This window comes from Pholcus phalangioides, unplaced genomic scaffold (genome assembly GCF_987345545.1).
Source record: "Pholcus phalangioides strain wild (caught in Gottingen) unplaced genomic scaffold, Ppha-v1.0 ptg000024l_1, whole genome shotgun sequence".
Taxonomy (NCBI): domain Eukaryota; kingdom Metazoa; phylum Arthropoda; class Arachnida; order Araneae; family Pholcidae; genus Pholcus; species Pholcus phalangioides.
This window is the reverse complement of record NW_028301616.1, coordinates 16,762,864-16,907,042: the sequence shown is the minus strand read 5'-3', so window position 1 is coordinate 16,907,042 and position 144,179 is coordinate 16,762,864. Positions and strand designations below refer to the sequence as shown.

The 144,179-nt window shown below is 38.4% G+C and overlaps 3 protein-coding genes across 6 annotated transcripts; 1 reads left to right on the top strand and 2 right to left on the bottom strand.

The window, feature by feature from the left end:
* Positions 1-50,970: 50,970 nt before the first annotated feature.
* LOC149068866 (lysozyme C-like) lies at positions 50,971-63,668 on the bottom strand. The gene is made up of 6 exons (XM_089251081.1): positions 63,511-63,668; positions 62,570-62,714; positions 62,362-62,453; positions 55,620-55,689; positions 53,313-53,388; positions 50,971-51,631 (listed from the first exon to the last, which is right to left on the bottom strand). Exons 1-6 carry the CDS (start codon positions 63,520-63,522, stop codon positions 51,361-51,363), a joined length of 666 nt encoding a protein of 221 aa, XP_089107207.1. The 5' UTR covers positions 63,523-63,668; the 3' UTR covers positions 50,971-51,360.
* Positions 63,669-71,204: 7,536 nt separating this feature from the next.
* LOC149068865 (lewis-type alpha-(1,3)-fucosyltransferase-like) lies at positions 71,205-82,316 on the top strand. The gene has a single exon (XM_089250646.1). It carries the CDS (start codon positions 71,271-71,273, stop codon positions 72,405-72,407), a length of 1,137 nt encoding a protein of 378 aa, XP_089106772.1. The 5' UTR covers positions 71,205-71,270; the 3' UTR covers positions 72,408-82,316.
* Positions 82,317-93,485: 11,169 nt separating this feature from the next.
* On the bottom strand, positions 93,486-143,250 carry LOC149068864 (WD repeat-containing protein 47-like). Of its 4 annotated transcripts, none has more exons than XM_089250322.1 (9): positions 143,107-143,250; positions 109,131-110,861; positions 107,009-107,168; positions 106,704-106,900; positions 104,219-104,388; positions 102,748-102,921; positions 100,000-100,140; positions 98,867-99,085; positions 93,486-95,439 (listed from the first exon to the last, which is right to left on the bottom strand). In XM_089250322.1, the coding sequence occupies exons 2-9, from the start codon at positions 110,837-110,839 to the stop codon at positions 95,294-95,296; spliced, it is 2,916 nt and encodes a 971-aa protein (XP_089106448.1). In that variant the 5' UTR covers positions 110,840-110,861; positions 143,107-143,250; the 3' UTR covers positions 93,486-95,293. The 4 variants fall into 4 exon arrangements, with proteins under 4 accessions (XP_089106448.1, XP_089106452.1, XP_089106449.1 ...); XM_089250326.1 differs by having other exon boundaries at positions 93,487-95,439; positions 102,748-102,918; positions 143,107-143,235; XM_089250323.1 differs by lacking the exon at positions 143,107-143,250 and adding an exon at positions 112,420-112,573 and having other exon boundaries at positions 94,485-95,439.
* Positions 143,251-144,179: the final 929 nt, after the last annotated feature.

The window sequence follows — 144,179 nt, the reverse complement described above, 5'->3', positions numbered from 1 at the left end:
AGATAACGGTGGTTCCATAATGGAGGATAGGTAACGCTGATTCCATAATGGAGGAGAGATGATGGTGATTCCATAATGGAGGATGGATAACGGTGGTTCCATAATGGAGGATAGATAACGGTGATTCCATAATGGAGGAGACATAAGTGTGACTCCGTAATGGTGGAGAGATAACGGTGATTCCATAATGGAGGTTAGATAACGGTGATTCCATAATGGAGGAGAGATAACGGTGATTCCATAATGGAGAATAGATAACGGTGATTCCATAATGGAGGAGAGATAACGGTGATTCCATAATGACTAAGAGACAACGGTGGTTCCATAATGGATGATAGATAACGGTAATTCCGTAATGGTGGAGAGATAACGGTGATTCCGTAATGGAGGATAGGTAACGCTGATTCCATAATGGAGGAGAGATAACGGTGATTCCATAATGGAGGATGGATAACGGTGATTCCATAATGGACGAGAGATAACGGTGATTCCACAATGCAGGTGTGATAACGTTGATTCCATAATGGTGGAGACATAATTGTGATTCCATAAGGGAGGAGAGATAACGGTGATTCCATAATGGGGGATAGATAACGGTGATTCCATAATGGAGGAGACATAACTGTGATTCCATAATGGAGAATAGATAACGGTGATTCCATAATGGAGGAGAGATAACAGTGATTCCACAATGGAGGTGTGATAAGTTTGATTCCATAATGGAGGAGACGTAAGTGTGATTCCGTAATGGTGGAGAGGTAACGGTGATTCCATAATGGAGGAGAGATAACGGTGATTCCATAATCGAGAAGAGAAATCGGTGATTCCATAATGACAAAGAGATAACAGTGATTCCATAATGACTGAGAGATAACGGTGATTGTATAATTAAGGAGAGATAACGGTGATTCCATAATGGTGGAGAGACAACGGTGATTCCATAATGGAGGGGGAGATAACGGTGATTCCATAATGGAGGGGAGATAACGGTGATTCTATAATGACTAAGAGATAACGGTGGTTCCATAATGGAGGATAGATAACGGTGATTCCATAATGGAGGAGAGACAACGGTGATTCCATAATGGAGGGGAGATAACGGTGATTCCATAATGGAGGAGAGATAACGGTGATTCCACAATGCAGGTGTGATAACTTTGATTCCATAATGGACGTGTGAGAACTTTGATTCCATAATGGAGGTGTGAGAACTTTGATTGCATAATGCAGGTGTGAGAACTTTGATTCCATAATGGCGGAGAGATAATGGTGATTCCATAATGGTGGAGTGTAATCGGTGATTCCATAATCGAGAAGAGAAATCGGTGATTCCATAATGGAGGAGAAATAACGGTGATTCCATAATGGAGGAGAGAAAACGGTGATTCCATAATGGAGGGGAGATAACGGTGATTCCATAATGGAGGAGAGATAACAGTGATTTCACAATGGAGGTGTGATAAGTTTGATTCCAATATAGAGGAGACGTAAGTGTGATTCCGTAATGGTGGAGAGGCAACGGTGATTCCATAATGGAGGAGAGATAACGGTGATTCCATAATCGAGAAGAGAAATCTGTGATTCCATAATGACAAAGAGATAACAGTGATTCCATAATGACTGAGAGATAACGGTGATTGTATAATTAAGGAGAGATAACGGTGATTTTATAATGGTGGAGAGATAACGGTGATTCCATAATGGAGGATAGGTAACGCTGATTCCATAATGGAGGAGAGATAACGGTGATTCCATAATGGAGGATGGATAACGGTGATTCCACAATGCAGGTGTGATAACGTTGATTCCATAATGGAGGAGACATAATTGTGATTCCACAATGGAGGAGACATAAGTGTGATTCCATAATGGTGGAGAGATTATGGTGATTCCATAATGGGGGAGAGATAACGGTGATTCCATAATGGTGGAGAGATAACGGTGATTCCATAATGGAGGTTACATAACGGTGATTCCATAATGGAGGAGAGATAGCGGTAATTCCATAATGGAGGATAGATAACGGTGATTCCATAATGGAGGACAAATAACGTTGATTCCACAATGGAGGTGTGATAACTTTGATTCCATAATGGAGGAGACATAAGTGTGATTCAATAATTGTGGAGAGATAATGGTGATTCCATAATGGTGGAGAGACGATGATGATTCCATAATGGAGGAGAGTAATATGTTATTTCATAATCGAGAAGAGAAATCGGTGATTCCATAATGACAAAGAGATAACAGTGATTCCATAATGACTAAGAGATAACGGTGATTCTATAATTGAGGAGAGATAACGGTGATTCCATAATGGAGGAGAGATAACTGTGATTCCATAATGGAGAATAGATAACGGTGATTCCATAATGGAGGAGAGATAACTGTGATTCCATAATGGAGAATAGATAACGGTGATTCCATAATGGAGGAGAGATAACAGTGATTCCACAATGGAGGTGTGATAAGTTTGATTCCATAATGGAGGAGACGTAAGTGTGATTCCATAATCGAGAAGAGAAATCGGTGATTCCATAATGACAAAGAGATAACAGTGATTCCATAATGACTGAGAGATAACGGTGATTGTATAATTAAGGAGAGATAACGGTGATTCCATAATGGAGGAGAGACAACGGTGATTCCATAATGGAGGGGAGATAACGGTGATTCCATAATGGAGGGGAGATAACGGTGATTCTATAATGACTAAGAGATAACGGTGGTTCCATAATGGAGGATAGATAACGGTGATTCCATAATGGAGGAGACATAAGTGTGATTCCGTAATGGTGGAGAGATAACGGTGATTCCATAATGGAGGATAGGTAACACTGATTCCATAATGGAGGAGAGATAACGGTGATTCCATAATGGAGGATAGGTAACACTGATTCCATAATGGAGGAGAGATAACGTTGATTCCACAATGGAGATGTGATAACTTTGATTCCATAATGGAGGAGATATAAGTGTGATTCCATAATGGTGGAGAGATTATTAAGATTCCATAATGGTGGAGAGACTATGATGATTCCGTAATGGAGGAGAGTAATCGGTGATTCCATAATCGAGAAGAGAAATCGGTGATTCCATAATGACAAAGAGATAACAGTGATTCCATAATGACTGAGAGATAACGGTGATTCTATAATTGAGGAGAGATAACGGTAAATCCATAATGGAGGAGAGATAACGGTGATTCCATAATGACTAAGAGATAACGGTGGTTCCATAATGGAGGATAGATAACGGTGATTCCATAATGGTGGAGAGATAACGGGGATTCCACAATGCAGGTGTGATAACTTTGATTCCATAATGGGGGAGACATAACGGTGATTCCATAATGGTGGAGAGATAACGGTGATTCCATAATGACTAAGAGATAACGGTGATTCCATAATGACTAAGAGATAACGGTGGTTCCATAATGGAGGAGACATAAGTGTGATTCCATAATGGTGGAGAGATAACGGTGATTCCATAATGGAGTTTAGATAACGGTGATTCCATAATGGAGGGGAGATAGCGGTGATTCCATAATGGAGGATAGATAACGGTGATTCCATAATGGAGGAGAGATAAGGTTGATTCCACAATGGAGATGTGATAACTTTGATTCCATAATGGAGGAGATATAAGTGTGATTCCATAATGGTGGAGAGACTATGATGATTCCATAATGGAGAGTAATTGGTGATTCCATAATCGAGAAGAGAAATCGTTGATTCCATAATGACAAAGAGATAACAGTGATTCCATAATGACTGAGAGATAACGGTGATTCTATAATTGAGGAGAGATAACGGTAAATCCATAATGGAGGAGAGATAACGGTGATTCCATAATGGAGGAGAGATAAAGGTGATTCCATAATGGAGAGGAGATAACGGTAATTCCATAATGACGAACAGATAACGGTGGTTCCATAATGGAGGAGAGATGACGGTGATTCCATAATGGAGAAGAGATAACGGTGATTCCATAATGGAGGTGTGAGAACATTGATTCCATAACTAGGTTTGAGAACTTTGATTCCATAATGGCGGAGACATAAGTCTGATTCCATAATTGTGGAGAGATAATGGTGATTCCATAATGATGGAGAGACTATGATGATTCCATAATCGAGAAGAGAAATCGATGATTCCATAATGACTAAGAGATAACGGTGATTCTATAATTGAGGAGAGATAACGGTGATTCCATAATGGAGGAGAGATAACGGTGATTCCATAATGGAGGGGAGATAACGGTGATTCCATAATGACTAAGAGAAAACGGTGATTCCATAATGGAGGAGACATAAGTGTGATTCCGTAATGATGGAGAGATAACGGTGGTTCCATATTGGAGGATAGGTAACGCTAATTCCATAATGGAGGAGAGATAACGGTGATTCCGTAATGGAGGATGGATAACGGTGATTCCATAATGGAGGAGAGATAACGGTGATTCCACAATGCAGGTGTGATAACTTTGATACCACAATGGAGGAGATATAAGTGTGATTCCATAGTGGTGGAGAGATAACGGTGATTCCACAATGGAGTTGTGATAACTTTGATTCCAAAATGGGGGAGACATAACGGTGATTCCATAATGACTAAGAGACAACGGTGGTTCCATAATGGAGGATAGATAACGGTGATTCCATAATGGAGGAGACATAAGTGTGATTCCGTAATGGTGGATAGATAACGGTGATTCCATAATGGAGGTTAGATAACGTTGATTCCATAATGGAGGAGAGATAACGGTGATGCCATAATGGAGGAGACATAAGTGTGATTCCATAATGGAGGAGACATAAATGTGATTCCATAATGGTGGAGAGATTACGGTGATTCCATAATGGTGGAGAGATTACGGTGATTCCATAATGGTGGAGAGATAACGGTGATTCCACAATGGAGGTGTGATAACTTTGATTCCTTAATGGGGGAGAGATAACTGTGATTCCATAATGTTGGAGAGATAACGGTGATTCCATAATGACTAAGAGATAATGGTGATTCCATAATGGAGGAGAGATGACGGTGATTTCATAATGGAGGAGAGATAACGGTGATTCCATAATGGAGGTGTGACAACTTTGATTCCATAATGGGGGTGTGAGAACTTTGATTCCATAACGGCGGAGACATAATTGTGATTTTATAATTGTAGAGAGATAATGGTTATTCCATAATGGTGGAGAACTATGATGATTCCATAATGGAGGAGAGTAATCGGTGATTCCATAATCGAGAAGAGAAATCTGTGATTCCATAATGACAAAGAGATAACAGTGATTCTATAATGACTGAGAGATAACGGTGATTCTATAATTGAGGAGAGGTAACGGTGATTCCACAATGGAGGTGTGATAACTTTGATTCCTTAATGGGGGAGAGATAACGGTGATTCCATAATGACTAAGAGATAATGGTGATTCCATAATGGAGGAGAGATGACGGTGATTTAATAATGGAGGAGAGATAACGGTGATTCCATAATGGAGGAGACATAAGTGTGATTCCGTAATGGTGGAGAGATAACGGTGATTCCATAATAGAGGTTAGATAACGGTGATTCCATAATGGAGGAGAGATAACGGTGATTCCATAATGGAGGAGAGATAACGGTGATTCCATAATGGGGGAGAGATAACGGTGATTCCACAATGGAGGTGTGATAACTTTGATTCCATAATGGAGTAGACATAAGTGTGATTCCATAATGGAGGAGACATAAGTGTGATTCCATAATGGTGGAGAGATTACGGTGATTCCATAATGGTGGAGAGATAACGGTGATTCCACAATGGAGGTATGATAACTTGGATTCCATAATGGAGGAGACACAAGTGTGATTCCATAATGGAGGAGACATAAGTGTGATTCCATAATGGTGGAGAGATTACGGTGATTCCTTAATGGGGGAGAGATAACGGTTATTCCATAATGTTGGAGAGATAACGGTGATTCCATAATTACTAAGAGATAATGGTGATTCCATAATGGAGGAGAGATGACGGTGATTTCATAATGGAGGAGAGATAACGGTGATTCCATAATGGAGGAGAGATAACGGTGATTCCATAATGGAGGTGTGACAACTTTGATTCCATAATGGAGGTGTGAGAACTTTGATTCCATAATGGCGGACACATAATTGTGATTTTATAATTTTTTTTTTTTTTTTTTTTTTTTTTTAATTATATAAATCAAATTTATTGTTATCATATAACAGTACAAAAAGAAAAAATTTACCAAGGAGTCAATCAAAAAAATGACCCATTCTGGTAAATGCTAGTAAAGATTAGTATGGAAAACAGAATAGTCAACTAAAAAAAAAAAAATCAAAATTATTCAAATTAAAATAAAAATTAATGGCAACAGAGGAGTGCAATTTAAAAACAGTTCTACATGCTGCAACTAAAAATATAATTTTTTTAGATGTTGGAATGAAAGCAAAAACGACTAGATGCAGCATGTAGTTAAATTAAACTGTTACGTTATTTAAGGATTATATGAGCAACAGAAATAACATTAAAACAAATTTTCTATACCATCTAGTGAGAATATGTATTGCTTGACACACTTTTTAAAGGATGATAAATTAGTATTGTGAGTGATTTCTGGTGGTAATGTATTGTAGAATTTTGGGATAAGGTAAGTAAAATGTTTCTTCAACAGTGTTTTATGAGGCAGCGGAAGTGAATACATATTATTTAATCGATTTGAAGATCGAGATGTATTTAAAGGCAAGGAGAATTGACCTTTGAATAGGAGGAGAATAGATTTATAGAAATATAATTGACGTAATGTAAGTATTCCAAGATGTTGATGAAGTTGTATTGATGGTGTAGTAAAGTTATTTGTGATGATTCTAATTATTCTCTTATGGAGGCTGATTATAGGGTAAAGGGTTGAAAGGTAGTCAGAACCCCAGACAGTTAGACCATATAGCAGGAGTGAGTGAAACAAGGAATAATAAAGGATTAATAAAAACGACTGATTCAAGTAGGATTTGAGATAGTAAAATTTATAAATTGCTAGTCGTAGTCTTTTTTGTAAGTACTTGATATGACTCTTCCATTTAAGATTGTGATCAATATATACTCCAAGGTATTTAATTGTAGTAACTTGTTCGAGACATGAACAATTACAATCAGAATTAATAGTACAATTGCAATTATGGAAAATTAAATTAGGGTGAAAGTGAGTGTTAGATTGGGAAGAGAAATTTATAAACTTAGTTTTTGATGTATTTATCTGAAGGTCGTTAGCAACAAACCACTTTCGGATTTTAATTAAATCAGTATTGATTAGGTTAGTAAGAGATTCAAAATCATCAGATGAGTAAAGTAATACTGTGTCATCGGCGAAAGTTATGATATTGCCATTTATGTTTCAATTACATAAATCATTTATGAATATTAAAAATAATAATGGTCCCAATACAGATCCCTGAGGGACGCCTTTCACTATTTCCAATGGGGTGCTAAGGCTATTGTGAATTTTGACTGATTGTGTTCTATTAGTTAAAAAAAAAGCAATTAGATTCAGAGTATTACCTCTGATTCCGATATATGACAACTTATTGAGTAATATATGATGATTCACGCTATCAAATGCTTTTCTTATATCAAGAAATATTGCAATGGTTTTTTTAGATTTATCAATATTTTCAGCGATAAATTTAGTAAATGTTAGTAGAGCAACTTCTGTGTTTTTATTAGGAAGGAATCCAAACTGGTTGTTAGAAAAGAAACTGAAATGTGACAAGAAAGAAAAAATTCTATTTTTGATAATTGTTTCAAATATTTTTGAGATAGAGGGTAGAACTGAGATTGGTCTGAAGTTGTTAAAATCATTGGGATCTCCAGATTTATAAATAGGTGTTACGATAGCTGATTTTAAAGACCTCGGGAATATACCATTAGCCATACATATATTTATTAAATCTGAGAGAGTATTCAAAATATTATATGGTAGAATTTTCAAGACCTTGGTATTGATTGTTTCTGCAAAGGATCCAGAAGTGGGTAATTTTTTAATAATTGTCAAGATTTCATCAGCAGTTGTTGGAAAAAGGTATATTGAGTGAGAATTCGATTTCATGCATTGCTTAAAATAATGGGATATTGAGAGATAATGGTTATCCCATAATGGTGGAGAGGCTATGATGATTCCATAATGGAGGAGAGTAATGGGTGATTCCATAATCGATAAGAGAAATCTGTGATTTAATAATGAGAAAGAGATAACAGTGATTCCATAATGACTGAGAGATAACGGTGATTCTATGATTGAGGAGAGATATCGGTGATTCCACAGTGGAGGTGTGATAACTTTGATTCCTTAATGGGGGAGAGATAATGGTGATTCCATAATGACTAAGAGATAATGGTGATTCCATAATGGAAGAAAGATGACGGTGATTTCGTAATAGAGGAGAGATAACGGTGATTCCATAATGGAGGAGATATAACGGTGATTCCATAATGGAGGTGTGACAACTTTGATTCCATACTGGCGGAGACATAATTGTGATTTTATAACTGTTGAGAGATAATGGTTATTCCATAATGGTGGAGAGACTATGATGATTCCATAATGGAGGAGAGTAATCGGTGATTCCATAATCGAGAAGAGAAATCGGTGATTCCATAATGACAAAGAGATAACAGTGATTCCATAATGACTAAGAGATAACGGTGGTTCCATAATGGAGGATAGATAACAGTGATTTTTAATGGTGGAGAGATAACGGTGATTCCATAATGGAGGATAGGTAACGCTGATTCCATAATGGAGGAGAGATAACGGTGATTCCATAATTGAGGATGGATAACGGTGATTCCATAATGGAGGAGAGATAACGGTGATTCCACAATGCAGGTGTGATAACGTTGATTCCATAATGGAGGAGACATAATTGTGATTCCATAATGGAGGAGACATAAGTGTGATTCCATAATGGTAGAGAGATAACGGTGATTCTACAAAGTAGGTGTGAAAACTTTGATTCCATAATGGGGTAGAGATAACGGTGATTCCATAATGGTGGAGACATAACGGTGATTCCATAATGGAGAATAGATAACGGTGATTCCATAATGGAGGAGAGATAACAGTGATTCCACAATGAAGGTGTGATAAGTTTGATTCCATAATGGAGGAGACGTAAGTGTGATTCCCTAATGGTGGAGAGATAACGGTGATTCCCTAATGGTGGAGAGATAACGGTGATTCCATAATGGAGGAGAGATAACGGTGATTCCATAATCGAGAAGAGAAATCGGTGATTCCATAATGACAAAGAGATAACAGTGATTCCATAATGACTGAGAGATAACGGTGATTGTATAATTAAGGAGAGATAACGGTGATTCCATAATGGAGGAGAGACAACGGTTATTCCATAATGGAGGAGAGATAACGGTGATTCCATAATGGATAGGAGATAACGGTGATTCCATAATGGAGGGGAGATAACGGTGATTCTATAATGACTAAGAGATAACGGTGGTTCCATAATGGAGGATAGATAACGGTGATTCCATAATGGAGTATAGGTAACACTGATTCCATAATATAGGAGAGATAACGGTGATTCCATAATGGAGGATGGATAACGGTGATTCCATAATGGAGGAGAGATAACGGTGATTCCACAATACAGGTGTGATAAATTTGATTCCATAATGGAGGAGACATAAGTGTGATTCCATAATGGTGGAGAGATTATGGTTATTCCATAATGGTGGAGAGATAACGGTGATTCCACAATGGAGGTGTGATAACTTTGATTCCATAATGGGGGAGAGATAACGGGGATTCCATAATGGTGGAGAGATAACAGTGATTCCATAATGACTAAGAGATAACGGTGGTTCCACAATGGAGGATAGATAACGGTGATTCCATAATGACTAAGAGATAACGGTGGTTCCACAATGGAGGATAGATAACGGTGATTCCATAATGGAGGAGACATAAGTGTGATTCCGTAATGGTGGAGAGATAACGGTGATTCCATAATGGAGGTTAGATAACGGTGATTCCATAATGGAGGAGAGATAGCGGTGATTCCATAATGGAGGATAGATAACGGTGATTCCATAATCGAGGAGAGACAACGTTGATTCCACAATGGAGGTGTGATAACTTTGATTCCATAATGGAGGAGACATAAGTGTGATTCCACAATGGTGGAGAGATTATTGTGATTCCATAATGGTGGAGAGATAACGGTGATTCCATAATGGAGGAGAGATAACGGTGATTCCATAATGGAGGTGTGAGAACTTTGATTCCATAATGGAGGTGTGAGAACTTTGATTCCATAATGGAGGTGTGAGAATTTTGATTCCATAATGGCGGAGATATAAGTGTGATTCCATAATGGTGGAGAGACTATGATGATTCCATAATCGAGAAGAGAAATCGGTGATTCCATAATGACTGAGAGATAACGGTGATTCTATATATGAGGAGAGATAACGGTGATTCCATAATGGAGGAGAAATAACGGTGATTCCATAATGGAGGAGAGAAAACGGTGATTCCATAATGGAGGGGAGATAACGGTGATTCCATAATGACTAAGAGATAACGGTGGTTCCATAATGGAGGATAGATAACGGTGATTCCATAATGGAGGAGACATAAGTGTGATTCCATAATGGAGGAGAGATAACGTTGATTCCACAATGGAGATGTGATAACTTTGATTCCATAATGGAGGAGATATAAGTGTGATTCCATAATGGTGGAGAGATTATTAAGATTCCATAATGGTGGAGAGACTATGATGATTCCATAATCGAGAAGAGAAATCGATGATTCCATAATGACTAAGAGATAACGGTGATTCTATAATTGAGGAGAGATAACGGTGATTCCATAATCGAGAAGAGAAATCGGTGATTCCATAATGACAAAGAGATAACAGTGATTCCATAATGACTGAGAGATAACGGTGATTCTATAATTGAGGAGAGATAACGGTAAATCCATAATGGAGGAGAGATAACGGTGATTCCATAATGGAGGAGAGATTACGGTGATTCCATAATGGAGAGGAGATAACGGTAATTCCATAATGACGAACAGATAACGGTGGTTCCATAATGGAGGAGAGATGACGGTGATTCCATAATGGAGAAGAGATAACGGTGATTCCATAATGGAGGTGTGAGAACATTGATTCCATAACTAGGTGTGAGAACTTTGATTCCATAATGGAGGTGTGAGAACTTTGATTCCATAATGGATGTGTGAGAACTTTGATTCCATAATGGCGGAGACATAAGTCTGATTCCATAATTGTGGAGAGATAATGGTGATTCCATAATGATGGAGAGACTATGATGATTCCATAATCGAGAAGAGAAATCGATGATTTCATAATGACTAAGAGATAACGGTGATTCTATAATTGAGGAGAGATAACGGTGATTCCATAATGGAGGAGAGATAACGGTGATTCCATAATGGAGGGGAGATAACGGTGATTCCATAATGACTAAGAGAAAACGGTGATTCCATAATAGAGGAGACATAAGTGTGATTCCGTAATGATGGAGAGATAACGGTGGTTCCATAATGGAGGATAGGTAACGCTAATTCCATAATGGAGGAGAGATAACGGTGATTCCATAATGGAGGATGGATAACGGTGATTCCATAATGGAGGAGAGATAACGGTGATTCCACAATGCAGGTGTGATAACTTTGATACCACAATGGAGGAGATATAAGTGTGATTCCATAATGGTGGAGAGATAACGGTGATTCCACAATGGAGTTGTGATAACTTTGATTCCATAATGGGGGAGAGATAACGGTGATTCCAGTATGGAGTTGTGATAACTTTGATTCCATAATGGGGGAGAGATAACGGTGATTCCATAATGACTAAGAGATAACGGTGATTCCATAATGGAGGAGACATAAGTGTGATTCCGTAATGGTGGATAGATAACGGTGATTCCATAATGGAGGTTAGATAACGTTGATTCCATAATGGAGGAGAGATAACGTTGATGCCATAACGGAGGAGACATAAGTGTGATTCCATAATGGAGGAGACATAAATGTGATTCCATAATGGTGGAGCGATTACGGTGATTCCATAATGGTGGAGAGATTACGGTGATTCCATAATGGTGGAGAGATAACGGTGATTCCAAAATGGAGGTGTGATAACTTTGATTCCTTAATGGGGGAGAGATAACTGTGATTCCATAATGTTGGAGAGATAACGGTGATTCCATAATGACTAAGAGATAATGGTGATTCCACAATGGAGGAGAGATGACGGTGATTTCATAATGGAGGAGAGATAACGGTGATTCCATAATGGAGGTGTGACAACTTTGATTCCATAATGGGGGTGTGAGAACTTTGATTCCATAACGGCGGAGACATAATTGTGATTTTATAATTGTTGAGAGATAATGGTTATTCCATAATGGAGGAGAGTAATCGGTGATTCCATAATCGAGAAGAGAAATCTGTGATTCCATAATGACAAAGAGATAACAGTGATTCTATAATGACTGAGAGATAACGGTGATTCTATAATTGAGGAGAGATAACGGTGATTCCACAATGGAGGTGTGATAACTTTGATTCCTTAATGGTGGAGAGATAACGGTGATTCCATAATGGAGGAGAGATAACGGTGATTCCATAATGGAGGTGTGAGAACTTTGATTCCATAATGGAGGTGTGAGAACTTTGATTCCATAATGAAGGTGTGAGAACTTTGATTCCATAATGGCGGAGATATAAGTGTGATTCCATAATGGTGGAGAGACTATGATGATTCCATAATCGAGAAGAGAAATCGGTGATTCCATAATGACTGAGAGATAACGGTGATTCTATATATGAGGAGAGATAACGGTGATTCCATAATGGAGGAGAAATAACGGTGATTCCATAATGGAGGAGAGAAAACGGTGATTCCATAATGGAGGGGAGATAACGGTGATTCCATAATGACTAAGAGATAACGGTGGTTCCATAATGGAGGATAGATAACGGTGATTCCATAATGGAGGAGACATAAGTGTGATTCCATAATGGAGGAGAGATAACGTTGATTCCACAATGGAGATGTGATAACTTTGATTCCATAATGGAGGAGATATAAGTGTGATTCCATAATGGTGGAGAGATTATTAAGATTCCATAATGGTGGAGAGACTATGATGATTCCATAATCGAGAAGAGAAATCGATGATTCCATAATGACTAAGACATAACGGTGATTCTATAATTGAGGAGAGATAACGGTGATTCCATAATCGAGAAGAGAAATCGGTGATTCCATAATGACAAAGAGATAACAGTGATTCCATAATGACTGAGAGATAACGGTGATTCTATAATTGAGGAGAGATAACGGTAAATCCATAATGGAGGAGAGATAACGGTGATTCCATAATGGAGGAGAGATTACGGTGATTCCATAATGGAGAGGAGATAACGGTAATTCCATAATGACGAACAGATAACGGTGGTTCCATAATGGAGGAGAGATGACGGTGATTCCATAATGGAGAAGAGATAACGGTGATTCCATAATGGAGGTGTGAGAACATTGATTCCATAACTAGGTGTGAGAACTTTGATTCCATAATGGAGGTGTGAGAACTTTGATTCCATAATGGATGTGTGAGAACTTTGATTCCATAATGGCGGAGACATAAGTCTGATTCCATAATTGTGGAGAGATAATGGTGATTCCATAATGATGGAGAGACTATGATGATTCCATAATCGAGAAGAGAAATCGATGATTCCATAATGACTAAGAGATAACGGTGATTCTATAATTGAGGAGAGATAACGGTGATTCCATAATGGAGGAGAGATAACGGTGATTCCATAATGGAGGGGAGATAACGGTGATTCCATAATGACTAAGAGAAAACGGTGATTCCATAATAGAGGAGACATAAGTGTGATTCCGTAATGATGGAGAGATAACGGTGGTTCCATAATGGAGGATAGGTAACGCTAATTCCATAATGGAGGAGAGATAACGGTGATTCCATAATCGAGGATGGATAACGGTGATTCCATAATGGAGGAGAGATAACGGTGATTCCACAATGCAGGTGTGATAACTTTGATACCACAATGGAGGAGATATAAGTGTGATTCCATAATGGTGGAGAGATAACGGTGATTCCACAATGGAGTTGTGATAACTTTGATTCCATAATGGGGGAGAGATAACGGTGATTCCACAATGGAGTTGTGATAACTTTGATTCCATAATGGGGGAGAGATAACGGTGATTCCATAATGACTAAGAGATAACGGTGATTCCATAATGGAGGAGACATAAGTGTGATTCCGTAATGGTGGATAGATAACGGTGATTCCATAATGGAGGTTAGATAACGTTGATTCCATAATGGAGGAGAGATAACGTTGATGCCATAACGGAGGAGACATAAGTGTGATTCCATAATGGAGGAGACATAAATGTGATTCCATAATGGTGGAGAGATAACGGTGGTTCCACAATGGAGGATAGATAACGGTGATTCCATAATGGAGGAGACATAAGTGTGATTCCGTAATGGTGGAGAGATAACGGTGATTCCATAATGGAGGTTAGATAACGGTGATTCCATAATGGAGGAGAGATAGCGGTGATTCCATAATGGAGGATAGATAACGGTGATTCCATAATCGAGGAGAGACAACGTTGATTCCACAATGGAGGTGTGATAACTTTGATTCCATAATGGAGGAGACATAAGTGTGATTCCACAATGGTGGAGAGATTATTGTGATTCCATAATGGTGGAGAGATAACGGTGATTCCATAATGGAGGAGAGATAACGGTGATTCCATAATGGAGGTGTGAGAACTTTGATTCCATAATGGAGGTGTGAGAACTTTGATTCCATAATGGAGGTGTGAGAATTTTGATTCCATAATGGCGGAGATATAAGTGTGATTCCATAATGGTGGAGAGACTATGATGATTCCATAATCGAGAAGAGAAATCGGTGATTCCATAATGACTGAGAGATAACGGTGATTCTATATATGAGGAGAGATAACGGTGATTCCATAATGGAGGAGAAATAACGGTGATTCCATAATGGAGGAGAGAAAACGGTGATTCCATAATGGAGGGGAGATAACGGTGATTCCATAATGACTAAGAGATAACGGTGGTTCCATAATGGAGGATAGATAACGGTGATTCCATAATGGAGGAGACATAAGTGTGATTCCATAATGGAGGAGAGATAACGTTGATTCCACAATGGAGATGTGATAACTTTGATTCCATAATGGAGGAGATATAAGTGTGATTCCATAATGGTGGAGAGATTATTAAGATTCCATAATGGTGGAGAGACTATGATGATTCCATAATCGAGAAGAGAAATCGATGATTCCATAATGACTAAGAGATAACGGTGATTCTATAATTGAGGAGAGATAACGGTGATTCCATAATCGAGAAGAGAAATCGGTGATTCCATAATGACAAAGAGATAACAGTGATTCCATAATGACTGAGAGATAACGGTGATTCTATAATTGAGGAGAGATAACGGTAAATCCATAATGGAGGAGAGATAACGGTGATTCCATAATGGAGGAGAGATTACGGTGATTCCATAATGGAGAGGAGATAACGGTAATTCCATAATGACGAACAGATAACGGTGGTTCCATAATGGAGGAGAGATGACGGTGATTCCAGAATGGAGAAGAGATAACGGTGATTCCATAATGGAGGTGTGAGAACATTGATTCCATAACTAGGTGTGAGAACTTTGATTCCATAATGGAGGTGTGAGAACTTTGATTCCATAATGGATGTGTGAGAACTTTGATTCCATAATGGCGGAGACATAAGTCTGATTCCATAATTGTGGAGAGATAATGGTGATTCCATAATGATGGAGAGACTATGATGATTCCATAATCGAGAAGAGAAATCGATGATTCCATAATGACTAAGAGATAACGGTGATTCTATAATTGAGGAGAGATAACGGTGATTCCATAATGGAGGAGAGATAACGGTGATTCCATAATGGAGGGGAGATAACGGTGATTCCATAATGACTAAGAGAAAACGGTGATTCCATAATAGAGGAGACATAAGTGTGATTCCGTAATGATGGAGAGATAACGGTGGTTCCATAATGGAGGATAGGTAACGCTAATTCCATAATGGAGGAGAGATAACGGTGATTCCATAATGGAGGATGGATAACGGTGATTCCATAATGGAGGAGAGATAACGGTGATTCCACAATGCAGGTGTGATAACTTTGATACCACAATGGAGGAGATATAAGTGTGATTCCATAATGGTGGAGAGATAACGGTGATTCCACAATGGAGTTGTGATAACTTTGATTCCATAATGGGGGAGAGATAACGGTGATTCCAGTATGGAGTTGTGATAACTTTGATTCCATAATGGGGGAGAGATAACGGTGATTCCATAATGACTAAGAGATAACGGTGATTCCATAATGGAGGAGACATAAGTGTGATTCCGTAATTGTGGATAGATAACGGTGATTCCATAATGGAGGTTAGATAACGTTGATTCCATAATGGAGGAGAGATAACGTTGATGCCATAACGGAGGAGACATAAGTGTGATTCCATAATGGAGGAGACATAAATGTGATTCCATAATGGTGGAGCGATTACGGTGATTCCATAATGGTGGAGAGATTACGGTGATTCCATAATGGTGGAGAGATAACGGTGATTCCAAAATGGAGGTGTGATAACTTTGATTCCTTAATGGGGGAGAGATAACTGTGATTCCATAATGTTGGAGAGATAACGGTGATTCCATAATGACTAAGAGATAATGGTGATTCCACAATGGAGGAGAGATGACGGTGATTTCATAATGGAGGAGAGATAACGGTGATTCCATAATGGAGGTGTGACAACTTTGATTCCATAATGGGGGTGTGAGAACTTTGATTCCATAACGGCGGAGACATAATTGTGATTTTATAATTGTTGAGAGATAATGGTTATTCCATAATGGAGGAGAGTAATCGGTGATTCCATAATCGAGAAGAGAAATCTGTGATTCCATAATGACAAAGAGATAACAGTGATTCTATAATGACTGAGAGATAACGGTGATTCTATAATTGAGGAGAGATAACGGTGATTCCACAATGGAGGTGTGATAACTTTGATTCCTTAATGGTGGAGAGATAACGGTGATTCCATAATGGAGGAGAGATAACGGTGATTCCATAATGGAGGTGTGAGAACTTTGATTCCATAATGAAGGTGTGAGAACTTTGATTCCATAATGGCGGAGATATAAGTGTGATTCCATAATGGTGGAGAGACTATGATGATTCCATAATCGAGAAGAGAAATCGGTGATTCCATAATGACTGAGAGATAACGGTGATTCTATATATGAGGAGAGATAACGGTGATTCCATAATGGAGGAGAAATAACGGTGATTCCATAATGGAGGAGAGAAAACGGTGATTCCATAATGGAGGGGAGATAACGGTGATTCCATAATGACTAAGAGATAACGGTGGTTCCATAATGGAGGATAGATAACGGTGATTCCATAATGGAGGAGACATAAGTGTGATTCCATAATGGAGGAGAGATAACGTTGATTCCACAATGGAGATGTGATAACTTTGATTCCATAATGGAGGAGATATAAGTGTGATTCCATAATGGTGGAGAGATTATTAAGATTCCATAATGGTGGAGAGACTATGATGATTCCATAATCGAGAAGAGAAATCGATGATTCCATAATGACTAAGAGATAACGGTGATTCTATAATTGAGGAGAGATAACGGTGATTCCATAATCGAGAAGAGAAATCGGTGATTCCATAATGACAAAGAGATAACAGTGATTCCATAATGACTGAGAGATAACGGTGATTCTATAATTGAGGAGAGATAACGGTAAATCCATAATGGAGGAGAGATAACGGTGATTCCATAATGGAGGAGAGATTACGGTGATTCCATAATGGAGAGGAGATAACGGTAATTCCATAATGACGAACAGATAACGGTGGTTCCATAATGGAGGAGAGATGACGGTGATTCCATAATGGAGAAGAGATAACGGTGATTCCATAATGGAGGTGTGAGAACATTGATTCCATAACTAGGTGTGAGAACTTTGATTCCATAATGGAGGTGTGAGAACTTTGATTCCATAATGGATGTGTGAGAACTTTGATTCCATAATGGCGGAGACATAAGTCTGATTCCATAATTGTGGAGAGATAATGGTGATTCCATAATGATGGAGAGACTATGATGATTCCATAATCGAGAAGAGAAATCGATGATTCCATAATGACTAAGAGATAACGGTGATTCTATAATTGAGGAGAGATAACGGTGATTCCATAATGGAGGAGAGATAACGGTGATTCCATAATGGAGGGGAGATAACGGTGATTCCATAATGACTAAGAGAAAACGGTGATTCCATAATAGAGGAGACATAAGTGTGATTCCGTAATGATGGAGAGATAACGGTGGTTCCATAATGGAGGATAGGTAACGCTAATTCCATAATGGAGGAGAGATAACGGTGATTCCATAATCGAGGATGGATAACGGTGATTCCATAATGGAGGAGAGATAACGGTGATTCCACAATGCAGGTGTGATAACTTTGATACCACAATGGAGGAGATATAAGTGTGATTCCATAATGGTGGAGAGATAACGGTGATTCCACAATGGAGTTGTGATAACTTTGATTCCATAATGGGGGAGAGATAACGGTGATTCCACAATGGAGTTGTGATAACTTTGATTCCATAATGGGGGAGAGATAACGGTGATTCCATAATGACTAAGAGATAACGGTGATTCCATAATGGAGGAGACATAAGTGTGATTCCGTAATGGTGGATAGATAACGGTGATTCCATAATCGAGGTTAGATAACGTTGATTCCATAATGGAGGAGAGATAACGTTGATGCCATAACGGAGGAGACATAAGTGTGATTCCATAATGGAGGAGACATAAATGTGATTCCATAATGGTGGAGAGATTACGGTGATTCCATAATGGTGGAGAGATTACGGTGATTCCATAATGGTGGAGAGATTACGGTGATTCCATAATGGTGGAGAGATAACGGTGATTCCAAAATGGAGGTGTGATAACTTTGATTCCTTAATGGGGGAGAGATAACTGTGATTCCATAATGTTGGAGAGATAACGGTGATTCCATAATGACTAAGAGATAATGGTGATTCCACAATGGAGGAGAGATGACGGTGATTTCATAATGGAGGAGAGATAACGGTGATTCCATAATGGACGTGTGACAACTTTGATTCCATAATGGGGGTGTGAGAACTTTGATTCCATAACGGCGGAGACATAATTGTGATTTTATAATTGTTGAGAGATAATGGTTATTCCATAATGGTGGAGAACTATGATGATTCCATAATGGAGGAGAGTAATCGGTGATTCCATAATCGAGAAGAGAAATCTGTGATTCCATAATGACAAAGAGATAACAGTGATTCTATAATGACTGAGAGATAACGGTGATTCTATAATTGAGGAGAGATAACGGTGATTCCACAATGGAGGTGTGATAACTTTGATTCCTTAATGGGAGAGAGATAACGGTGATTCCATAATAACTAAGAGAAATGGTGATTCCATAATGGAGGAGAGATGACGGTGATTTAATAATGGAGGAGAGATAACGGTGATTCCATAATGGAGGAGACATAAGTGTGATTCCGTAATGGTGGAGAGATAACGGTGATTCCATAATGGAGGATAGATAACGGTGATTCCATAATGGAGGAGAGATAACGGTGATTCCATAATGGTGGAGAGATTACGGTGATTCCATAATGGTGGGGAGATAACGGTGATTCCACAATGGAGGTATGATAACTTCGATTCCATAATGGAGGAGACACAAGTGTGATTCCATAATGGAGGAGACATAAGTGTGATTCCATAATGGTGGAGAGATTACGGTGATTCCTTAATGGGGGAGAGATAACGGTGATTCCATAATGTTGGAGAGATAACGGTGATTCCATAATTACTAACAGATAATGGTGATTCCATAATGGAGGAGAGATGACGGTGATTTCATAATGGAGGAGAGATAACGGTGATTCCATAATGGAGGAGAGATAACGGTGATTCCATAATGGAGGTGTGACAACTTTGATTCCATAATGGAGGTGTGAGAACTTTGATTCCATAATGGCGCACACATAATTGTGATTTTATAATTGTTGAGAGATAATGGTTATCCCATAATGGTGGAGAGACTATGATGATTCCATAATGGAGGAGAGTAATGGGTGATTCCATAATCGAGAAGAGAAATCTGTGATTCCATAATGAGAAAGAGATAACAGTGATTCCATAATGACTGAGAGATAACGGTGATTCTATAATTGAGGAGAGATAACGGTGATTCCACAATGGAGGTGTGATAACTTTGATTCCTTAATGGGGGAGAGATAACGGTGATTCCATAATGAGTAAGAGATAATGGTGATTCCATAATGGAAGAGAGATGACGGTGATTTCATAATGGAGGAGAGATAACGGTGATTCCATAATGGAGGAGAAGAGATATAACGGTGATTCCATAATGGAGGTGTGACAACTTTGATTCCATAATGGAGATGTGAGAACTTCGATTCCATACTGGCGGAGACATAATTGTGATTTTATAATTGTTGAGAGATAATGGTTATTCCATAATGGTGGAGAGACTATGATGATTCCATAATGGAGGAGAGTAATCGGTGATTCCATAATCGAGAAGAGAAATCGGTGATTCCATAATGACAAAGAGATAACAGTGATTCCATAATGACTGAGAGATAACGGTGATTCTATAACTGAGGAGAGATAACGGTGATTCCATAATGGAGGAGAGACAACGGTGATTCCATAATGGAGGAGAGATAACGGTGATTCCATAATGACTAAGAGATAACGGTGGTTCCATAATGGAGGATAGATAACGGTGATTCCATAATGGAGGAGACATAAGTGTGATTCCGTAATGGTGGAGAGATAACGGTGATTCCATAATGGAGGATAGGTAACGCTGATTCCATAATGGAGGAGAGTTAACGGTGTTTCCATAATGGAGGATGGATAACGGTGATTCCATAATGGAGGAGAGATAACGTTGATTCCACAATGCAGGTGTGATAACTTTGATTCCATAATGAAGGAGACATAAGTGTGATTCCATAATGGTGGAGAGATTATGGTGATTCCATAGTGGTGGAGAGATAACGGGGATTCCACAATGGAGGTGTGATAACTTTGATTCCATAATGGGGGAGAGATAACGGTGATTCCATAATGGTGGAGAGATAACGGTGATTCCATAATGACTAAGAGATAACGGTGGTTCCATAATGGAGGATAGATAACGGTGATTCCATAATGGAGGAGACATAAGTGTGATTCCGTAATGGTGGAGAGATAACGGTGATTCCATAATGGAGGATAGATAACGTTGATTCCATAATGCAGGAGAGATAACGTTGATTCCATAATGGAGGTGTGATAACTTTCATTCCATAATGGAGGAGACATAAGTGTGATTCCATAATGGTGCAGAGATTATTGTGATTCCATAATGGTGGAGAGATAACGGTGATTCCTCAATGGAGGTGTGACAACTTTGATTCCATAATGGAGGGGAGATAACGGTGATTCCATAATGACGAAGAGATAACGGTGGTTCCATAATGGAGGAGAGATGACGGTGATTTCATAATGGAGAAGAGATAACGGTGATTCCATAATGGAGGTGTGAGAACCTTGATTCCATAATGGAGGTGTGAGAACTTTGATTCCATAATGGAGGGGAGATAACGGTGATTCCATAATGACGAAGAGATAACGGTGGTTCCATAATGGAGGAGAGATGACGGTGATTTCATAATGGAGAAGAGATAACGGTGATTCCATAATGGAGGTGTGAGAACCTTGATTCCATAATCGAGGTGTGAGAACTTTGATTCCATAATGGCGGAGACATAAGTCTGATTCCATAATTGTGGAGAGATAATGGTGATTCCATAATGGTGGAGAGACTATGATGATTCCATAATCGAGAAGAGAAATCGGTGATTCCATAATAACAAAGAGATAACGGTGATTCCATAATGACTAAGAGAAAACGGTGATTCCATAATGGAGGAGACATAAGTGTGATTCCGTAATGATGGAGAGATAACGGTGGTTCCATAATGGAGGATAGGTAACGCTGATTCCATAATGGAGGAGAGATAACGGTGATTCCATAATGGAGGATGGATAACGGTGATTCCTTAATGGAGGAGAGATAACGGTGATTCCACAATGCAGGTGTGATAACTTTGATACCACAATGGAGGAGACATAAGTGTGATTCCATAATGGTGGAGAGATTATGGTGATTCCATAATGGTGGAGAGATAACGGTGATTCCACAATGGAGTTGTGATAACTTTGATTCCATAATGGGGGAGAGATAACGGTGCTTCCATAATGGAGGAGACATAAGTGTGATTCCGTAATGGTGGAGAGATAACGGTGATTCCATAATGGAGGTTAGATAACGGTGATTCCATAATGGAGGAGAAATAACGGTGATTCCATAATGGAGGATAGATAACGGTCATTCCATATTGGAGGAGAGATAACGGTGATTCCACAATGGAGGTGTGATAACTTTGATTCCATAATGGAGGAGACATAAGTGTGATTCCATAATGGAGGAGACATAAGTGTGATTCCATAATGGTGGAGAGATTACGGTGATTCCATAATGGTGGAGAGATAACGGTGATTCCACAATGGAGGTGTGATAACTTTGATTCCTTAATGGGGGAGAGATAACGGTGATTCCATAATGTTGGAGAGATAACGGTGATTCCATAATGACTAAGAGATAATGGTGATTCCATAATGGATTAGAGATGACGGTGATTTCATAATGGAGGAGAGATAACGGTGATTCCATAATGGAGGTGAGATAACGGTGATTCCATAATGGAGGTGTGACAACTTTGATTCCATAATGGAGGTGTGACAACTTTGATTCCATAATGGCGGAGACATAATTGTGATTTTATAATTGTTGAGAGATAATGGTTTTTCCATAATGGTGGAGAGACTATGATGATTCCATAATGGAGGAGAGTAATCGGTGATTCCATAATCGAGAAGAGAAATCTGTGATTCCATAATGGGGGAGAGATAACGGTGATTCCATAATGGGGGAGAGATAACGGTGATTCCATAATGGTGGAGAGATAACGGTGATTCCATAATGGGGGATAGATAACGGTGATTCCATAATGGAGGAGATATAACTGTGATTCCATAATGGAGAATAGATAACGGTGATTGCATAATGGAGGAGAGATAACAGTGATGCCACAATGGAGGTGTGATAACTTTGATTCCATAATGAAGGAGACATAAGTGTGATTCCATAATGGTGGAGAGATTATGGTGATTCCATAATGGTGGAGAGATAACGGGGATTCCACAATGGAGGTGTGATAACTTTGATTCCATAATGGGGGAGAGATAACTGTGATTCCATAATGGTGGAGAGATAACGGTGATTCCATAATGACTAAGAGATAACGGTGGTTCCATAATGGAGGATAGATAACGGTGATTCCATAATGGAGGAGACATAAGTGTGATTCCGTAATGGTGGAGAGATAACGGTGATTCCATAATGGAGGAGAGATAACGGTGATGCCATAATGGAGGAGACATAATTGTGATTCCATAATGGAGGAGACATAAATGTGATTCCATAATGGTGGAGAGATTACGGTGATTCCATAATGGTGGAGAGATTACGGTGATTCCATAATGGTGGAGAGACAACGGTGATTCCACAATGGAGGTGTGATAACTTTGATTCCTTAATGGGGGAGAGATAACTGTGATTCCATAATGACTAAGAGATAATGGTGATTCCATAATGGAGGAGAGATGACGGTGATTTCATAATGGAGGAGAGATAACGGTGATTCCATAATGGAGGTGTGACAACTTTGATTCCATAATGGGGGTGTGAGAACTTTGATTCCATAACGGCGGAGACATAATTGTGATTTTATAATTGTTGAGAGATAATGGTTATTCCATAATGGTGGAGAACTATGATGATTCCATAATGGAGGAGAGTAATCGGTGATTCCATAATCGAGAACAGAAATCTGTGATTCCATAATGACAAAGAGATAACAGTGATTCTATAATGACTGAGAGATAACGGTGATTCTATAATTGAGGAGTGATAACGGTGATTCCACAATGGAGGTGTGATAACTTTGATTCCTTAATGGGGGAGAGATAACGGTGATTCCATAATGACTAAGAGATAATGGTGATTCCATAATGACTAAGAGATAATGGTGATTCCATAATGGAGGAGAGATGACGGTGATTTAATAATGGAGGAGAGATAACGGTGATTCCATAATGGAGGAGACATAAGTGTGATTCCGTAATGGTGGAGAGATAACGGTGATTCCATAATGGAGGTTAGATAACGGTGATTCCATAATGGAGGATGGATAACGGTGATTCCATAATGGTGGAGAGATAACGGTGATTCCACAATGGAGGTATGATAACTTGGATTCCATAATGGAGGAGACACAAGTGTGATTCCATAATGGAGGAGACATAAGTGTGATTCCATAATGGTGGAGAGATTACGGTGATTCCTTAATGGGGGAGAGATAACGGTGATTCCATAATGTTGGAGAGATAACGGTGATTCCATAATTACTAAGAGATAATGGTGATTCCATAATGGAGGAGAGATAACGGTGATTCCATAATGGAGGTGTGACAACTTTGATTCCATAATGGAGGTGTGAGAACTTTGATTCCATAATGGCGCACACATAATTGTGATTTTATAATTGTTGAGAGATAATGGTTATCCCATAATGGTGGAGAGACTATGATGATTCCATAATGGAGGAGAGTAATGGGTGATTCCATACTCGAGAAGAGAAATCTGTGATTCCATAATGAGAAAGAGATAACAGTGATTCCATAATGACTGAGAGATAACGGTGATTCTATAATTGAGGAGAGATAACGGTGATTCCACAATGGAGGTGTGATAACATTGATTCCTTAATGGGGGAGAGATAACGGTGATTCCATAATGACTAAGAGATAATGGTGATTCCATAATGGAAGAGAGATGACGGTGATTTCATAATGGAGGAGAGATAACGGTGATTCCATAATGGAGGAGATATAACGGTGATTCCATAATGGAGGTGTGACAACTTTGATTCCATAATGGAGATGTGAGAACTTTGATTCCATACTGGCGGAGACATAATTGTGATTTTATAATTGTTGAGAGATAATGGTTATTCCATAATGGTGGAGAGACTATGATGATTCCATAATGGAGGAGAGTAATCGGTGATTCCATAATCGAGAAGAGAAATCGGTGATTCCATAATGACAAAGAGATAACAGTGATTCCATAATGACTGAGAGATAACGGTGATTCTATAATTGAGGAGAGATAACGGTGATTCCATAATGGAGGAGAGACAACGGTGATTCCATAATGGAGGAGAGATAACGGTGATTCCATAATGGAGGGGAGATAACGGTGATTCCATAGTGGAGGGGAGATAACGGTGATTCCATAATGACTAAGAGATAACGGTGGTTCCATAATGGAGGATAGATAACGGTGATTCCATAATGGAGGAGACATAAGTGTGATTCCGTAATGGTGGAGAGATAACGGTGATTCCATAGTGGAGGATAGGTAACGCTGATTCCATAATGGAGGAGAGTTATCGGTGTTTCCATAATGGAGGATGGATAACGGTGATTCCATAATGGAGGAGAGATAACGGTGATTCCACAATGCAGGTGTGATAACTTTGATTCCATAATGAAGGAGACATAAGTGTGATTCCATAATGGTGGAGAGATTATGGTGATTCCATAATGGTGGAGAGATAACGGGGATTCCACAATGGAGGTGTGATAACTTTGATTCCATAATGGGGGAGAGATAACGGTGATTCCATAATGGTGGAGAGATAACGGTGATTCCATAATGACTAAGAGATAACGGTGGTTCCATAATGGAGGATAGATAACGGTGATTCCATAATGGAGGAGACATAAGTGTGATTCCGTAATGGTGGAGAGGTAACGGTGATTCCATAATGGAGGATAGATAACGTTGATTCCATAATGCAGGAGAGATAACGTTGATTCCACAATGGAGGTGTGATAACTTTCATTCCATAATGGAGGAGACATAAGTGTGATTCCATAATGGTGCAGAGATTATTGTGATTCCATAATGGTGGAGAGATAACGGTGATTCCATAATGGAGGAGAGATGACGGTGATTTCATAATGGAGAAGAGATAACGGTGATTCCATAATGGAGGTGTGAGAACCTTGATTCCATAATCGAGGTGTGAGAACTTTGATTCCATAATGGAGGTGTGAGAACTTTGATTCCATAATGGCGGAGACATAAGTCTGATTTCATAATTGTGGAGAGATAATGGTGATTCCATAATGGTGGAGAGACTATGATGATTCCATAATCGAGAAGAGAAATCGGTGATTCCATAATGACAAAGAGATAACGGTGATTCCATAATGACTAAGAGAAAACGGTGATTCCATAATGGAGGAGACATAAGTGTGATTCCGTAATGATGGAGAGATAACGGTGGTTCCATAATGGAGGATAGGTAACGCTGATTCCATAATGGAGGAGAGATAACGGTGATTCCATAATGGAGGATGGATAACGGTGATTCCACAATGGAGGAGACATAAGTGTGATTCCATAATGGTGGAGAGATTATGGTGATTCCATAATGGGGGAGAGATAACGGTGATTCCATAATGACTAAGAGATAACGGTGGTTCCATAATGGAGGATAGATAACGGTGATTCCATAATGGAGGAGACATAAGTGTGATTCCGTAATGGTGGAGAGATAACGGTGATTCCATAATGGAGGTTAGATAACGGTGATTCCATAATGGAGGAGAGATAACGGTGATTCCATAATGGAGGATAGATAACGGTCATTCCATATTGGAGGAGAGATAACGGTGATTCCACAATGGAGGTGTGATAACTTTGATTCCATAATGGAGGAGACATAAGTGTGATTCCATAATGGAGGAGACATAAGTGTGATTCCATAATGGTGGAGAGATTACGGTGATTCCATAATGGTGGAGAGATAACGGTGATTCCACAATGGAGGTGTGATAACTTTGATTCCTTAATGGGGGAGAGATAACGGTGATTCCATAATGTTGGAGAGATAACGGTGATTCCATAATGACTAAGAGATAATGGTGATTCCATAATGGATTAGAGATGACGGTGATTTCATAATGGAGGAGAGATAACGGTGATTCCATAATGGAGGTGAGATAACGGTGATTCCATAATGGAGGTGTGACAACTTTGATTCCATAATGGAGGTGTCACAACTTTGATTCCATAATGGCGGAGACATAATTGTGATTTTATAATTGTTGAGAGATAATGGTTATTCCATAATGGTGGAGAGACTATGATGATTCCATAATGGAGGAGAGTAATCGGTGATTCCATAATCGAGAAGAGAAATCTGTGATTCCATAATGGGGGAGAGATAACGGTGATTCCATAATGGGGGAGAGATAACGGTGATTCCATAATGGTGGAGAGATAACGGTGATTCCATAATGGGGGATAGATAACGGTGATTCCATAATGAAGGAGATATAACTGTGATTCCATAATGGAGAATAGATAACGGTGATTGCATAATGGAGGAGAGATAACAGTGATTCCACAATGGAGGTGTGATAACTTTGATTCCATAATGGGGGAGAGATAACGGTGATTCCATAATGGTGGAGAGATAACGGTGATTCCATAATGACTAAGAGATAACGGTGGTTCCATAATGGAGGATAGATAACGGTGATTCTATAATGGAGGAGACATAAGTGTGATTCCGTAATGGTGGAGAGATAACGGTGATTCCATAATGGAGGAGAGATAACGGTGATGCCATAATGGAGGAGACATAAGTGTGATTCCATAATGGAGGAGACATAAATGTGATTCCATAATGGTGGAGAGATTACGGTGATTCCATAATGGTGGAGAGATTACGGTGATTCCATAATGGTGGAGAGATAACGGTGATTCCACAATGGAGGTGTGATAACTTTGATTCCTTAATGGGGGAGAGATAACTGTGATTCCATAATGTTGGAGAGATAACGGTGATTCCATAATGACTAAGAGATAATGGTGATTCCATAATGGAGGAGAGATGACGGTGATTTCATAATGGAGGAGAGATAACGGTGATTCCATAATGGAGGTGTGACAACTTTGATTCCATAATGGGGGTGTGAGAACTTTGATTCCATAACGGCGGAGACATAATTGTGATTTTATAATTGTTGAGAGATAATGGTTATTCCATAATGGTGGAGAACTATGATGATTCCACAATGGAGGAGAGTAATCGGTGATTCCATAATCGAGAAGAGAAATCTGTGATTCCATAATGACAAAGAGATAACAGTGATTCTATAATGACTGAGAGATAACGGTGATTCTATAATTGAGGAGAGATAACGGTGATTCCACAATGGAGGTGTGATAACTTTGATTCCTTAATGGGGGAGAGATAACGGTGATTCCATAATGACTAAGAGATAATGGTGATTCCATAATGGAGGAGAGATGTTGGTGATTTAATAATGGAGGAGAGATAACGGTGATTCCATAATGGAGGAGACATAAGTGTGATTCCGTAATGGTGGAGAGATAACGGTGATTCCATAATGGAGGTTAGATAACGGTGATTCCATAATGGAGGAGAGATAACGGTGATTCCATAATGGAGGATAGATAACGGTGATTCCATAATGGGGGAGAGATAACGGTGATTCCACAATGGAGGTGTGATAACTTTGATTCCATAATGGAGTAGACATAAGTGTGACTCCATAATGGAGGAGACATAAGTGTGATTCCATAATGGTGGAGAGATTACGGTGATTCCATAATGGTGGAGAGATAGCGGTGATTCCACAATGGAGGTATGATAACTTGGATTCCATAATGGAGGAGACACAAGTGTGATTCCATAATGGAGGAAACATAAGTGTGATTCCATAATGGAGGAGAGATGACGGTGATTTCATAATGGAGGAGAGATAACGGTGATTCCATAATGGAGGAGAGATAACGGTGATTCCATAATGGAGGTGTGACAACTTTGATTCCATAATGGAGGTGTGACAACTTTGATTCCATAATGGAGGTGTGAGAACTTTGATTCCATAATGGCGGACACATAATTGTGATTTTATAATTGTTGAGAGATAATGGTTATTCCATATGGGTGGAGAGACTATGATGATTCCATAATGGAGGAGAGTAATGGGTGATTCCATAATCGAGAAGAGAAATCTGTGATTCCATAATGAGAAAGAGATAACAGTGATTCCATAATGACTGAGAGATAACGGTGATTCTATAATTGAGGAGAGATAACGGTGATTCCACAATGGAGGTGTGATAACTTTGATTCCTTAATGGGGGAGAGATAACGGTGATTCCATAATGACTAAGAGATAATGGTGATTCCATAATGGAAGAGAGATGACGGTGATTTCATAATGGAGGAGAGATAACGGTGATTCCATAATGGAGGAGATATAACGGTGATTCCGTAATGGAGGTGTGACAACTTTGATTCCATAATGGAGATGTGAGAACTTTGATTCCATACTGGCGGAGACATAATTGTGATTTTATAATTGTTGAGAGATAATGGTTATTCCATAATGGTGGAGAGACTATGATGATTCCATAATGGAGGAGAGTAATCGGTGATTCCATAATCGAGAAGAGAAATCGGTGATTCCATAATGACAAAGAGATAACAGTGATTCCATAATGACTGAGAGATAACGTCGATTCTATAATTGAGGAGAGATAACGGTGATTCCATAATGGAGGAGAGATAACGGTGATTCCATAATGGAGGGGAGATAACGGTGATTCCATAGTGGAGGGGAGATAACGGTGATTCCATAATGACTAAGAGATAACGGTGGTTCCATAATGGAGGATAGATAACGGTGATTCCATAATGGAGGAGACATAAGTGTGATTCCGTAATGGTGGAGAGATAACGGTGATTCCATAATGGAGGATAGGTAACGCTGATTCCATAATGGAGGAGAGTTAACGGTGATTCCATAATGGAGGATGGATAACGGTGATTCCATAATGGAGGAGAGATAACGGTGATTCCACAATGCAGGTGTGATAACTTTGATTCCATAATGAAGGAGACATAAGTGTGATTCCTTAATGGTGGAGAGATTATGGTGATTCCATAATGGTGGAGAGATAACGGGGATTCCACAATGGAGGTGTGATAACTTTGATTCCATAATGGGGGAGAGATAACCGTTATTCCATAATGGTGGAGAGATAACGGTGATTCCATAATGACTAAGAGATAACGGTGGTTCCATAATGGAGGATAGATAACGGTGATTCCATAATGGAGGAGACATAAGTGTGATTCCGTAATGGTGGAGAGATAACGGTGATTCCATAATGGAGGATAGATAACGTTGATTCCATAATGCAGGAGAGATAACGTTGATTCCACAATGGAGGTGTGATAACTTTCATTCCATAATGGAGGAGACATAAGTGTGATTCCATAATGGTGTAGAGATTATTGTGATTCCATAATGGTGGAGAGATAACGGTGATTCCATAATGACGAAGAGATAACGGTGGTTCCATAATGGAGGAGAGATGACGGTGATTTCATAATGGAGAAGAGATAACGGTGATTCCATAATGGAGGTGTGAGAACCTTGATTCCATAATCGAGGTGTGAGAACTTTGATTCCATAATGGAGGTGTGAGAACTTTGATTCCATAATGGCGGAGACATAAGTCTGATTCCATAATTGTGGAGAGATAATGGTGATTCCATAATGGTGGAGAGACTATGATCATTCCATAATCGAGAAGAGAAATCGGTGATTCCATAATGACAAAGAGATAACGGTGATTCCATAATGACTAAGAGAAAACGGTGATTCCATAATGGAGGAGACATAAGTGTGATTCCGTAATGATGGAGAGATAACGGTGGTTCCATAATGGAGGATAGGTAACGCTGATTCCATAATGGAGGAGAGATAACGGTGATTCTGTAAGGTTTTCCCCCATTGGGAAGGAGCATGATGGGAGTGGAAAGCGTGGGTGGGGGAGAAAGGCCCTCGACGAAGAGAAAAGAAGCTTGGTGTGTTTTCGGGTAGTTAGAGAGTGGCTCCTGTGGACTCAGGAGGTAATTTCAAAGGCTCGCTGTAAGCGAGGAGGACGTGTTAATAGTATCATGTTTATTGTGAAAAAGTATGATTAAACCAAATATTATATATAAAAGTGGCAGAGAGTGCTTATGATTGTGTGTGGCAATTATTCATTGAAAACGAACCCTACATAGTGGTGTCAGGAGTGGGGTCAGTAGAACTATACTGAATGGAAACTGACTATTTTGTGCGAAGGTGATCGCAGGAATAAATCATCGTTAAGCGGTTGAAAAAATAGAAGGATCAGGACTGATCACTTGGCGTAGCTGATCACACATTGGGTGATCACCAGTGTCTCAGGACATCGGAATATTTATGTGAAAGCTCGACCATCGGCAGAAACGAACGAGCATCAAGACTTTCTCCTATACTAAGGTGAGCGGTCACATTTCTTTTTGTTTGTTAGGCGAAACCGAACTATTTTCGTACAGTAATTTCATGAGATACTGATTTAAGAAAAGAAAAAATACTAAAAATGGCCATCTTAGCCAGAGGACGAAAAGAGGACCTGCTGATTTTAGCAGATGAGTTACGGGTGGAAGTCCCCAAAGACGCAAAGGTTGTGGATTTGAACGAGCTAATTGTGAAAAGCCCTCATTATGAACCTGAATTTGTGAAAGAATTACTAAATAGTATTATCGACGAAAGAACAGAGCGAGAAGCAAGAAACCACGAATTAGAGGTAGAGAGAATAAAACATAATGAAAGACATGGAACACGTGGCAATAATGATTTTATTGGGTATTTGAATTTAATGAAAGGTGTAATGCCAGAGGTGACGGAAAACATAGAGGATTGGCCTTTTTTCTTTCATCAAGCAGAAAATATGTTTAAGTTGTATGAGGTCCCGGAGGAATACCATGGGAAAATTATACTGTGTACTTTGAAGGGGAAGGCTGGATGCATAAGCATGAGACAGGCAGAACCCGATTCCGATGATTACAACAGAATCAAAGAGATGATTTTGAAGGAATTTCAAATCACTCCCATTGAACATAAAAAGAATCTAGATACGATGAAAAGGAAAGCGGAAGAAACGTGTAGTCAATATGCGGTCAGGGTGGAAACAACTGTAGATTTATACCTCAAGTCGAGGGAAGTTAACACGTTTGAGGATCTGAAACAATTGGTCATCGTTGATAAAATAAAAGAAAGCCTGTCCCCAAACACCAGAACCTATATACAGTTGAAAGAAACAGACGGTTGGTTAGATGCAGTCAAACTCGCGAAAGAAGTAGATAATTACACGAGTGCAACAAATAATAGCGGTTCGCATTCAGGAAATGAGACAAATTTTTCTGACATAGGATATTATGATAACCAACGGAATAGATATTTTCGTGAGCGTGACCATGGAAAGAAATATTCTGATCGGAAGCCACTTCGAGAGGAAGGTTGTTTCATTTGTTCGTCAAGATTTCATGTAAAAAGGAACTGTCCTGAAAATAAGAACAGAGTCAACATGAGTAATAAAAGAACGGGTAATTTGGATACGAGAGTCAACCAGATAGAAACAGAAAATGTACCACAAGATCCAGAAGCGTTTTCAGTAACAGGAATCGGTATCAGTGACGATATCAGACAAAATTCGGGATATATCCAATCTATCACCGCATTGAAGAGAATGAAAGTTAACATTGAGGGAAAAATTGTAAATGCATTGATTGATTCAGGTTGCCAAATTTCTGTCTTAAGAGAATATTTGGTCCCCCGCCACAAGACAGAGTCTAAAGCAAAGACATATTTGAAACCTGCATTCGGAAAGCCTATTTTGGCAGGTTTGAGACACATCAATCTGGCCATTCCCAGAACGGACAAAACAAGTGTAGTCCACCACAGAGCTATTTTGTGCGCTATTACGCCCCACATAAGTGAGGAGGCCATATTGCATCCACAAATTATCAGCTTACTCAAAGGGGAAGTGAAGGCCCAAAAGTTCGCAGCTGTGAACAAGAAGGATATAACGAACAACGAAATGCAGGCAAAGCAGGGTGGGAGAGATGGAGTGGATGAGAGAAAAAAACATAAACAGAGCACACCCTCACCCCACAAGAAGAATTTCGAAGAAGCGACCCACTGGTTGCTGAATGGGAGTCAGCAGCGAAGGGTAAGTGAGGATACGGCGGGCTGTGCCCTTCAACAAAGGGGTTGGTTTTACCAAAGAAAAAAAAAGTTTTTTTTGCGAAGAGCCCGCTCCTTTTGAGGGACATGTACAAGAGTGCTAAGAAACAAATGACAGAATCTAGTACTCATGTTATTGGGATGGGATTGTCAAGGATACGAAGGAATTTTGTGTGTGCATGTGAGGCTTGCCAGTTGAGAGGAAAGAACGAAGTCTCAGGCAGAGCTTCAATTACTCCATCAGTAGGGGCAGAACAAAAACTCATACTGTCCGACCATCATCACAACACCTGGAAGCGGACACGCCAGGGACAGACAACGTAAGCGCAGACGTGATATCACGTTTACGAACAGAATGAATTGTGTGAACTGAAATAATGAACATTAATGTTTACTTGCGTTTTATTGCAAATTATGTAAATATTTATTGTTATCAGTATCGTGTTATTTGATCATATCCTTGTTTCTATTATCAGTATCAATGCATGTAATCAGATTGTCTTGTAAAATATGTTATGCATATTTCACGCTTAGGAAGGGGGTAATGTAAGGTTTTCCCCCATTGGGAAGGAGCATGATGGGAGTGGAAAGCGTGGGTGGGGGAGAAAGGCCCTCGACGAAGAGAAAAGAAGCTTGGTGTGTTTTCGGGTAGTTAGAGAGTGGCTCCTGTGGACTCAGGAGGTAATTTCAAAGGCTCGCTGTAAGCGAGGAGGACGTGTTAATAGTATCATGTTTATTGTGAAAAAGTATGATTAAACCAAATATTATATATAAAAGTGGCAGAGAGTGCTTATGATTGTGTGTGGCAATTATTCATTGAAAACGAACCCTACAGATTCCATAATGGAGGATGGATAACGGTGATTCCATAATGGAGGAGAGATAACGGTGATTCCACAATGCAGGTGTGATAACTTTGATACCACAATGGAGGAGACATAAGTGTGATTCCATAATGGTGGAGAGATTATGGTGATTCCATAATGGTGGAGAGATAACGGTGATTCCACAATGGAGTTGTGATAACTTTGATTCCATAATTGGGGAGAGATAACGGTGATTCCATGATGACTAAGAGATAACGGTGGTTCCATAATGGAGGTTAGATAACGGTGATTCCATAATGGAGGAGAGATAACGGTGATTCCATAATGGAGGATAGATAACGGTCATTCCATATTGGAGGAGAGATAACGGTGATTCCACAATGGAGGTGTGATAACTTTGATTCCATAATGGAGGAGACATAAGTGTGATTCCATAATGGAGGAGACATAAGTGTGATTCCATAATGGTGGAGAGATTACGGTGATTCCATAATGGTGGAGAGATAACGGTGATTCCACAATGGAGGTGTGATAACTTTGATTCCTTAATGGGGAAGAGATAACGGTGATTCCATAATGTTGGAGAGATAACGGTGATTCCATAATGACTAAGAGATAATGGTGATTCCATAATGGATTAGAGATGACGGTGATTTCATAATGGAGGAGAGATAACGGTGATTCCATAATGGAGGTGAGATAACGGTGATTCCATAATGGAGGTGTGACAACTTTGATTCCATAATGGAGGTGTGACAACTTTGATTCCATAATGGCGGAGACATAATTGTGATTTTATAATTGTTGAGAGATAATGGTTATTCCATAATGGTGGAGAGACTATGATGATTCCATAATGGAGGAGAGTAATCGGTGATTCCATAATCGAGAAGAGAAATCTGTGATTCCATAATGGGGGAGAGATAACGGTGATTCCATAATGGTGGAGAGATAACGGGGATTCCACAATGGAGGTGTGATAACTTTGATTCCATAATGGGGGAGAGATAACGGTGATTCCATAATGGTGGAGAGATAACGGTGATTCCATAATGGAGGTCAGATAACGGTGATTCCATAATGGAGGATAGATAACGTTGATTCCATAATGCAGGAGAGATAACGTTGATTCCACAATGGAGGTGTGATAACTTTCATTCCATACTGGAGGAGACATAAGTGTGATTCCATAATGGTGCAGAGATTATTGTGATTCCATAATGGTGGAGAGATAACGGTGATTCCTCAATGGAGGTGTGACAACTTTGATTCCATAATGGAGGGGAGATAACGGTGATTCCATAATGACGAAGAGATAACGGTGGTTCCATAATGGAGGAGAGATGACGGTGATTTCATAATGGAGAAGAGATAACGGTGATTCCATAATGGAGGTGTGAGAACCTTGATTCCATAATCGAGGTGTGAGAACTTTGATTCCATAATGGAGGTGTGAGAACTTTGATTCCATAATGGCGGAGACATAAGTCTGATTCCATAATTGTGGAGAGATAATCGTGATTCCATAATGGTGGAGAGACTATGATGATTCCATAATCGAGAAGAGAAATCGGTGATTCCATAATGACAAAGAGATAACGGTGATTCCATAATGACTAAGAGAAAACGGTGATTCCATAATGGAGGAGACATAAGTGTGATTCCGTAATGATGGAGAGATAACGGTGGTTCCATAATGGAGGATAGGTAACGCTGATTCCATAATGGAGGAGAGATAACGGTGATTCCATAATGGAGGATGGATAACGGTGATTCCATAATGGAGGAGAGATAACGGTGATTCCACAATGCAGGTGTGATAACTTTGATACCACAATGGAGGAGACATAAGTGTGATTCCATAATGGTGGAGAGATTATGGTGATTCCATAATGGTGGAGAGATAACGGTGATTCCACAATGGAGTTGTGATAACTTTGATTCCATAATGGGGGAGAGATAACGGTGATTCCATAATGACTAAGAGATAACGGTGGTTCCATAATGGAGGATAGATAACGGTGATTCCATAATGGAGGAGACATAAGTGTGATTCCGTAATGGTGGAGAGATAACGGTGATTCCATAATGGAGGTTAGATAACGGTGATTCCATAATGGAGGAGAGATAACGGTGATTCCATAATGGAGGATAGATAACGGTGATTCCATATTGGAGGAGAGATAACGGTGATTCCACAATGGAGGTGTGATAACTTTGATTCCTTAATGGGGGAGACATAAGTGTGATTCCACAATGGTGGAGAGATTATTGCGATTCTATAATGGTGGAGAGATAACGGTGATTCCAGAATGGAGGTGTGATAACTTTGATTCCTTAATGGGGGAGAGATAACGGTGATTCCATAATAGAGGGGAGATAACAGTGATTCCATAATGGTGGAGAGATCATGGTGATTTGATGATAGTGGAGAGACAATGGTGATTCCATAATCGAGGCGAGCAATCGGTGATTCCATGATAGAGACGGGAATTCGGTGATTCCATGATAGAGACGGGAATTCGGTGATTCCATGATAGAGACGGGAATTCGGTGATTCCATAATCGAGAAGAGAAATAAGTTATTCCATAATAATAAAGAGATAACAGTGATTCCGTAATGACTGAGAGATAACAGTGATTTCATAATGACTAAGGGCTAACGGTTATTCCATAATGGAGGAGAGATAACTGTGATTCCATAATGGACGGGACATAATAATGATTCTGTAATGCAGGAGAGATAACTGTGATTTCATAATGTGGAGAGATAACGGTGATTCCATAATGGGAGAGAGATAACGGTGATTTCATAATGGAGGAGACCAATCGGTGATTCCATAATGGAGAAGAGAAGTCGGTGATTCCATAATGAAAACGAGATAACAGTGATTCCATAATGAGTAAGAGATAACGGTGGTTTCCTAATGCAGGAGAGATAACGGTGATTTCATAATGGTGGAGAGATAACGGTGATTCCATAATACAGGAGAGATAACGGTGATTCCATAATGAAGGATATATAACTGTGATTCCATAATGGTGGAGAGGTGATTCCCTATGGTTCATTTCTAAGCGTAAAATTCATATTAGATGTATTCCCCCCCCCCCCCCCCCCAATCGGCATGCCGAGAAACAGCGTCCCAGCCGGGATGACTTTTAGCGCCCGAGTGGCAAGATGCTCGTCTTCCACTATGAAGGTTACCATCAAGGTCCATGGATAATCCGGGCATAGAACGTTAGAAGTAAGTTCTTTACCTACCGAGCCTGGGGCGACCACCGATGGATGGAGCCTTCATTTCGCACCCAACTCTTCTGGTTTTAAATTGCCGTATAGCGATATATGACCGGAGTTGGTGTGCGGTAAAGTAGCCGGGATGGCTCAAACCCATAAGCGGCAATGACGAGATATCTCGTCTCCAAAATGTCTTATTTAGGCACGACAGGCCCAGAAATTTTGAAAAAAATGATTTCTCAATGGAAAACTTTTCCCTATACCCAGAACCGTCATTTCAACTTTTTCCGGGGGGGGGGGGGCAAAGCACATGTACTCAATGTATGTACATATATATATCTGTGTGTATATATATATACACCATGGCCTGCCTATACCGTTTAGTTCGCACCTGCTGAAAATCGGACGAAGGCCTACTTGATTAAAAAAAGATGTGGTATTTTGAAAGAGGGATTTAGTGATTTGTAATTGCCGCTTATAAAGGGTTGATCAATAGTATCCGGACAGAGTTTTGAAATTTGTTACAAAGTTTGCTAACAGATGGCGCGGCAATCTGTAAGACACAAATGAGGTACGTTCAAACGCCTAGCAAAGCTGTTTGCAGGGGTTTCATGTGAATTTTGCTCCTCCATGTTATTAATCGAATTGATGCAAATGATGATTATTTTGAGAATACCGTATTTTATTTTTTTTCCCGATTGCAAAGCAATCTATTGCCAAAATTTCAAGTTAAATTTTAGATCCTGTCTCACTGAAAATTCAAGCACCGATGCAGCAAATAAAGTGGATTTCTACTCCTGTTTTTTTTTAACCACTTGCTCGATCTGCCCGTGTCAGTAATCTGTGCCCCTAGAGGGCGCTAACTTTTAACGAAAAGTAAATATTCAACTAAATATGCACAAATGCTATGGGTTCATGCTACATTCCTACAGATGTCAACACTAGATGAAGCGGGTATGAACTGCTATTATAGCAGTATTAGGGGCCCGATAGTCTAATTATGATTATGGTGATTTCTTACGCTTCTGTGTTCTAATTTGCCAGTTTCTCTGTCTTCGTAATCTTCGCCCCTAGAGGGCGCTAACGGAAAGTAAACATTCAACTAAATGTGCCCAAACGATACGGCTTCATGCAACAGCAATATACAGTCAATCCCGTTTTAACGAATACCATTATAGCGAAAATATCGTTTTAACGAACACTTTTTTAATCCTCCAGATAGGTTTGCGTACGTACAATGCAAAGACTTCGAATTCCTTTATAACGAAATATTGTTTTAACGGAGTAATTTCTCCGGTCTCTCGGAGTTCGTTATAACGGGATTCGATTGTAATATATCTAGATACATAATCATGTAATATAATTGTTGAAGTTTTATATTCTGCTGGTTTACAGAATGGCAACTCCTCTGTTTTGTTTATCTTGTACAATTTACTTTTGATATGAGTGGCAACTACCAGTCTTGTTTACGCGGCCATACTGTACGGTTGTATTTGTCTATCTCTCTATACAATTAAACTTATATTACGGGATTCCCTGCGCCCAGTCAATGTGTTTGACTATGAATTAGTTTCATAATTTTCACAGGTTATGTCCCCAGCCCCTGTTGACAAGATAATTGTAAGTTTTGAGGGATTTATGTTCTTTGTGAACAAGTTCTAGTTTCCGAATCCGTTGGTTTACGTTTCGACCACCACGATGGCTGCAGTTGAGATTTCGTCAATCAACAAATTCGACGGCTCGAATTATTCCCAATGGAAGTTCTTGGTGAACTGTGCGTTGAGAGCTAAAGGCGAGAATGCTAAACCGGATGTAGGTCCTGCTCTCGCACGATGGGAGAAAGCTGACGCAACAGCGATGTTTGTTATCACCTCGGCGATGGAGATGACCCAGATATCTTTGGTGCAGAACTGTCGTTCCTCGAAAGAAATGATTGACAAACTAGACTCGATTTATCAGCAAAAGTCCGCCTTCAACAAAATGTTATTGCTGGACAGATTTCATCAGCTGAAAATGGAAAGCAGCGAGTCAGCTGTGGAGTATATAGCGAAAGTTGAAAACCTCGCTCGTCAAATCACGGACGCCGGTGAAGAAGTGAGTGATGTTACAATCACAACGAAAATTCTAAGTACTTTGCCGACAAAATACAGAAACTTTCGTCAAGCCTGGTTGTCTATGGATTCAAGTAAGCAAACGGTCGCCAATCTAACGGCACGTCTCATCGATGAAGAGCTTTCGATTTCGCGCAACGAACAGAGTGAAACTGCGTGTGTCTCAGTTTCTAAGCCGAAGAAGTACTATTCGTCGAAAAACAAAAATTTTCAGAGTCATGAAAAATCCGAAAAGCGTCTCGACAAGTCGAAAGTGATCTGTTATTCTTGCCGAAGGAAAGGGCACTATGCCTCCGAATGTAAGCAACGAAAGTACGACTTCAATCGTCGTTCGTCTGAAAATGATGGTGCGTCCAATTTTACCGATGTGAATCATGATTTTCTCAGTGCTGAAAGTGTCTCCAGTGCTCTTCAATCAGGTGAAAATGAGTGGATTCTTGACAGTGGCGCATCTGCTCACATGACGTGTATTAAAAAGTGTCTTAGTGATTATCAAGAGGCAGATGGTCAAATTAAGCTCGGCAACAACACTGAATTACCCGTTCTTGGTAAAGGTAAGGTTTTGATTAAGAAATTCGTGAATGGTACATGGAATAATGGGGAGATCCATGAAGTATTATATGTCCCTGGTCTAAAAAGAAATTTACTGTCGGAAGGTGTACTGGCTGCCAGGAATATGAAGATAATTAAAAAAAATCACTATGTGAAAATTTATAATGACAATAGATTAATTGCTGAAGGTATTCGCACTGCAAATAATTTGTATAAGATGCTTTTCAAAGTCATATTTAGTGATGAGGTAAATATTACAAGTAACAACGACTTGCAAATTATGGCATGAAAGAACTGGTCACATAAATATGAAGGCTCTTAAAGAGCTATGTGAACGAAATATTTTGAAAGAAAATATTAATTTTTCTGATGCCGAAAAATTCTTTTGTGAGGCTTGTCAGTATGGAAAGCAACATAAGCTGTCTTTCACAAGAAGGGAACATAAATCGACTGTCCCAGGTGAACTAATTCATTGTGATCTTTGTGGACCGATGTCTGTTCAATCGGTGGAAGGATCAAATTATTTCATTCTTTTTAAGGATGATTTCACAGGCTATCGTTCAGTTGCTTTCATAAAACACAAAAGTGATGCGTTTGAACAGTTCAGAAAATTTGTTCATCTCTGTGAAAACAAATTTCAACATGTTGTCAAAGCAGTCAGAACTGACAATGGAACTGAATTTATCAATAACGAGTTCAACTATTTCCTTGCTCGTAAAGGCATCTTGATGGAAACAACGGCACCATACACACCCGAACAAAACGGTCGTGCAGAAAGAGACATGAGAACAATTGTTGAAAGTGCCAGATCAATGCTGTACGCGAAACAACTACCTAAATACTTGTGGGCAGAAGCAGTGAATACTGCAGTATATATTCTGAACAGAACACCAACGAGTCAAGCTCCAAATTCTACCCCATATGAACTTTGGACTGGAAAGAAAAATTGTCTAAATCATCTCAAGATTTTTGGAAGCGAAGCGTTCATGCACGTTCCGGACTCTCAAAGAAAAAAACTGGAACCCAAAAGTAAGAAGATGATTTTCGTGGGATATGATAGAAACTCGAACAACTATCGATTATTCGATCCGAATAAAAGAACTGTGAAAGTGTCGAGAAATGTCAAGTTCGATGAAGTCCATGATGTGAAGATGCTTCCCTCAACATCCAAGGTACATGTCATTCCGGTTGAAAAAAATGATATAAGCCCGAACTGTGATGAAGATATGCAAGGTGATATGTCTGACCGCGAATCTAAGAATCCTGATCCTGGAAGAGAAACCCATAGGTACAATCTTCGAGATCAATCTGCAATAAAGTCTCCTTCTTACTTCGAAGCGAATGTGACGGAAATCGAAACACCTGTTTCATATGAAGAGGCGATGTGTTCTCCTCAGTCACACGAATGGAAGAAAGCGATTAAAGAAGAAATTGATGCTCTTGAGAAGAATGAAGTTTTTGACTTCGTCAATCTACCAGATGGCAAAAGGACTGTAGGTTCAAAATGGGTATTCAAAATTAAATATTTCCCAGATGGAAAAATTAAGAAGTTTAAAGCAAGGCTGTGTGCAAAAGGCTTTTCGCAGATTGAAGGAATTGATTACTCAGAAATCTATTCACCAACTTCAAGATACGACACGATAAGGGTTCTGTTTGCTATTGCTGTTCAACGCAATCTCAAGATAATGCAATTTGACATAAAGACCGCTTTTCTCCATGGTGAAATAGAGGAAGAAATATATCTTGAGTCACCTCCGGGATTAACAAGCGATGACAACAAGGTGTGCAAACTAAATAAATCTTTGTACGGTCTGAAACAAGCTTCAAGATGTTGGAACAAGAAATTCTCAGACTTTCTAAAAAGTTATGGTTTCGTACAATCAGTTGCAGATTCTTCAGTTTATTTTGGGACATTCAAATTAAAGACTGTGTTACTAGCTCTTTACGTAGATGACGGTTTACTATTTTGTGAAAATGAAGACATCCTCATCGAAATCGTCATCAATCTGAAGAACACTTTTGAAGCTGTGGTGTGTGAAAAGGGACTTTTCATTGGTATAGAGTTCATTGAGAAGAAAAATTCTATCTTCATCCATTCGAAAAGTTATATTCATAGAATGCTGAAACGATTCTCTCTTGAGAATGCAAATCCGGTGAGTGTTCCTGCGGATCCCAATGCTATAATCTCTGCAGACTTAACACCACTTGAAAAAGGTTCAGTACCTTACCGTGAAGCAGTCGGAACATTAATGTTTCTAGCTATCACTACTCGTCCCGACATAATGTTTGCCGTTAATATCGTGAGCAGGTACCAAGAAAATCCTGGACTTTGTCATTGGAATGCCGTCAAAAGAATCTTCAGATACCTGAAAGGTACATCATCGTACGGAATCGAGTATACACAACAGAGCTGTGATGAATCAACCTTGGTTGGTTATTCTGACGCTGACTTTGCGAATGATGTGGACACTCGAAAATCGACATCAGGGTATGTGTTCAAGATTAGTGATGGAGCTGTGACATGGGCTACCCAAAAACAGTCAGTTGTGTCTACATCAACTACAGAAGCGGAATACATCTCTGCTTCGACAGCTGTGAAAGAAACTCTGTGGTTAACTCAACTTCTCAAGGATTTTGGTGAAATTATTAATGCCGATGGAGTACCCTTGTGCATTGATAACCAAAGTGCCATAAAACTCATCAAAAACCCGGTATTCCATAAGCGAACCAAACACATAGATGTTAGGTACCATTTCATAAGAGAAAAATATGAGGATAAATCGATCTGTGTGAAATATGTTAAATCAGTTGATCAAATAGCCGATATTTTCACCAAACGCCTTCCAAAAGAGAGGTTTGAAAAATTGCGAAATATGCTCAATGTGAAAATTTCATGATTATATATATATATTTTTGACAATGTTTGTTTTATATATATGTTACCTGTAAACCATAGAATTGGTGGGAGTGTTGAAGTTTTATATTCTGCTGGTTTACAGAATGGCAACTCCTCTGTTTTGTTTATCTTGTACAATTTACTTTTGATATGAGTGGCAACTACCAGTCTTGTTTACGCGGCCATACTGTACGGTTGTATCTGTCTATCTCTCTATACAATTAAACTTATATTACGGGATTCCCTGCGCCCAGTCAATGTGTTTGACTATGAATTAGTTTCATAATTTTCACAATAATTACATAGATACATAATCTCTTTCAGTTACATAATGTATCTAAAAATTAGATTATTTATATTCTGTGCAAAAAATTTAAAAAAAATTAATTTCTCAAGAAAAGGCAATAAAAGAATCAGAAATTTAGGATTTTATAAATTTAAAAAATTGAGTGCATAATTTTCTGTAATTGCCTGTTATTTCTAGTCATAGACACGTGAACAGAATGACCAAATAAAGAAACCTGGCATTTTCTGTGCAGGAAAAGAAATTGAAACCCGTCAGGAAAGTGGTTAAATACATTTTTGCAAATGGATCCGTCAATTTTTTGACACCCTATAAGAGTGACGAGTACAGTACATGTGTAACTCCAGCCACCAAGTTGGTCTCCCAGGTCCACATCCTGAAAGAACCGGGATTTATTTTACGAAAAATTTGTCTTATACATAGAACCATGTCGTTGCTTTGTTGAAAATATCGTATTTCAGTTTTTCTCAAAGCACAGTGCCGTCTGTTGCAAATTTTTTTAACTCCTTTCCCATTCTTTTCTTATCAAATTTTTTTAAATGGGCCTGTCGCTTTTGGGACACGCCATAAAAGCACAGTTTTGTCTCCCCCCCCCCCAATTTGCCTAAGCTCCTAGGGGGTCATTCAAGTATTACGTCAGCATCGAGGGGAGGGGGGGTTTGAAGGTTGCTTACGTCATCAACCACCCTTTTTGAAGATATGAAATATTCTAAGCTGCTGACGAAATTTTTCTGACAGGGAAGGGGGGGGGGAGGGAAGGGGGTTCAGTGTTTTGCTGACAAGGGGGGGGGGTCAAAAATGGCTAAAAATCTGCTTACGTAATGCTGCTTCTCTCAAGTGCATTCTTCTCACGGAAGTCGATTTTTTATTGTGTCTAGGAGCCAACGGATATCGGATATTGCGAATGTTTTTCACGTTCCCTGGGACTTCGTTATATCTGGGCTCAACTGTACTTCAGAAAATGGGTTTTTTTTTTAAATACCGTTAGTTATTGTTTTTCCATTTTGACTAGCGTCTTAAAAATTCCTTTTTAAGAAGTAAAATACTGCTTTCTTCTGTGTGAAAACAAATCGTGCATTGTTCGGATAAAATTATTGCAAGCAAACATTGCCATTTTATTGACATCAGTTTTTCCATAAACACTGACAAAACCTATAGATACTCGATCTACCTAGACTAGACCATAGTTTCACAAATATTTCATTCCATCGCCCTCTTCTTCAGAATTATTTTCTCTCATCGCCCCCAATTCATGTGAACCCATAGGATCCTATGTTAAATCCGTAGCTTCCATCGCCCCCCCCCCCGAACCATTCCATCGCTCACCAGGGCGGACATTATTGCTCACTTTGGGAAACACTGATCTAGACCAGCGTTGGTTAGCCGGGGTTCCACAAAGAATAGTGATGAATCTGCAAGACACGCATTCGACTAATAAAGATCCATTTAAATCACTATGAAGGATGATTGATTTCTGACTGACAGATGGTACACCATGCATTGCTGTTCCATTTGGGAATGGGGAGGTGAAGTAGGAATATACGGCATAACTACTTTGGGGAAAGATTAGACACTAAGCAGAGTGTGGATTTTTCCTGAGTCATATGAAATCTGATTTGAACAATTTCGCGCAGTGTTTAAACTACTATCGCTGGCTAAAGAATTAGAGATCAACACGGATTGGTTAAAATCCTGAATTTAACCAATCCGTTTCGATCTTTAATCCTTTAACCAGCGATTGTAGTTTAAACGCTCTCGGTGAATACGGCCATAAAGGAGTAAACTCATTTTTAACTGGGAAACATAGATGGCGTCTGACGAAAGCTATCGAAAAAAAAAATGGAGAGGGGGGCAGCATTCTTTTAATTAGAAGCGTGTATTCCAAGTTCCACTGGCTTGGACATCAAACCAAAAAGGTATCGATCGATTGTCAGCTGGCTACGGGAAGCTTTTGGTACTTCAGGTTGGGGGGGGGGGGGGGGAGTAAAGACTTTGATGAATAGATGAGTGTTGGCAGTGGCGTATTTACAGGGAGGCTTAGCGGGCTCAGGAGTGGCTAAGTTCAGAGCGGCACATTCAGAGGGGGATAAAGTTTGAAGAGTGAGTGGTCAAGAAAATTAGTAGGATGGGAGAAGGGCGGCAAAATTTGTCACAGGCAGTAAAACTTATAAATCCATCTCTGCCTAGACAGCGACGGATTAGGTTAGTGAGTGATGAAACGGGTGACCTAGAGAGTCTGAAAGCATAAGAGGGATGAAAAGAGTGACCTAAAGAGTTTGAAAGCATGGGAGTGATCAAAAGAGTGACCTAGGGCATATGTAAGCATGCGAATGACCAGAAGAGTGACATAGGGTGTGTGTATGTGAATGACCAAAAGAGTGACCTAGAGCGTAAGCATGTAAATGATCAAAAAAGTGACATGCAGACCACGTCAGTAGGTGACCTAGAGCGTGTGTAAGCATGTAAATGATCAAAAAAGTGACATGCAGACCACGTCAGTAGGTGACCTAGAGCGTGTGTAAGCATGTAAATGATCAAAAAAGTGACATGCAGACCACGTCAGTAGGTGACCTACAACGTGTGCAAGTATGTGACGAAAGTGTGACCCGAAGGGCTAGGGACCAGGTCAGTGAAGGACCAAAAGAGTGACCTAGAGTGTGTGAGAGCACGTGAATAACCAAAAGAACGAGGGGATCAGGGTAGTGAAGGAACAAAAGAGTGACCTATAGTGCGTGCAAGCATGTGAGTGCCCCTTGGCTGGAATCTTTGGTGGGTCCCCAAGCCAGACTCTTCACAAGCTCTTCTATAGTGAATTTATATCATGAAAATAACAACAAAAATTGGTGGTAATTGACCCGAGCCTCTGTCAGTCCCACTGTTGTGGAAGCCATGCGAGAAACAAAAAATAGCAGTGGCTGAACTAAAATCCCAACCTAGGGGGCCGTGTTCCAGGAAGTGAGAGTTATGCAAGCATTTGAGCGACCAAAAGAGTGAATTAGAGGATATAAGCGTATATATCCTCTAATTCATTCTTCCACACGGATGATGTAGAGGGGGGTGGTCAAGCGTGTTTTTTTCATAGGGAGGCGAATTCGAGGAATACGTGGTCAAGAAGGGAGGGGGGCGAAATTCGTGTAGCCCACGGGCGACGCAACCATAAATACGCCTCTGGGAGTTGGACATTGTCCGCGTTTAGTATTGAATCCGAAGACATTAATGAGAGACACAAAGCACGAAACAATTAAAAACTTCGAATTTTTATTCCATAAACTTATAAAATCATAGTCATAATATGCACAGCATGTATATATATGTATATATATATATTATTATTGCACTCACACAAACTAAAAAAAATTCTTGAGATTTCTTTATTCGATAAATAAAAGGACTCGCATTTCCAGATGCGTAACTATCATTCATTGATATAACATACAGAACACAGTAACGCGACTTGCAGTACACCTGTTACTGCAATTTCTAGAGCATGAAAGTGGTCAAGACCTATCTTTTGAGCCAATAAGGTCTTGTTTCATGTCATGACAATACATCATGTCATCTAGATTTTTAGTTCTTAACCTGAGGCCATACGAGACCCCCCCCCCCTCGCTCGCAGTCTTAACCCATCTTTGACTGGCGTTGCATTTGTGCAACGCTTTGCTTGAATTTCTTTTTTTTAATTAATTTTTTTAATTCAAATTTTTGTATGAAGTTAACATCTTTGGAAATTTAAGGAAGGTCCAATGAGTGACAGTAAACTTTGGACCGCCGTCCATCCATCATAATTGGTACACAGTTCGTGGTAGAAGTCTCTCCAGGTGCCCTCTTGATTCTTGTGGCGCGAAGAAAACATCTGTCGGAACTTCTCTGGGGTGAGTTTGAATCTCCGCAATAACAATTCTTTAACTTGATTATAGTCCTGTACTAGCTCTTCCGGCTCGCGGGCAATTAACTGGTTCATCTCGTAGGGAAGAAGTCCCAAGAGCTCAGCTAACCAATCTTCCCGTGCCAGGGCCACACGACGAGCTTGCCGCTCGAATAGCACCAGGTACAGACTTATGTCTTCTTCCATCCTGAACCTTTGCATCATGTTCTGGAAATCCCGGCTGGGGGTTCTGCCGCGCCCAACTTGATTATTCTCCTCTCTTCTGGTTCCTGCCTCGATCCTCAGTCTTTCGAGTTCATGTTCCATCTCCTTTTCTCTCTACGCCGCTCCTCCATCTCTACGCCTCTCCTCCATCTCTCTATCTCTACACACCCGCCGCTCCTCCATCTCTCTATCTCTACGCTTCTCCTCCATCTCTTCTCTCTCTTTCCTATTGCCTATGATCGTTTTCGGCATCTCTCTGCATGTCGCTTCGTTGTACAGTTCACTTTCCTGTATGGTACTCACTAGTTGCATTAAGTTGAACTCCGGTCGGACTTCTACCCCCAAGTTGGCGGCCATGGTCTCCAGATCCTCCTTGTTCCCTTTCGCCAAATACGCCATCTTTATTTATCTTCTCGATATCGCCGCACAACACTTGCTTCTCTTCCTTAGGCAGGATTGCCCCTCTCAGCACCGGTTGTCGGGTCGACTTCACGAAAAAAAAAAAACAGCGTGGGAGCTCGACGCTGCTGCTATCCCTCTATACGAACCGGGGTGGTTCCACCGTCGCTAGGACACTCTTCTCCGAATTCAGCTCACAATCTTGAGTCGTTGAAGCCACGACCCTATCCTGCCGACTGCGCCAGAAAACTTTCCCCCGACTTCTTATCGGTCGTAGGTAATCGGCTGTACCTCCACTACGATTCCAGGACGAAATAACTGGATTCTAGACTCCCAAAAAGAAGAAAACAACACTTTATTTAATTTATTATCCGACACCTCCAACGGAACCGTCCTGTCTCTTCGGTACAAACTTTCACACACTACCTCTCTTTTCGAATGTCTCAAATCGTTCCCGTTTCTCTCTCTCGCGACTCCTGTTTCTCCTCGGCCTTTTTCCAACCTCTTTTCTCCTGAACCTTACAGTGACACAAGAATTTTTTTTTTTTAATTTGTTTACGAAAAAGAAATTTAATTTTTTCCGGAAATGAAATTTGTGGAAATTTTATCCTGATTTTCGATCCGGAATTCCCCCCCCCCCCGCGCCCCATTACTATGAACAGAAATAAATTTTCTTTAAATTTTTTTGTCGCATGATACATGAGATTTCCCAATATTATAATCACTAATTATTTCAATTAAAGTATTAATTAAGTTAATTAATTTATATTAATTAAGAATTCATTAACTGTAAATTTACATTAACTACAGTACAAAGAAAAACATGATAAATTAATATCTAATAATTTTTTGAAACTTCTCAAATATGTTATTTAAGTAAGCAGTTGTCATATATTAAAAAAAAATTGTGCAATTTGATCATGAATTTTAGAAGCGGGGAAAATGGATTAAGACATTCTGGGGGGGGGGGGGTGCCACCACCTGTGAAAAGGGCAGTGTCGTCTTAACGCATGGGCCCACCCGGGCACCTTAAGAGAAGAGAGGCCTCAGAAAAATGAGAAGTAGCTGAATTTTTCGAGAATTTTCCAGGTAGAGCCTCAGGAAAATCACTTGGCCCGGGACCCGTGATGCTCTTAAGACGGCCCTGGTGAAGGGCGGCCATGACAGATTCGCCTATATTTGACTGACGTTGCATTTGCGCAACGCTTTGTTTTAAAATAAAAAAAAATTCAATTAATTGCCATTCAATTTTTTCGCATAGAAAATTAACATTTAAATTTCAAAAATTAAATTTTTTGAAATTTTATCCTCATTTTCGATCTGGAATTTCTGTAATTAATTGGAAATTTACATTAATTATACAAAGAAAAACATGTTAAAATTAATGTCCAATTTTTTTAAACTTCTTAAATTAATGTTATTCAGGTAATCAGTTATCGCATGTAAAAAAAAAAAATGTGAAATTTGATGGCAAATTGGAAGAGCGGTCAAAAATGGGTTGCGGGGAGGGGGTGGCTGTGAAAAAAATGCAGATGTGAAGAAATCAAGCTTTCAAAAACTATACAGGGTGAGTCAAAAGTCACTGGCACGTTTTTTTTTTAAATTCTTTAAAAAAAACATCAACCAATTGACGTGAAAAAATGTCGGTTTACACTAAAATATTTGTCACGGAATAGTTTTTTTCTTTTGTAAATTGAAAATTTCTCTCACAGATGCCACTGTGTATCAAGAAAAACTCGACGTAACACATAAGATGCGTCACAAAGTGTGCACATTTAATGTTTATTACGATTTGCGTTGCATATGTTACTGCCAAAGCCCCCGAAATTGGCTAATTCACGGCGGTGACCGGCCACTTCGTGAATTGGCCAATTTAGTTAAATATTATCCCGGCCAATGTCTGAAATTCGGACATTGATGACCGACCAGTTCGCGAAGTGGCCAGCGATCCTTGGCCAAAGTCCGAAGCGAAAGACGCGATTCGGGATCATCGTCAAGTGGAGTATTTTTCCGTAATAATTATGTCCATGCTGGTTATGGCAAACGTCTGTCACGATGCGGTAATCATTTTGTTTCGCCTATAAATATGGCAGAAAAACTATGTTTATAGAATTATTTTTAGTTTTCTCTCAAATTTCAGTTTTTTTCTCTCGTCAGACGGATCCAAATCCAATACAGCTGCTATATCTATAGACATACATCACATGTTGGAGATTAAAAAAAAATGTATTTGGTTCCTACCGGGCCTATCTTATATCGGCACATCGAGCATTGGCCAGAGATCTCCGGCCACTTCGTGAAATGGCCGACCAAATTCAGACTTTGCCAAAAACTCTTGGCCAATTCACGAAGTGGCCAGTTCGGCGTGAATCGGCCGCATTTCGCGCGGGCTTTAGCGGTAATATATATATAACAACCACATTTCAATACGAGCACTTTTTCTAGCACTACATCTAAACAGGTCTAAGGGTACTTGTATTTAAATGTGTTTTATATACAACGAAAATTGTAATAAACATTAACCCTTACAGAGGCAATCCCGAGATGTCTCGTCCGATATCTTCCTGACGAAGTGTGTAAAATACGGGACAATCTTACGAACGTCGGGAGAAACTATAAATGACCTCTTCCGACACATCGGCCCTTAGGTCAGTTCCTGCCCTGGGCTAGAGTTCTGTAGGCTTCTTTTTTGTGGGGTTCTGTGCATTCCGTCTCAACATCATGGGTCTTCAAGCAAAGTGATCTTCTGACGCCTCCATAATTAGTTGGACATAACAGTTTGCACTCGAAAATGATAGTACCAGATCTTCTTGTGTAGCCCTTCATGGACACGATGCCCTGAACCCTGTGTGAATAGGCCCATGGCCATGTCCTTTCCCAAGGGTAGGGCTGACACAGGGCTCCAGCCCCGGGGCCATTGTCATCATTTTTTTAATAAATTAAGTATAGGGGGGGGGGGCCGTCAAAAAGTCCCAGCCTAGGAGCCCTGCTCCAGGATGTGGGGGGGGGGGGCATGTCCATGGCTCACGATGACCCTGGTTATGTGAACAGTCTTGCTGGATTCTGAAAGTAGTATTTTTTTCACGACATATTTCAATTGAAAGCTTCCTTTCTTAACAGTTCTCCATGGCACTTTTCACGGTTTCCCTTTCATCTGATTTTCACCCGTGGCTTCCTTAGAATATTCTAGGGCCGGAAGGGGCAGCCATACGGCTCCAGGTTAAGAACCACCGGTCTAACGTACACAGGTGATGATTGGTGAAAGGGTTTGATATGGACGGCATATAGGACGCGGTAAGTGCCATTCCATGCCATGACCAGTCCACCCGTTCACCGCGTTATGAAATTATGCGAACTGAAAAATGGCTTTACTCTGAAATGAGCGGATAGAAGTTTGTGGAGCAGATAAAACCTTGCGGCCGGCATATGGAAATTGACTTTGAGTCCTCTTGGATTCTTCGTCAGTTTCAGGCGTATCTTGAACTGGGCTTTAGGTTTCTTTGGCTCGTAGTTGTATTTGACTCTCAGGGCCCTCGATGTCAGGTCGCAATCCGACAGATATTTCTCGGTGTTTTGCTGGCAACGGAGACCGTGAGACATCCTTAAAGAGAAAGAGATTTACAGAATGACAACACTGCATTTATGTTCATATCACATTATGTCAAGGGTGCAGGCCCGCCATTTTAATTTTTTCCCGGGGGGGGGGGGGAGGCACTCGACCACCACAGCGGAAATCTGGAACAGCAATGCTAGTCACGCACGATATCTGGAAGTCTGCTGCAGATCACTGAAACGATCTATAAACGTGCCCTGGGAAGCTCAAGTTATCTGTAACTTTGCAGCAGGTCACTTAAGTAGTGTCTGTAAATGTGCCGCGGGCCACTTAATTTATCTGGGAAAAAGGTTAGCCAGCTGCATGAGTGATTCGGATCTGTGCTGTAGGTAACTTGAGTGATGAAGAACAGTGTCTCTTAAGCGTTATGTAACTGTGCCGTGGTTTACTTGAGTGTTCTGGAACTATGCCGCTGGCTTTTTAAGTGATACGGAGTTGTGTCACGGGTCACTCAAGTGATCTGTGAACATACCACTGATCGTTTAAATGATCTGAAAATGTGCGGGCCGCTTAAGTAATCTGGAACTGTGCTGTGGGTCACTGAAGTGATATGCAAATGTGTTGCTAGCTAGCTGCTTGAGTGATTTAGATATCTTGGCCGGCCCAGCTTGCTCTCGGATGATGTGAACTACAGCGGGGACGGGGATGTTACATAATAGTAGAAACTTAACAAAGCTATGAAAGCTTTCAGAAATGCCAATAAATGTAGCAAAAGACAAGGTTGTTGGGCAAAGAAAACTTCCCGTCTTGCTCCAGGAAAAACAATAAAATTGTCTTGACGGTGGGAACAATTCATTATAAGGGAAGGGAGACGAACCGTTATTTGTTGTTATTTTTTTGTTCCTTTAGAGGTACTGTTTCAGTTACAAACAATTATTGTAGGGTTTTCTTGTCAGTATAGTAGCGACATCTGTTGGGAAACTGGGAAAAATGGCGTTACCAAAAGTTAAGAATGCAGACGTCTTCCTTTTTTCAGTTTTTAAATCTGGTAACCCCATTTTTAATGGCAAAACAACTAACTAGATTTTATCAATCAACTGATCAAAAACAATTTTTTTGGTAATAATAAACATTCAAAAAGTAATTGAAGACAATTTTACTGAAAATAGCCACTCGAAAAAGATGCCGACAACAGCGTGAATTTGACGGCGCCTGGTGTTAAAATACTGCCTCTTTACAACGATATTTTCCTTGGTTCGCTAAGTATCGTTATAACGAGGTTTCACTGTAGTTGAAAATGTACCACAACTCACGCCAGTGAGTCTTCAAGGCATTAACCGCGGGCCACATTTGGTCCTCGAAGCTTTTCCTGCAGTGGCCTGCGGATATAAATTCTTACAGAATTTACAGACAAATGCTGAAAAAAAAGCCTCAATGGAAAAAATGTATTCCAGAATCGATGGAAGAAATAATTTCAAAATTACTCTCAGAAAATATTTCAAAATTGATGAGAAATAATTTCAGAATTATTGAAAAATTCATATTTTGTGAAAAATGTCTCACAAGGAATGAACTTCTCTAACAATATAGGGGCCTCTGTTTGACTCCTAGCTCTGAACCCCGTTGGGCCCGCAACGTCTGAAAGTTTGAAGACCCTTGACTCTACGCTGTTATCCCACCCATCCTGTAATTTCAGAGCATTACTGCATAAGTACAAGAAAGAACTTACCATTCATCAAATGTGCTTTGCCTCATGATTGTCTTCACACATTGCACATCATCCGTTAAATTTTCGTCTCTCAGACCTATAACATAGTGATAATGATAACTATAACTTACACAAGTTCGAGAGATTACTTTTTCAAATTGTAAACTTCTGAAGCGAAATGGTATCATTGCGTCAACTCGATAATTTATTCGTAATTATTTGAAAAATAATAATTTGTATTAATAATATTCACACGCTGAGTGACCACTTTTATTATGACCACCTGACAAGCAAATGGCGTCACACTGTTCTGTAGTTTCGGGCATGTTTGTGCGTAAACATGACACTTGAACTCACACTTTCCAGATCAGATCCGGCCACGAATGTTTTTGAGGGACCGAAAAATCAATCGGAAAGAGAAAAATGTTTCTGATCAAACCTTTATTATATAAAATACTGCAAACGATTTGCCAACTTCCACAAAATATTTTACTTGCTTTGCATAATACCTGTACGCATTTTCGTGGGAATTGTACGCATATAATCACGAAGATATAAATGTAATTCCACTTTTCATCGAGTGTGCTTTGCTTTTACATGTGGAGCTTTCAATTAATATTGATGGAACTTGCAGAAAATTTTACACTATATACTGTATGAGTAAGTTTATCATATCTCCTTGAGCGAAATACGGGAAATTGGGATTCCAAATACGGGACATCTCGATTTTAGCTGGATCCTACACAATCGATCATTCACACACATGATCCAGCTACTGAAGTTACTGTACACTCTATCATCGATATCTTTCTGAATTTTCACGATATTCAACTTGAATTTTTACATGCGTTGCACCAAATTATGAAAAGTAAAATAGATATTTTCTGCGCATGCGTAATAAACATTATTTTCTTAAAAAGTGCTCGTTTCTCACCGAATGCTGAATGAGGTACATTGTAAATTTCTTTTACAATACGCACCTCATATATAATTTAAAATTTTCCGTAAATTTCGTTAAAATCGGTTAAAAGCTCTGCATGTATAAGCCAAAAACACGCAATGAAAATTGGAGTTTTTATGAAAAAAACATTTGTATCTTCGTGAACGTACGTGCAATTTCCATGGAAACGTATATAAGCATTGCACGAAATAAATAAAATGTTTTGTGAAGGTTGCAAATATACTGTTTGCAGCTTTTTATGATAACGATTTGATTTTCTTTTTAAAAAGTTTTTGTCGGTTCCCTGAAAAAATTCGTGAATGAATCTGTACAGGAAAATATGAGTTCAAGTATTGTGTTTACACATGCTCGAAATTGCAGAACAGCGTGCCGCTATTGCTCATTCGCTGAAAACTGTCAGTTGGTCATAATAAAGTGGCCACTCACTGTACAGTTAACATGTATCTAATATACAGACTGTCCCAAATTGTTTCCACAGCAGATATCTCTGCAACCGTTGACTTTAGAAACGTACTTTCAGTTACTAAAATTTTTCAAATGACGTGCTATTACTTTAAATCTCAAAATTTATTTGAGGGGATCGTATGTATAAAAAATAAAGAAATTAACCTTTTATACATCCCCTTGTGCTAAGTTCCAAAGAACCTAATCCGGAAAGTCATTTCCAAAAGAAAAATTCGTATTTTTAAATGCAATATTCATCGAGAGAATATTGCATTTAATAGGGGGGGGGGAGATATTAAATATATAAAATCACTATGTTTTGGGGCTATTACTCACTGTGTTAGCAAGTTTTCAAAATGGCTCAGAAGTTGTCATTTTTAGTGGCTACACTAGTGACCAGAGTGAACTCAACCACTTCATTTTTTTTCGCAATGAATAGCAATTACATTTTTCCACAATTATTTTGGCAATTAAAGAGTTTTTATAACTTTGAAATCGATTTACGTTTCGCAATTTGGGAACTTCGCACTCAGTTGTAGCGATAAATGCTGTCAACTTCAAAGTCAAATATCACCACCAATGTTCCATTTAAAAATATATAATTTTTTGTAAACGAAGAAATTGTTCTCAGAGCCGCAGCATTTACATTTCCCAATTCGGTGGTTTTAGCAAAAACAGGATTTACATAAATAGTCAATTTTTTGCACCGTATACGACCCCTTAGAAAAATTCCAGATACTTTGGGTCACGTCATTAGAAAACTTTTTACAGAATACAGTGTGTTTTTGAAGTGAACCAGCGGTTGCAGAGATATCCGCTGTGCGAACAGTTTGGGACAGCCTGTATATATGTTTAACATGGAGGAAACCAATTTCCAGCTGGTAATTTCTTTAAATTTTATTACATGGAATGTTTCCACTTACGATCGCACGACACGTGACAGCGATTCTGGCTCGGCCGTAGAGTACTTTTGCACCACTTGTAATTATTCACCTGAAAAATAAACACTATACGTCCATTTTTCATAGTAATAAATATCCGTATACGTCGAAAATAAAAAAGTATGATTCAACTAACATAATTGTCTACGTATTTGTGAAATCCCACCCGCCATTTGGGATCCGGAAATTTCGTTTCCGACGTTTCGTTCCTGGGACATTTCGCACCTGGTACGTTCATTACCTCCTAGAGAAGTTCTAGGAGTTGTAATGCTACGTATCTGCAGTGTCAGTATAATTAGGCTTATAGTGTCACTATGACATTGTACCGACACTGCTCCGACCTATGTAGCACCCGTTGTGGTGGACGTATTTCATTGAAACTTGGTATATACTGTACGTTATTTGTACTATGGGAAAAAAGTACAATCCGGTGGTCAAAAACTTAACTTTTTTTTTTTATCGTCTCTTTCTTTTCTCCCATGGTGCATATATTTTATACATATACCGAGTTTCATCAAAATAGCCTCCATCAGAATGGTCACTACATACATCAGTGTGTAGTGTCAGTTTATTTATAACCACCTTGTATTACAGAAAAAATAGAAAAATCAAAATGCAAAATCTATGCCAAATATATACAGGGCACCCATAATTAAAAGACCCTATTTTAAAGTAGCCTACAGGCGAAACCAGTCATCAGGAAAGTGTCAAATTTTGTGGAGGACTTCATGAAGTTGTAAGGAGGGGGGAAATAAGCTGCACGCGTCGCCACCAGAGGGCGTTTCACTTTGAATACCTGTAGTAAACATGTAAATTTGTGTGATGTCACGCAGCAGCTGTTATAAAAACCTAGAAACATTCGCGGAGATCTTGTTCCTCAATGTGTTTGCTGCTCACGATGACGGTAAGTTTACGAGATCGCGCTTTCTTGGTCAAATTGTTTTACCAAAACAGCAATTCCGCAGTAACTGCTCTACGGAAATATCGGACTTGGAATAGGATTCGAAAAGGTCCAGTGAATGATAAAAACCTTCGGAGTATGATAACGGAATTTGAAACCACAGGATGGTTGGCTGTTCGTCCTGGAAGAAAACCCGTTTCTATAGACGCAGTACAGGAGGTTTCGCTTCAGGTGGAAGAGGACAGAGCTTCAAATTCTCGTGGTAGCACTAGTGTCAGGCGTGTAGCACAGGCGTTGGATAAACCACGTTCAATTGTCCATAAGATCATGCGGAATATCCTCCGATATTATCCGTACAAACTTCCACTTGTGCAACCGTTGCTTCCACATGATTATGACGCTCGACTCCGGTTCTCACTGCATTTTCTAGCTCGCGTTGAGGTCGATTCTGAATGGCCTTGGAATATCCTCAGGACAGACGAAGCGCATTTTCACTTGGATGGTGAAGTCAATACTCACAATTGTCGAATTCGAGAACCAGAAAATACTCACGCTATCTTAGAGGTTCCGTTACATTCACCAGAAGTGACTTTATGGTGTGGATTTACTGCATCATTTATTCTCGGTCCCTACTTCTACGAGGAGTTAAGTTCTACAGGTCCAGTGACATGTTCGATCTATCACCGGGAAGCGACATGCATTGCTGTTACAGAACAAAATTGTTCCGGTTCTGCAAGCACGTCACTGCCTAGCAAACACAATCTTTATGCAAGACGGAACTCCCTCACACAATGCAGTGCGTGTTAAGAATGTTCTTAAAACACATTTTACAAAAAAACGTGTCATTAGCCGGCACTTCCCTAATCTATATGGCCTCTTCGGACCTTAATCCATGCGATTTTTGGCTTTGGGGGCATTCGAAACGTCTGGTAAGTCGTGACAATCCATGAACTTTACTTGACCTTAAAGACAGCATTTCACGCCACGTGCTGAACATTTCCCCGCACACACTTTGGTCAGTTGTGTAAGTGAAACCTATTCCAGCTTAAGGGCCGTTCAAGTATTACGTCAGCAGATGTTTAGACATTTTTGACCACTCTCCCCCCCCCCCCCGCTTCTCAGCAAAATTTTCAACTCTGTTCCCCCCGACCTTCTTAGGCATATTGGCATCAGAGACGTATTCGGGGGGGAGGGGGAACTCGTGCTTCCTCTCCCCCCCCCCAGACGATCAAAAATTTATTCTTTTGACGCAAAAAATATTTTTAAAAATATTAAAATTTCGGAAGAAAATACCTTTACATGTTATTGTAATCAATTTCTGTTGATTTCAATGGTATTTGAAGGCTAAGAACTTTAAAATTTCTCTTTTAAGAAAGTCATCGCGACCCACCCTCCAAGGCATATATAATAAACCCATGGGACCCAAGAATCAAATGTGGCCCTTGGGATTATCTTATGTGACCCGTCACCTCAGACCTAATTTCGTGAAAATGAAAGCGGCACATTTACAGATTGCTTAAGTGACCCATGGTACAATTCCATTAAGCGACTTGCGGCACATTTTTTAGAGCACGTAAGTGCCCCCCCCCCACCCCAGTGCAGTTCTACATCACTCAAGTTACCTGCGGCACATTCCCAGACTACTTAAGTGATCCGCTGCATAATCACGGATCACTTGAGTGAAGCGCGGCACAGTTCCAGAGCACTTAAGCGGCCCGCGACACATTTCTAGAGCACTTGAAGGATCCGCGGAACATTTTAGAGATCACTAAATTGGCTCTTTAAAGGACTTATAAATAGGAAAAATGTTATAGTTCAGTTGCTCACAAACTAGCGAAAAAATTTTGGCACACCAAGTGGAAGATACCATTAAGAATATTTTATATATTTTTATTAAGGGTGGTTGACGACGTACGCATCATTCAAACACCCTTCTCCCCCGCCCTTCGTCATCAAAAGTCAGAAAACCCGAAACCCCTTCCCCCCATCGAAGTAATACTTGAATGACCCTTTACTAATGTCTTGCGGTCATTAAAACCGAGTCACCCACCATCCTCACTGACAACGTCAGAAGCCATCACAATGCCCCACGTGAACGGATGAACAAAGGAAAGATAATAATTCATAAAATGCTAAAATGTAGCACAAAAAATGCTTGTCACGGAAATTTCATTGCTCTATTTGTATTCACGTGGTTTCTCGTTAAAGCCGCATTTATATGCATCAAGGCCAGTGGGAGTTCAATGGATCCGCTGAGGTTTCCGTAAGCACCAAAAAAAAGTCAAATTATGTTGGGTGTATGTGTCGTATGCGGTCATTTTCATTTTGTAATGGTAATCAACGATGCAGGGGTCGTCTTAAGGAGCCCTGCGGGCCCGGGACGAGAAGATTTTCGGGTCCCTCCCTGAGACCCAATTCAAAAAAACATTGTGGAGAGGGAGAGTCGGCATCCAAAAGAGACACATAAATTTCTGTGAATTTATAATTAATGAGACGAATAATTCCAGAATTATTGGAATAAATGATTTTAGAAATAATGAAGAGATTCAGAATTGATATAAGTTATCACATTTCAGAAGAATACATTGTGGAAAGTAACAATTTCAGAACGAATGAAGCAAAATAATTTCATAGTTGGTGAAGCAAATAACTTCAATAATGAAAACTAAGAAAAAAGGAAAGGAATAATTTCAGAATTAATTGAAAGAAATGATGAGAATTCAATATTGAAGCAATACTTATACAGAATTAATGAAGTAAATAATTTCAGAATTAATGCAAGTAAAATAATTTCATCACCACTGAAAATTAAAAAAAAAAACGAAAGGAATAATTTCAGAGTCATTGTGAAAATTATTACAACATTAATTAATGTAGTGGTTTCAGGATTAATTGAAGCAATGATTTGAGAATTAATTGAAGCAATGATTTGAGAATTAATTGAAGCAATTATTAATAATAATAATTAAGCTTCAATTATTAATTCTTAATAATTGAAGAATTAATTCTTAATAATTGAAGAATTAATTCAGGCAATGATTTCACAATTAATTCAGGCAATGATTTCACAATTAATTCAGGCAATGATTTCAGAATTAATTGAAGCAATGATTTCAGAATTAATTGAAGCAATGATTTCACAATTAATTCAGGCAATGATTTCAGAATTAATTGAAGCAATGATTTCACAATTAATTGAAGCAATGATTTCAGAATTAATTGAAGCAATGATTTCAGAATTAATTCAGGCAATGATTTCAGAATTAATTGAAGCAATGATTTCAGAATTAATTGAAGCAATGATTTCAGAATTAATTGAAGCAATGATTTCAGAATTAATTCAGGCAATGATTTCAGAATTAATTGAAGCAATGATTTCACAATTAATTCAGGCAATGATTTCACAATTAATTCAGGCAATGATTTCAGAATTAATTCAGGCAATGATTTCAGAATTAATTCAGGCAATGATTTCACAATTAATTGAAGCAATGATTTCAGAATTAATTGAAGCAATGATTTCAGAATTAATTGAAGCAATGATTTCACAATTAATTCAGGCAATGATTTCAGAATTAATTGAAGCAATGATTTCAGAATTAATTGAAGCAATGATTTCAGAATTAATTCAGGCAATGATTTCAGAATTAATTGAAGCAATGATTTCACAATTAATTCAGGCAATGATTTCAGAATTAATTCAGGCAATGATTTCACAATTAATTGAAGCAATGATTTCAGAATTAATTGAAGCAATGATTTCAGAATTAATTGAAGCAATGATTTCAGAATTAATTGAAGCAATGATTTCACAATTAATTCAGGCAATGATTTCAGAATTAATTGAAGCAATGATTTCACAATTAATTGAAGCAATGATTTCAGAATTAATTGAAGCAATGATTTCAGAATTAATTCAGGCAATGATTTCAGAATTAATTGAAGCAATGATTTCAGAATTAATTGAAGCAATGATTTCAGAATTAATTGAAGCAATGATTTCAGAATTAATTCAGGCAATGATTTCAGAATTAATTGAAGCAATGATTTCACAATTAATTCAGGCAATGATTTCAGAATTAATTCAGGCAATGATTTCACAATTAATTGAAGCAATGATTTCAGAATTAATTGAAGCAATGATTTCAGAATTAATTGAAGCAATGATTTCACAATTAATTCAGGCAATGATTTCAGAATTAATTGAAGCAATGATTTCACAATTAATTCAGGCAATGATTTCACAATTAATTCAGGCAATGATTTGACAATTAATTGAAGCAATGATTTCAGAATTAATTGAAGCAATGATTTCAGAATTAATTCAGGCAATGATTTCAGAATTAATTGAAGCAATGATTTCACAATTAATTCAGGCAATGATTTCAGAATTAATTCAGGCAATGATTTCACAATTAATTGAAGCAATGATTTCAGAATTAATTGAAGCAATGATTTCAGAATTAATTGAAGCAATGATTTCAGAATTAATTGAAGCAATGATTTCACAATTAATTCAGGCAATGATTTCAGAATTAATTGAAGCAATGATTTCACAATTAATTGAAGCAATGATTTCAGAATTAATTGAAGCAATGATTTCAGAATTAATTCAGGCAATGATTTCAGAATTAATTGAAGCAATGATTTCAGAATTAATTGAAGCAATGATTTCAGAATTAATTGAAGCAATGATTTCAGAATTAATTCAGGCAATGATTTCAGAATTAATTGAAGCAATGATTTCACAATTAATTCAGGCAATGATTTCAGAATTAATTCAGGCAATGATTTCACAATTAATTGAAGCAATGATTTCAGAATTAATTGAAGCAATGATTTCAGAATTAATTGAAGCAATGATTTCACAATTAATTCAGGCAATGATTTCAGAATTAATTGAAGCAATGATTTCACAATTAATTCAGGCAATGATTTCACAATTAATTCAGGCAATGATTTGACAATTAATTGAAGCAATGATTTCAGAATTAATTGAAGCAATGATTTCAGAATTAATTGAAGCAATGATTTCACAATTAATTGAAGCAATGATTTCACAATTAATTCAGGCAATGATTTCACAATTAATTCAGGCAATGATTTGACAATTAATTGAAGCAATGATTTCAGAATTAATTGAAGCAATGATTTCAGAATTAATTGAAGCAATGATTTCACAATTAATTGAAGCAATGATTTCACAATTAATTCAGGCAATGATTTCAGAATTAATTGAAGCAATGATTTCACAATTAATTCAGGCAATGATTTCAGAATTAATTGAAGCAATGATTTCAGAATTAATTGAAGCAATGATTTCAGAATTAATTGAAGCAATGATTTCAGAATTAATTCAGGCAATGATTTCAGAATTAATTGAAGCAATGATTTCACAATTAATTCAGGCAATGATTTCAGAATTAATTGAAGCAATGATTTCACAATTAATTCAGGCAATGATTTCACAATTAATTCAGGCAATGATTTCACAATTAATTGAAGCAATGATTTCACAATTAATTGAAGCAATGATTTCACAATTAATTGAAGCAATGATTTCAGAATTAATTGAAGCAATGATTTCACAATTAATTCAGGCAATGATTTCAGAATTAATTGAAGCAATGATTTCACAATTAATTCAGGCAATGATTTCACAATTAATTAAAACAATGATTTCAGAATTAATTCAGGCAATGATTTCATAATTAGTTTTAGGAATATTTCTGAATTATCAAAAATCTTCAACAATTGGGCCAGGGCCACAGGTTTAGACACCACTGTGCAAAACGACGTTCAAAATTCGAATGCCCAACAAACCTGGAATATTCCATAGTCAAGCGAATTCGGATAAGACCCTTTGTTCACGGCTGAAGTCTCGTAAGCGCTTTCCCAATGGACCAAACACAACCCTTGAGAAAGACCACAAACAAAAACAATCATAAATAATAACATCATTATGTGACTTTTGACAAATTAAATCAATATCCGCGCTGTTGGTGCGCGATAAAATGGAACGAAGACTCACATTTGGACACGTCCTTGAACGGGAATTGGTATTTATCCAGGAGTTCTCTGGCAAGTTCGCATCTGTCGTACTTTTTGCCCTGAACCACATGGAAGGCACGCAACATCAGCGCAAAGGCAGCGGTCAGTACGATGAAGGTCGTATCCTAATGGAAATAAGACACGGAGATAGAAATCAATGTATAATCACCAATCATCTCAGTGAGTTTGATAAATTATCCTACATTCAAATCTCATTAGCGGGACACTTTTTTTTTTTTGAAATCCCGATTGTCTTCTATATATTAGTGTTTCTCATCTTTTTTCATCTCATGGGCACCCACCCCCACCCCCCGCCGCCCGGAGAAATCGCTTCGTTAAAATGAAATTTCGTTATAAAGGAATTCCATGTTTTTGCATTATTCTCATGTAAACTTATCTGAAGGATTAGAAAAGTGTTCGTTAAAGCGAGAATTTCGTTATAACGGTATACGTTAAAACGGGATTCGACTGTATATCTCTAGGATCAACGGTTCGCCAGTAAAATATCATACCCCTTGTTTGCTATGTACGGGGCCGTCTTAAGAACACCATGGGCCAAGTGATTTTTCTGAGGCCCAACCAGACAAGTTTACATGCCTTCTCTGGAAAATTTCAACTAGATCTCATTTTTGTGAGGCCTCCACCCCCCTTCTCTTGAGGCCCCCGGGCCATGCATGTGTGGGCACAAGGCTATGTACTCTGTATATAACGATTATGCTTAATCACCGATTAATCTCACATTTACCGTAACAAATGCATCATAAACAAAAGGTTCGTAACTATTATTATTATAGCACATATACAATACATACACAATTGAAAACTCATTCAATTGGGAGACCGCAATTCAAACGAATTCGAAACGAAAAAGGAAACTGAAGAAAACAGAAGAAGAAGAAGAAAAGTTAGTCATTATTTTACCTTGGAGTTCATTGCTTGGAATTTTTTTGCTGGTTGCCGTTCGGAACAGGTTGCACGAACTGCATTTCCTCGTGGATCTTACAACACGAATATGACAAGCGGCAAGTTGTCGGTCACAACATTCACGGGTGTGTGTGAGAGAGAGAGAGAGAGAGAGAGAGAAACACCGGTTTGTGTTCTTCTGCGATCCATTTTCATTGCCACTGACCTCGTATTTTTCGGGGTCACTCGTAACGGAGGAAAAGGAAAGACCAACTTTTCATCTTTTACTTGGACACCTTTACTTATCGAAATGTTCTAAAAACCATTGTGACCCCGTTAGGAACGGAATTACGTGATGACTGTAAGGAGAGAGAGAGAGATATTTAGCAACACCCTGAGATTATATATGTAATCCTTCGAGAATAATCTATTCAGCAAACAAGATGCATTAACTCTAATGAAGAGTCAATACATCCGATCGGATTTTTGCAACATCTGCAAGAGGGAAAAAGGCAGGTTTGGTCCAGTTTTTTCTGGAAGTTTCCTTTGTCCGTTTTTAAGTGGTGGTCATGATTGATTTTTTTTTTTTCTTTTTTTTTTTTAAGAGATTCGAAGATGGGTCTCTGATGAAACGAGATCAGATTCTGAACAGGAAAAATGATTACAATGGACTCTCGATAATCCGGCCGTGCGCTAGTCTCCAGCAGGTCCTGAAATTTTGCGTTTTTAGGCTGGTTTTCTTCGTGCGTTGAAGAGTAAAACATATCAATTCATGTCCGCGTGCGCAGAAGTTTTAATATTAATTTAAATCATACATGCTCAACCGATGGGCTGTGGGCCAAATCTGGACCTCGGTGTCATCTGATGTGTGGTCCGTAGTCTCAAAACCAAGCCCGTCATTTAGGGGGGGGGGCAGCGACCCCCTGGCTTTTGAAAATACACTAAAAATGGTATATATATATATATACAGTCGAATCCCGTTTTAACGAATACCGTTATAGCGAAAATCTCGTTTTAACGAACACTTTTCTAATCCTCCAAATAAGTTTGCATATGAACAATACTAGGTAACCTGGAATTCCTTTACAACGAAATTTCGTTTTAACGAAGTGATTCCTCCGGTCTCTTGGCGTTCGTTATAACGGGATTCGACTGTGTATATATACAAATATATATATACATATATTGAGTACACGTGTTTTGCCCCCACCCCCCTGGAAAAAGTTGAAATGACGGCCCTGCGCTCAAAACTAATTTGTTAAAAATGAAATAAACGACACAATAGCAGATAATTTTAAGTGACGACTGGTGCAATTCTTGCATCACTTAAGTGGCCCGCGGAATATTTCCAGATCACTTGAGTGCTGGGCCGCTACTGGATGCTTGGTCAGCCGGGGCAATCACGTATGTTGGTGCCCCCACCCCAGTAAAAGCGAAAGAGAGGTTGAAGGGTGAAATTTGCGCCTCTCTGGTCCAGCGCCAGGGGCACCAGAAACGCCTGCTCCATACTAGTTGCGGCCCTGCTTGAATGACCCGCGGCATAGTTCCAAATCATTTACTTAAGGGACCAGTGGCATGTTAACAGATGACTTGAATGAACCTAGGCACAGTCCCAGATCATTTAACACTTAAGTGGGCTGGGCCCGCATCACATTTATAGGTGACTTAAGTGACCCGCGGTACGGTTTCACATCACCTAAGGTGACCCGCAGCACCTTCCAAGATCGCTTAAGTGCCTCAAGCGATCTTGGAAGGTTAAGGGATCTCTCACATTAACGGATCACTTCATTGACCTCCGACATATTCACAGATCAATTGAGTGACTAGCGGCACAGTTGCAGATCACTCAAGTGGTCCGCGGCATATTTACAGACCACCCAAGTCATCCGAGGCACGCTTATAGATCACTTAAATGGTCCGCGACGCGTTTGCAAACCACTGAAAGGGCCCGCACCTAAAGGTTGCCCTTGTGGGGACTCGGTCGACTCAGCAATGGGCAATTAGTTGGTTCTCGAACGCACCCGTGAATGGCTGGGGTTGTTGTCAGGAATAGAATGTTTTTTATATTATTTTATAGTTTTTATTCCTGTCGTTTACATAGATCATAGTTTCCCAACCTTTTTTGTCCTATCGCCCCCTTCTTCAGAAATTTAAAACCCAACGTAATCTCACCCATAGAATCCTATGCTATACCCGTAGCTTCTACCGCCCCCCTGGAACATTCCATCGCCCCCAGGGGGCATTAACGCCCACGTTGGGAATCACTGACATATAGATGAATAAGATGTAATTTTGTATAAAAATATAATACAATAACTCGCCCATGAACCGCACAAGGGTGGAGCTGACAGAGCTCCAGCTTTGGGGGCCCCAGATAACTGCAATCATTTTCTTGGTTTTGCATGCTACAAATTCACCGTGGAAGGGCCCGTGAAAAGTCTGGCTTGGGTGCCTACACCAGGATGTGTGGGGCCATGAAATCGTCCCTCGCGACGTATCACCCTATATCCGCTTCTGCCTTGTTCCATTCGTTGTTGCAAATGTCTCTGCCTCGGTCTGCTTCGCATCTGAATATGTCAGTTTCGTATCTGAATATGTCAGTTTCGTATTCCTCCGCAGCCTCGGCATCATTTGTAGCTGAAGATGTCTGCCTCCACTCCATCCATTCACAGCTAGAGATGCTGGCCTCCACTTCATTCGAAAGTGAAGATGCCTGGCCCTACTCCATTCGTGGCTGAAGCAGGGTCGTCTCAAGAGTATCATGGGCCCCCGGGCCAATTGATTTTTCTGAGGCCCAACCGAACGAATTCTCGGAAATTTCAACCAGATCTCATTTTTGTGAGGCCCCCAGGCCGTGCCCGGGTGGGCCCATGCCTTAAGACGGCACTGGGCTGAAGGTGTCTGCCTCCGATCCCTTCACTTGGGTACTGATTGAGAAGGGATAGACGCGATTGCCCCTCCCAAGAGCCGAATAATATGGAAAAATTCGTTTGTTGTCTCGTAAAATACGGAGCCTACATCGGAGCAGGTTTTTTGGACGCCGGACAATCGGCCCGATTATTACGATCGTTAATTACATCTCAGTCATTTAATGTGCATTCTTTATTAATGAATTTATGAACAATAAAATGTAACTGTGATTAATTACGTCTTTTACTCTAAATATATGCACAATAAAATGAATATAAAGAATAAATAAAAAATAAAATATGAGTAATATAAAATATTTCTCATCATTCATGTCATATTACAAATCACATTTACATTATTAACAACAATTTCATTTCCAATAGAAAAGAAGAGAGAGAGAGAGAGAGAAGGCCAATATTACATATCACAATAATAATATCATTAAATTACAGAGTACTTTTCGGCAAAAACTTCTTTGTTGCGCTTCGGTAATAATTACTACTTCAGCCATGTTGAAATAAACAATGACAACCCGTGTTAAAATGGCAGATGCTTGTAATGAAATGAAGGGTACGTAAATTACATAACTTCGGGAAGAGCAACTTATTATTCAAGTAATGAGTTGCTCTTCCCTATACACATTGACCGGGATCCGCGCCTGAGCTGGCCAAACATTTAGTTTCGGCTCTGCAACAGACGCTGATACGATGAGATATAGAAAAAAAAACAAATTGTAACAATAGTTCGGTCAAGAATAAGTTTGGAACGATGCAGTCATAACAAATAACAACAATAACTAAACCAGACATGCACCTCGTCCCTATTTCTCTTCGGAACTTCTAACGAATTGGTGCATGTTGGAATGTGCGTGTACGTGTAGTGAACTTTCCGTGAAGTTTGTTTCCGTGTAATGCTTGTGATGTGTAGTGCTGGCATCTGCCATCAACTTTTCTAACCATGAGTGAAGTGTATAATGATTGAAGATTTTATCGTTGTAGGTCTGTTGCTCTCTGCGGCGAGACTTTTTAACGGGGAGATCGGCTCGCATTAGCGCCTCGAAGTTGGGAACCGCAGAAAAAACTTCAGCCGACCACCACTGAAGCGACGTTTGAACCCGGATCCCAGTCGGCTACTGTAACCACTATACATACCACCACAGTGGCTAATAACAGTGACTACAGCTCATTTCAGTGCGGGCACGGCCCGCGCGCCCCAAGAGAATAAGTAGTGGAATTTTTCAAAACTTTGCGAGGTAGGGCCTCGGAAAAATCACTTGGCCCGGGGAGCCCCATGATGCTCTTAAGACGGCCCTGGTACATTCGCAATAGTGAGTGCGATAATATAAAGGATTTTCAGAATTTATTTGTCGATAAACCTCAGGGTGCGGTAGCAAACAGGGGGTATTGCATTTTACTGGCGAACCGTTGATCCTAGAGGTATACTTCCAATTAGAAAAAGACGTGTAGTACCTCAGATATGTCATTCATGTTGCTAGGGCAACCTCTTGCTACATTGTTACTAAAATAAAAAAAATTGACTTTTTATACAGTCCCTGTGTGCCCCAAAAACCAATTAAAAAGTTGTTGCCCTGTCTCTCCTGTTCTTGTTTCTAAATGAAATATCTACTGAGATGTTTAAATTCGAAAACGGAGGAAAGTTGCGAGAAAAAAACAGCTTTAAAAATGCGGATAAAATTATTTTCCCGCATTTAATGCTGTTTTATCAATTGTTTTTTCCCCCATAATTTTCACCCCCGGGGCCAAACAGATTCCCGTATATACGGGACTCAAGACTGACTGTACGATGGAGGTTCAACATCCATAACCTTCGAGCGACCCGCGGCAAACTTCCAGCTCTTTTAAGTGTCACGTTGTACATTTTCAGATTACGTAAGTGGCTATTAGCGGCACTCTTGCAGATCACTTGAGTTGCTCGCAGCACACTTGCCTAAGGGTACGTCCATAGTGCACCGCTTCCCGCTTCTCGCTTTATTGCTTAAACCGCGGCAGTTGGAGAAGGCGAGATGATCTCGCGCGATTCCAACCGGTGGTGGTTATAGTGCACCGCTCGCGGGAGCGTCTGCTTGCATGAGCAGTTGGCATCATGGAGCTATCACGTGGGGATATATTGTATTTTTGTTGACAACAAAAAATATGTACATGAAATGAATAGGACTCGCCTTGAAGAAGTTGCAATAGGTTTAGTGTAATCGCTAATTATAGTTAATTAATTAATTGATGATAAATCAGCGATTTCGCTTTTAGTGCCACAACAAATTTTCGATTAGAAAAACGAGAATTAATCGTTACAAAATTCCGTTTGATTTAGTTTTATCGTTAATTAGTTTATATTAATGATAAAACTAAATCATGATCGATAATTAACTAATCAACTAATAACGATAAAACTAAACTGGCCGACTAATTAACGGCAAAATCCGTTGGGTTTCGTTTTATCATTAATTAGTTCACCAACTTAATTAGTTAATTAACTAATTAATGCTAAAACGAAATCCAACGGTATATTGATTAATTAACGATATCGTTTTTATTACGTCAACTAATTAACGATTAGTATTAACAATAATTAGGTGTCATAAAAACTTCGTTGGATTTAGTATGATCATTAATGATTCTTAATTAATTAACGATTAATTAACGATTCAGATTATTATGTCATAACTAATTAACGATTAGTATTAGCAACAATTATCCGTCACAAAAACTCCGTTGGATTCAGTATAATCGTTAATTAACCTTAATTAATGATTAATCAACGATATCACTTTTATTATGCCATATCTAGTTAACGATTAGTATTAACAATAATTATTCGTCATAAAAACTCCGTTGGATTCAGTATTAACAGTTATGATGATCATTGATGATCCTTAATTAATAACCGATTTCGCTTATATTATGCCATAACTAGTTAACGATTAGTATTGACAATAATTAATTCTCACAAAAACTCCAATTGGATTCACTATAATTGTTAATTTTCCTTAATTACTTAATGATTAACGATTTTGGTTTTATTATGTCATAATTAATCAACGATTAGTAATAACGATAATTAATCGTTACAAAAACTCCGTCGATTTACTATTCCACTATAAAACGAACACTTAGAGGAAAGTATCCGTTTTAAAGTGCAAGCGGTGAGCCGGTCAAGCGAGAAAAAGAAATAACAATTCATTCCGGTTAAAGCGGGTAAAAGCAGTTTCAGCCGGTAAAAGCAGGTAGGCGGGCGCACTATGGCCGTCCCAATGAGTTTTCACGATCTTTTTTCAGCCGCGATAAAGCGAGTAGCGAGAAGCGGTTCACTATGGACGTACCCTAACCACTTAAGCTGCGCGCGAGACATTTACAGTTCACTTCATCAGCCCGCTGCTCTTTATAGATCACTTGAGTGGCTCTTGACATATTTCCAGATCACCCCAGTACTAGCGGCACATTTCCAGATCACTTGAATGGCTCTTGGCACATTTTCAGATCACCCCAGTACTTGCGGCACATTTCCAGATTACTGCGGCTCGCGACGCGTTTCTGAATCAATAAAATGGCCTGCACTTCCCCCAGAGCGCCTTTGAATTAAACTAACAATTTTGAATGTTTGGTTCAAGGTGCTCGCAAACCTTAAAAATAGAGTGTGGGCCAATCCAATTCATTGGTTTCAAAATGTGTCGTTGGACACTTAAATGATTTGGAAATGTGCCGCAAACTGGAACTGCACTCTCGGAAACTAAAGCGCTATTGAACTGCATTGGCGGGATATGTGAAACTGCACTACCAGAAACTTAAGTCAAGTGGAAATGTGCAGTGGGTTACTTAAATGATCTGGAAATGTGCTGCGGGCTACTTAAGTGATGTGGAACTGCACTGCCGGAAACTTAAATGATTTGGATCATGTGCCAATAATTTCATTTCTACGGAATTAGGTTCGAGGTCACGGGCCGCATCAGATGATTCCGAAATAGCATTAATAATAATTATTATTTTATTCAACAAAAAATAAATATAGCAGTTCTGTTTTGGTAGGAAAACCATCATTGTTTTTCGATTTCTAGGTGCTATCTGTTGCCAACAGAAGTGAGTGAGTTTACGTGTAAAGGGGGCTTTATTGTCAAAGCAGTAGGAAAGTGCGTCTTCATTTACTTCTAGATCAGGACGCAGGCTGCTGCAATTTGGCAGCAACTCACTTCAGTCGACAATAGATGGCGCTACTGTACTGAAAACAATGTTAATTTTCTTATGAAATGTCACTGAGCTATAAGTAAACTTATAGTTTAGTATAGTATTAGTTATAGTTTAGTATAGTATTAGTTATAGTTTAGTATAGTATTAGTTATAGTTTAGTATAGTATTAGTTATAGTTTAGTATAGTATTAGTTATAGTTTAGTATAGTATTAGTTATAGTTTAGTATAGTATTAGTTATAGTTTACTTATAGCTCAGTGTGAAATGCAGATCGTAATGAGTATTTTATATTCCTTAGATATCAGCACGAGTTCCATTGTAACAAAAATATATATTGCGTTCGATCAACTGATTACATCTTTCGTGTACAAGGAGAAACCAAGATAACCTGACGTCATGAAAGCTTTTTTTAAAAAACAGTAAATTTCATTGAGAAGAAATATAAGTATTTATTATTTATTTCTCCTCTAAGGTAAATTTAGCAGCAAAAAGCCGGGACATCTGGCCAACAGACAAGATACAATGTTACTCTCCTCCAGTGCATCTCTGACCGTTGTAAAGGCAAACTATTCCCAGTCACAGCCGTCCGGTTTTCTTGCAAAACAAAAAATTGGCTGGGCATTGAAATGTTCATTCGGAGTTGAATTGTCGTCTGTCATCGAGGTCATCATGTCGACGGTGAAGCGCCACAAAAGAAGCTTCGCCTTGTTCTGCGTGTCCTGCGTCGTCGTGTTCTGCTTCATCGTCGTCCGGTTGACCGACCGAGGCCGGAAAGCGATTCGCGGAGACGTCGATCCTCCATCAAAGAACCACTGGTTCCGAGTGAAGATAGTCGAAACGAACAAGCCTCTGTCGTCGTCGCAGGCCAACAGGAACAAAGTGATCCTCCTGTGGACCAAGTTCTTCGGCGCCGAATACGTCATCCCTTCGACCGAATCGCTGTACTGCACGGTCAAGGACTGCACGATAACCTCTAACCGCAGTTACCTGGCCGTCAGCGACGCCGTGATCTTCCACCTGAGGGACGTCAATCTGGCTGATCTGCCGAGGACGAAGCCCTCCTGGCAGATTTGGATCCTCGTGCACCACGAATCGCCTCCCCACACGCCAAGGATCCTCCATCACCTGCAGGGCTTCATCAACTGGACCGCGACCTACAGGTTGGACTCCGAAATCTGTTTGACCCCGAGTTTTAAGAAAGTTTCCCCCTCGCCCTTGGGTGCGACGAGACGGAACCTTGTGGACAAGAAGAAGATGGTCGCTTGGTTCGTGAGCAATTGCAAGACTCCCGGCAACCGGGAGGGCTTCGTCAGAGAGCTGCGCAAGAGCGTTCCCGTCGATGTCTATGGAGGGTGCGGAACGAAGACGTGCTTACCCAAAATGTCCGAGGAGTGCTATAGAAATGTTGCTGCCGATTATAGATATTATCTCGCATTTGAGAATTCGATATGTAAGGACTACGTGACAGAAAAGTTTTTCCACGTGACACAGTATGATATTATACCAGTGGTTATGGGTGGAGCTGATTACTCACGGCTCGCTCCACCCAATTCTTACATCGATGCCCTCTCGTTCGAATCGCCGAGAGCTCTTGGTAACTATCTCATATCTCTAGCCAGAGATGATGAAAAGTACAATAGTTATTTCGAGTATAAAAATTATTATGTGTGGTCCATCGAGCATTATGCGTGCCAAATTTGTAAGAAATTACACGATCCTGTGAAAGTGACATGGTACGAGGACATCAACGGATGGTGGTTTTTGGATGGTCATTGCAGGAAGTGGAATAGGAATTTCCATCACTAAATCGTTGATTCACCATCACAAATTTTTTATCCTTTAGATGAGAGATTCCCTATTTTTTTTTTATGTCCGCAAACATCCCAGAGAACACAAAATGCTGTATCGTTCTGGCAGTACCACTAAATTATTGCACTATTCCTGCAAATCCCACGAACAATGCGGACTTTATGTTATTGATAGTTTTTCGCATGTTGAATACAGGATGTCTTAAAATAACTTTGCTGATAGACTAGCCCAAAATATATGCAAAAAATCATCAAATGAAATTTGAAATATAGGCATTTCTGAGTGTGCACTCGAGAATGAGAAGGGGAAACAAAAACGTAGCTCTCACGGTTAGTTTACAGCAATGAAATTTCAAAAATTTGAATGGCTCACTTTCATGCAAAATTGAATTTGCACTGTTAAAACCCATGAATATCGGTGAAACTGTACCTGTAAGCAGATCTCAGTAAGGAGTTGATGCGCAAACAGCTCGGAGAAGAAAAGAAGTTCCCATTCGAGGGATAGAACACCCAGCCTCTTACTGAGATTTTTTCTATATCTGTGTCCTACACTGGCATTTATGGTGCCATCTATAAATGGTGTTACAGGTACACACATGGTTTCAATGCTATTCATGGGTTTTTTTTTACTGCTTCGATCATTTTGTGACAGAGCTAGGTTTTTGTTTTTCCTTTTCATAGGTTCTTGAGTTCATACTCAAGAACACACATGCATCATTTGAATTTTTAGAAATTTCATTGCTGTGACCATATAAACGTGAGAAAGTCACTAGTAACTAGTGTTTTGTTTTATCTTTTCATTTGAAACACAATTCGCCTTAGTTGATTTCTGCAGCAGCTAAGAGCTCGTATATTGGCAAAGTTATTTTAGGACTACCCTGCAGATATTCAATGTTCTCTAGTCATTACAATGAGCCAAAAAAAAGTGGGCAAAGGCAAATGATGCTGCCAATTACAGCTGAAATAGTTGTCAGAGGAAGTGAAGTTACTAATTATAACCAAAAACAAATTGTCAAAGGCGAGTAAAGTTGCCAAATATTGCTTCAGTGGCTGAAAAATCATGTCAATCACCTGTGAATCGAAATGTAATTCACCACAAAAAAAAAAAAAATTAGTATGTTTGACAAATATATAAGATGATTTTCTTGATATGACTATAATAATTAATTATGATACAGCAATAATATCATAATATAATTTATAATACATGGATATAATCTAAATTCTTGATTTCAAAAATACAACTAAGCCTTGTTTAAAATGGGAATAAACAGGACATTTTATATTTTGACAGCTGAATACCCTTACTCTATGGTCACTCTATACAAGCTTCTGGCTCGCGGACTTAAAAGGTTATGCACCGTGATCAAGAGCATTTCAAATCATGCCGATGTTCGTCTTGACTGCTGCCCACAAACTTGTACAGAGATTGTGCTACTTAAAATATCGTAAAAAATTGTTATTAATGAATGTAATATGCGTACAGTGTCTTTAGTAGCAATCGCTCAAAATCCATGTGAAACATGTATTTTTTTGTTGTAGTGTCACAGACGATTTCTCATTCCTATTTGTCATGATCAAATTGTATAACTGTTATGTAATGAATGTACGTTCCTGTTCGCTAATCAAATGATACAATATTCTTTATTGAATATGAAAATGGTTGGAACAAGTCTCTCTTGTAAATATTGGAAGTTGGTTGAGAGTTTTGCTGGTATTTCAGTTGCTCGTTTTATTCAATCAGAAAATTCAACTAAAGTTTTCTGACATTTAAAATGGATTTATGGCTGTAGTATAGTGGTGGAAGAAACTACAGTGCCCCCCCCCCCCCAAGGTCAAAAATGAAAATTTAAAACAAAAAGTTACCGTCAGAATTTTTCAGTTTTTTTTTCAGAGATGATGACTGATGATATTTTTTTTATGATTATCAATGATTATATGATGATTACAATGATTATATGATGATTACAATGATTATATGATGATTACAATGATTATATGATGATTACAATGATTATATGATGATTACAATGATTATATAATGATTACAATGATTATATGATGATTACAATGATTATAAGATGATTACAATTATTATATACGATCAATGCAAATGGAAAAAATCCTAAATCCACTCCCTCCCTTTCTCGTGTCACGTAACTTATTTGCATATCCTTATGGTTTGGCATCATTTCCCAGAGCTTCCCCAATATAATTTGATGTTGTTCTTTTCCTGTGAAGCTCTATTCATGGAAATGGAGCAGCTTTCTTTCTGCACGGTATCAAGGGATTAAGTTCAAGTCTATATTTACCCACAAAAAGATCTTCTATACTTCTTTTAATAGTGAACTTTATCACATATCAGTATCACGCAAACCATACCAGTTGTATTTACTTCAATTTCATTGAATTTATACAAAGAAAAAACAAAATTTAAATTTTGTGATTTAAATCAGTGATTTTTTAAGAAAAAATCAAGCAATTTAAATTGTGATTTTAATCAAGATGGTTTAAGTTGCTATACCCTGCTCCTGATAAAGGTTTGAAGCGCACAGTTTGAGAACCCTGCCCTATAGTAAAGGTCAGTTCTCCGCAGACCCCCCCACCCTGCAGTAGTCAATTTCGAGCCTTTTCCATAACATCCAGAATGTATTGTTTTGTGTAATTTGCTTTTTTCATAAAAAATATGCAATAAATTGCAATTTAATAGCACTAAATGTGTCATTTATGCAATGGTAGTGAATGAAAATTATACTGTGGACCACTTATAAAGTATTCACCGATGCCCAGGGGTCTGCAGACCACAGGTTGGGAAACACTGTCTTATAGAAAAGGGTAAGATCCTCTTGTTAAAAAAAATTGTCTAAGACACTGGTTAGCAATCTCCTGAAGAACAGTGAATTTTATTTTATGCATAAAAATGACCGTCAGACCATCTTCAACAGATTGGCAGCAGAGAATAGCAGTAATTCAAAATGTGAAGAATTAAAAATCAGTTCAGTGGAAATTTTGAATGATTAGGAACGCTCTTGGACCAGTAGAGATGTGAATTTGGCTTCTCAGCGTAACTTATGAGCTATTCAAAAAATGTGAAAGTCAGCATATAAGGGCCTTACTTATTGTGCTAAGAGGCACTACAAAATAAGGACTGTACCAACAAAGTACCAAAAAACCTTTAGACCACTAAGGGGTAAACATGTTAATACTTTGTCCAACTTCTCAAAAATATAATCTACACTTTTTTTAAATCAAGGCTTTTACTTTTTTTCTATAAAAGACAGATTCTTGCCTTGTCCCATCTTTATGAGTTGAGCTTCATGGAAAACAACCATGTCAAATTATTCTAGAAGCTCCCAGAAATGATTCCTAGACATCAGGGCGGTCTTAAGAGCATATAGGGTCCCATTTTTCTTAGGCAACCCCACCTGGCTAGAAATGACTGCCTATTAGTTAACACACATCAATGCCTATTAGTTAAGTCATTTTTAGTGAATTGAGATAAATGATAGTAAAGATGGAAAAAAATCTTGGATGGGTTTGAGAGGGAATCGAACATACAACCTTTGGTATGCGTGTCCTGTGCACTAACCACTGCTCCAACTATGGATGTCGGATTCAAGTACAATTACGTATATCTATTGCTAAATGTCGCCAGCAAAAATTTTACTATGACGTAATGGTTCATCCCTCATTTCAGCCAATCACGACACGCTACATTTCTATAATGTAGGGTTTGTGTTTATATGTGCCCAGATGGGTCCATGCGTTAAGACAGCATTGTTAGCCATAAGGATACTCAAATGAGGTAAGTGACATGAGTAAAGGGGAGTGGCCTTATATAGTTTTTTCCCATTTTCACTGTAAAGATAATTGGGGAAAAAAATTGAAAAAGTATAATGCTCAAATTTTCGAATGCATTTTCAAGATATTATTTCTCATCGTAGTCATCATCTCTGAAAAAAATTGAAGAATCCTGACAGTTATTTTTTTTATCACCATTTTTCACCTGTGGCCCTACACTTTCTTCAAATTTCCAATTCTTTTTCCACTTTCTGAAATACCGTCAGTAGTAAAATTAAGTGAAACTCCTAAATATTTGTCTGTTATATCAGTGATGATTGTGCTCATTTTCATGCTTGAAATGGAGTTCATTGTGTTTGATAGTTGTTTCTCTGTTGTTGAATGGGACCAAAGTTTTGTTTTACACTATTGAAGAGTATGGCTAAAAGATTCTGTGCTAAAGAGTGGTGGCTGAGGTTGATTCTTGCCATGTTTCATACCCATCTGTGCAGCAGATATTTCTAGGTCGAGATACAAAATTAGTGGAGTGAAATTTTCTCATGTGCGTGTAGATGCCTTGAGACAGCATAGGCTGAGGACCAATTATTGGAAATTATGGTAACTTCGCTTTTAGTCGGGTGCAGGAACTCTGAGTTAGTCAAGCTTAGTTTCCCGCTCTCTGTGTAACACCAGACTGAAAGTGAAAGCACTATACTCTTCATTGATTGGTTTAACTACTTTTTATCTGATTCGCTCACAGCATGTATATCAAAGTGATGCTGGTCAAACCATACTTTCCCTTGGGATACTAGCACAACTCCAGTCTTCCATGCGAGTGATGCAGTGATAAGATGCTCGTCTATCACCATGAAAGCTACCTTGACACTACCATGAAAGCAGGTTCAATCTTATGAATCGGCAATGGAAGGTTCTTCTCTCCCCCCCCCCCATCCCATTCTGACTTGAAGCTATCATGGTAGACGACACTTTCTCTCATCAAAATTACCGTCCATCAAGACAAGGACAAAAGTACAACATCACTTTCTCTAGAGAGAAAGATTTCCCACCCAGCTTGATCAGTAAAACATCCACCGTTGACATTGACCATTTCCATAATAATTCGACTGGACCACAGCTCTTTAGTACAAAATCTTTTGAGCCCACTGCCTTCTTTCAGAGAGTATGCCACTTGCAAAAAGTGGTGTTAATGGATATGTTACGGCCAAAGCTCAAAATCCGCCAGTTGACCTGATCAATGTCCAGAATTCTAAATTCTGTGGAATTTCAGACATTGTCCAAAAGTGGCTGGAGATCCCTATATTACTGATATCAATCTCCTAAGACAGTGGTTCTCAACCTTTTTTTGACTCACAGAGCCCTTTTCAGTATATAATTTCTATGGTGGATCCCTGTTTGACTAGAGGAGCTCTTTTTGTATATAATTTTTAAAAAGAGGTCTACCCCTGTAGACCTCTTTTTTATATCTATCAAATTTACTGATTTATTTTATTTTCATTGAGTCGCGGGTTGAGAACCGCTGTCCTAAGATATCAATGTTTCAGTCCCTTTGGTCATTAGGGTTGCCATCTAACCATACCTGTTAATGGCCATAATTATCACACAAAAAATACGCCAGCTTTTGGCGATGACCCCGAATCATGTCTTTTCTTTGGCCAAGGATCTCCAATCACTATATGAACTGGCCAGCCAAAGCCATAGGTGTCAGAATCTGGGGATGAAGTTAATATGGAGTTCAATAAATTTTGTGAGGGGGCTGAGCGCCCCCCCCCCCACAGTTATTAATGAACATACAATGCAATGCACTCCACCTCCTCCTGTGCATAGACTTTAGTCTCATATATACCAGATGACTGGCAACTTTCAGCCCCTCAATGTTTCCTCCATGTCAGCACCTCTGACCAAAGCCCAAATTTTGGACATTGGTTAGATCAGCTGGCCGATTTCAAGTTTTCGCCTGCAACAGATGCACCACCACCATTAGATAAACTATGTATGTTGATGTAAATCTACCGACCCCATTGTGATGGCAATCATGAACGACATTCCTGGATTGTGATAAAGTTGAATGACTGGATGTGTATTTATTCCTTGCTTAACACTGTTGGAGGCCATTATTTTTTGATTTATGAAAAGAATTGTAATATGTTTTTAAATTTAAACAATATACCATGTTTGAATTTGAACATTTGTGTAACTTTTAGCCTTTTATTTTAATTAATTAGTGCACCATTAATACACCAAAAAGTGTCACATTTATAACTTATAGCAGTGGTTCTTAAACTTTTTCCACACACGGTACCCTGTTATCCTAATAAATGCTTATCCATGGCTCCCCGGAGAAGTTTAACAAAGATTCTCATCAAAAAACCTTTGTTGGGCTGCCGCTCCCACAAAAGTTACTTACAAACCTTGACTTATAGTGTTTGTTTTTTTATCATTGTTAATGATCAAACCTGTGTTTGAATGTATCTTGAGTTTAATTATTGTATAGTCACTCTCCATTACAATCTCGATGCATCATGTAGTTTTTTTGTATCATTCTTTATCCTGATTCTGCATTTACAAGGTCAGTCTGTATTTCCAAAGCCCAAAGGCACTGTTACTTGGTGAATAAATACCTGTATTTAGAGATTAGTTTACGATATCCTTAAGCCCAAAGAAAAAATACAGTGGTGCTTTGTGATTCAACTACCCAATGTATTATATAATTATAGCTAGTGTAATATATAATTCTATACAAATCCATCGATTAACTTTCATGCATTCCAGAGGAATTTCTAGCATCGAATCGTAAGACACCACTGTAACTGTGATTTGATACTTAACTATTTTTCCTCCATGTGCGTGTGTGTGTATGCCCATCAATTAAGTTTCATTTCTTGTGTGAACGTAATATCCTGTTTCCTATGATGATGTGTAAAATGTATATTATAGATAATCGTGTTTCAATGCACCGTCCATTTTAGTTAAGTTTATTGATACTAGAAGCTCTAGAGTTACATTAGGATATTGTTGCGATAGTTTATATATATAAACCATGTTGAAACCTTGTTTGTGTTATATAGTTTCTGGGATTAAGCTATTACCGATGTTGATTTTATGTGATGTGTTTGTTCTAATTTTTTTTTTTTTGGAAATAACTTATGTTATACGTTGTTAGATGTCGAAAATGATGCATTAGTTAGTATGCTTGTGAAGAGCTATTCCAGTCAAATATAAGTAGCATCGTACTCCACTGAGCAAGTACAGAGACTACCATGTGATCAATCTAACTGAACTGGTTTCATCCAGATCAAATATATGTATGTGTTTTTGTTCTTTGTGATTACGAAAAATTCCAGACTTTCCGTTGCGAGCAAAAATCTTTTATTTTGAACAGAGTTTGTGGTGCTTGGATCAATCTTCATTTTAGAGATTTTGATTTTCAGAATTAATTCTATGGGTGTTTGAAACCTTGCTAGAAAATACTGTGGGTGCTCGACACTGTGTTGCAAAATAGTTTTGGTGCTCAACACATTGCTAAAAAATACTGTGAGTGCTTGACATGATGTTAATAAATACCATGGGTGTTCAACACACAGCATGTTACTAAATACTCACGAATACTCTGCACTATTGTAAAGTAGTGGTGGTGCTCAACACTGCTATGAAATGCTGTTGATGTTTGTGACACCATGACATTGTGTGGCTGCTCAACACTGTATTACAAATTAGCCATGGGTGTTCCCAGCCACTGTGTCCCAAAACAATGTTAAGAAATACCATGGGTGCTCAACATCATGTCCCAAAATAATGTGGGTGCTCAATATCATGTTACAAAATGGGTGTTTTTGTACCAATACCAGAACTAGAGGGAGGGCAACTGTCCCGCGCCGCAGTTTTAGGTGGTAACAAAATTATCAAATTTTAAAGTTCTGCAGGGTGGCAAAATAATGTTTGCTCCGGGCAGCAAAAATCCTAATTACGGCCCTATTCTGTACTGTTGTAAAATAGTGTTGTGCTCAACACAGCACTACAAAATACACTGTGGGTGCTTGACACCATGTTACAAAATTATGTAGAAGCTCAGCACTATATGTTAAAAAATAATGTGGGTGCTCCACTCTGTGTTGCAAAATACTCGTGTATGCTTGACACCACGTTACAAAATACCCATGGGTGCTTAACAGTGCTACAAAATACTGTGAGTAGTCAGTGCATTGTTACGTAATACCTGTAGGTGCTCCACATCAACTTCCATGGATCATTTTGAAAGTCTCTGTGAATGGTTTTCCTTACCAGAGAACAAATTTGACACTTTAAACACTATATTTTTTAATTTCAACGGAAAGTCTCAAATTGTCAGTCACGAACTAGACATATTTGTGATCCAGGTCAAACTAGTTTTGTCAGGTTAATTCACGTGGTAATCTTTGCTTGCTGAGCGAGGGAAATGTTGTAACTCCATCATGTTTGACAAATATTCAAAATGTTCAACCTTTTTGAGCATACCAGTAAATAGTTCATAATTGCTTGTATATCCAAGTGATCCCAAAAACTGATATTTCAACAAATAATGCGATCTGAACTGTAATCATTAGAGCTTGAATTTTTATGACCTAAAAATGAAACATTGTTGCTTATAGGTTTAACCTGAATTTTGGGTTTTTTAACCCCCTCAGCAACAATGTTACAACTTTAGGTCGTAAAAATTTGAGACCCTGTGATGATAGGGGTGTAATGTCCCCCTTACACCCCTTAGATAGGGGTGTAATGATGCATCAGTTTATGACATTATTTTTATTTCATGACTGTAATGCTTGAAGTTTATCAATATATGATAGATATATACACTGTTGAAACTTTGCAAAAAAAAAAAAAAATTAAACTCAAGGTTGGCAACTTGTGAGAATATACAATTTGTAATTTATATGTGATTTGTAACGATTAATTATGTTGAAAGAAAAAGAAAATGTATAGAAGTGCCAAAATTGGTTTAGAAGGTTCTTGAATATCTATCTGTTTATGTATATATGTGAGTATATGAGAGTACACAACTACTATGATCTTCCATGTTATGGGCTATGATTCTATAAGCAAGGGTTGATATGACTGTGATTCCATAAGCATTTGGTTGCAGCCGAATTGGTAGGTTTTTTCCGTTACTAATAGTATACCTTAGTGATTTGGCTCTTCAAAAATTTTTCATTGACAACCGGAATGTTTCCCAAACCAACATGCTATTCTTATTTAATTTTTTGTGTCATTTTCAATTCTTTTTCGTCATCAGCATCTTATCCCGCATGCATTATCATACTCATCATTATCATTATCATACTTGAGTTACATTAGATGTTTAACAAACGAAGAAAATTTTTGTTGCAAAAAGGGGTTGGAACCTTGGCACAATTGGGAATTGCAAATTTGGTGGCAAACTCACTTATGGAAACGTAGACATGTGTTATGTGTATCGCACACGTTGAAAATTTAGGTCGAGCACTGGTCCTGATGAATAATGATAATGTAAAAAATTTTGCCGCCATCCAAATAGAGCCAAGCTTTTTTCCAAGAGAAATTATCCAAACAAATTTTCTCCATTTTTCAACGTTAGTAAAACAATAGCACTGACTTCAATTCCGAGAATTTTGTCCCCAAACATGTAGGTACATATATCAATTTTTAAATTTGCCATAGTGCTTGCATTGTAATCAGATTATGAAGATTTTAGAATTGTGTAGAGATTCTGGGTCCTAAAAATATCGGTGGATACATATTTTACATTGTGAACCATCGAAGTCCAAGTTTGAATTTTTACCGCAAATTTTCATTACCTATAGTTTAACCAAAAGACACAGGAAAATAATTGCATGTTATTTTAGTCATTTTGAGTTCATAATTTAATGCAAAATTGCAATAAGAAAAGAACAATGTCAATTGTTCGAAGACGGGAATAGTTTTTGTGATCATTTACTTGTAACAGTGAATTTCCTGCAATCGCATCTTTTGAGCTCTATCTCGAAACTTCTTGCATTTATTTTGTTTATATTTGTTATCTCTATCTCCTCTGTAGCTTAGTGGTCAGAGCACTCATCCGGCAATCGAGGGACCCGGTTTCGACTCCCGGTAGAGGCAGAGATGAGTTTTTTCCTTCCTTAAAAAATTAACATCTCAAATAAATATCTTCACAACATCCAGTCTTCTGTATATCTTGTATTAAGAGGATTAATTGAGGAATATTTTCACTCCTCAATAAAGTTTGGAGTAGAATTAAATTTCAATGCGTGAATCATGCATTTAGATGTGTATTGGCGAACACTGCTATCGGATTACTTTTTTTAGGGGGGGGGGGACTTCATTTTTTTGCAAAAGAGTAAGTTGTGATACGTTACCTACTACTTCACCAAACACCAACTCTGGCCATATTGCTATATTACAATTTACTGCCATTAATAAGATGGGTTGGCACCATCTATTGGTGAAGTTCGCTAGGGAAAATATCTTATCTACACTGCTCAAAACAATTAGGGGAGCAAGCAAAAAAGTGAAGAAAACCGTGCGAGACAGCCACGTATTGGCATACAATGGATAGTACACGCGTATCAATGCGCAATACAGAAAAAAGACGTAAAAAAATTTGGAATTAAGCTTTAATTCTTTGAAAATATGGAAAAAAACATGAAAAGATGATTTAGGGCAACAATTTGGTTACATGTAAACGATAAAAGAAAGTACTGTTTAGACATGATGCATGAGTTTTAATAGGGCGTGTGGTCTCCTCGAACAGCTAAGACTGCTGCACACCTGTTTGCCATGGATGCGATGAGGTTATCGATCAGACTTTGGGGAATACTGTTCCACTCCTCAAGAAGTGCAATCTGCAAGTCTCGGACAGTAACAGGCGGCCTTGGTCGCGCAGCAATGCGTCGTCCGAGCATGTCCCAAACATGCTCGATTGGATTCAGGTCAGGCTGGCCATTCCATACGCTGTATTGTTTCAGCTTCAAGCATGCTCTCCACCAGACGAGCTCTATGCGGTCGGGCATTATCATCCTGGAAAACAAAGGAATCTCCAATGGCTCCAGCGTAAGGGATGACATGAGGTCGCAGTATCTCGTCTGCATACCTTCGGACCGTCAAAGTGCCATTCCGAATGATATGCAGGTCCATACGTCCGCCTATGCTGATTCCACCCCATACCATCCAACCAGCTCGTCTGTATTGTGACCTTTCACGAACGAATGTGGTGTTATTTCGAGTGTCCGTCCATACCAGAACACGTCGGGTGTCACACTCCAGACTGAATCTGGACTCGTCTGTAAACAGCACTTGGCTCCAATCATGTTGCTCCCAATCTCGATGTTCAGCAGCCTATCTTCTTCGGGCCGCACGGTGGCGTGGGGTCAACGGAATGCAGACCATTGGCCTACGTGCAAAGAGCCCTCCCTCATGAAGCCGATTACGTACTGTTTGGCTGGACACCCTTCGTCCTGTTGCCAAGAGCAACCGTCTTTGCAGCTGCGTAGCATTCTTTGTTCTGTTTCGACGGGCTGTTAACCGTACATAATGGTCATCAGTTGCTGTAGTGGCGTGTGGCCGACCTTGCCCCGGTCGACATCTAACATTTCCTGTTTCTTGGAATCGATTCCACAGCCTTGCAACAACACTTCTGGCGACTCCAACAGCGTCCGCGACACTACGTTGTGTTTGCCCGGATGCCAGTCTGCCTATAACACGCCATGCCATGGATTCCGGTAAATCACGTTGTTGAGACATCCTCAAGTCACCTTGTCTCAAGAAAAAAAAATACTGCGCAATCGAATTTCACAGTTACGGCAGTAAAACAGACGTTTCTGCAACATCCCGATTTCTGCCCGTATCTCCTTTTTCTGGTTTTTGACGTCATGAACTTTGATTTGCATATGAAGTTTTCTTCTTCCGTTTCCTGCTAGGCTTTAAATTATGGATGATTCATTTTATGTTACTTATCGGTATACATCTTTGCGTAATTTTGTTAAAACCATGTGCTCCCCTAATTGTTTTGAGCAGTGTATATCCTCCCAATTTAAAAAAAAAAACAGCAAAATGTATTCAGAAATTAGCCTGTGTGTCAGTTTTGAGAACTGAAATACAATGTGTCACACATAATAAAAAAAATCAAAATTTTCATACACCCCCACCCCCTTTAACTTCCAATTTATAAAGTTGTTGCCCTGTCTCTCCCCCATGACCAACAAAAACTTCACGTTTTTAATTGCTATGTATGCTGAGATATCGGAGAAAATTTGGGGAAGGAAAGCATAAACTCACGGACAGCTCTGCTTTCCCATCATTTATGCTGTCCTTTCCCCCCAATTTTTGAATTCAGATATTGCAGTGAATATTTCAGTTAAAAACATAGAAAATTTCTCCCCCTATTTTCATTTTCTTTTTTTTTTTTTTGGGCTAAGAAGAGAAAGAGCAACAACTTTTTAATTTGCTTTTTGAGTACAGAGTGTCTATATAAAAACTGGTTGTTTTTTTTAAACACATTTTGAGCATTTTCTGAATTGGAGCCATACATCTATGACAAATGGTTGATGAGAGACAGGCTGAATTAGGATTTACAGGACACCCTGTACACCAGCACGATATAATGTCGATGCTGTGTTTAGCACCACAAATTTCCCCATGAGAAATCTTCCATGTATAGGAATTACATGGGTAGCAGATTCAAATTGTTGTACCAAAGTTGTAAGAACTTTGTACAAAAAATAAATGGTGGTGTTAAGTCAGAGTTCACAACTGTATACAGGGTGTCCTGTAAGTCCTCGTCCGGCTCTTATCGCATCAATCATTCGTGATAGAGGTATGGTTTTCAATCTAAAAAGTGCTCAAAACGTGTTAAGAAATCCCCCCCCCCCCTACCAATTTTGAGAGTGAAAATACATATTACAAAATAAAAACAAATTAAATTTGTATACGGTCCTCCTGTTCTGTAACTTCCAATTAGAAACTTATTTCCCTGTCTCTTTTGAAGCGAAATAATAATGTTTCTATAAGTGCAATATTCACCTAGACGGTGCATATTAGAAAGTTAAATTTCACGTTTCTAAGTGTATAATATCCACTGAGATATTCAAAAAACAGGAAAATTTGGCGTAAATATTTTGGAGATAAAGCTTTTTTCCAATTTTTCGCTGTCTTTGGAATGTGAATATCTCAGTGAATATTGTACACTTAGAAACATGGAATTTAACTTTCTAATATGCACTCTATGTATGCACAGGTGTTGGCCTGTAATCCTGTAAGTGCTCTAGCACAGCCTTTATCTAATCAACCATCCATCGTAGAGATATAGTTTCAGTTTAAAAAATGCTCAAAAGGCATCCAAAAATTACTCTGTACCAGTTTTGAGAGTGGAAATACGGCGTGTAACAAAATAAAAAATTTAAATTTTTATACGGCCCTTTTCTCCTATAACTTCCAATTAGAAAGTTGTTGCGCCGTCTCTCCTGAGGCCAAGAAAAAAAATTCCAAGTTTCTAAGTGTAATATTCACTGCAATATCAATTCAGAAATTGGGGAAAAAGGACAGCATAAATAAAGGAAAGGAGCCTTAAGTTTTTGCTGTCCTTTCACAACTTTCTTTCCATTTTTGTGAATTCAAATGTCTCAGCGAATACTACAATTAGAAACATGGAATTATTTCTGTTGGTGTAAGGAGATGGAGAGCAATAACTTTCTAATTGAAGTTGGGGGGGGGGAGTATATAAAAATTTAGATTTTCAATTTTGCGACGCACTGTATTTTCACTCTCGAAACTGGTGAAGGGTAATTTTTGAACGGCTTTTGAGTATTTTTAAATTTAAACCATACCTCTAAGATGAACGGTCGGTGAGATAAAGGCCACATTCAGCACTCACAGGACACTCTGTATAAGTTGTTGTCCTATAATGGGAAAATCATGGTAAGTTCATTTATCGAACACCATTTCATTCTTCCCCTCCAAGATATTGACGGAACCAAAATTTCAAATAACTGTTTTTTATTATAAATATCAAAAACGGCAAAAAACAGCTTCTTTCATATAATCCAGATCTAATATATATATATTCATATACATCAGCCTTATATATTTCTCACATATTTCTTCTTCTAAACATGCAAGTAGCACAGACAGCTGATGCAAGAAGGTGCGGGACAAAACGAAACATTTGCCTCGGCAAAAACTCCCAAATGGCACGAACCAGCACAGAAGAGTATTACATACAATTGAAACAGATGTTTGCATATTAGTTATCAAAATTTACTAGAAAAAAAAATTGATTCGCGCACACATATATATATATATGTTACAGTGAATGTGATAAATCGTCAACCATTTTGGTAAGTTTTGATAATTTTCCCTAAAGTTATCACCTTTACTGGAGATTATGCATAATATGAAGCAACGTTGGTAAACGTAATAAATCTTACTAGATTTACATTTGTTGGCTATTATGCAGAATCACCATTTGGTATCGGTAAATATGAAAAATCAGTCCCAATTGCCATGGTACAACTTATTATTCAGATGACTGTAATCGTAAGCCAGAGTCTGAACCTGATATAATAAACTCTAATTTAAAAAAAATTTCCGAACACAACCCGAAAAAAAAAACACCTTTTCGACAAATCCTACTATTCTCTTCTGATCAATTCTACAATCAGACCTTGATATACGGAAATTCCAGTTAATTCCCAGATATAATGGGCTGACATTTAACAAAATTTCACGATTGTATATTTTTTATCAAATTACGATTACTTATAATTTTTTTTAGCATTCATCAAATTTACCGAACTTGCTGAGATGATTGGCGATTATCGTTTGAAACATTTTAGTGATTTTTTCATAGTAAAAGGGAAATTTTAGGGATATTTTCCCATTGCAAAAAAAATCACTGAGACAAAAACCCAAGGTTAAACTCCTTGGGTTAAATTACCTCTCAAAAAAATCTCAGTCGGACACGAAACTGGACATATGGATAAAGCAGATACACGCAATCATGTTAATTTTGGATTTTGAAAAGCCGGATTGATGCTTGCTGACTGGCGAATTTTGCGTTTACTTCCCAAAAATGAAACTTTTTTTGTGGTTTGATGAAATGGTGACAGTTTGCAAAAATGCTTATGAAGGAGCAGGTTGCTTTTTTTTTTTGAGGGGGGGGGGGTAAATTTTTCTCAATGTAGGGATTTTTTACAATCACGGGTGAAATTCAGGAGATAAAAGAATTTTTCGGGAGTCAGCAGGTAGAGGTTTTCCAACCTTTTTTGTCCCATCGGCCCCTTCTTCAGAAATGTTTTTTTCCCATAGCCCCCAACACAATCTAACCCATAGCTTCTACCACCCCCCTGAAATATTGGGATAAATTACTAATTATACATAATTGCAAATTGTCTCATCAAGTTCAATAAATTTTACTGCATTTATCACTTTTAGCGGTGGTTATACATTTTCCTCAGATGAGGTTTGATAAATATGGAAATATCGTTTTAATTTAACCACTCACCAGTTTTGGCCGCATATGACTTATGCATGCACTCACTACACATAATTTGCCAAAAAAATGAAAATAAAGAACGGAAAAAATGAAAATTTTTTATCAGTCTTGTTAATGTTAGCTTTTTTCTTGTGTGTCATTATTGATGAAATTGATCATCTTCGACTAGTTTACGTAAAATGTTGGTAGATTTAAGTAATTCAAAGGCAATTGATCATATTTACCAGTACAAGCTGGAGGCTTACAACATACATGCTCAACCTGTGGCCCTCTGAGTCATGTGATGTGGCCTGCGACCTCAAACCTAATTTTGTAAAAATTAACTAAGGGGCAAATTCCCAGATCACTGAAGTGGCCTGGCGCATATTTATAGATCACTTAAATGATATGAGACGCTGTTCCAGATCCTTTCAGTGACATGGGGGAACTTATCCTTCAAGTGGCCGGCGTCACACATACTTCAATTAAGTGGTTCGTGGCACATTTACAGAACACTTAAGTGGCTCAAGACACATTCCCAGATCACTTGTGCGACTTTGCACCACATTTAGAGATCACTCAAGTGATCTGAGGTATAATTAAAAATCACTCAAGTGGCCTGGGGCACATTCCCAGACCACTTGTGTGACACTGCATTACATTTACAGATCACTCAAGTGCAGCGGGCACAATTACAGATCACTTTACTGACTCACATTGCAGTTCCACCTCAGTTAAGTGACCGAGAGCACATTTACAAGTCACTGAAGTAATCTGGGAAACTTTTACTTGACCTGCGGATGCAACACATTGTGACTCACAACACATTTCCATAGCACTTAAGGTACCCCGTAAAACGTTGAGCACCCTTGGCTTATAGATAATCACAGTAAATGTGATGAATTCACAATATATAAGCAAAGTTTATCGAACTTACCAAAATGGTTGGTGGTTATGCATACATTACCATATTTACAGTAACATGTACAGAAAAACAAAATGAAATTCCCGTGGACTTGCAGTTGAAGAACATTGAACTGAAATATATGAAAATGCTAATAACAAAAACGCAAGTACTTAATGGAATTGATATCAAAACAGTATTAATTGAATGGGAGAACGGGAAAAGCTTCATCCAGCATGTAATTTTTTTTTGTGTAACAGTGATACGACCGCTAACAAAGATAATTAATTCCGAAATTAATTCATTTATCAGCTGAAATGCAATTTCCTATAGCTTTCTATGGGAAAATTGTTTAATCCGTTCCAGGTACTTGCCCAAAATTTAAAGATAAGTTTTTTTTCAAAATTCCAAGGAGCGCTATAAAAAAGACAAAAACTGAATTTAAGGTAGAACAGCTTTGAAAATTGGATAAATTAGAATTTACAGGAAGACGAGATACTGAAGATCTCTTTATTTTATGCTATGTATGCAACTGACACCAGATTTAGTCTACTAAAGCAAGTGTTGACACAACATAATCGAGTTTGTAGGTATCTCTATCCATTTGTGTTTTGGTTATCACATTTCTGTGTCTCATACATGTAGGAAGAGTAGCATTTATGGGGTGTATCACCTGCAGTCTCTACACAAATTTTGCCACCTTGTCTGATGCTAAGAGAACTGAAATAATGCATGCTCTGAACACAAAAGCTCCTTTTTTTCCCAATGCATTTCCTATTTCAGCTGAATCCTTCATTTTACATGAAATGACTCAGAAACGAGACATGTGTGGAAAAATATTCCAAGGCAGATGTATATATGTAATATACAAGGCATTCCAAATATTCCCAAAGCAGAATACGCCAAAATCTGTGGCGTACATCGCAGAACAATTAGCAGGAAGAAAGATCTGGAAAAGAATTTTAAGAAAAAGTGCCAAATACACTATTATGGGGATTTTTACCACAGAACATTTCCAGTCAGCTGAGGGTTTTTGCAGAACAATGCAAAACATTCTGCTTTGGGGGAGGTGGACATTAGTTAATCGGGCTTGAGTGACAGTAATTCTAATGATAATTGGAGCTAAAATTCAGCTCACAATGTGGATGTTTCATGTCAACGCATGCATCCATATCAAGAAAATGTTCATTAGCCGAGGCAGAAAAACCATGAAAAAATCTTCATTAGCCGAGGTATCACTGGTAAACTGGAAATGTTTTTGCTGGCTATTGACACATAGCAAAGACAAACCTGTGAAATATATACGGCATCAAGAAAATTCAGAGACTTATTTCCAAAAGAGAGCCAACAAGATGACAATGGTTAACTGTAATTCAATGTCTACAAACAGAAAATTAGACAATTTATAAACTGGCAGTCACGCCTAGATATTCTTTGCACTCCAAACATCAAAGCACTTTGAAGGAAATAAAAATGCCGAAAAATGTTCGAGAATCATGAGAATGGAAGTAAAAATTCCAAAAATTATTGGTGAAACTGAGGAACACTTTTAACAGCAAGGGACTCACGCTTACTAAAAAGGATCATCTCAATATTCTTGGTATAACATACATGGGTTTCAACACCATGTAATAGAAATAGTTGCACAGATAAGTGTCAGCGACTAAATGTGTGCCTTAATATATCAATGATCACAATATGGACATAAAATCAGGGTTGCAATTGAAAATTTACTCTGTCACCCAGGACTTGTATCTGTTTTGGTGCCCTTTTCGCTATAATTTTAAGCAGGAAAAGAGTGAACTCAATGCTCTTCCTGGTCCAGACACCCCACCTAGTTGTGACTCAACATAAAATGAGAATATCGGGCATTTTTGATCACTTTGTGGGAGTGAAACAAGGAGGCTCCCCAATGCCTCTAGCAGCATATAAAAAAATCTGATTCAAGCTCCCAACGATAATCCTTGGCATTAAGAGTTATCCAGCTTTTGCTGATGGTGTTATAGAAATATTTTACACAGTGTTTTTCTGTTCATAAGTCATCATGTTGGGCAATGCCCCCCCCCCCCCCAAGGACAGTGCTCCAGTCCAGGAGGCTTTGCATCTTTTTTGTTTTTTTAAAGTATAAATTCACTATAAATGGGACCTATGAAGATCCCAGCCTAGGGGTCCTGCAGCAGCAATGTAGAGGCAAAGTAGTGCATCTATGAATACGAGGACACACACAATCGCAAACAGTTTGTAATTCCTTCTGTTCACGCATTAACGACACCTGTGATCACCAAGTGATCCCAGTTTCTCAAGCGCAGTAGACACATTCAAGTGCTGCGATTTGTTAGCTCTCTGTGGAATTAGTTTCAGTATTTTTTTGATAGTTATGTACAATGCTTATAGAAAAATATGGATGAGCTTAATGCTTAGCGATGCACTTCACAATAGACATACCTGCTGCCTTAAGCATAAGCATCGTAAAGCTATAAATGTAATAAAAATGTATTCACTGAACATCTTAGAAATTAATGTAGCATCGTGTGGTTATAATTAAAGTGACCCTACTCAGACCTACGTAGAACCTGTTCCAGTTTGCATATTTTGTTATTGGTAATAACATTATATGGTTATTGGTATTTACATTATATGGAACATGGGGGGGAAAAGAAAATTACGATAAATTTTTTTAAACCCTTGGAGCGGCAATCCTGAAATATCTCATCAAACCTGATCTGCTTTCTTTCGGTCATCCCAAAATATCTTGCGTTCTTAACACTTTTTTTATTTCCAATGTGACAGTTATAATACAGATCAGGAAAATTTTTAAAAGCTGCTTGAAGAGCTAAATAATAGTTCAAATTTTGACCACCAAGTGAAAAGAAGAAAATGGAATACACATTGAACAAATGCTGTGATTGGATAAAATTTTGTGCTTTCAATTTGTTGTTTCCTGTTCTTCACACCACTTTTTCACCTGGTGGTTGAAATTTGAACTTTTGATGAAACTTTTTTTTATTATCCCATCCTCCTCCTCGTGGTACAAAGCTTTCTTTCTTTTCTTTCAATCTGAGCGCAACTCTGGTCTATCGCCGTGGGCAATTTACTACTGATTGAGTTGTGCCGGAAGTGTTAGTGCGTGTACCTACATGGTGCGTACATGGTGTTGTGCGTGAATTAGTGCCACCATCTATATTTCCAATTGTGATTGAAGTGTAATGATTGAACATCTGTAGCGTTGTAGGGCTGTTGCTCTCTGTGACGAGACTTTCTAACGGGGAGATCGATTTGCATTCGCATCTTGAAGTTGGGAACCACAGAAAAACAACTTCAGTCAACCACCACTGTTGCGGCGGTGGGGTTCGAACCTGGGTCCTCGTGATGTGAGTCTGTCACTATAACCACTCAACCACCACCACAGCAGCAAAAAAGTGGTACAAAGCTCTGAGGGCCATGCATCGAAAATACCTGCATTAATAATAATGCAATGTAATACAAATCAATGTATGGCCCTCAGAACTTTTTTACAGTGGCCCACTGACCATGTTTAGAAAACGTCTAAAAAAATTTAAAGACACACAATTAAGAAGAAAATAATTGCACCTGCAGGCGAGTGAGAGACGGAGCACAAGGCCCGAACAGTTTCGTGTGTGTGTGGTGGTGGGGAGACATCTAAAAAAGGCATATCTATCTACAGAATTCACAGAAATTCTGAAAAATTCGTTCATGAAAAATAATTTTGGAATTCTAGCAACAGAGCTAAATAATTTCAGAATTAATGAAAAATAAATCATTTCGAAATCAATGAAAGAAATTTCAGAATAATTCAGAAAAATGTTTTCAGAATTATTAAGAAAGAAATAATTTGAGAATTAAAATGTTTTTTTAATTTTTGAAAGAAATAACTTCAAAATTATTGAACTTATAATTTAGAAATCGAATTTCATGAAATTATTACATGATTGATGAGCCTTTCTAATTAATGGGAGAATAATTCCCGAATTACTAAAAGAAATAATTTTTTGAAACGAATATTTTCCGAGAATTAGTTAATGAAATATTTTCGGAATAAGCCATAAAAATTATTTCATAATTGACAAGAAAAATTAATTCCAGAATTATTGAAAAAAAAAACATTTTAAAATTGATGAAAGTAATATATTTGGAATTACAGAATTACCGGAATAAATAATTTCAGTAAAAAAAAATGGCTAATTAATTAAAATAATTGCAGAATTATTAAAAAAAGTAATTCATAAGAAATTTTCCCAATAGTAAGAAAAGATGTAAGAATTAATAAAAGATAGTTTCAAAATAAATAAAGTCTAACTATTTTGGCGCCCCCCCCCATTGGCCCACGAGCTTTGTTGGAAGACATCCCTTTGTGTACACATACCAAGTTTCAACAAAATACGCCAACCAGAACAGTCTCTACAGAAGACTGAGTCGGGTCACTTTAATTATAACCAAACCGTATATGACACAGCTAACAGTTTGTATTTTCTAATGGAGGCGAAAATCACAAACGATGCCCTCAAAGATTGAATTTTGTGATGCTGATCATCGTTTGCTATCATATTAAACACATGCATTTTTGATACTTTCTCTGCAGTAGAACCTCGATTAACTGAGGCACATAGCCATACCAAGTTTGGCCGGTCACATATCCCTTTCAGCATAGCAAGGTCCAGAAACGAATAAAAGATTTGTGATGAAATTGGGTGAAGAAATTCAATAACAAGTAACTGGTATTTACAACTGTATTTAAACAAGCTGTCAATAAAATCTCAGCCGATTTATAAAAATCAAATGACTAAAGTATGAATTCAATTCAATATCATCATAAAATGTTTGCTTAATGAAACCGACATTCCGCTTTTAAAAATCCATTTTTCTTTTTCTTATGGTAAATGAAAATTAAGCTGCTAGCAGACATGTCTGGCACTGCCTAGATTTTCTTTGTACTCTGACAACTAACCTCCTCAGTCCTTACCTCTAGTAGACACTACCACTTAACTGTATATGCACCTCATACATATTCCTATTCTGAATTTCTAATGAATCAATACATTCTAATGAATTACGAGATAGAGGCGGGTTTGGCAAAGTCACCAGCAGTTTCCACCAGTTGTTACATTGTGTTATGTGCGTGACCCTAAGGTATTTATGTTGTTGAAGTTGGCAGTATTTCATGTTATTGCAGTGCTGCCATTTGACTTCCTTATTTTGAAGTAAAGACAGTAAACTTTAGAATAGCGATTCTCAATGTGGGGCCTCACATTCCACAGGGGGGGGGGGGGCAATTTCAGAATGAGTTTTTCTATTAAGGCTTAGAACTTTTCAGAACTCCCATTTTTTTATAACGGTTCAAAAATCTATAATTTTTATATAATTACTTGGTTTTGTTTTTTTTAATTTATCTTTCAGTGTTTTTTTTAGAAAAGATTTGACCAGGGTTTATTAACATTTTGTGTTCCACTGACAATTTGTGGCAGCAACATGGAGTCCATGGACCCACTGAAGTCTCTCCAAGGACCTCTGGTTAAGAACCATTGCTTTTTTGACTAAGTAAATGACTTTTATAAACACAAATACAACACCACAACAGACAAAATGCCAATTTCATAATTGCTGAAATAAAAGGCATTAAGTTATTCAAGATATCTAGTCATTGTTGCTGTAAGGGTTAAAGACAGTTTCTATTAAGCAAAGTTCTGGATACCTTAGGTGACTCTGGACCTTCCCCCCATTCTTGGTTAATCAAGGTTCTACTTGTGACATGTTGGTTTTTGCATTTCATATTCTTTACTATAAATAAAAATCATGAGATGATGTGTACTTATAAAAAGTGCTTTCCATCATGAATGTAATAAATATAAAAGATCTCACAAGGACTCAAATTTCATTCCGAGTCAACTTCAAGAAAATTTGCTCGAGGAAAAAAAACTTTATATAGAGAAACAACGAATAAAAATGCGTAACAAATGTGTACTGAGGTGGTAAATACAAGAGAATTCCTACACACACACTTAATATATATACACATACATTCTTTGACTTAAACTTAAGAAGAAAAACGACAGAATTCATATAAAAAAGTTATATATATAACTCAAAATAAAAATGAGAGTATTTCATGAACGATATGCTTGCATAAATTTGATTATACATATATAAGTCATATATATGTACTTCATAAACACATTTACATAAAATTTGTTTAGATTAATAAATTATGGAAGGCAAAAATGTGCACACTCTGTACATTTCAATTTGTGGTAAATGTTATACAAATACTGCATTTAAGCACTTTCAATGCAAATGTTTAAAACAACAAAAATAATCAATTTCATGTGCAAAGGCACTGCCTAACAACAGAGGACAATTACAGTATTACAGCCTTCTTTGTCTTTTGTACAATACCAGAACATTGCAAACTAAAATAAGCTATTGTAAACATTACTTATCTAGTACTACGAATATATATATATACACAATCCAGTCTCTTGTGAAAAAACACGGCAAAAAGGCAATGTTTCGGTTTACTGTATAATCACATAAGTACTAAAATAAAACTGTGAATTTGGCAACAAAGTCAAAAAATCAAATAATTAACACACACACGCTGGAGGAAAAAAATAAATGCATCAACTTGTAAAAAAAAACACCAACTGAACAATGAATCGGGACAACTTGTTTTTCTAGGGAGGAGCTAGTTTGGTGGAAGAGCCCAAAGAGTAGCTGTCTTGTCCGCACTTGTTGTGAGGAATGAAAAGTCACGCGGATGCCACCTGCCCTGTATCACCTTATCAGCGTGTTCTGCTACGATGACCATTGGTAATGGTTGCGTCAAATCTCCTGCAAAGTTTGAAAAAAAGAAAATAGATCAAAAACAAAGAAATAAGTATTTGGATATCACTGGGGAAATTCATTCATACGTGAATGCCCACAACAACTATCCATTGTCATTGTGGCAATGTACAGGGTGAGCTAAAGAAGTCCATGGAAAATTTAAAAAATTGATAGAAAGTCAAAAAATGGATTGTAAATACAGTCTGCCCCCGTATTTGCCGGGGTTATGTTCCGGGAGTGACCACGAATGCAGGAAATCCACAAATAACCGAAACCATTGTTTTTTTTGTTTTTTTTTTTTTGTTTATCTCGTTTATTGAGCATCATGAGAACAGCAGGGTGATGCAGAGGTAGAAGGGAATGTAAAAGAGGGTGCAGCGATTGTTAGCGATGTTTTATGAAAGAACATTGTGATTTCTGTTTGCCATTTCTTTTTCTTCGTATAATCAAGTATGTTGACAAGACTTCCTCTACCAATTTTTCTACATGTGAAGAACATAACATGGAAGGATCTATATCATGAAAAAAATAATCTATTGCTGATTTGAACTTGCAAAGCCCTTCTGTATGTTACTTGTGGTGAACTTGTCTTCTACTTGTTTATCTTGATCTTCATCTGGTACCGCTTCAGTTTGCGGAACAGTAAGCTGCATTAATTCCTACTCTGTCAATGCCTCTGAATTGCTATTAATCAATTAGCTGTTTGACTTCTATATTCATATCATTGAACCCTTCACCCCCCACCTGTTTCGCTAACGTGACAATGCCTTTTATAATCTCTTCAGTTGGTTCTGTAGAAATAGTTGTGTCCTGGAGCGCACACTGTGGTCAAAGGCCGATATGACTGTTTCTGTCTTAGGAGCTGCCACGCCTCTAGTTAGTGATGACAGTAATTTAATTTTTTAAATTACTGTATTTTTAGTAATTTCATTTTTTAATGTTGTTAGTGAACCATCCTAAACATGCACAACTCAAATTTTGTAAACAAAACTCGTGAATGACGATTTCTGAGTGTTGCAAAAAAAAAATTTTCCAATAAAGGAAAAATAAACAATGAATATGGAAACCGTGAATATGGGGGCCGGCACAAAAATGTTTTCTTGGTGTTTTTTTTTTGGTAGATGAATAAAAAATCTTAAAATTCCACTCACGGATGGCGATGTATCATGAAAAACTCTCTATAACGAATGTAATGTGACACAAACAGGGCATAACCAATGTTTATTATTATTTGCATTACATATAACTTCATCTCAATATGAGCACCTTTTGTATCTTAAGCTACATCTGAACGATACCCAACTTCAACCCATCCCCCAAAACAGAATGTGCCAAAATCTGCACCGTGCGTCACAGAACAATCAGTGCTACTGCAGAACAATCTGAAAGAAAAACTGCAGAGAACACTATTATGGGGATTTTTACAGCAGAACATTTCCAGTCAGCCGAGGGCTCGTCGCAGAACAATGAAAAACATTCTGTTTTGGGGAACCTATCTATCTGCTAACACCAATTGAGGAAGAGTCTCGATCATTTTTTTCATGATTCTAGAATGATGGTATCTGAAGGTCATATTTTATGATTGCATCCAAAATTGTACTTAGCAACTAGCTGCAAACAAGCATGCCAAATTGCAAAAAAAAAAAAACAGCATTGCTAAATCCTGAAAAAAAATGTATGCAAATATCGTCGTTGATCAATACCCCATCTATGCTATTAATGTGGCTTTTTTGTGCGTTATATTGAGTTTTTTTTAATACAGCATCATTTGTGAGAGTTTTTTTTTATTCAAAAAAAACAAAAAAAAACTGCATGCCATGATGAATATATTTCATTGCTGTATTGCTTTTTTATGTCAATTGGGTAATTTTTCAAATGTGTCACAGACTTCTTGCCTGCCCTGTATTTTATTTTTCACTCCAAAAAAAGGAGTTCTGTCTATCGGACAGAGGCACCGACATGAAAAAAACTTGGGAGGGGCTGAAAGTTGCTGGCCATCCAGTATATATGGGACTCAAGCGTGTACGCATGTCTTGCGATGGCTGATATTCCTCTATTATCAAATTTACATTCAAACTTATATTTCTCCCATACTCTCCTATGCTTCTGTTAATCAAATCAAAGACCCCTACATCTTAAGCAATGTCTAAAGGCTAGAATCAATGCAAAATAAATCTACCCGAATTATTCATGACTGTTGGGGATCTTCCTTTGTATCCATTTCTAAACTCCATCCTCTCATTACTCACAGACTTATTTCCCAATTAACTATACTATATATGATTCTCAATGGTGATCTAAACTTTAACGCTTCTGATATTCTAACCAACCCTCCTATTTCTTTCACAGACTTTACAATCGTCAAAAATTAAATGTTATTTTTGCTTCTACCGATTATTTTGAATAGTTTATTTTGTCATAACATAGTTGACCAGAACAAACTCCCTTCCGACATCATTGATTCTCTCATGGCCGCTGAATTTTTGTACAACATAAAACAATATCTGTCAAAATCAAACACATTTCCTTGTATAGGCCTCGGCCAACAATATTGTATAAATAAAAATTCCTATAAAAAATATCATATTCTCCTGCCGATTAATACATTTAAAAAAACCACGAATTTTTTAAAGTGGATACTGCTGTGTATTATTGGCAGCTTTTTTTTTCTGAGATGTTGGTATAAAATAAATAGGTTACAAATTAATTATTAAAAAATAATTTGTTAAAGATTTATAGATGGTGCATAGATGCGAGTAGGAAAAAAAAGTAGGGTTTTTTTTTTTATGGAAATGTAACACAAACCCTTCCATGCTTTAAGATTTCATTATTGAAGAATGAAACTTACATACATAAATTATAGTCACTGCAGACTGCAGTTTATCAAGCGCAGGGGTTCTCAACCTGGGCTCTGCATGCACTTCTTGGGAACTCCCAGAAGGACAATAAAATAGATCAGTAAATTTAATATATAAATAAGAGAAAAGAGCCCACAGGGTTTCGCAAAAACAATTATATACTAAAAAGAGCTCTGCTAATCGAAAATATATTGAGAACCACTGATCTATAAGAAGGGGGTATTTTTTCTCGAAGTAGCAAAATTAGAATTATTCGGTTATATGCTACTAAAGATTACACACACAAGAAATCATGTGTTAATTATCTATACTTGCATAAAGCTCTACAAATGATATAGATTTGGTTGCATAAATAGTGATGGAGCATCATGGATTCATGATTACATATAGTGAAACCTTTGAAAGAGAGCCCCCCCCCCCCCACACACCTCAAAAACTGGTCTTTCTGATAGGTGGTCTTTCAAAGAGGTTTTGCGATACTTTCCACATTAAAGCTAGAAAAAGTCAAAAGCAAACAAAAGTCATGGAAATAATCTTTCACAGAATAGTTGATGAATGTAATATGAATCTTATACCTTGAAGATCTGTGAGCGCAACTTTATGATCATAGGATCCAGTTAACAGGTAATAGGCTTTAGGTGAAAAACGAATTGTTCTGACATCAGCTGTATGAGGAGTAAAACACTGAATAACACGCCCTCCTCTGACATCATACAGCATACAACTGGCATCCTCCTGACCCGACACGAGAAGCCTCCCAGAAGGATCTACACAAATCGCAGCAACAGGACTACCTAAGGTATAGAAATAAAGGCACAGCTATAAGCAAAAATTACAATTATGTGGCATCTTTACATAATAGATACTTCGATTATTTTTAGTTCAATAGAAGTACTCAACTTTCTTTCTAACACTGTAATATCCCTTACATACATTGTTGGGCATTGGTACTTTGAAGTATAAATGCTGCATAACAGCTTTACGATTACCAGATGACAGCATAAGTGTGGGAAAACTAGTTCATTGAATATGACAAAGATTTCTGCATTAGGATTTACTTTTATGGTCGCCATTCTAAGCAGTTATTGTTCCAACTTTTACAGAGATGCAATACAAAGAAAATAGTTACAGTGAATGCATAATATTTTTTTTTCCTTACTCATTATTGATCTAAATTCTGGTTTATGTCAATATTTTTGTAAAATATTACCTATATTTCAAATACCAAGCAAATTGGAGCTGGTACTATAAGTACTGTCAGTACATATAGTGAGGTGCAGATTATATTTAAAAAATTGAGGACTGCAATTCTATTATAATTTGTCTGGGCGTTTTTTTGTTTTTTTTTTCATTTGCAGAACTAGTAAATTATATCTTGATATAACGATGTTCTTTGGAGTACAAGAAAATCCTAAAATAATTGGTATAGGGATTCCAAATCGACATTGTTAGAACCATCATTCATTAATGCATTGTGTTTTTGTTTTTAGGCTTTAATTAGAACTAAAATGGCCTACCAAAAATTTTACACGATAATTATTTCATTTTTTCACAATGTGGTAGGTAAAGGATTAAAAATCAAACCTCAATCTACTTCGACCCAATCAGAATCTGATGGATATGGAAAACTATCTTTCCCCATAAACAATATTCATGGATACAAATGTGATCAACATTGCACATTAGGACAATTTCTCAAACAACCAACCTTGTGATGAACCCGATGCAGGCGGCGGAGTAACCAGATGAACACAACCTTTAGTTCTGAGATCCCAAAATCTGATGGTTCTGTCTTGGGAACCGCTTACGAACATTGCACCACCCCAGGTGTACAAAGAAAGAATATGCCCTGGTAAAATAACAGAAATCAAAATTCACACTCATTAAAATTATATTAATACTTAATACTTTTCTGAACTAAACATATTCCTTTGCAAAAAAAAAAAAAAAGATTAGAGAAAGAGATATCATTACATTTTACCATCAGGTATGCATTAGTTTGAGAGAAAATCCTTAACAAAAATGATGAACTTTGGAGATTTCCCATAATCCTGGTCTCAACCGATTCGAACAAAACAGAATGTTTCAGAAAAGATGGGCCAAGCATTGGAATACATGGTAAGGAAATGATAAATAAAGATACTAACGCACGCAGCAAGAGTAACTAACCTTTAGCGAAATGAGTATTTGTAAAACACATATCACTCCAGACCATGCATATTATGACAAAAGTTATTGTTTTAGTGTAATCAAATAGATTTACAGTGAAACCTAACAACTAATGAATGCTTCCGCTTACAAATTTTTTGGCTAACAAAATTTTTTTTCATGATTTTTCTGCCTCGAAAAATGAATACAGATTCAGCTAACAAACATTTTCAAATATATTAAATGATATGGATGTAGGCGCTAACATAAAACAGCCGCGTCACGAGCTGAATTTTATAGCACCAATCATCAGAATTACAGTCACTCGAGCCTGATTAACTCGTTCAGCTCGGAATCTTTTTCCCCAGATATACAACCTCTCACAATAAAGTTCGGTGAATAGTCCTGTAACATTAATGTAGATGAAATGTTAATGAAAGTTATCTTACTGTCTTTCGAAATAGTCACCTCCCATTACTATGCACCGCTGAGATCTCCTATACATGTCCTGGAAACTTTGCAAGAAGTCTTCTTTTGGGATGGAGTTCAAAAGCATCGTCACGTTTCATTGGATGTCAGGAATATCGTCAAATCTCTTTCCTTTCAAAGTGAGTTTGAGTTGTGGGAATAGGAAGAAGTCTGGAGGATTGAGATCTGGCAAGTATGGTGGATGTTCAATTTGCACCACCCCCTTTTTTGCCAGGAACTGTTTGATGATATTGGCTGTGTGAGGGCGAGCATTGTCGTGAACAAGAAACCATGAGCCTTGTTGTGCATACTGAGGCCGTACCCTGCGTAGACGTTTCATGAAACGGGTCAAAATTTCAATGTACCTTGCAGCATTCGTCGTCGTTCCCTCAGGTACTTAAATTGATCTTTTGTTTGTTCATTTTCCTGTTCTCAGTTAAGAACCAATGCACTAAACAAGCACTTTGTAAAACAAGTCTTTCACGGAACACAAACGACGCTCAACTGAACAACGGTGGCAGCAGATGGTCAACACCTGCCGCTACGCATGTGCAGCGTTTTGCTACGCCAGTGTTGCCAGATCAGCCGTTCTGACTTCATTCACCGAACTTTATTGTCAGAGGTTGTACTTCCACTTCCATTCTGAAAATTTTCGAACCATTTCATGTAAAATAGAAGATTAAGCTAACAAAAATACATTTCAAAAAAGGAGCCTATGTTCTCGGAACACACAGTGCAAGACTCTTAGAATCAAACTGAACAGTCTGAGCATTCTAGTTGGTTATCTTTTCCACATGCATAAATATGAGACACAGAATCGGCTGATCAAATCACAAATGGACGGGGACATCTACAAACTCAACTGCAGGTTGTGTCAACAACAGATTCAGCAGACCAGAGCTCGACAAGTGCCAGATCACCACGACAACTATAAAATTTATATTGGAAAATTTCTGATATCACAATACACCTTCCTACATGAGAAGGTATGTAGTCAAGTCTTGGAAAAGTTAAAAAAAAACATTATTTAGGGCTTTTTCTTGGGAAAAACTATGTTTGGCTCCTACGAAATTTGTCAGGCACCTAATTTTTTCTTTGGATTTGCAAAGTCCTGTAGTAGACTTAAGCTTGTGCTGGTTGTATGCATAGTGTAAAATAAAAAGATCTTCAGCATCTCGTCTTCCTGTAAATTCTTATTTATCCAATTTTGAAGCTGTCCTGTCAGTTTGTCTATTTTATAATGTTCCTTATTGTTAAAAAAACTTATTTTTGAACTTTAGGTAGTATGTGGAACAAATTATATGATTTTTCATGGATACCAAGTTGAAATCGCATTTCGGCTAATGAACATGATTCCAGATAAAATTATCTTTGCTATGCGAGGAATCACTATATATATGGAAAATGTTGTTCAGCAATTAAACAAAGTTCTGAGAATCATCAGTGCCGCCAGACTTCAAGACACTATCGTATTGCTATTTTTTTTTCTCAAAACATTTTGTACAAATAATACTTATTGAAAGTGTGTGGTGTATTGAGAATGACAGAGTTTAACAAAAAAGCTGTATATAAACATTGTTTAAAAATGTTCTATGAAAGACTGAAGACATAAAAATATATGCACAGTCCAAACTTTGCTATAACAAACTTCAAGGGGTCAAATATTTATTTCGATATGTCAAATCTAATGAGAAGATACTGATCACATGGAAAATAAAATTTTAGTACCGTACATCTACTAAATTACAAAAAGTTTCTTGAAATCACTACAAAAAAGAAATACAAAAACATTCTTCCATGTATGTAACAAGATCAATTTTTGTTGTTGCAAGAAATATACCTGAATGGCCAGAGAGTGCTTGGAAAGGAGTAGCTGTCTCACAGTCTGTCACATATATTTTGCAATCCCCAGCACCGCCACTGATGAGAAGGCTAGACCTATTGCCAGTGTCTTCTATGAAGCACATGTCTCTGACAGTGCCATCGTGCATGGTCAATTCTGCTTCGTTACCTGCTGATGAATAATGAAATGGCATTTGCACATACAGCTCTAATAATATATTATTTATATATATATATATATATATATATATAACTAGCTGTTACCCACGCCTTCACTTGCATGAATTTTTGTCATCCAAAAATTCTTCCTTGAGACCCCTTTAGCAAGGGAATTTTGAGAAATCCCTTCTTAGCGAGTCTTTGCATCATAAAATGAAGATACCGACCAAATTTCAAATTTATAGTTTCAGCGGTTTTCACTCGCCATGATTTCTCTACATAGCATTTCAACCCCCTTAAGGGTCGAATTTTGAAAAACCTCCTTAGAGTGAGTCTTTTTCATGAAATAAAACTACTGACCAAATTTCATAAATATAGCTTTACTGGTTTCTGTTAGACATGATTTCTCTATATAACCATTGAACCCCCTCCCCCAGGGATCAAATTTTGTAAAACCCCTTCCGAGTCAATCTGTACATAATAAAATAAAACTGCTGACCAAATTTCATAAATATTGCTCCAGTGGTTTTAGCTCGGCATGATTTCTCTGTATAAACTTCAAAAACTCTTTCTTAGTGGGTCTTTACTTCATAAAATAAAACTACTGAACAAATTTCAAATATCAGATCAGGGTTCACCAGATTACTGGAAGTCAGTTGAAAAAGCCCACTTAAATAATATAAACTTCTGTGCAATGATATGTTTCTCTCTCAAATGCTTGAAGAAAACCTGCCTAAAAACGCTAGATTACTGGATAGGCCAGATAAATGCACAGCCAGATTATCGGGTGTCTACTGTAATTTATTGACCAGTATGATATTTACCAATGCAATCTAGGAATTTTTCATAATCACTGATAAACATGATAAATTCACTTTATATGAAAAAACATTTCCTAACTCACTCAAATGGGTGGCAATTACACACAATAACAGAAAATTTATGATAATCTGTGATAATCATGATATTCTTTGGACGAAGAAAAAATATCATTAGGGGGAAGTTAAATGGGGGGGGGTTTATAAATAAAATTACTTTCAAGAGAAATAATATTGACTGAGATTTAATTTATTAAAATGGAGTACAATAAACAACTCCTAAGGGTATTGGATTGAATGAAATTTCAAGAAAACCCATTGGTTAGTGGATTTAAATTTTGATACGACTTTAAAGAGTCAGATGCAGTTTCTGATGAAAAATATGCATATTGAAATTCAAAATTTCATAACCTGACAAATTTTGGTCAAAAAAAAAAAACCACAAGTACCACATTAGCATTTCTATGTTATCTAAAAACAAATAAAGCTTACCTTCAACATTGCAGGTTTCCATATTGAATTTCATCAATTTGACAGTTTTATCATTTGATCCCGTAGCTAATAAGTCACCAGTTGGATTCCAGCATAAGCAATATATAGAGCCTTTGTGATGCTTTAGTTTCTTATATAAAACAGTTGGTTGGTGTGTGACATGATCTTCTCTGGAGGTCCATCATGCAAAAAAGAAAAAAATGAGCGAATTCCATAAAATAAATAAATGTGAACAAATTCAAAGAATGCACCACTGCCTATTCACAAAAGCTACAGGATTCTATTTTTGGTCATGCATGACACTCATTGAACCTCAATGGTGCCTTCAGTCCCCCCCCCCCCAAATTCATGATTCTGTGGTAAGCTATTGTCATTTATTTTTCCTTGAAATTCTTTGGATAGGCACTTCACTGATATGAGCAGAGAGAGAGAGAGAGAGAAGAGACAAAGTTGTCATCAAAACTTGACTTGATTTAAAATAGGAAATTTTGGGTCAAAAAATAGTTGATGACGGTAGCACTTACGAATGACTACATTCTCCGTACAGTTATGTTTTATTTTTCTAACTTCGAAGAGTGAATGTGAGCCAGTCTCTCATAAAGGGATTTGCTCCACAGCAAGCTTTTATTTAGCCATAATTAAAGCACACAGAATTAAAGAACACAAAAATTCAGACGTGTGCCATACACCTTGAACATGTATAACATACACACACACACACACACACATCAGATATCCATCTCATATACACATGCAAGAATGTTAAGACACAGATGTGAACACCAATCCATCAGAAACTTGCTCAGAGGAATGTTCACAAGGTGCACATGTGATTTGGCACTTGGGAATTACCCACAAGAGGGGAACTCAAGCACACAAGTGTCACTGGAAAAAACTGAACAAATGCAAAATCTTTTCCCCTCAGCATAAAACTAGCATTATCAAACTATTAGAATAAATAATTATATAATATCGACAGCTAAGTTCAAAAAGGCAAAAATCTAATAATTAAATAGACTCAAAATTCTGTTTTGAGATATCTGCATTTTAAAAATTCTCTTTGTATGGAACTGAATGGGAATCAACTCAGATTTAATTACAGTAAAAAGCATACAAGCAGAGTTGGGAGAGTTGTTGCTTTTTTACAATAAACTAGAGGAAATTTTCATCATTCTCATAGCATGCATGACTAAAAATGCAATTTTGAGCAATTTTGAACTGGGCTGTTGATATATAATAAGTTTAAACCCGACTTGCTTTATTAGGTCATAAATAACAAACGCAGAGGATTTGTCGGGAATGATGACAAGTGTTTGCTAGCACTAACCCTCATTTTGCTCATCATCGATTTATGAATTGAAAACTCCCCATTTTACACTCATGTTTCTATATAATATAAGCAAATGACACGGTTGTGGCACTGTCTGTCTTTACACTATTTTTTTTTTTACATCTTACTGTTTCTTACCGTTGGCATTAGCCAAGCAATATTTTCTAATTCTAATCTTGCAGCACCAGTTCAGTCTGGCTCCATACATTGATCGCCATGCAGGTCAAAATTTCCTGCTCGTGTCCATTAATGTCACAATATTTTTAGTATTCTTATCTATTAACACTTTTTAGCTGTAATGGCAAAAGTGGCGTATCGTTTCTTCTAGACGCTATATTGAAACACTGTGGAGAAAAATACTACTACACACACACCCCCATCCCATTCTTGCTTCATCCCCCCCCCCCATAAGCCTAAAAGAGAAATACTCAATCTTTATCTATTATATATACATATGCATATTATTTCACCAATTCCAATTAGACAAAGAAAAAAAATTTAATTTGATTAAATTTTTTACCCAGTTTTAAAAATATGGCAAAGGATTCCACATTCTGCAACTTTCCGCAGCTGAATGAATGAACGTTAGAACTTTGCCACTGGACCTATCCCGATGCCAAGATCTCTTCCAGCCCAGCTTCGTGGCAGAGTCCTGCACTTATAATTTTGCCCAATAAAGGGGGGGGGGCTCAAACCCACAACCCTGAGATTAAGTCTTATGCTCTACCAACTGAGCTAGCCGAGCATAACTGTCTGCAGCTGAAGAACGAGTTTTAAATTCCAGTTGCAGATGAGGTTGGACTGAGATCTCAATCCCCTACTTGCAAAGTGTTAAATAAAATGTAAAAATATACAATCATCATTGTTTGAACATTTCTGGGAATTGTTTGTTCCATCACAATGAGCTATCCATCTTCACATGCTTCCCAACAAGTCTAAACCGATACAAAATGAGCTATTCCTTGCTTTTTTTAAGTGAAATCGCATAGGTCTAATTTTGAAAAAATAGCATGTGTTTTGAACTATTCATATATAAGAAAACATCTACTTATGTTCATGAATAAAACACCAAGACGGGTTTTATATCATCAATTTTGTTTTTACCCATACAATGGAAACTCAAGATGATTAAAATTAAAATATATATCTACTGACCTCAAATCACTTATTTTCGGATAGGCACATACTCGAAGCGTTTTTGAATTAGAACCAATTGCATACAACTGTCCACTAGGATGAAACTCAGCGGCGCGAATAGCCTGAGCATCTTCAAGACGAGTCACGGTAATGAACTTGGGCTTCTTGGCATCATATACATCGAAAGCACCTTTCGACATCGGAAATCCACCATGCTTTTTTGTAGGAATAAAAAATAAGAAGACATAAGAAAAAATAAGTCTTTTTTGGAGAGGAAAAAAATATATACACCAAGCAACAAAAATAATTCAACGATTACATACTTTCATGGCATCGGGCAACCTTGCAGTCATATGTATAGGCGATCCTCTGTATTGAGGACTCTCTGATCCCTGAGGAGAAACAACGTGGCTACCACTAGCAGGACTGAGTGACGAAGGAGAAGAACTTTGTGGATAACTTTTATGCGGAACTGGCATCGAACTATGATTCAGAAGCAGAAAATTTTAAATCAATGTCTACATCGAACCACTGAATGGTAAAATTATTTTATGACTATATGTAGCAGGGCTTGAAAAATTCCTAGGCACCTGGTCACTATGATAACCAAAAAAATTGGTCTTGACACCTTAAATTTTGTATATGCAGTTCCTAAACTGGAGCTGAAGAATTGGGCAAAATTTTCTGATTTTATGGCAGCATGTCTTTTAACATGGGAAGAGGACGATATTAAAGTCCAGAAATAGTCTAAAAAACATTATCAAAGACCACTTTTCTTGAGCAAAACCCGTAGACCACAGAAATTTGGCTGGAAAATAATTTTTTTTGATCTGACAAGCCCTGATATATGTATCAATAATTTTTCTAAAATAACAATTCACTGTACATGCATCACCAGCGTAAAAAGTCTCTGGACCGAAACTGTAAAAAAAAGAAAATTAGAAAAAATCTAACAATTTGTTGTCTCTTCACATATATTTCTGAGCGTTTATAGGCTAAAGCAAATGATCTGAAAAACTCCAGAACTCTTTTAGGGACACTATCTAGATCAGGATTTGGGGAATTGAAAAACCATTTAGTCGCTTGTCAAATTTCTTATGAGCTAAGCATGGTTTTCGCTCAAGAAAAAAAATGGTCTTAAATAATGTTTTCTTCAGCTTTAGGTGCCAATGCTGATTTTTTTTTTAGTTACCATGGCGACCTATCACTTTGGATTTGTCAGACCCTGGTTCAGATGTTTTGTAAGTGTATTCTATATGTCCGGGGTGTGTTATTCTATACTATACATAGGATTTTAACATGGGAATACGCTCATTGGCCAAGATCACTATTACGCCACTCAATTTGAGGTGGAGCTAAAGAGGCAAAGGAGTTCAAAATATGTTTTAGTATATTTATGTTACGGTAAACATGATAAAAATTAGTTATTATTATGCGTAACCACCAATCGTTTTCATAAGTTTGATAAATTCATCACTTTTACCAGTGATTATACAAATACAAATACAAATACAACGCCGCAACGTATGTTAAGTATGCGTAATACTTAAACATACTGGGTTAATTTGATAAACACCTGAAATTTATTGCCTTTACTGGTGATTATGCATATTTGATATAGCAAAATATATATATGATCAAACCTGATATAACAAAAGGTTTGATGTAATGAATTTTAGAAGATCCTGTGCAAAAATGTTATTCGTAACCCCTATATAATGATTTTCCTCGATTTTATCTGATTCATAAAATGGGAGAAATACTTATCGGGGTAAGTCAAACATATTGGACTCATTTGGGAATTTTTTTCATATTAATCAATTACACTCCCCCCCCCCCTGGTGTAATTACACCGTAGGTGTAATTGATGAATTAGATAAAATCGAGGAAAATTATTATATAGGGGTTACGAATAAAATTTTTGCACAGGATCTTCTAAAATTCATTACATCAAACCTTTTGTTATATCAGGGTCCAATTGTAAGATCTGTTAAAGTCTGTTAATTGTGGTTTGATTGCATATGTTCAAGAACTCTTAAAAATTAATTGAATCTAAGAATTTGCCAAATGGGAGTTCTTTATATCAGGATACGATAGTAAATTTTGGTGAAAAGGAGTTTGTTATATTGAGGTCGGATTTTAGAATTAGTCAAATAGGGGTTATGGAAGAGTAGAACAACTTTGCCCAAGAATATTAAGTCATCAACGAAAATCATGTTTGCAGCCCCCCACCCCACAAAATTCTTAGCTATTGCCGTGCCGCTACGCTATCAGGGATCGGCCACCCCTTATCTAGAGTTATTGAATGTTGCACACATCATAAAGCATATTCTTTTTGAAGAAGATGATAGAACTCTAAGACTGTTCTGTTGCACAGATAGAATCAAAAAAAAATTACAGAAAGAGATTTAAAAAAAAAGAAAGTAACTAATAAAAAAAAATCACCTCAATTGAGGTGGTCCACAAGAATAAGGTGGCGAAACCATACTGTTCAGTTGTGAGCTGAGATTCCTTACACCAATAGATTCACCCCCTCTGATGGGTGTGGTGTCCGTTGCCACTAAGCCATTCCTTGGAAGAACCGGAGAAGCTTGCGGAAGGGGTGTCGTCTCTCTACTCCCACCACCAGGTTTTGGTGTGCTCGACAGCTGGTGCCTAGGCTGAGGCTGCATGCTACCAGAACATGGTGTTGCTGAAGGTACCATAGTGAGACTTTGCATACCAGCATTCAGGGATGACATATCGGCGGAAGAATTGGTTGTTTCTCTCTTCTCGGATGCCTGTATTTCTCTCATTACTTGCTGCTTGTGTCTTTGGAATTCTTTCCACAGGTCAGACATGCTTTGACCTTCCGAAAGTGATGTATGATCTTGCACATTATCATGCTTATATGCCATAGACGAAGGTTGTAATGAATCCAGATTCTGTCCATCCTTTCCTAGCGTGTCACCATCACCAAGAGACTTGTCTTCATGGGTGGGATGTTCAGCAATTTTTGGCGGAATTTTTCCTTTAGTTGCTGAAACAGGTGATTCAAGTACAGTCTGCAAATCTGCGCAACTTGTGCTAAAAACATCTCCACCTTCAAACAAACGGTCAACAGATGTGTTCATGGCTTTCTTTCCTGTCAAATGAAAACCCGCAAAAGACCTTGACATGTTTGATAGGTCACTCATTGAATAAGCCATCAAGTTTCGAGAATGACCAAGAGCATCAAGGTTTGGAGTCAAGGACTTTGACATGTAATCAGATGTTTTCGGTCTAGCTGGCATGACAGAATAGGGAAATATTTTAGGTTTGATCGGTGTGACTAGTATATGTTCTGTCCATGAGGCTTCTAATGAAGGTTTATCAAGCTGCTCGACGTCAACGCTGAGAGTTTTTTGCTCGAATGGGTATGAAAACGTTTCAGGAGGTATGCATTGAAGCCATGACAACAAACTCAGATCAGAATCACTGAAGCCAGTGCCATTGAGTATGTGAGAAAAAACCATTTCTTGAGACTCCATTGCTGATGAAGTAGCTCTTTGTTGACAGTATTCCACACATGATTCATACAATATTCCTTTTATGATAAGCTGTATTAGCCTGTCACCCTTTGCAGTCTTCTGCGATTCCAATGTCTTTTTGTCAACAGGAAGAAATTTTTCGACAAGTGGAAGTACAGACTTGAAGCAAGTTACCCTGGCATTACTAGGATTCCAGTTCCTGTAATCAAAGTTATCTGACAGCCGAGGTAATGTCAAAAGAAGACACAGGTTATTGTAGTCTTCTTTTGAAGGACAATACTTCTCGAGTTCATTCAGGCTTTTAACAACTTCAGCAACTGCAACATCCAAATTCTGAAAAGGCCCGGTTTCCGATCTTATGCACAAGAGCTCGATGTATTTGTGCTTGATGACAATGTACTTGAACTTCTTTGCATCAAAACTTTCAAACCCTTCCAAGGGCTGTATGAATCTCAGTACGTCATCCCACTGGCCATCCAGAATCAGCTGCCGGAGATAGAGGACATCATCGGAATAAACTCCATTGATGACGCCTGTCTCCCTTTCAACAGCAAGCTGAGAGATGCTCAACTCTCGATTCGACAGGAATTCTAAAGCGAGTCGAATCACCTCCTCTTCCTTGAGAGCCAGGTGTGCTGATGGCATCTTGTCAAACGGAAGCCTTCACCTACAGGTGTTAGAAAAAATATTCAAATTTTACTAAAGTTTGCAGCACTAAGCAAAGAATACACAAAGTAACTTTTGAAACGCCCATAACAAGTCAAATCAGGCTGCTTGATGTAAATTCATAAGATGCATTTTACGTATGGCTGAAAATGCCAAAACTCGAGCTAACAGAATCATTTTTTTTTGGACCAATTGTCACTGTTTCAAGTGAAAGCATATTAAAAATATTGCAAGTGTTAATTATCTCTTTTATAAGGTTTTCAAAGGTTTACAAACCTAAAAAAAAATTCAATTGCTAAGAGCACTGTGAAAATATATTTTGTCCTTATTGAAATAAATTTGAATACATGCACCGAATACACATCTCTCACTACACACTATAAAGGTTCTCGAAGTGTGCGTGCATCCGAGCTCTTAAGGGGGCATCACCAACCTGTATCAGGGATGCTGAAAAAAAGCTGGTGATATTAATGAGTGAATCGCATCACCAGTTTATTGTTTGATGTTGTTTTTCTCTTAACTATCCCACATTTCTTTTTAAAAAAATTGTTGGAGCCACTTTTTTCAAGCACACAGTCATGTGATTGAATCAAACTTTGCCTGAGAGTAGAACAAAAAGAACAACATTTTACTGGCAAATAACCAATTCAAAAACACAATGACAAATGTTTCAGCACTCGTGGGTTATGTTTTCATGGTGAAAACAAAAAGAAAAACTCAACAAAAGCCCAATGAAAAACGATGGACCAGGTTTTCTACATTCTGTCTGATCAAATTGCTCTTTGAAACGTATGTCTGTGTTTTTAAATTAATAATTTGCTGGTAAAACATTGTTCTTTTCCTTATCACTGGCATATCACATTTAAAGGTGGGTGCTCTGGAAGTCCAAAAGCAGAATATGCTGAAATCTGTGACGTATGCTGCAGAACAATCAGTGCTACTGCAAAACAATCTGGAAGAATTTTGAGAAAAGCGTAGAAAACACTAGGTATTATGGTGATTTTTACAGCAGAACATTTCCAGCCAGCAGAGAGATCGTTTCAGAACAATTCAAAAAATTCTGTTTCGGGGTCTGGAAGTGATGACATCTATTGTATTTTTTTTTTTTTTTTTTTTTTGTAAAATAGGGAGCTGCAGAAAAGCAATGATTATGACAATTGAAATGGCAGTGACAAAAGTTTGAGAACCACAGGGTTATGTCTTGAATATTTAACAATTCCAAGTGAATGATAAATTCATAAAATAATATCAGCTAAATTATTTAAATTAAATATTTGTGGCATTAGAAAAACAATATCAGTCACAGAAAACTTATACGGCAATACAAAAATTATTTTTTCTTCATTAATAAAAACAACTAAATATGTTCTCGAAAACCAACTTATAAATTTTTTAGGCGTGATGGAAAAAATGAAAGCTTCTACATGACATTGAACAATACTACTTTTCTCCAGAAAAAGTTGATGCTGGACGAAATTATAATTTATTTGTCACACCCATTTATATAATTAAAAATAGTAACTGCTAGAAAAGAAAAACACACAATGTCAATTACATACCATTCATTTGTACAGCAGATATATTAATATTATATTATATAGCATGCACACAAGTCAGCTAACCCATTCAATTAAAGAGCCTGAGAACGCACAGGGAAACAAAATGATGACACAACTCCACACACATTTACTAGAAGGAAACATCTTCCTATCTGTCTCACTCATCGCATCCCGCCAGAGGGCGAAAAGCTGCGGTGGCGGCGTTCCGTCAGGCATGTCATACCGGCTGTGGATACATCAAGGTCAACGGCACACCCTCGGGACAAAATTCATGTCTTTAATGAGCATGGAGAGCTTCTTCTTCTTTTTTTTTCCATCATACGTTTTTTCCTCTCACACATGAACCTATTCCTCTCATCTCTCTCTACCTGATGAAAATCTTCCGACTGCGAAGGGTTGCCGATTCGGCGCTACCACGTCGCCAATCTCCACCGGCTATCAATAGCAGAATTCCACACTGAGCGAGCACGAACAACCGAAAACTCATTTAAGACCACCACCACCATCATCATTCAGAAAACTTTCGCACAGACATCAAGATTTATGAAACGAGACGCATGATTTCTTCGTCGCAATTAAGGCGTTAATGATCGACGGCAAGGGTATGGAGGAAAGAAAGCGGGACATAAAAAAAACCTTTTCTCTCTTTTTAATTGAACGCATTAATTGACGTTACACGGGGGCCAAATAATCCTCTCATCCGAAATACGGGACCCGAAACTCTTTCAAGTTGTACAAATAAGATAATGGAAAAGAAAAGGAAGCTACCGCAGGACGACGCGCATGGATGGTCAATTTAATAATCTTCCGCCGCGGCATTACATTACTTGTACACAACTGCTATTCCTCACAAGGGCATTCAGTCGACACACAATGAATGACCGTTACTGTCTATAACTGTGACGAGACGATGGTAAAACACGATCATAGACGAGCACATGAGAAGCTTTTTGCCTCAAAGGTGTTTTGTCCTTGTCCTCTTTATTGATGTAAAAATAAGATAGTCCCAAAGAGGAAGTGTTTTTTTTACCCTTTTCAATATGGACCTCAACGCTTTTCTTCAGAATAAAAAAGCAAGCACCTCGACTCAACCGCCTCCAAAAGTGGAAACTTAATGAAGCTAAGGTTTTGGTAGACTGAAAAGAGCAGAAACTTGAGATCCATATTTTCCTCCCTAAGTCTAAAAATTCCCGAATCAGTATACGCTACAGGGCGGATGGAAAGAAATCCTTCAAATATTTCACTAATTAGTTCGTCACAGTTATTTCAAGTTAACAAACTCAGAAAAAAACATAGCTAGATATTTCTGATAAATAACGAAAAGAAAAATAAATTATTCCACAATTTATATTTATGATCGATTTTAATTCATAGACCTCTTTATAAGCTTTAACATTTTTACCAGCAGAAATTGCAATGTAATCTCGATAGGACAACTGTGGTTGAAACTAGAGGATGTGTCTTCAACCTTTCGTGAGTCGCGAGCACTGCCTAAGCTTACCGTCAAACGAAGAGCACCCTTACTGGCAAAGTTGACATATGTATGCCTGAAATCAGTGTGATTGTAATTCTTGAATGCAAGCTTTACAGTGTGTTCAATTGAAACGTTGATCAAGTGTTTGAGAGCACGAAATCAGACACGGCCATTGAGCACTCTAGGTGCTTCAGGAAGCAATGTTGCTGTCGAGCAACAGGTTGGAGATACTTAGGCATGTCCAATATGATACTCACTAGAGAATACTTGTGTTCGCGAGGTGTTAACTATTCCATCTCAAATCAAACCATACCGTTCAAACGCACATTTCGTAAGTTCGTTATATCGCCCCTTATTTTAAGGGAAGACGAATTTTTAACCACATTATTCGGCTCTCGGGATGAGTGATCATCTTTATAACCCATCCACGCCTGCATCCTGGATGTTAGCCCATAGACTGGTATTTTCGGCAAGCCCCAGGTTCTTCCTAGGCCAGGATTATCTATGGCCTTTTTAAGCTGGTCTTTCATTGAACAAATATCAGTTGCTATACGAAACCTCTTCTGATGCCGAGCTTGCGAAATGAAGAATTTTAAAGCATGGTTTCACAAGGGTTGGGACGATTCTCCTTATTTTTTGTTTTTTCACGCTATAAATTCAGTATGGGGAGACTCGTGAAAAGCCTGGTCTGAGGGGTGCTGCTCCAGGATGTGCCGTCTTAAGAGCATCATGGGCTCCCGGGCCAAGTGATTTTTCTGAGGCTCTACCAGGCAAATTCTCGAAAATTTCAACCAGATCTCATTTTTGTGAGGGCGCCCCCCCCTTATCTTGAGGCTCGGGTGGGCCCCATGCCTTCAGACGGCACTGGGTGGCCATGGGTTGAAGTCCCTGATCTAGACGAAGCTCAGTAGATAAAGATGGAAGAACATATTGATCATAGGTTCATTTTGTCGCAGCAAAGTCATCGTGTACACAGGTGTACAAACACTGACACATCGAAACTTGTAATTTAAAAATTCGATTCCTCACAGATAACCAGAGACCCGCACTCGTTGGAATTTAAACTTAGACCGGTCTAACTGCTAGTCTGCATGGGATGGAGGGCTTTAAGTATATAAATATATATAAAACTTTAATTTACTCAAAAAAGTAAGATGATTAATCCTATAAAATGAAGATCAAGATAGAAAAGTTATTTTTAACATGTGCATGAACACAAATCTTTCTCTTAGACTCTCTCCTCCAAAACATTTGATGGGCAGGGGCATGGCCCCCCCACATCCTGGAGCGGGGCCCCTAGGCTGGGATCTTTTGCGGGGCCCCCCGGTCAGACTTTTTACGGGCCCCTTCTATAGTTAATTTATAGCGTGAAAAAAAACAAAAATGATGAGAACTATCCCGGACCCCAGGGTTAGAGCCCTGTCAGCCCCCCCCCCCTTTGTGGGGGCCATGGGCAGGGGATCAGCCTACACATAATTATTTACGAATATACAATGTACCTCATAATGAAGTGACTCGCGCAATCGTCAAAATTTATCGACTTAAACTTGATCGTCCAAAAATTATTCATTTATATAATTCTAATTTAAAATTTTGCCCACAGAAAAAACGAAGATCAATCACATTTATTTTGAAAGTTATAACAACCTGAACAAGCCCTTATTTTCATTATCTTAATTATTTTGACTGACAGCCCTATAATAAATGTTTAATGCGAGCATAGACATACGCAGAATTTTCTCGAGGGTGGAATTGGGGGGTTTCAAAGTTTTTTAATTTGGGGGAAGTTACGTTTTTTTCCTATAATCTCGGCTTGATTTGGGGGCTTGATTTGGGGGGAGGGGGGTTATAACCCCCAAAAATTCCCCTTTCGCAGTACCTCTGGTATTACGTGCCCCAATCTACGTCACAGTAAAAACCAAATGTGAAAATATTCCCCGCGGGAAAACGACACAAGAAACGAATAATAAAACATAGTTATTACGCCGTTTGTTTCACGTTATTTTGCCAAGGTACCGTGAAGGTCTATATTTAGGGACTTCGCACCCGGATTTCCCTCCTCCAAATAAATGGAAATCGCAAAGCACGTGCGGGGACAAGCAAACACTCTTAGATGCCTGAATCATTTGAGAAAGATTAATCGAAAAAAAATAAATAAAACCCTTATTAAAACAACCATTTCTGCCTGACGAGAAAGTGTAACACATATACATAAAAAATATTTAAACAAAAACAAGAAGAGTTGCCAAAGCATTGATGAGACGCCGCACAAGAGCAACCATGCAAGGTCAAGTGCATCCCCAGGAGGAAAGGTATTCCAAACGGGTAGACAAGTAAGAGCAAACAAAACAAAACAGGCGTTAAAACGAGATGCACAGGTAAAAAAAGAAGCGTATAATGATTAAGAAACAAAACTTAATGTTCTCTAATTAATTTCCCTCCACAGCAGCGTTTTCTTATTTCTTTTTAAATACTCTTTTCTCACACACGGCGGCGATGCGCTCCGGGTGAAACACTTCCGCAAACATGGTTTTTCACTTCGGTTAACTAAAGATCAGATATACCAAACGCTCTTTTTAATGGAGTCCATGGAATTCTCTCATGAAAAAAACGAAAAAAACCATAGATAACTTTTTTTTCCTTCGACACTTTAACGAGTTCTACAGTTCCTTTTACGCTACGTGTGGGAACGGAGTACAAACTGAGAATATCTTGTTCCTTCATTACAACCACATCAAATAAGTTCCGACGAGAAAAAAAAAAAAAAAAAAAAAAAACTCGCTATATAAACCTAAAAATCCCTTAGATTTTTTTAGTGCTGGGGGAATCGATTGAAATTTTTAACTGGTAAATCAAAAATTTTTAATCGATTAATCGATTATTTTTAAATGCCATTACTTTATAACAAACTTATTAGGTGACTTTCTTTTTATTAATTGATGCTGTAAAAATTTATTTTATTCATTTCATTCGATATATCATACAGCGACGAAGGTAACGATGTTTACATGTAATATGTAAACACATATTGGGAAAGATTAAGAAATAATGATGGCTGCATGCTTGAGGTAATGCTGAACATATACATGTTGTCATATCCTGGAATATTTTTACTAGAATCTTGGGGTTTTTAAAAAGAAAATCAGTTATCAGGTTAGTCACTGATTTCGATCTTCAAAATGTTACTTTCTTCCCTAGAAATTGCTCCCAAATAATACTGGTAATCTAAAAGGGCTCGTTTCCCGAAAACGAAACTGTTTTTGATTATATATACGGTTTTATTAATCGCCGAATGGTGTAACTTACTTAACAACATTGCACAGGGCGATTCTAACATTCTTTCAACTTTGAAGAGGTGATAGAGCAGTTTCCAAAACTTCCCCCCCCCCCCATGGCCCCCGTTTTGCGAAAGAAAAAAGAAAATTTGTTTTTTATAGCCTTAACTGTATAACTCCCCCCCCCCCCTTCCGCCTTTAAAACATCGTACTACGAGTTTAGAACCACCGTGTCTATATATAGGTTAGGGGCCATTCAAATGCTACGTCAGCAGTTTTTAGCCATTTTTGACCCCCCTCCCGTTAGCAAAATTTCGTTAGCGTCGCCCCCTACCTCTTAACGCATATTGGGATCAGAAACGTACACGGGGGGAGCACGTGTCTCTTTCCCCCAAGCGATCAAGATTTTATTTTTGATGCAAAAAATATTTGAAAAAAAATTAAATTATCGGAAGATGTGTTTTATGTGTTAATATAATGAATTAAGTTCAACGCTATTTGAACTCAAAATTTCTCATTAAGGAATTAGTTGCAACCTATCCTTTAAGTCTTTTGTGCCCCCTCCAAAGGTCGATCCTGCGCACGCCTCTGATTGGAATGCCCCTCCAGAATATACATAGGGAGCCTAACCACCACCGTTTCAGTGGAGTGAGCTTTGCTATATATGCACGGGGATTATTTTTCACATAGACTGAAGACACTATATTTTTGGATTGTATTTTAAGTTCAATAATTACTAGTATAAGTTCAGAATTAATCAGTCAGTGACAAGATGGTTGCTTAAAAACAACCATTTGAGTAATTTGAAGTAATTCCTTTCTATTTAGATATCGATGGAATTAACGGAATTATTGCAGATGTGTCTGGTCTTGGCTCTAGTCAATGATTACCAATTGTTTTCCCGAGTGCAAGGTGGGCCCACGCCAAGCGTTATCAAGTACTTCAAACCTAATTTTGTAAAAATGAACTAAGTGGCATATTCACAAATCGCTTAAATGACCCGTGGCACAATTCCAGAGCATTTAAATGGCCCGGGGCACATTTTCAGATCATTGAGGTAGGCCTCAAAGATTACTTTCACATTCAGAGATCACCTACGTAACCCGCGACACAGTTACAGAACACTTAAACGATACGTGGCACATTTAGAGATCCCTTGAGTGACATGTGGCACAGGTTTAGAGCACTTAAGAGGCCCCCAGTGCGGTTCTACATATCGCTCAAGTTACTCGCGAAACATTCTCAGATTACTCAAGTGATCCGTGGCATAATTACGGATCACTTGAGTGATGCGTGGCATCGTTCCAGAGCACTTAAGCGGCTCGGAAACATTTTCAGAGCACTTGAAGGATCCGTGAAACATTTAGAGATCATTAAAGTGGCTCTGTAGGGGACTTATCAATCGGGAGAATGTCAGTTGAGGTACCCAATAACTATCGAAAGGTTTTTTCCGTTTTTGGCGCTCCAGATAAGATGTCATTAAGAATATTTCATATCATCAAAAAGGGTGGTCGATGACGTAAGATCCTTGTCATCAAAAGTCAGCAAATCGGAAACCCTCTCCCCCCTCGATGCTGACGTAATACTTGAATGACCCCATAATAAATGAACACAACAAAAACGTTTGCTTCTTTTTTTAACATCCCACCTACGCACACACCAGTTGTGGTCACAGCTCTCCGTCATATAAGAAAAATGATTTCAGGAGTAGTAGTTTCTTTGTTTGTGTCCCGCAATTACTGTAGCTTGCTTTCCATACAGGAGTGTTGACGGTATAAAAAGGGAGGGGTGTGGCGATCAGCCATTCACGAAAAATTGTATCATTAGCTTAGGTGGCACGACGAAAGTACCACATCCGCCCCGTCCGAAGAGTATGTAACCGCTTATGTGCGGAAGTCCGGCAAATCACTCAAGGACAACGCATGTGACGCGCTGAGTGGACATAAACGGATTAAGTCGACACCTCAACCCCCCTCCCATAAGTGAGAAAGGACGGGGGTTTGCTGGTCTATCAAAGGAGGAGGTCTATAAGAGGCTTATCAATAGGGGGGAGTGTTAGTTCAGGTGACCACAAACAAGGGAAGTGTTTTTCTAGTTTTTTATCAGTCCCAGTAAAGATGCCAATAAGAATATATCATATTTTTATAAAGGGTGGTTGATGGCGTAAGCAAAAACAGCAAATCCGACCAACCCTCCCCCCCCCCCCATCGATGCTAACGCAATACTTAAATGGCCCCTTTTAACTTTTCCCCCTCCTTTGAAAATTTCAAGAAGAAAATCAGGAAGAGGCAGAAATTAAAAATTTCGGTCGCGATTATTACCTGAAGCAGACTTGAAAAGATGGAGTAACGAGTTCTTTGACCTTCTGTAAAGGATAGAAATAATTCCGAATATAGAGGGGGGAAAAATCACTTTTACTGTTTTCTTTTCTTCATTTCTACGGCAGATATTTTCACAAGTAGATATTTCTATGCACTATATATATATATATATATATATATAAAACAGAACCAGCACACCTTTGAACATCGATTACGGGGATTCTCCTTAAAGCTCTTGATCAATGGGTTTCCAAGATCACCAAAGAAATAGAAGACAATAGCTAACATTACAGAAAGTATTTTTTTGGGTGAAAAAGGGAAGAAGCGTGCTCAGCAATGCGTATAATCTGAGCGTTTCATATCTTATTTTCCACCGTGAAACAAAAATGAAGAAAAGGAAGGGATAGAAAAAAAGAAAACATACCTACTATAAGAAAGGGACTGCTGCAACTCCTTTTTCAATGTCCCATGTTATTAAGGCTGAGGAATTCAAAAGCTTCCTCCCCCTCTTTCCTAAATATCCCAGAGAAGATCAGACTGAGATCTAAGCCGTGCTGGTCTCGCAAACCACTCTTACCTAATAAAGGAAAATTTCCTTTTTCTCAAAATTTAATGATGTAAAACGACTTAACTGCTTCCACCGAACGCGAAATATAATTACGAAATAGCTGATTTTTTTTCCTTCTCGGAAATGTCGCATCATAACCATAAATTTGGATGTATAAGGTTATGGCGATTACAGCTTACTTATATAACGTACGTACGTCGCTGATCTGCATTTTCTTTTTGAAATTTCATTCATTAATAATTCAAACAGCAAATTTAAACCAGAAATGCTCGTCGAAGGGAACAGATATTGCGGTATAAAAACCACGAGACGCCGGAAACACATAAAAATTTTCGAATTTAGCGGTGAAAGCCCCATTTTGATTCGTTTGCTGTACAAACGTTACCATCAGTTAATAATCGATAATATTTTGGAAACACGTGGGCTCCATCATCGGCTGGATAAAAAAATAGTTATTAAATTAGTGCACGGCTAACCACGAGGGCCGATAGGCTGGCGAGCCCCCAAAACGAAGATTTCTCACAGGCTCTTATGTAGTGAATTTATAAAGTGAAAAAAAAAAATAGATTAATCGCAACGAGGCTAGTGCCCCCCCCCCGTGTGGGGGCCATACGACTGATAATAGTAATTGATAATCAAATTATAACAAATTCATAAAAACACGAGCGCTCGCTCAACCGCCGGTTGAGGAAAAAACGCATTTTCATATTTTTTTTTTACTAGTAAATGGTTTTGAAGAAGCTAGCTAACGCTGTATCAAAGATTGCTAGTAATACGGAATTGGTAGAAAGCCCACAATCGGAAAGTTTTTGCAAGCATTTTTCGGATTTCTAATCGCGATGTCAAAGAGTGCATCGAAAAAGAGATCATCGCGTCAAAGAGATCGTGCTTGCGATACTAATGCATAAATCTTGTAGTTTTTTTTTTTGTTTTAAATCGGTTTTCGAATAGTATATATATCAGCTGTATTTGTGCGTTTATCTGAAAATAGATGTTTGGAAAGTTCGTTAATACACTGTTTCACAAAGAGGGCGATGGAATGGTCCAGGGAAGCGACAGAAGCCACAGATTTAACATAGGATTCTATGGGTGCACTTGAGTTCGGGGGCGATGAGAGAAAAAAAATTTCTGAAGAAGGGGGCGATGGAATGAAAAGTTTGGAACACTAGGTTCTAGTATCTATTTTTCAAAATAAAACTCAATGAAAAGCCACGGGTAACAAAATTTTGAGAACAACTGCCCTTAGAACACAAACATCACAAAACAAAAAGGGGGGGGGGTGTCCCCATACTGAGAGGAGAGAGACACTATGTAGTATTTGAAAATTGCCCCATCCAATAAAAAATTCATCTAAAACGCGACGACGAAAACATAACGAGCTTTGCTCCATTTTCATCACCCAACGTGACCTCAAAGGCAATCGAGTTATTGACCTTTTTTATTTCCCGATCTTTGCTCCGCTTGCCACTTTACGTGACAATAGGGAAACATTCGAAGACAAAAAAAAGGTATGTACAATATAACTCCATTTATCAGGACTGGTTGAGAGTATTACAGAGTCTAGACCCCATCCCAAACGTTGAAGGAGGGTTCGGTCCTCTTTGTATTCAGCTTTTCGATTTGCTTTCGTGATCCCAACCAGCACTTTTCTGTGAATAAATTTCTTCTCCAGATAAAAAAAATACATAAATACGAAAAAAAAATGGGGTCGAGGGAAAATGAGTCATCACTTTTTTTTTGGAAGTGATCGGAAGAGTTATGACGCCACGAGAGCTAAGAGTCATCTCTTCATCCTCATCCACCCACTGGATGCGAAGTGGTTTCAAATTGCTTTGCTGGCCAGCAATAGTTTCTAATCAATACATCACAACAACTTACATACACAGACCGTTTTTTCTTCTCGAAAAAGGATGATTCGGCCGAATTCTAGGGTATTGGGCAAGGATAAACCACGATAACAATTGCGACGTTTTCCAAAGGACCATAAATAAACAAATAAAAAAAAAAATATATATATATATATATATGGATTGAAGCCAGTCTATTAATTTTCCAGCGTGGTCCAACCCTCCCGGGTAAATGGCTTACATCCCATCAGGGACAGAGCCTGGACCACGACTGGCCTTTAAGTCTATTAATTACATTCAAACAAATGTCTAAACCTTGTCCGGTTAAACCATAGTTTCCAAAACTTTTTGTTACATCGGCCACTTCTTCAAAAAAATGTTCTTATCATCGTCCCCCCAACTCAAGCCAACCCATAGGATCCTATATTAAACCCAAAGCTTTTACCGCCCCCTGGACCATTCCCACTTTGGGAAACATTGGGTTATAAACGATTAACACCTCCACCAGTCATTCACTAAGTTTTTATCCATTTGAAGTTAAACTGTGCAATTTACAAGACACAAACTTCCGATCACAGTGAGTCGCATGGCCCCTTAGGCTAAGGCCGGGATTACACTATAAAAGTTTGATAAAAGTAATTTTATAAAACTTGTAAAATGCCACCAATAAGATTATCAGTTTCATTTGCTCGAATGTAACCTATGAACTTTATTGGTTGAATTTTTTGAGTTTTATACAAGGGATTTTATCAAACTTTTATAGTGTAATACCGGCCTAAGACCCCCCTTTTTTTGGCGGGCCTCTTATATTTATTTTCTAGTAAATTTACAGAGTAAAAAAATAAAAACTAAGATCGATACCCGAGCTCCCATGCTAGAGCCTTATCAGCCATGGGCGGAGATGAGGGTTCAATGTCAGAGCCAGTATACGCACATACAGTATATGAATTGGCATAATCATCACCATGCCACCAGCTTTTCATGCCCCCTTCCCTGCCAGAGTGGTAAATAGACTATGTTTGTCTACATGTCAATGTTTTCCAAAATGGACAACACCAGCCTTTTGGGGGAGGGGTGATGCAACGGATCGGGCGGCAGTAGAAGCTTAGGTAAAGATCAGGGCTTGACGAATCATAAGTTGCAGGTAACCATGACAACCAAAAAATTCGTCTTGGGAGCCAAACATTTTGTATTTGTGATTACTGGCGTGGGAAAAAAATACAATTGACCCCCTAAAATATTCGATTATCACCTAAATTTTTTTTTAGATTTGCCAAGCACTGCTATAGATGAAACATGGATTTTATGGGATGGTTTCACAAGGGGGCGATACGGAAAAATTTCTGAGAAGGGGAGAAAGTGAAACAAATAAGTTTGCAGACGTGCCATCTTTCAGGATCCAGAAATCCGGAGATTCTTCCAGAGGCGATTAACCTGAATGTTCATGGTAGGCTTACTTATGCCCCCCCATACAAACCACAGTATGCTAGGGAGCTCTTTTGGTTAACAAACTGAAAACTAGCTCACACTTGGCAATGCTGTGAGGTGTAGGTAATATAGCAAAAATAAATTTAATATAAAACCAAAGTTTTAGCAACCATCGGAATTCATCAAGCCTCTGATAAAAGAATTACAGTACTGTGTGTCTTTTTGCTTCTATGCTAGCTGGAATTTCAAGTTTATTTCTAATAAAATCATATCATGTGGTCACCCTACATCGAAAAAAACTATCAATGTTTTTACCAGTTCATTGATAAAGTAAATAAAATCATAGTTGCTAAGCTTCAACTCGTCAGTGAAGAGATCTGGTGACATACTGTAGAACTCAATATAGATAACCGCAGCCGCATTCTACCTCAATCACCTCACCTTAATCTATGGCGACTAGTACAATCACTGGCATAAAGTGCAGTCAGAAAAGGTCAGAGATGATCAAGTTCTCTACTAAAATCAGGAAAAATTTAATAACAATAAGTTAATACTGGAGAGCAGGAGAAAGGGTAAAAAATTAGGAGATTCGGCACGTTTTTGGTATGGAATTAAATTCAATTCAATTTTTTGTCGATAGAGGATCAGGGAAACTAGTCCAGTAGGAGTGATGAGTCTCGAACCTTTCTTCAATCTCTTCTGTGTCCGAAACGGTCTTAAAGCTTCAGCCGGCTATTGTGTTTGGGAAACTCTGGACTAGATCATGATCACATCACACAACACGAGAATCAGAATCAGCGTTAACCAAAAATGTAATTTCGAAGAGTAATTTCACTCCTTTCCATAAATTTAACGGGTATTTGTTTTTTCCATCAGAGAGAAAAAACTTTAATAAAAAAAATTACCTGAAAATCTGAAGGCGTATTTTCCCTCCTCAATGAAATTCGAAAGAGTAAAATTGAATTTTGATGCGTATTGGCGAACACTGACCAGAACATTTCAATAGCTGTCAACACTATCAATGCTATGATTGTATGAAATACTATATATCTATTTTAATGTTACAGATAGAGTGAAAAGCACTTTACACAGCGTCACAAGTATTTATAATACAATCATAATGCTTACATCAAGTACTGATGGGCAAGCGCTTATCCCGATTAAGTTTAAAACCTTTTCTTTAACCCTTTCGAAAAACTTAAAGAATCAATCGGAAGAACTATGAGAGGAAAAATTCAAGTTTCTTGATATTCTTTCTCTTCAAAAGGTAAATGAATAATATCTTCCCACGAAATGAGACACAAGAGTGACAAAAAAGGCGGGTCTCTCAGTGTAAGACGTTGGTTTCCTTGAATGCATCGCTGACGATGCACTTCACGTTGAAGACCAGATTATGTAAATGACCACAGTTCTGAAGTCATTTTCCTGAATGAAATCGTGGGACCACGCGATGGAGAAACGACTTCGAATCAAACACAGAAGCGTTTGAATATTTCACATTATGACGCGACCAAATATAGTGGTTTGGAGGAAAAGGAGGGTATGGGAAGGAAAATAAAATCATTCCAGCCGATTCCATGCGAAACATTTCAGACCTCGAAGCCATTCAGAAATCACGCATAAGGTGAATGAGGGGAAAAACAGATTCCAAGTTCTCATGGAAACACCAATTTGGAATGGCATTCACTATACCAGAAGCAATTCAAAGTAGTAATTGGCGGGATACAGGACTTGCTTCGTTGTGAGCAATGTATAAAGAGCTATGATTTATCGTTTCATAAATGGTCACCATGAATAGATATGCATTGTGATATTGTGAACTGAACTGGTCACGATGAATTCGAATAGCGATATTGAATCAGTGGAGGAAGATCGACTTGCCTTCGCGACACCCAGCCATATATTTCAAACATAAAGCACAAGACATCAGAATGTCATCTCTTGTGAACATACAGCTCAATCTAGGGATTTGAAAAATTGATCATGGAATTGAATAAACTGATAGAATTAGTTCGGTTCTTACAGAAACCTACGCACGAAACCTATGGATGCAGAATCAGAAATTTTTGCCGGAAGACGAATATTTCGACAGAGACTTTCAAAAACACCGCTACAAACATTGAACAGAGTGCACAACACACGTATTACGGTACAGTGTAACCAATTCAGGGGTCTGTCCAGACATTTTTTGTAGGGTCCTGTTTTTGTGAAAATTTCCCTCATTTTTGTGAAAAGTAAGAGCAGTAAAACCTCGATAAGTCGTCACCTCAAGTTATCGAAAAATTATGACGGCTTAAGCGGAGTGTCGTCAGTTTCAATGTGCAAAGTTGTGAAAATCGAATAAATTTAAAGTAATATGAAATTCGTTAAAGTATGAATCAAAATAACAATATTAATAAAATTTACAGATTGCGAAAGAAAAAATAATAGCAATTTTTTATCTTTTTTATTACTTAAATTATTGTGCTAAAATGTACTGCACACTTTGATTTATATACTAGCAATTTTTAATTTAGACTATTAGAGCAACTGTTAGAATAGGTAGCTTTCCTTAATAATAGAAACTCTCTATTGCACATTAATTTTACATCAAATTTAATTTTAGTGTTTTAATTCTTCACCAGTAGTTCATGATACAACTACAAAGTAATCTTGAACACTTTTGACTTTATGGAGGGGCCCTGGGCGGGGAAAAGTAAACAGAAGACCACAACACACTTGGGAAAGAATGACTGATTTTTTTCAACAAAAATATTTTGTTTAAATTTCAAGCCCTAAATTAGTAGAGTACATGCTATGTGCATCTCTATGATAATTTATTATCCGTAGCCGCGTTGCACTTTGACTTTAACTTGATTAATTTGATTCTTCGATTTACATAATTTTTGATTTCCTTGATATGTAATCTTTGACGTATCAATAAATTTTGGTTTTGCCGGAGATGCCCTGCTTTCCCCCCCCCCCCCCCGCGAAGTGCTAACGTTGCTTCTTGCGACAGAGCCTGGGTGTCTTGCAGTTTCTCCAGTAGAGCCCATGCAGAAATGAGATCTAGCTTGAACAGTCCCCAAAAACCTTAGTCGGCAAATGAACTTACCCAGCGTAACTTTTGTTACTTAAACTGTGCCGTTCGTGTACATAGGATTTTATGGTGACTTTTAAGCATATGGCTGTTAATAAGCTCTCTTTTTAATGGGAGCCATAAAAATAGTCTGTTCCGCTTTCTCAAACTTTTTCACAGTGACGGCTTAACCGAAATTAGCGACGAGTAAACGAGGGTTTAATAACATTGTTGTCTATGAGAGCTGGAAGGGCTTGAAGAAAAATGACGACTTAACCGGAGTGACGACTTATCAAGGTACGACTTAGCGAGGTTTTACTGTAATTTTGTGGAAAGCAAAATAGTTTAATTTATCACAAAAGAAATGAAATACCTGATTTAGGTTTTCGTTCATTTTTATTTTGTGAAGGGTCCGTTTCTGAGATCCGGAATTTTGTGAAAGGTGCGGAAAATGGACCTAAATTTCGGCTGGACGAACCCCTGTAATCACAAATAGTGAATAATTTCAAGGCGAGTTTCTCACAAGTTCGGGTCTTAAATAAACATGAATTTTTTTTTTTTTGGCGAAGATTCCATATTTATGTAGGAGTTCCGTATCATGCTTACTGTAGAGCGGAGTTTGACAAAATCGGAAAAAATTTAGGCGACAGAAAAATTCCATGGGCGCCAACCTTTTTCTTTTCTCCCCGACGATATCGCTCCGAAATAGTGTATTCTTTAACTAGTATGGGGCTAAGGCAGGGATTAAGCTGTAAAAGTTTGATAAAAGATTTTTCACAAAACTTGGAAAAACAACCAATAAGCCAATTGGTCACATTCACTCAAACGTAAACAATACGCTTATTGAGTGCATTTTTCAAGTTTTGTAAAAGATCTTTTATCAAACTTTTATAGTGTAATCCCGGCCTTGGGAATCTTTTTCACATCTAGAAAACAAGTTGGCATGATTTCCGATAATTCTGCGTTTATCCTCAGACTTCAATTCAGTTATCATGCACTAAAAAAATTAGATGTCAATCAGGGCTGGACGAATCTCCAAAGATTTGCATGCCCAAGTTAAAATGACGTACCCGAAACAATATTTCATATGCTAGTGCCGTGCATGCGGTTGAAAAAAATACATGTCCGATCTAAATTTTTACATGCCCGGAGAATGTCGGGCAATAGATTTGTCCAACCCTGGTGCCAATGCTTTAGTCGCCATGATGATCCAGCACCTGGGATTTGCCAAGCCGTGCTATTAGAGACGAAATGTAAAACATATAAAAACTTGAAATATTTTGTAGTTCATTTGCTTCTTTTCAGCAATCGCTTTCAGCCTATTTACCGAGTAATACAGATTCTGCACAGACCGAAATCCGTTCAGTCACTTGCCAAATGACGACTCGCATTTGAAAAAGATTAAACGTGATGCGAATATGTCAAACACTGATCGGAATCTCCCAGGGCAACCATGCATTTATAAATGATCGTGCGCGACGATGGAACAAACTCTTCTGTCCGCCGCAGGAAAACAAAACCCTGAAGTAACACTGACAGAAAAACACGAGCATCAATCAAACTTCATAACCAGATGTCACAAAGAGTTACAGACAATCATACGCATAAATGCACCAAATATCTTTCCGGAATGGCAATTTGATTTGTATTTGATGGGGAAACTGAATACTTTAACAAAAAAAAGACAATTAATTTGCCTATTGACTTCTTTTAATAGAGAAACAATGAATTAATCCTTTGCGTCCAGAGATTTGTTCGGTACTTGGTTGGCACATTTCGTACTTTATAGCACCCTCCCTCGCAATCAGGAAGGCACCCAGTTGCTAGCTTATGCATTTTTTTGGATAGCTTGTAACTTCTGCTAAGAAGTATCGTTTTTTCTGGTGTCAAGTCCACCTCAACATAAGACCGCAAAGGGTCAACAGGGAATGCGGCATACGAATCAATGCATTGACACTTGAGATGCAAACGTGATACGTGACTGGTTTTCACATTGAGATAACATGAATCAAAACTTTGTTTAGAAGGTAGCCATTTTACTAGGTTTTTCTCTTCAAGTTGTTGGTGATCACTTAGCTCGGGGAATCCTAACCTGCAGGTCGCAACCCAGACTTGGGTCGCAGAGGCTACCAAGGTCGTACAACTCCGCTTACAGCCAGAGATTCTTGAGCTATGGGTCACGATCTAAACTTGATTCGTAGACGATTTCCAGATAAGTCGAACAAATCAACTTACAGTCCTGTTATAAAATGCAGTTATTGTGGCGTTGGTTTCACTTTTTTCGAAAAACAGTCCCATGGGTCGAGGCTGAAAAGGATTAAGAACCCCTGACTTGGCTATTAATAGGCCGTTGCCAGGATTTTCTTACGGGGGGGGTTCAAGTAGGTGGTGACCAAAGTGATAGAATAAATAGACTTGATAACCATGTTATTCCACACATATCGGTCATTTCCTCACATGAAAGCATCAGTAGCTAACCCGTCAAACCGAAAGATACCCAGGCCACATCGCCATATGGTAATATCGGCTCATTGTCCACACGGACTGGATACCTCTGGCAATTTATTCATAAAAAGCATACATTACAATCATAACAACTATAAAATCATAATCTAAGTGTAAAATCATAATCTAAGTGTAAAATCATAATCTAAGTGTAAAATCAATTGCGAGATCACAAATCTACGTATACAATCGGAAATCAAACATATAATCCTATATATTCCATATTAAATCTTAATTCGAATATGAAGTCCTAAATCGCATATTGAAATCAATAATAAATCAAAGATAAAATTCGTAATCGATTTCATCCTCAATTTGAATCGTTCGATTTCCATGACATTATACTGGTCCAGTCAGTCTTCTTTGTAGTTGATCAGTTTCTCTTTTCTTTGTGGACTCTTGCTTAACCCTAGAATACTAACTAAAAAAAGCTGATAAAAAGCATGTTAACTGCGTACACCTCTACGTCTCGGAGACGTAAACGAGATAGTATTCTATGGTTAATATCATTTTCCAATTGCTTTCAAGCGCATCTGAAAACTTGGTCAGCTTCGCCTCCTTAAAGGACAATATATTTTGCATACTTCTTTGTAAATTCTGCTTCTTTTTTGTCCGCTGTTGATCATTCTGGGTAGAGCTCACAGAACTGCCTTTCTTATGCGCCTTAGAACAAAATGCTCGTTCTGTTGTTAGGTGGTTTCGTAGAGCTTTGTTTAAGGCAACCTAATGAATAAATTAGGTACGATGCGGAAACCTATTGAGAAAAGACCACCATGCTTGTAAAGTAATAGCTAGAGTTTGAGCTCCTAAAAATGCCAACTCATCTACAGGCGCCAGGCGCGTCAGTCAGTTAGATCTAGAAATACCACCTTATGCATAGGCACCTTAGCTAGAACTAAGACGCCTTCATATACGTGTATTAAGGAGTTCTAGCTTGAACTACTAGCTTACGTTACTACTTCTACTAGATCAGAGTCGGAAACTTGAAAAGGGTGAAAAGTGCTATAGCTCCGAGATTCTGAGCCCCAAAACAACCAAAGTCAGTCAACCAAATGCAGAGAATAAGGGGAGGAAATTACAGCAACCTGTATTGTGTGATGAATAGAACCACATAGTTCAGGGGTTCTCAAACTGTGCATCTCAACTGTGTGTTATTTTTTCGGCCCGAAATATACTGAGAAACTGAATTTTCTGGATGTTATGCCGAAACTAATACCATCTCTTAATACAAAAACGCCAACTGGGGTGATAATTGCTGTAGTTAGTATATTGGTTAGCGCACTTGCCCGGTATGCAAGGGGACCCGAGTTCGATTCCCGGGAGAGACAAATCACTTTTTTTTTTAAATATTAGTTTCGGGATAACATCCAGAAAATTCAATTTCTCAGTACTTTTCTGATTTATTTTGAAATCTTTAAAAGAACCAACGAATGAGACAAATAAAAGGGCAAAACCACAAAATTCCTAACGCTTTTTGGCACACTGTAAGGTTCAGGAGAAAAGAAGTTGGAAAAAGGCCGAGGAGAAACAGGAGTCGCGAGAGAGAGAAACGAGAACGAGTTGAGACATTCGAAAAAAAGAAAGTAGTGTAAAAGTTTGTACCGAAGAGACGGTTTTGTGGGAGGTTTTGGATAATACATTAAATAAAGTGTTGTTTTCTTCTTTTGGGAGTGTAGAATCCAGTTATTTCGTCCTGGAATCGTAGTGGAGGTACAGCCGAGGACCTACGACCGATAAGAAGTCGGGGGAAAGTTTACTGGCGCAGTCGGCAGGATGAGGTCGTAGCTTCAACGACTCAAGACGAGCTGAATTCGAAGAAGAGTGTCCTAGCGACGGTGGAACCACCCGGTTCGTATAGAAGGATAGTAGCAGCGTCAAGCACCCACGCTGTGTTTTTTTTTCGTGAAGTCAACCCGACAACCGGTGCTGAGAGGGGCAATCCTGCCCAGGCAAAAAGGAGCAAGTGTTGTACGGCGGTATCGAGACGATAAATAAAGATGGCGTATTTGGCAAAGGGGAACAAGGAGGATCTGGAGACCATGGCCGCCAACTTGGGGTTAGAAGTCCGACCGGAGTTCAACTTAATGCAACTAGTGAGTACCATACTGGAAAGTGAACTGTACAACGAAGCGACGTGCAGAGAGATGCTGAAAACGATCATAGGCAATAGGAAAGAAAGAGAAGAGATGGAGGAGAGGCGTAGAGAGAAAGAGATGGAGATGGAGGAGAGGCGTAGAGAGAAAGAGATGGAGATGGAGGAGAGGCGTAGAGAGAAAGAGTTGGAGGAGCGGCGTAGAGAGAAAGAGTTGGAGGAGCGGCGTAGAGAAAAGGAGATGGAACATGAACTCGAAAGACTGAGGATCGAGACAGGAGTCAGAAGAGAGGAGAATAATCAAGCTGGGCGCGGCAGAACCCCCAGCCGGGATTTCCAGAACATGATGCAAAAGTTCAGAATGGAAGAAGACATAAGTCTGTACCTGGTGCTGTTCGAGCGGCAAGCTCGTCGCGCGGCCTTGGCACGGGAAGATTGGTTAGCTGAGCTCTTGGGACTTCTTCCCTACGAGATGAACCAGTTAATTGCCCGCGAGCCGGAAGAGCAAGTACAGGACTATAATCAAGTTAAGGAATTGTTATTGCGGAGATTCAAACTCACCCCTGAGAAGTTCCGACAGATGTTTTCTTCGTGCCACAAGAATCAAGAGGGCACCTGGAGAGATTTCTACCACGAACTGTGTACCTATTTTGATGGATGGACGGAGGCTTTGGGGGTCACGACGTTTGAGCAACTAAGAGATTTAATCATCAGCGATCAAATGAAAAAACGCGTTCCAGCAGATTTTAAGGAACACTATCTGGACGAATGGAGTGATATGGTGTCACCAAGTGAGCTATCGGAGAAACTAGATAGATTCGATGATGTGAAGAGGACTCTGAAGACACCCTTTCCTAGTGACAGGACGAGAACCCCAAGACCGGTTCATCAAAATCCGAGATGGAAAGCCAACGGAAACCAGAGGCTTCAGGGTGAGTCCTGCCCACCTAAGGCGACGATGGGTTCGAATTCCAGAGAGAGAGCTACAGTCACTTGTTACGCGTGTGGAGCAGAAGGCCATATAGCAAGGTTTTGTTCTGCAAGAGGCCAGCAGGAGCCATTGAGTCGGGCCCAGGTGAACTCTGTCCAGACAGAAGAGGGGGACACGATTGAAGAAACCACAGTTCTAACAGCACATATCACGGTGCCGGCAGCTGGTGTTGGTGCGGACATTGACACACCGCAGACCGTGAGTTTGAAATGTGGTCAGAAGACAATAAGAGGCGTAGTTGATTCTGGGACCCAGATCTCAGTCGTTAGATCTGATTTGGTTGAGATCGACGACAGTGAAGGCGAGGGGAGAATAAGGATCAAGTCCGCATTTGGCGAAAGTGAGATAGCCCCTCTCAAAATATGTATGATGAAGATCAGCGACGGCAAACACGGATACGTGCCAATTACTTGCGCAGTGTCGAGTCGCTTGATAAATGAAATGTTAATATGTCCGACGGCATACGACGCACTCTTGGAAAATGTACCAGTTCCAAGTCCGATCAATGAGCCAAGCCGTAGGGACGGTGTGTGTACTTCATCTGCCGATGGCAAACAGAAGGCCAACAACGGCAATAACAATGATTTTTGCATACCTAACGAAGAACTTGAAGAGAGGATCATATCCCAAGTCGAGAGCTACTTCACCAACTTCAACATCATGAAGAACAACTTTCTGCTGAAACAAATCCAGAGAAACAAGGGGGGCTACATCAGCCTAAGGTTGGTCTCATCTTTCAGGAAGGTCAAGACTCTGACCAAGGACTGGAGGGTCGTCCGGTACTGTCTCAGGAACTCGAACAAATTCCAAGTCAACGGAGGAGGCACTAAAGTGCGCTGTATTGTGCCCGTACCGGCTTGCGAGACCAGACGCGCTAAAATGACCCCGGTCTGCAACATGCCGTCCGAGGGAATGACACCCGAGTCAGTGTCGCAGTTTATATCAGAACACGGAGAAGTCGTCGACGTGGCAGTCGTCAATCGAGGATCCAAGATACCATATGTCTGTACGAGGCGCTGTCCCTACGTCAACGGGAACATGGTGAAGAAGACGCTCGCCCTCGTCAAGTGCAAGACCAATCGGGACGCGTCCGCATCCGAGGGCAAGGCCTCGCAGCTCAAGGAGATGAACTCGAAACGATACGACGATGGTCATGCTGTCAACAGGAGGAGATCGGCAACGAACCAGTTCCCGGCTAGGCAGGAAACGTCCAAGCAATCGGACTGGCGATTGTTTTCGTGTCCATTTGCCAAAGGAATCAACAGAGCTACGAACCGGCAGTCGAAGACCGAGAAAACCAGAAGCCAACCGGCTAAATCTTCAATCGTCAACAACGGCGTACCCAGGAATCAGGGCAGGGAAAGGTCATCCTTCTCTTGTGCCGGTGGTGACCACCACCCCATAAACTCTTGGATGAACAACCGTTATTTGCCATTCAAGGGTGGTATGGCCGCCGCCAAAGTAGCTGCTACTGCACGGTACAACACTCGCCTACCGGATAGCGTCATGCGTTGGCCTGGGGGACCCGAAAGGGTGATACGCAAGATAATGCCGATGCCCTGTCACGGTAGCAGTGAGAAACCGAGTTACGCTCTTGAAGCATCATCATCATTTAAAAATGATGGATGTGCTTTTCGATGATGGGACGTGTAAGGTTCAGGAGAAAAGAAGTTGGAAAAAGGCCGAGGAGAAACAGGAGTCGCGAGAGAGAGAAACGAGAACGAGTTGAGACATTCGAAAAAAAGAAAGTAGTGTAAAAGTTTGTACCGAAGAGACGGTTTTGTGGGAGGTTTTGGATAATACATTAAATAAAGTGTTGTTTTCTTCTTTTGGGAGTGTAGAATCCAGTTATTTCGTCCTGGAATCGTAGTGGAGGTACAGCCGAGGACCTACGACCGATAAGAAGTCGGGGGAAAGTTTACTCACACAATTGGTGCCGTCTTCACAGAATAAATTTTACCACTATCAAGTTTACCAGGGATCCCACTTGAGTTGGTTACCTTAACTCCCGGCTGCTTAGCGGAAAAAATGTCTGTTTGAGTCAATCATCGACGTCAGAATTTCTGACTCGAATATACATATTTTTTTCCACTGAGAACAAACGGGATCAACAATTTTGTAGCAGACTCCAGTGAGATGGAGTAACCACCCCAGTAGGCATGGTAGTGGTCATACTTATCCTCTGAAGACCGCACACATTGTGTGTCAAAACGCGTTCGGAATTTCGTGGTGTTCCCCTTTTATCTGCCTCATTCGTTGGTTCTTGTGATTATAATTATAAGGAAAAAGATGATTAACTCTTTTATGTTCTGAAATATACCCTGCGCAGGGGCGACTCTATATGGCTGTGAGACCCCTGCGGCCGCATAGGGCGCTACGATAGGAGGGACACCAAATCAGAGGTTAGGAGAAGAAAAATGTAGAAAAAAAAATTCTGAAAAATTCAAATTACGATGTGGAGCAAATGTGCATCGGATGACATGATTTGTAGAGAAAACTGTAATTTTCGATGCATTTCTAGCTGGGAACACAACTGCGAGTTTTCGTGGTTTTTTTACTAGTTCTCCCGATGGATTTATTTAACTAAAAATATATACTGCACATACTGCTTAGGTTTCCCAACTTAAAACAGGCCTTTCTTTAAAGAAATATATATATAATATTTTTATAAGTATGCGGTAAGAACTAAAATATTGATAATAATTCTAAAAAAATTGATTAAAAAATTAAAACTAATTAAATAAATTCAAAATTTTAATTAATTTTAAAAATAAACATTAGGAAATAAATTTAATTTGATTTTTTAATTGAAATTTAAAGTACCGAATGAATCTATAATTTCAAATTTATAAATTTGCGCCTAAATTAGGAACAGAAAAATGGTGCCTTTGCCGCTTTCGCTCCCCCATGGACAAGAATCTGGCTACGCCATAGGGAAAAATGTATCTCAAAGGTTTTGAGTAAGGGTACACAACCTTACGCGGGCCAGACATGCGATATGGTTACCACTCGCGGGCCAGAAACTGCTGCACCCATCGTGTTGAGGGTGTATATATTGATAATTTTTTCAGGAACACCTTGCGCGGCGCATACGGATAGGTCCGCGGCCCGGAGGTTTTGCACTCCCTGGTTATGAGTATTTTTAAATTCAATTTTTATACACAGTAGAGCTTGGTTAATTTGAATTTTGAAAAATTCGAACTTTTACCAACTTCCCCTTGTTTCTATCTATTTTAATGTTAAAATTTCTTGTTTAATTCGATTTTCTTTTTCGATTTTTTTGGATAATTCGTATAAATCAGACTTTGATTTTCTCGATTAAGTTGTTAAACAACAAATTAAAAACAAAATAAATAAAAGTTTGAAAATTGTTTTTCTCTACTCTATTTGTAATTTAATGTCCATTTCAGATAGTTCAGCTGGAGTGCATCGAGAATGTGTACCACTTAATCTGAATCTTTTTATCATCATTAAGAGTATGGAAAGATCCCAAAATTCCGATTGTAGTGCATTTGTGAAAGTATATTTCCTCGATAGCTAAGAACGATAAGCAAAATTTTGAAAACAGTTTCGTAGCTGATGATCATTTTCCGTAAATCAGACTGACATGGTCAAAAAAACTTCGCAGTGATGCTGCTGATTCCAGAACAGTGGATTAGTTTAGCAGCTAAGATCAATTATTACAATTATGAATTATTGAAATTTCGGAAACAATTTCGTAACTGACGGTAAAATTTTAATAACTTAATTACGCTGCAATTTGTAATCATTTTAATGAGCCGCTGTGTGGTCGCGTGGGCATCGTGCTAAACTCTCGTCCTGAGGATCCAAGTTCGAACCCCGTTGACGGCACAGTGGTGGTCGGCTGAAGTTGGTTTTCTGCGGTTTTCCAGCTTCGAGGCGCGAATGCGAGTCGGTCTCCCGTTTAAAAAGTCGCTCCGCAGAGAGCAGGCAGACCTACAACACGATACTGACATAACATGAAAAATTCAAGCATTTCCATCTTTACTTCAGAAAATGTAAGACAGATGGCAGCATGAACACGAAACAAGCGCAACTCTACAACATAGATACGTTAGGGTCACACATTCCGGCATGTGCCGATTCGTTAGAAATTCCGAGGAACGTGTACGAGGTGCACATAAGTAGCAGTAGTTATTTTATTGACCCAGGATAGATTAATTGGATAATTCGAACTTTTTTCCAGTGACTTTGAATTAACCAAGTTGAACTGTATATGAAACTCGTTCTTTTTTCGGAAACTCGGAAAAGCAGAAACTACAAAAATGCTTGGAAAACCACTGTAGTCAACGAAGACGCTCTTTGTGAAACTATTCATACGACTATCTTTGTATAACTAATTGATATGTCCATCAGCTGGAGCGAAATCCTGATCGCAAGCGCATTATAGCATAGACGGGAGGGGGGAAGATAACGTTGGGAAGTGCGGCTAGATTATCATAACGAGGTAACAATCATTATCTGAAAAGACGATAGAAAGGACGGAAACGTTACGCTTCAAAAATTACGTTCAGTTTCATTATTTGGAAACAGTTCATGCTCGGGGGTCACGACTCGCATACCGAAAAAAAAAAAAAAAAAAAAAAAAAAAAACCCTTATTGAATGGTGTTTTACAAACACCACTCCGTTTTACTTTATCTCTCATGTAGGCTACACGCAACAGGAACAACAATCAAACATTCTGAATTCATAGTCACACACAAGGCTTGCTTGAACTTCAATGTCTCGTAACATAAAGTCAAATGATACCGGCCCTTTTAAGTACTGTGTTGAGGGGACCATGGACCATTAATCCTTTGTAGTTCGACCCCATAAAAACGCAATGAAAAAAAGTATTTCTTACAAATATTGATGCAAACATGGTGCTGTCTAACATATTTTTTTTTATTGGCACAAATACAGTACATCAATACAGCAATTTCATTAGCCTACTTAGAGTGGATTTTTTAATACCGAAAACGCCCAATTAAGGGTAAAACATAGTTCTCCTCTATTTACTGTTATCTATAAAACTGATAAAATTTTGCTTAGCAAAGTTGAATATTTGTTTTCACTTTCCCTGCTATACAAATTTTCCTCAAAACTTTTCTGTGAGCTATCTGAAACCTGCTCATGCCTTCTATTGCCCTATTTTCTTCAAAGAAATGCTTAGAAAGACCTATCACTTAGTTGCTTCAAAAATTCCAAAGTTCCTGAGCCTTTTCTTCAGAAAATTGTGGGTCTACTGAGAGTTTGAAAAACCATATATTATACTACATAAACTGAAGAGCCAAAAAAACTGGGAGAGGTATGCGTATGCAAATAAAAGAGATATGGAACCAATCAGAGTACGGCGCTGCGGTCGGCAACGCCTATATAACACAACAAGTGTCTGGCATAGTTGTTAGATCGGTTACTGCTGCTACAATGGCAGGTTATCGAGATTTAAGTGAGTTTGAACGTGATGTTATAGTCGGCGCACGAGAGATGGGACATAGCATCTCCGAGGTAGCGATGAAATTTGGATTTTCACGTACGACCATTTCACGAGTGTACCGTGAATATCGGGAATCCGGTAAAAAATTAAATCTACGACATCGCTGCGGCAGGAAAAATATCATGCAAGAACGGGACTGACGAGAATCATTAAACGTGACAGACGTGCAACCCTTCCGCAAATTGCTGCAGATTTCAATGCTGGGCCATCAACAAGTGTCAGCGTGCGAACCATTCAACGAAACATCATCGATATGGGCTTTCGGAGCCGAAGGCCCACTCGTGTACCCTTGATGACTGCACGACACAAAGCTTTACGCCTCGCCTGGGCCCGACAACACCGACATTGGACTGTTGAGGACTGGAAACACGTTGCCTCGTCTGACGAGTCTCGGTTCCAATTGCTTCGAGCTGATGGACGTGTACGGGTATGGAGAAAACCTCATGAATCCATGGACCCTACATGTCAACAGGGGACTGTTCAAGCTGGTGGAGGCTCTGTAATGGTATGGGGCGTGTGCAGTTGGCGTGATATGGGACCCCTGATACGTCTAGATACGACTCTGACAGGTGACAGGTACGTAAGCATCCTGTCTGATCACCTGCACCCATTCATGTCCATTCCGACGGACTTGGACAATTTCAGCAGGACAATGCGACACCCCACATGTCCAGAATTGCTGCAAAGTGGCTCCAGAAACACTCTTCTGACTTTAGATACTTCCGCTAGCCACCTATCCCCAGACATGAACATTATTGAACATCTCTGGGATGCCTTGCAACGTGGTGTTCAGAAGAGATCTCCACCCCCTCTTACTCCTACGGATTTATGGACAGCCCTGCAGGATTCATGGTATCAATTACCTCCAGCACTACTTCAGACGTTAGTCGAGTCCATGCCACGTCGTGTTACGGCACTTCTGCGGGCTTGCGGGGGCCCTACACGATATTAGGCAGGTTCACCAGTTTTTTCGGCTCTTCAGTGTATAACTTAGTGATTCCAAAACTTTTTCGTGGGACATTTTAGAAATTTAAATATCTGTGACAGATTTTTCACTCTAGTCGTCACCGATTTTCCCCAGTGCCCCACTAAAAGCAATAAAAAAAGGTATTCAAATGAGAAAGAATAATTTTATGGGTTGTGTCTTTTGGTAGTGAAAAAAATAGAGACATTTTTTTTTTTAAGAAGATGGCCCGGAAAATCTCTCTCAAAATGTGTTCATATCGCTCAAAAATTAGATACCGTCATGTCAAAGCCTCCTAGATACTATGTCTATCTAGGAAGCTTTGGTCATGTCAGGCAAATTTTTGCAACAATATGGAGACAGTGAGCCGAAAGAAATGTGCCAATTTTTTGATCTCCTTAAAGAAAGAGAACATTTCGAGTTTGAAATGCTCAAAAACCTAATGTACACAAATTTTAAAAAATCAAAATATCTTTGGAATCACTGTTAGAGAATGACTTCTCTAGAGTTCAAGTTTGAGATGATGAGAATGATATTGCAAATTCCCTATTGATGTTTCCACCAAGCAATGCCGAGGTAGAAACAGTATGGAGCAAAGTAAAAACCATCAACGATAGGTCAAGCTCAATGAAAAAAGTTGCAGTAGAAAACAGGGTTTCCATAAAAAATGCTGAAATATTATAGAGGATCTAATCCTGAAGAAAGCAATCAGTTGTGGTGGCAGGATTCTTTCTGAAGAAGGAGTCCATACCAATGTTGTTGTTAGGAACCATTGAGTCCATTCTGGCTCTTGGTGACGCTATAGATCATGGCTCTCCAAGCTGGTGTTATTCACAACATGCCTCAGTTATGTTAGCTTCATCCCAGTCGTCCTTTCTTCATCTGGTGCTTGGTCTGTTTCTTTCTCTTCTTCCCCCCCGCTCTTCTAAGTACTATCATTTTTTCTAGTGAGCCTTCTGTACACATTGTATGACCAATAAAAGATAGTTTCTGTTTATTGACTTTTGCTTCTAGAAAGTAGTCAGCTTTGACTTTTTTGATTACTGATTAATTGGTCCTTTTAGGTGTCCATGGAATTCTAAGCATCCTTCTCCAGCACCGAAGGAAGTCAAATCTGTTAACAATCTCAAAACTTTCGCCACGTGGTTAAAAACTGTGAATATCTGCTGTAGTCATGATTTTTTTTTATATATACATTTATATAGTCCAAGCTTCTCACTTTCTTTTTTTATTCTTGATATAATGTTCTTCAAGTTCTCTCCAGATTCTGCCATCAGAGTTGTGTCATCAGCATAGCTAAGGTTGTTGATCACTCTACATGGGCTGAGATACGGGGGGCATGGGGGGGCATCAAAGGTGGAGTCTGTATCTTCACCTGTGATCTAATGTATATATGTATAGATGAATCAACATCATCTTGCCCCCCCCCCCCCCCAGACTTCCAAGTCTATCTCCGCCTATGTTACTCTACTTCAAATTTTAACACCTGCTTCCAATTCCCTAGATCTGAAACTCTCATTATATATTTTCCATAGAGAGTAAATAAGCTTAAGGAAAGAATGCATCCTTGCTGAACTCCTTTTTCAATTCCAAACCATTCAGTTAGGCCATAGTTTGTTCCTACACCTGCCTCTTGATTAATTATGGATTTCTGATCAAACAAACAAGGTGATTAGGTACTCCCAATGTTCTAAGAATATCCCAAAGCTTATCATGATCAACACAGTCAAAGGTCTTTTTATAATCAATGAAACAAAAGTATAACTTCTTTTGATGTTCTTTTGTTGCCTCCATTGTCAATCTTAAACGGTATTGGCAGTTTAGTCTATAGTTCCCCTAATTTTTCTGCAACTCTGCCAGTTCTTTTTTTATAATCGTTTTCTTTTCTGTATAATTTTTAGTAGAATTTTGCTGGTATGTGGCATTAGGAACATTGTTCTGTAATTTGAGAATTCTCTAAGATCACCTTTTTCGTATAACGGGTGTGAATATAGATACTTTCCAGTCTTTCAGCCACTCTATTTTTTCCAAAATTTGTTGACATAGTGGTGATGTTAATATATTGATTATACTTTCATTTGCCTTTTTCAGAAGCTCTGCTGGAATATCAGCAATATCCACAGCTTTCCAATACTTTAGTTGATTTGCTGCACATCTGACTTCGTCCTTTGTAATTGGTGGTTCATGATTCAGTTCCATATTGCTATTAATTACTTTCCCATCTGATTTCTTATAAAGATTTTCTGTGTATTCCTTCCATCAGTTTATAATGTCTTTTTCACAGTTCAAGACATCCTCATTCTTGTCTTTCATGATACCAAAACATAGATTAAATTTGCATGGGATTTCATTAATCCTCCAGTAGAGGCCTCTCATTCCTCCTAGTCTTCTGCAATTCGCTTGCATTTTGGATTAAGAAAAGTCTATCTTTCCTTGCCTATCTAAAATTTTGCATTAAACTCCTTGGTTTCATTTGTTTTTCCAACAGCCTTAGCTATTTTTCTTTTCTTTTTTTTTTTGGCAATTTCAAGAGCTTCTTCTGACAACCAGGTTGTTCTTTTCTTTTCAAGTAATGGTATATTTATTTTTGCTTTTTCATTTAATATATTTTTAATATCAGATGAGAGTTCTTCTGGTTCTATCTCTACTATATCAAGCCCATTAAAATGGTTTCTTGTTGAATCAAGTTTGGGTCGTGACCCAAAGCTCAAGAACCCCCTAGCTAGCTGTTAGTGGATTTGAATGACCAATCTCAGAAACCCCTGCAAACCAAGTTGGGTAGCAACCCATGGATTGAAAAACCCCACACTAAGCACAGCTGCACCAATCACCAATTAGAGTAACACCCCCTCCTTTTTCATGAAAGACACATCTCAGAGTTTTGTAGAATAGCACTTTCAAGAATTTAGCCCCCCTCAATTAGAAAATAAAAGTTATGGTTCCATATGTGACTACTATTGAGAGGTGCCACAACTTAAAAATAACAACTTCTAGCATTTTTTCAAAATATCTTGGAGAAATATCTTAGAAAAATTCTTGAGTATTTTAACTGCCAATTTTGAAAAGATTGTTTAAATAGTCTGAAAAACAAACACAATATTGAAAGTTTGAGGAATAAAAATTTCCAACATGTTACTTATAATAAAGGTACATAAATTGAGTATAAAGACAATGCTAATTAACTGGATCATGGCAAACAACTAATGAAAGATAGGTATCTAGGTATCAATCAAAATACCAGTATCTGATACCCACATCTAAAAACATCTCACAGTTGATTGTAAATGTGTTAAATATTTGGGACTGTGGGTTTAATATTAAAAGATAAAATAAACATACTCAACTAATTGAATATATACACTTATCTCTCAGTTATAAGATGATTTTTTGCACTCACGTTCACTTATACGCCATTGTGACACTGAAACCCTGAAATCGGGTTGAGACCCATAGCTCAAGAAATCCTAGCTATAAGTGGATTCGTTATGGCCCATGTCAGAAGCCTCTGTGATACAGGTAGGGTTAACTCATAGGTTAAAACAGGCACGCAGTCTAGGGTGTTGCATACAGATATCTATGATTTTTTTTTGCTCAGCCAAGACACATGAAATCAATAGGCTACCTGGATATTATGTAGAGGTAAACTGCAAAAAAAAAAAAGAGTCATTCTCTCCATTAGAATCAAACATAGGACCGCTTGCACACTTTGCAAGTGCATAAACCAAACTCAATTCTCTGCTCGTTCCCAGTGGAGAGAATGACACCCCCCCCCCCCCGTAGTTCACCTCTGCATAATATCAAGATAGCCTATTGATTTCATGTATCTTGGCCAAGCAAAAACCATCATTCATCTCTATCGCTGCTGCCAACAGGAGGCTATCAGCTGAACCCTTAAAGAGAGGTTGTCTTTACTCAGCAAGTCACACTACTGTAATGTTTTAAGGGGAAAAAATATTATCTCTCTGTGGTATAATTTTCAGTGCACTTGTCCGGTGTGCAAGAGGTTCTGGGTTCGACTCCTGGCAGAGAGAACAGTACTTTTCCTCCCACGCTGTTTGCTGCTCTTAGGAGGGGTTATCACCCCGTTTTGGATCCGTGCCTGGATTAAAAACCCTATCCTAAGCACTACCAGACTAATCATTAATTACAGTCGGAATCACCCACCCTCTGTCCCCCCTTTCTTTCATAACAGACACATTTCAGAGTTTCCCAGAATAGAGCCAGAGATGTATCCTAGCCCCAATTAGCATACAAACATTGTGGTCCCATATGTGTGTGTGTGTGACTGCTAACAGGTTCCACAACTTAAAAATAACAACTTTTAGCATTTCTTCGATCTTGAAGAAATATGTTAGCAAAATTCTTGAGTATTTCTGATCTTAATATCACCAATTTTGAAAATATTCTTCCAAATAACCGAAAATAAACACAATATGGATAGTGTGAGGAAGAAAATCTCCAATACTTTATATATAATTAAGGTACATGTAATCCCTTTATGAGAGTTAATGTTAATTAACTTGATTATGGTAATCAACTAGTGAAAGATCATTAGATGTTTTTCTTTCAACTGATATCCAGATCTAAAAAAGATCTAGCATTTGAATGTAAATGTGTTAAACAGTCCGGGCTGTAGATTCAATAATAAAAGGTAAAGTAAACATACCGATCTAATTAAATGTATTTCCTCCATTGCAACGTCGAAACCTTGAAATTCTTCCCACGACGAACCATTGCCCAAATTTTAAATAAAAAACAAACCCGACTTTTTTTTTCCCCCACTCTTCCAATCTTCTTCTTCTTCAATTATACAGGGCTTTATGCCTGAGGGTTTTACCCCGGTTTGAGTGAAGGACACATCCAAAGCGCATGACGTCTTGTACGTCATCATGATCGGAAAATTGAACTGATCATAGATCAGGTACTGCCATCTAATGTTTGGAAAGGAGAAAATGAAACTCACGTCTATTATTGTCCTTGAAGGCTAGATGACAGCAGTAGAACCTTCATCAAGTGAATATTGTTTTCACAATGAAATTATCCAGTTCAAAACCGTACAGCTACAGTAAGTCAAGGCACTATAAACTTTTGGACTCCCATTCAACCAGAGCCCACACATCTTTTTCATCTTATGAATATCTACCTAATGCTGTAGGCACTACTTCACTCAGTGACTTCACTGCAAGTAATAGTAAGCAGCTGGTAACCATCGAACTTATATTACTGGAGGGAGCATGGCGTCAGCGGTCTCCTCCTTGGCAGTGCTGAGAAAGGTGTCCCCCAACATCTTTCGTCTGAAGACCACGTGATTCGGTGTAAGCAAACACGATCTCCCATAGAGATCGATGTTAAAATTGCCGATTTTAACATAGAATTGCGGAAATTTAGTAAGGTTTTCCGCCACATCAATAATTTTAAAAATTAAATTGAATTCTTGATTTTTGAAATATTGAGTTCGCTTAGACTCAAGTAGTCGCCTGACGTCAAATATGACGTGAAAATTTGGTCATTTTCTCTGAATGACGTCAGTCAAAAAAAAAAAATCACGTCATTTCAAAGTCATTTAATGACCACGAACAATAAAGGTCAGGAAGTAACGTGATTCATGATGACCTTAATGAAATATCAGGTCATTTCATGACCTTATTAGCCATGAAGGTCATGAAATGACGTGATTTTTTATGGCGTAAACGATTTTGCGTCATAAAAATCACGAATTTCTTTCCAACTGAAAAATTC

Excerpts from the sequence above, each read along its gene's own strand:
- LOC149068865 (XM_089250646.1), top strand. The coding sequence starts at position 71,271 with ATGTCGACGGTGAAGCGCCACAAAAGAAGCTTCGCCTTGTTCTGCGTG.
- LOC149068866 (XM_089251081.1), bottom strand. Across the intron at positions 62,454-62,569 it reads GTTCAAGGACGTGTCCAAAT|GGTTGTGTTTGGTCCATTGG; the intron begins GTGAGTCTTCGT and ends GTCTTTCTCAAG. Across the intron at positions 55,690-62,361 it reads TTGACTATGGAATATTCCAG|GTGAATAATTACAAGTGGTG; the intron begins GTTTGTTGGGCA and ends TTTATTTTTCAG.
- LOC149068864 (XM_089250322.1), bottom strand. The coding sequence starts at position 110,839 with ATGCCATCAGCACACCTGGCTCTCAAGGAAGAGGAGGTGATTCGACTC. Across the intron at positions 106,901-107,008 it reads GGTTGCCCGATGCCATGAAA|CATGGTGGATTTCCGATGTC; the intron begins GTATGTAATCGT and ends CCTACAAAAAAG. Across the intron at positions 100,141-102,747 it reads AGCACTCTCTGGCCATTCAG|GGCATATTCTTTCTTTGTAC; the intron begins GTATATTTCTTG and ends TTATTTTACCAG.